The following is a 144,179-nucleotide window of genomic DNA, read 5'->3' as shown; positions in this document are numbered from 1 at the left end:
GACCCTAATATTTTAAAGTATATATCTTGTGCTGACAATAAGGAGCATGATCAACAGCATTATAATTCCATCATATTTATGCAGTATATGGTCCTATTCACCAAACCAACACTCTAATAAAAGCCTGTTTTGGGTATTTATTAAACATTAATCATGTGTATAAAACTAATTTCATTTTGTGTTTCAAAGCAACACTCAAACCCTAGATTACCAAGTTTACCACCAACAGTCTAATAAATGTCTGTGAATAGGGCCCACAGTTTATAACTATAATACAAGTGTACTTATTGCAAACACAATAACCATGAATTATATAATTTATACCTAGATAAAGTATTTTACAACCAGACCCCCCTCTCCTCACTATTCTTTGGTGCATTAGCCATGAATAGGGTTAAAAATCATATTATTAGATTACCATGATAAACCTTTGTATCATTTGTAACCATGACATCAATAGAAGTAAACACTCAGTGTATTAGGCAGTTTCATACCGGCTCTCAACTGCTGCTCGAAATTCTGGTTGGCTGATGATATCCCTGTCTAGCTTGTCAATTTTACTGTAAGAGAACAGAACAGCATTATTGACATATATCATGAAAACAAGTTTTATCTTAAGTAAAAAAAATTAAAAAAAACATCTTGATAAGAAAACTATGCTTAACTGAAGCATTACGCTAATGTCCTTCAGTACAATGGTACTGTATTTGTAATTTCAGTGATGGCAAATCCTTCACTTTGTCAGCCCAGCGTCCCCCAGTTTGTCCAACTGTTGTTTTTCAGCAGATTCAACTCTGTGCTTATGGCACTGTAAACTGCAAACAGAGCTCAGTTTGTTTTCTCTCTACATATAGAGACTGATGTTTACACAGAAGCAGATTTCATTAATGTGCTGTCAGCTGATTTCACACTGGCTTTGAGCAAGTAGCCAACAAATCGAAACAATGATGTTATTTATTATGGTAACAAACTCATCTCGATTCTGTTCTTGGTTACTTCTTATTCTCAAGATCCCATATTTCCAGGTGCTATAAAACTTTAGGTAGCTTTTTTTATTTCTTTGTATTATTCGTGAAATGATTTACAGAAAACACTGTAAAAATCAGTGGTGCAGAGGATTTGTATAAAGCAATGCAGGAAGGAATGCTCTTAGTTTTTGCTCTACTGAAAACTTTGCACTTTGTTATAAACAAATTAGTACACTTTAATGAAAAAAAAGATGTACGACTAAGGATTAATTCATTCTTCCCAGATATTAAGAATGGCGGACTTACTGAAATGTAGCTAAAAGAGACAGAAATTCAGACTGAAAAATATTCGTCAATTTTGCCTCTATTGCAGTAACTGAAGAAGCCAGGGTAATGCTTTCATCTTGATTGAATCTGTAAATAAAAAAGTCAATGATTTAATAATATAAACAAATATAAACTTGCTTAAATATAAAGACAACTCAATCCTGCATTACAAAAAAAGTAGACACTGAACAATTGCAGTGAAAGGTAATGAGTGGTTCCACTACACTGTATATATAGCAAATGAAAAGACTTATATATAGAATAAAAAAGACGTATACAGCTTGTGAACTTCGTGAAGTGCACCAGCTGTCACCATTGCAGCTATCAAAAATGTGCAAAGTGTTTATATGGAGCATGTTTTTTTACATGACACCTGACGATGATTTAAGCTGAAAAATGCTGTGAAATAAAATGTTGTGTTATACACAAATTAGTTTTAAAAACAATACTTAATAACCAAATAAAACACAAATATCAGTTGGTTCATGCACTTCTTGCTTTGAAACTTTATATGTGAAAACTTTATATTCAAAACACAGTTTTCTCCTATAATTAAAGCTGCATGTTTCATACATTTGAAAAGCTTAGTCTCTATATGTTGATGCAACCACCTCAAGGCTGCAATGTGAAGTTTCCTTGGAAACTAGGTACACAGTTGCAGCTTGTGTTAAGCCCCTGTCCTTTGGGAGTTACAGGATATTTTTTAACGCATGTCTCATCATCAAAAGAATTCTGCATTGTACTGTTTTTTAGGACTCGGTAGTATCACTCCAGTAGCTTACTTCAATACCCTATCTCTCATGAATACATTATTGTGCCATATTTTAAAATTTCACTCAAAAAATGTTTGGTTTAACACTAGGAATGTGTGTATTGAATACATAATTTTATTTGCAAAAAATATCACCCTTCTCATGACAGGCTGAATGAAAGCACTAACTTGTGTTGTGGATCGGAGAGGATTCTGTGGGTGACTCCTCTCTCGCTTCGGTCCTGGAAGTTCTTCAGGAACTCTGCATAGTCGATGCCAGACTTCTTGTTCTCAAGGCCACACCTTGCCAGGAAAAGGTTCACATGCTCCTTCTTTAGGTGCAAGTCAAATTTCTCCAGAGCGCACAGAAAGTCTTCCTGTTGAACCTTTGTGAAAGAGAACACATTAAAGAATTTGGTGACAAATAGAAGGCAAAACAATTGGCCACTTTGCCTAACAATGGGAATTAGAAAGCACATTGTGAACTACAGAAGCATATCAGTTGTCAGCCCTGATAAACTATATATAACAACAATATAAAAAAAAAAAAAAAAAAAAAACATGCTGCTGTGTAGTTTTAAAATATAAGATTACATTAACACTTATTAGTTCTGATGCCAGCATTTACAATCAAATGGTTTGATATTTATAAATACCCTGCAAACACTACAGTCTTTGAAATAACCTAAGAAATAATGGGTTTGCATCAGTGGGATGCACAATATAATAATATGGACTTATATGGGCGGCCTGATCTTTGACAATGTTGTGCAGTGATCTTTGGTTATGGCACGGATCTTTGACAATGTTGTGCAGTGATCTTTGGGTATGGCACTGATCTTTGACAATGTTGTGCAGTGATCTTTGGTTATGGCACTGATCTTTGACAATGTTGTGCAGTGATCTTTGGTTATGGCACTGATCTTTGACAATGTTGTGCAGTGATCTTTGGTTATGGCACTGTTTCTCACTTTGTGTGTTTTCCCAGGATCATATTTTTCAAATTCAATCTTCATGTTTTTGAAGCCCTCCCTAAATTTGTCTTTCAGCCACTTCTCTATGGTGATGGAGGCTTTCCGTTCCTCCTCTGCTTTTGAAAGGCTTCTTGATTGTCCTAAAGAACAAACAAATTAGTGCCAAGATTCTCGGTAAACAGCATCCAAAATCTAATATTTAAACACTCAGGATGCTATTGTCTGTGTTATATGTTTTCTTAAAACAAAATAATAACAATATTGCATACAAATATAAATAATACAAGTTAAAGTTAAAACAGTCACACCAAACACAAACCATCAATGAACAGTAACGCTGTTGCTAAAAAAAATACATTTTGTACTAAATAGTCTTTTTTGGTTTTAAATGTTACAAAAGTATGATACTGTTGTATCTTATTTAATCCAGCTATTGCTTTCTACAAATCTACCAATACTTGTGCTGCATTACGTGAGTGCCCTCTTTTGGAGGATTTAGGGCATGTGAAAAACTATAAGCAGCTAAATGAAGTTGTGTTTTTTTTTTATACAGTAACTGTAATTTACTAGTTAACAGATATTACACATGTGCACGTTTTTATTTGCTCATTTTTGATTTAAGACAAACTTCATCAAACTCCACTTACTTGGTGAACCGTCTGAGTTCATTGATTCCCTGGATTTTCTACCTGCATTTTCAGCATGATTTGCAGAATTATTTCTAAAATCAATCCCAAGTCTTTTAAGAAAAACATCTCCTTTGATGGCTCCCAGTCCATCCTTATCATATCTGTATATAAAATCAGGAAAGGTGTTAAGGCCGTGCTTAAATGTGGTTTGTTTATATTGAATAATAATAATAATAATAATAATAATAATAATAATAATAATAATAATAATAATAATAATAATATCTAAAATTATATCTGATGTCCCTGAGATGGTCATACACTTCATATCACACCTCTAAATCCTCTATTAAAGTGAAACTTAAATTAAAATGTTAACTTGGTTTTAAGGCTACAGTAATGTAACTAGAAACGTCATTTTAAATATAGGTTAATTACTTTAGGTCATTGCAGTCACAACAGGAAGCACCTTCCATTCATTTTCATTGGAACTGTATAGCAGCACTTAACTAAGACTGCATGTTCCTCTATAGGGGTTACAACGGGTTCAAAGGGCAACACAGAGACAGCAAACAGAATTTTTTTTTTAACCTTTGTTTTATTTTTAATGAATCCCAAAACTTCACATTTGAGACATATGAATCGAATGGAAGTTGTCACAGAGTGACCCTAAAACCTGTCTTCCCTTGTACAAGGTGCAAGCACCTTTGTGAGTGACAGGTGTATGGCTCTTTGATAGAAACAGCTTAATTTATTTTGTTTGTTTGCCCACTGATGATGGGAATGAGAATGTAGAGATGGGAGCCCAGATAACAAGATTTAAGTTTTTGCAGGTATCAAGTAAAGACTCTGGTTGCCCGCACCTGTGATGTAAAACGATGGATGCACAGGCCTGTTGTGGTGTTTGCAGAGCCACTTCGAGCTGAGCCAGGAGGAGAATTTGAATCTTGTTGGGAACAAGCTGACTTATTAGATATGGATTGGATGCTATAGAATGAAATACATTGCTAATAATAATGTTGTAGGATCCTGTATTTTGTATCCTTTTGAATAAGCCTGTGTAAGGTCTGAAAAGAGAGTTCCCGATATCAAAAGGTCAGGCCGACCTGCTGAAAGTTCCAAACCTCCCTTATCAGGCAAAAGTATATATTTTAAATTAGACTCAGAGCCTTAAAACATTCTGATCCAGCGAGAGCAGAACGGCAAACTATATGGAACAGAGTTAATATGCTAGAAGCAATCAAACTAGGTTCGATTATAGTAAGAGAAAACATAAGTATTTAAATAAAAAAGAAACCTAATATAATAACATTAAGTAAATGTATGAGCAGTCCTAGTTTTAATATTCAAGGTTACATTTGCTGCTAAGCACGTACCTAATTAAAAATTAACCTCTTACCTTCTGTGTATATCAATGAAGTAAAAGAAAATGACAATTTCTAAGAGATTGCTTTACTGGCACACCTGATTTGGAGCTACATGTTATAAAATCATTTTAAACCGATTTGTAACCTCATCCTTACCTGCCTGTAGTTAATGCTGTGTTGGAGATGACTCATTGATTTTAGCGATAAAGCGGGGATTTTTTGCTGGTCAGCAATTTAAAAGCCACGATCCTCTCTACAATGAGCGATCTCGTTAATATTAACGAACGAAATACCTTTTGGATAACAGAAGATATGAGTTTATTTTAAAAGAAACATTTTTCTATATATCACAGAAATTAATTAGAACCTGGCAAGAAGAGATGGAGGCACATAGCGTAGGATGGTTTTACTGAATTAAGCTAAAGATTGGTTTAAAATAATGAGTATTAGAAAATGCTGAAAATGGCAAAAGGAGAGGTTGTCTTAAAACCTGTTTCAACTGGATTTTGTATGAACAGAGAAAAAGTTCAGACTTAGTTCAGTCACTGTAAAACTATTACATTCTAATATGTTAACAGTGGCTTGAATTTAGATGAAAATCACTGGACCTTCCATTGAAAGCTTAAAAGACTTCATAAAAGATCAGTGGAGTCAAATAATATTACAATTTTAAGGAGTGACTGTTATACTGAATTAAATGAATTAGAAATATATCTTATAATGCCATTTAAAGTTAAACTGTGATAATGTTCATTTAATTAAATCAATTTAAGAATAAGTTCAATTTCTGTCTCCAACTAAACAAAACGTCTTTTAGACATTAAAATAGCTATTAAACTAAAGAATATAAATCTTTAGTTGATATAAAGATTTTACTGCAATAACACGAGCTGTTAAGTTTGAATATAAGACAATAAAGTGTGAACTGTATTTAATACCTTTAGTGCGCAATAGACTTACTGGAAGAAAATAGCCTCGCCTTTACCTGCCTGCAGCAGAGCGGTGTGAGACTGGGAAAGTTCTTTTTGGCAGTCAAAGCGAGATTTAATTGTTATCATCAGTTTTGAATCCAAGGCCTTTTATAATGAGCAAAATGAACTCTCTTAATTATATCATAGAAATTAATGAAAACTTGGCAGCCGAGGTAAGAATTTCATTTAAATTAGAAAAGTTGTGTAGAGTATCAGTTCTTATCAAGCAGGTAGCAACTTTAATTGGGATGATGTTTGAGAAATGAATTTGGAAAAGTGCTTACAGTGGAGTTTCATATTAATTAAAAGACTAGTCTTGGCAAGTAAACAGAGTGTCTGAAAACCTGCTTGTGCATGTGAATTTTAGAAACAGAGGTTTAGTCCAAGAATGGCAAAGTTAAATAAAGCTATTATATTTAATCTGTTCATTATAGCTTAAATTTTAATAGAAATAATGGAACTGACCACTGCATGATTAGTACTTTCATACAAGGGCTTATGATAAACCCTTACAGTCTTTGTTCAATAAATTGTTAACACACACACACACACACACGCACGCGCGCGCACACACACACACACACACACACACACACACACACCTCTATATGAAAGAAAACTAATCTGAAAAGGTGACATATACTGCTCAGAGGAAATATATTCTAGACCCAGGTTAATATAATCACACAAAAAGTTGACGTTATATATAAAACAGTATATTTTTAAATACACATATAAACTTGTATCGTATTGTATTGTAAGGATCCTGTGAGCTTTGGTTCATCTAACTTTTTAGAGAATTAATTAGAGTAATTAATTTCAAACAGTTAGCTGTTCAATGTATTTTCTTAAAGAAATCCAACCTCTTCCACAGCTTTTCAAACTCTTCTTCTTCCATGTGAAAGCCCATACGATTCAACATGTTCTGAAACTCAGGGGCAACAATTCTACTGGCTCCTCCTGGATTCTTCTGGGGAAGCAGCTCAGCAAGATCCAGGAATCTAAAGGATATAATATTGCACAATTTTGCATGTAACCATTTTCTAATGTCTGAGTCTGAGTTGGAGTCTGAGTGTTTAAATATTTTATGTATGTATAGTTGTACATAACAGGCCATTCAAGAGAAAACAACATATCTGAACTTCAGTCTTGAAAAAGCCGCTGCTTCAAGCCACTTATTACAGTTCTAAGGATGAAGACCAACAAAACTTCAAAGCGTGCAGCTTAAAAAATCTTGGGTATAATAAGATTAATTCAGAATTCAAAATCACTGGTTTTAGGATGCTAGCTGCCTTTGACTCAGTTACTGAGCGTCTTGTGGTCCTCTTGAATAGTCATAGTTCACTGGGGGCTCTGGTCGACACCATACTGAGTGACCCTTGTGCTTCAGAACCACAGATAATAACTTGGAAAGAAAAATACCTATTTTTTGTTTAGTGGACATATATTGCTGCTTTGTACAATTTGTGATTGCATGCATATTCTTTAATTGGGCTTTTCTAGAATGGAGGCTTTGAGATTACCAACCTTATAATGTTGGGACAGGATGTTAATAAAACATATTTATTTATTTATTTATGCAGTATATTTGATATTGTTTTGCTTGTTTATGTGCATCTTAAAGTTTTTTTTCATATTTTTTCATCTTCCAGAATGGTTTCCATTTTACTGCAATCCCATAACCAGAATGAAACATTTGGGGAGGGTGGGGGTGTGTATATCGAATGTCTAGAACCGTAAACTCCATAACACCATATTAAGACCACACCCTGCCAGCCCCTTTTAATTATAGACAATATTGTAGTGAGTAGGGTCTGTATATTTTACCTTTGCTTTGTCTTCTCTTTTAGCTGTGCATGAACCTGGCTGGCAGTCATCAAGGCTCTGCCACTGTACCGGTTAATTGTGTTAAGCCATGCTGGGGCTCCGTCAGCAACTGGGTCTCTGACTGCTGCATACAGCTCTTCAAATTTAACAATGGTCTTCTCAGACAACTGAAGTCTAGGAAAGTGTTGAAATTATGGTAAACAAAATGCCAGGTTACAAAAAGAACTGCAATAATGTCTGTGACATACTGTACATCCCTCTACCACAGCTGTACTGACAAACTTGTGCTATCAGTACTTAAAAACATAGCATATTACCATGATCTACATTCACAATGTCACATGTAAAAATGCACATTATCCTAAATTAAATACATGCTGCTACCCTCAATAACAATGTCATAAGCAGTTGTAATTTCATGACCACCGCTTGTCAGCAAGTTCTCTACCTTACTTTAAGTGACATATGTTACCAGCTTCTAGTTTAGTTTAGATCTAACATTTTGTAAAACAATTACATTATGGCATCTCTAGCCAAAGCTTTAGCTTTGAATAGTCTGGCTGTAAGTTGTTATAGAGTGTGTACCTTAAAAGTAGCTGCTGATATTGTTTAGAGCTAATAAATCTTCCAAGAAGTTTAGTGAGGACCATAAGCAGCACATCCCTATGAAGAAAAAACATTGTGAGACACCATCATATCAGGTTTGTCTTTCTTGCAATGCAATCATCCATCCATCCATCCATCCATCCATTATCATTAACTGCTTAATCCTTTACAGGGTTGCATTGAGCCAGAGCCTAACCCAGCAGACACAGGGCACAAGGCAGGACTACACCCTGGATGATACGCCAGTCCATTGTAGGGCACCACACACACACAAACGCTCACACAGAGGGCAATTTAGAATGACCAGTTAACCTGAACAGCATGTCTTTGGACTGTGGGAAGAAACCACACCGGAGAAATACCCGGAGAAAACCCATGCAGACACGGGAGAACATGTAAACTCCACACAGACTGACCCCTAGGCTGGAATGGAACCCAGGACCCTGGCGCTGTGAGGCAGCAGCGCTAGCAATGCAATTATGCTTCTTCTAATCCTGCACGCACTGTACCTGTTAACCTGCCCCTTTGCTTCAGGATCGTTGTTTTTGAACAGCTGCCTCATTGTAAAATATCCCCCAGCTCTCATTTTCTCTCGAAGCAGATGCTCCAGCTAATGGAAACAAAGAAAATAACTGCTAATTCATACAAGCAATATACTAATAAAACAACTGTGAAAATACAATATCGGTACATTGCGAGTTTCCATGTGGTTCCACAGGATATTGCAACATGTCCGAATCAGCACTGTAAGCTGAAATCCTCTGCTACAGTCCCAAAGGTTTTTTTCAATTTTCCTAAAAAAGCAGATTGTGAAGCTATGGAAACTAAACAGGTTTGTCGGGAGGGCCTGAGTACTTACAGTATGTGTCTTATGTAAAAGTGTGCAAAACATGATTAACTGATGGCAATCTTTTGTCCTTTACTGGCAGTTATTTTAGAATATGTTTTGACATTACGTCAGTAGTGGGTTCATTATAAGAAAATATCTAGGGATTTAGACTGAGAGCAGTCAGGTGATGTTTAGCACACTTGCTCTTTAAAGAATAAGTAGCGAGGTTTCCCATGTGTTGCTACAACTTTTTAAATAACGTATCTGTAATTTTTCTTTTCATTGTTAACATCCTGACAACATCTTACATATACCTTTGAAGTCTGTTTCAGAGCTTTTTTAAAAATGGCCGCTCTAGTGCACTGACAGAGTAAGGATTTTTGCCCACATTGTCAAACAGGTAACACAGCAATAACAATCCATGATGTGGTACGGAACAGAAAATCCAGAGCACTTGTTATGCTTCTTTTTTTTATCGCTTCCTCTAGTGATTTAGAGGACAGATCTCACACTCAAGTGCACTAGAGTGGCCATTTCGAAAAGAACTTTGAAAATAACTTTAAAGTTATAAGTGTAAAAAGTTGGCAGGATGTTAACAATGAAAAGAAAAATTACAGATAGGCCTACATTATTTAAACAGTTGTAGCAGTACATGGAGACGTGTAACGTTGTATTTTTTTGGAACCCCGTTACTTACTCTTTAAGGACCTACAGGTAATACATCAGTCTGATAATCTGATTTCTCTTTTCAGATTGCTAGACAGTTGCATTCTTTAAGATCAGAACTCATTACAACTCCCATACACCATGGATTTCATTTTGATTTACTCTAGCAATCCGTAACATACCTCATCCACCTCAATTCTGAGCTGAGTTCCGGGGCGAGATACTGTGCTTGCCCGGCTGCTCGTCTGACTGACTCTGCTCTCAGCGCGGCTTCCAATATCAGCTTGCTGACCTGTCGTTCATAGGAAAGACAATCAGCTGACTGCTGCACAAAATTCTATTGTTTTTGTAATTGAAAGCTTGTTGATACTGATTGATGTATTGATTTTACCACAGTGCTTCTGTAAGGCTACAATAGAGATAGAAAGTGAATTTAATTGGGATCTTGGTATAAACTTTTAAATCTACAAACAGTAGCTAAAATGTAATAGATTATCCCCATAACAAAACATATGGTGGTGACGACATATTCTTTACCCAATTTATTATTAAAAAGAATTGACAGACCTTGTTAAGATTTGCATATAAGTGATAAATATCAGATTGTTTCACACCCACTGAAAAGACGAAATACAGGTGTAATGTCAGAAAGTGGTACATTGTACGTGGTACACTGTCAGATTTCGGTACAGTTGAAATCAATTGCAATCTGATGGGTGTTTTCCTATTGTTAAACATAGGTACATTTACCATTAACTGTACATATTGTTTTGCAAACTTAAAAGGGAAACAGATAATCAATTTCTCTGTAAAGAAAAAACAATTCATGAGGAACAAGACAAAATGAGAAGTCCACCACAAAGTTGCACAAGTAAAAAAATGTACAAGACCCAATGTATTGAATATGAGAAATATTTGCATACTATTTTCTTAATTGTGGAAAAAAATATTATAAATGACATTAAAGACGATGTAAAAGACTGGAAAATATGATATATTCAATTTAAAAAGATGTAAAAGGCCAAAAACAGCATAACGTACCAGATTAGAATGGGAGTTATTTAGGCATGCGCAATCAAGCGCAGTACAGTGTGTACCTGAAAATAAAACTACACGGGTGTAGGACTCCCAACACACTCCGCTGTGTAAAACACTCTGTTCTGAATATAAATTGATAATACTCTAGACTGCAATGGGCATGCTGCAATTTGAATTCATGTTCAACACACCCCCTTTCAAGACCAAAACACTATAGCTACGTAAGCCGAAAACACTCCACCATATCAATAAAAAGGTTAATACTAATACGTAGGCTACAGATACCATGTTTTCTAATAACTGCTTAAATAAATAAAACCAGCTAAATTTAATATATTTAGCCAATATGTTTTGTTGTTAGCAGACTATATATTTTCTTCTAAACATACATAAAACGCAGCTCCTGCTCCTGGTCCTCCTTCCTCTGGTAATGGTCACAGCCTTCCTCCACACTCGGCCGCTGGGACAGGGCATTCGTGTTGGTGTGGCGGGTCCCTGCTGGGTGTTGCAAGGTGACATTAAAGGGCTGTAGCTGCTTGATCCATCGAGCAACCTGGCCCTCCAGCTCCCAGAAAGCCAGTAACCACTGAAGGGCTGTGTAGTTGGTGCGGTCGGTGAAAAGGAGGCCGCACAGGTAGTGGCGGAACTGGTGCACCCCTGCCACCATGGCCAGCAGATCCCGACGAGTGACACAGTACCGTGTCTCTGGTTTAGTTAGGCCCTGACTGGGAGAGGACTGTCCCAATCGCCAGGTTGCTTGCGTTATTGTCCAGCAAGAATGACAACCCAGGATTGGGTGGGGAGAGCACCGGGGTGAAAGTCAAGGCCTCCTTTAACTCAGTGAAAGCAACCTGGCAGTCGGGGCTCCACAGAAACACCTCACCCTTCCTCAGGAGACGGTTGAAAGTTGTCTGCAAAGTTGGCCAAGAATCGACTGTAACACAAGGCCAACCTCAGAAACGCCCTTACCTGTCTCTGGTTGGCAGGAGTGGGTCAGTCCCGCATGGTGCTGACCTTGTCGGCCTCCGTGTGGATGCCTCGACCCTCAACCATGCCATTAACACCACACTGGGGCCGGACTTACCCAGGTCGATCTGCGCCTCCCAGACCAGGGGATGGCTGCTCTCTGTGGAGCTCTGACGGTCATACGCCCAGACCGTCTCCCTCTTGTGGGCCATCTCTAGCGCCTCCTAGAGGCTCTGGGGGTGGAGCAAGTGCACTTGACTCCGCAGCTGTCCATGCCCCACGGCCTCCACGAATTGGTCCCGAGCCAGCTCCTCCTGCACCGAGGATGGCATGTGCACGAATGCCCGGCGAGTCAGACCCTCAATCATCGCGGCCAGTTAGCGGAGGGGTTCCCCTTCCTTCCTGGTCCGACCCCAGAGCTCTTACGCATTATCCCTGGCTGTTGGCTCCGGCCGAACCAACACCCGAGAGCGCCACTCAAGGTTTCAAAATCTGACTGCTGCTCCGGTGAGCAGACAGGGTTGGGAGTCCTCTGCTAACTTCCCGGCAAGTTGAAGAGCCTTGTCCTCCAGGGTCCACTCTTCCAAACGGGCCACCAGGTTGAACTGGTCAAGGAAGGTGTCCCAGTCAACCTTCCAGTTGAACCGTAGGGTCTTTACGCCACTCCTACTGCCGCTTCGACGCCTCAGGGTAGCCTACTGCGCTGTGGCCTCGGCCTACTTGTCCTGAGACTACCAGTCGGCCTCTGGATCCAGCCAACGGAGAGAAGATGGACTCTTCCTTTGTAATCCCTTGAGAATGACTGTTGTTTTTGGAGCAAAAGGACTCAAAGTAGTATGCTTGAAAGAAAGTAATCTGTTAGCCATAAATTCCAATTTGCTGTATTCGTGTGTGTGTGTGCGTTTCTGGATCTAGTAGTTTTTTTTTTTGTTTTTTTTTAATGTGTTTATAGTTCATTTTGGTAATTATTTTTTGTTTGCTTTGTATTTCAACTCTCTGTATTTTGAGATACAGTACGTTTGTACAATTACAGTTTCTATTACTAAATTGTTATGTTGATTAATACAGTCAGCTTTAGCTGAAAAACATTTGGGGGAAACACAAATGTAATTCCATAACTGTAAAAAGAAACGCAAATGCTTTGAACTTAATATACTGTGTTTTGAGCGTGAGAGTGTTTTGAAAGTACGTAGTGTGGTGTTTTGAACGTAGAAGTAGAGTCTTATGAACGTGACCCGACTGTTTTGAAAGTGACTAGTACAAAGTACATTAAAAACACTCCCTACAGTGTTTTTATTGCGTGAGTGTTTTGAGCGTACATCGGTATGCTGCCATTAAATAAATTATCTGAAAATAGAGAAACAGTGACACCTAGTGGTTTGTTGCAATAATAAAGGAAACTTTATCACAGATTATTATACTGTATTACTATTTATAGTTTATATATCTTGTTTGGCTCCATGCATGGCCTTCTGTGACAGCAGAAATTTTGTATCCTATAGGAACCTCTTGTTTTCAGTCCTCCTACTATGCTGGTACTCCTGATTTCTCCCTTTGTCTTCTTTATGATGCTTTATTTTGTTTTCAAATCGATGTAGTTATCTCGGTTATCACTAGTATACCTGTATTTTGTTTCTTTGCTTGTGTTTTATGCATCAATTTAGAAAACGCTACGTTGTGGTCAAGAGAGGCTCACCTACCAAAAGCTTTAGCGCTTGAGAAATACCAACGGCACCAGAAGCCTGCATTATTTTCTGCGTCTAACAGGAGGATGAATGTTCAGTTCGGGAGGAAGCGTGTATGCATTCTGCTCAAAATACTTTTATTAAACCAGTTTATATCAACACACTATAAAACCAACGATTTGTTTTTGTCTAAATCAAGTTAATTTGGGAATCGTTGTGTGGCTGGATACATTTCTACGAACCCACATTGCATTTGCAAGTTTCTCTTATCATGTAAAAATACGTGTCTGTTTGCCTCTGTATCAGCATGGTGATAACCCACGATACATTTAAATAAAAATGAAGTCTCTACGTCAGGTGGCGCAAGTCCCCCTCAGACTGTAGGCTAGACAGAAAACTTGAACTGAACCATGTTGCTTGCCAACGAAAATGACAGACAAGCAAATTGCAGAGTAGTGTTTTACTGTAACCCGCGTGGCCTACAAGTTAAGCAGTTATGCCCTTGAATACAACGTTACATAATAATAAACATCCCGTCGTTTATTTATTTTTTAGTGATTTCAAAATCACAATGAGAAGGACAATGAACAAAACATGCGCTGTTTAAGGTCCTGAAATGATTACTGGCAGAATTTAGAAGGCTCTCGATTTCACTTTGGTAGACCCCAAAAAGTAGGAATTCAACCGCCAATCTGAATAGACCACAATGCTTCATAACTTTTATAATTAGCCAACTGACAAAACAGTAAGTATAAAGCTTGGATGATTATCCTATTAAAGCCTACGCGAAATGTAGTACAAAAGAAAGGTGTTGCAGTATTTAGTCAGAAGGATTACTTAAAAACAACAGGCCAACTGGTAGACTATTAAAAAAAAAAAAAAAAAAAAAAAAACACCGACTTTCTTCTTTGCAACAGTTTAAATTGTGTTAAATAACCCTCTGCAAGTTACGGCACCTCTGTCAATAAGGGTGAATGGCTACGCTGATTAGGTAATTAAACTAAGACTAGGTGCAATTCGGCATTTACTGCCTCTGAAATATTTCGAATTACACCATAAACAACGCGCTATAATGCCAATAAAACGAGGATAGTTTTTTTGAATCCAGATCATTGGGTCAAACCTCGAGGCTTGGTTGAAACATACACAACTTTGAATAAAAAAAAAAAAAAAAAAAAAAAAAAAACCTAAGAGGCGCCTACAGTGACAAGTGGGCAATAATGAAATATGACGTGTGTGAGCCTACAGGTAATGTAAACAAACTAGAATACTTACAAGACCCAGTCTGATAACCAATTCACATAACGTCAATCTTGTAAACAGTCGCCAACGCAAAAGGGTCATCACACCATATTTAAAAATAAATAAATAAATAAATAGAAATCTGTCTATAAGGTGGGAGTGTTTAAACACGAAATAAACTATAACACTGCGGAAAAAGTCAAGTCAAATTACCACCAAACTGTTGTTATTATTTAAAGAACGTATGCTTTATAAGGTGTCTTTATTTAAAGGTGTTGAGTTATTTTATACATTGCCAGTCTATCACTTTAATAATACATTTGCCAGATTACTTACCAAAGATAGGTAGCCTGGTTTTGTTGGGGTCTGTCACGGGCATCACCTCCACACCTTCTGGGATGTGCTGTAGTGGCAGCGGGCCAACCCTTTCAGTGTCGAGGTCTCTTCCAGTGAAAGATCTATAGCTTTTTGAAGACTGGCTCCGATATAAAGTGTCGTGCCTCCCCTCGTTCGCAAGTGGTCTTCCCTGCTCGACTTCGCTCTCTCTCGGGTTTCTGCTGCTGGCTTTAGAGAAACCTCGAAGGGAGATAGTGTCGGGATCTCCGAGCCTAGACAGCGGGTGTTGGATTGCCGGGAATCGGCAAGAAGCAACAGATGAAAGACGACCTGAAATTCCTGCTGCAGCCATCATTCAGATATTTTTTTCTTTTTGTATTTGTTTCAAGTCACTATATAAGTTCCTTTTTTAAAAATACATTATATTTTAAAAAATCAATAGAATGTATTTTTCCATTTATGCATCGCTTTTGTTTTATAAGAATGTTTTTTTTTTTTTTTTTTTTTGATTATTTGTTTTGTTTTTCTGTTACCGTATTTTACACTACAAACATTTTATTCGGTCTATCGAAGACATAGCAGCATTCCGGTATACGGTGGAATAAACTTTCTTTAGTGTCCGCAATCTGTTCCGCCTCGTGTTGTTTCTTTCTATTCAACAATGTGAGGTTGCTATAGGCAACAGAAAGGGGCTAAATCCCCTCCCAGACAACATTGCGTATGTTAACACATTGAAAGAATGAGCTTGGCACAGCGGTGATGAACTGTTTGATTAAGATCGTCTTGGCAAGTACTTCACACATTAATATAATGTCCTATAGAGTTCTACCTAAAGATTTCAGATAAGCACTTATTATTTGACTACTACTGTAAAAATAACCTGACCTCACCTGAAAACACGTCTTTTTTTGTTCCCTCATTTGTATTTGGAATATATAACATTTGTGTAACTAACAAAAAAAGAGAAAAACATGCTTACGCTATTGTATAAAATTGATTAATTAAACTTCTGTATAAAAAGCACAGTTCTTTCCAACTTTGTTCTTTTTCACATGTTTTCTATAAGTGTTGCTATACCACTAATGCATGTGAAACATAACTATTCTGTGGTTGCTATGCAGCTCTTGTACTCACTTGATACACCAACAAACAGCTGCCAAACTGAAAGTACAGCAATACCTAAGAAATATGAGCACTGGTATGAGTTAAACAGGGACTATTGCCCTCAGCAGATTATTGTGCTTATGAAAACTTAGTATTGAAATATAGCTGACTTCAAAAGACTAACGAGACAATCCAAACACAATATATAATAGTACCAAATATCTTAATGAAGATATAAGTCTCTTTTGTACAGCGGTACAGCTTTAGTGCAGGGCTTCTCAAACTCGATCATGGTGACCCCCTGTGTCTGCTGATTTTCATTCCAACCAAGTTCAATTACTTAACTTGACCCTTATTTGAACTAAAAATGTGCTTAATTAGACCTTTTGACTTGTTTTCAGCTCTTGAACAGTTGCATATTTCAAGTTAGCTGTAACATTTGATAAGTAACTTAAACTGCATATATATATATAGATATATATATATATATATATATATATATATATATATATATATATATATATATATATATATATATATATATATATATATATATATATAATGAAAGGCAGTTTAATCCCATCAGATTCTATAGTGGGACTCTAACCTTCACCTCCAAAAATCTTTTATAATCAAACAGTAGCCCCTCACTAAACCAGACATGTTTGTCCAACATAAGGAGGTTTCAGGTTTAAAAACAATACAATAAAATCACACACACATGTACATTTACAGTTCTCCATGTATTTTAAATATAAATCATTGTGTTGAAATAACACTAATGTGTTTTGGGTACAAATCATGCTGCTGCATTGTACACATTGGTGTCAGCTTTACTACATCTCATTACAATAGTTTTGATCCCTCATTTGCACTGTCTCCACCCTGTTTTTGCATGAACGCCTAGAATTACATAGGCTATTCATTTAAGGATAAAAGCGCAAATAAGAACACCGGCTGCAAATCAGTCGTTAAAATGATGCTAACAGCGTTGCGTTTGTTTAGTACATTTCACCTTACACTTCCGACTGGAACAATTGCGACAGACACAACACTTTAGGACATCTACCCCTTAGTTTATTGCATATTCCGCAGTGATCTTTTAGCACCTTAGTGGCTTCTAGGTAGCAATTAGTGTCATAACACATACAATAACCCTGCCTGTGCTGCAGCCATGGTAACAACGCTAAGGCAAAAACTACATTTGTGGTGTGGCTCCGTCCAGAGAAGAACAATAAATAACATTAATTATGCGAAGATGGATTTATTTGTCCAATCGCTGCCCTTTTAACATGTGAAGCCACTTTGTAAAAATAGTTGTTGGTAAATTAAAATATACTGTAGGGAACTACATTGAGGTAAACAGTGTTCTTAATGTTTGCTGAGCTGTAATGCAAGAGCTGTTATAGTTTAATTACAGGTCCTTGTGTTTCCAGTAACCTTTGTGCAAACTCAACATCAAACACTGCCTAAAGAAGTCAAGAGAAACGTATCGTATCCAAGTAACAGTCTGAAACATACAGTGCTACCCCTGTAGCATCTTCACATAAATGTTGTCATTATGCTATATATTTTCAAATAGCAAAACCAAGACATGCAACTTTTTACAGGCATTCCTGATAGCTGAATTAATTACAAATTATTAATTAAAAAATGTAGAGGCGTGCCAATTATTAAAGAAACCTGTCAATTGTACATCAGAATTCTTTGCCTTCATTGCATAATGTGATCACCTTTTACTTCTGATTAGAATGCTGACTTTTTTTTTTTTTTCTAGTCTGGAGTTATCCAGTACAACAAAAGAGGAATTGTGGCTTTTCTTTCAGAATCTTCTTGTAATATCCTCTTCAGTCACTATTGTACCATGTTAAGTTTATTAATGTTTTTATGTATATGTACAGTATAATCTGTTATATCCCACCCTGTATACTCTCTATTAATCGATGTACCCCTGGCATGTGTTATTTATTGATGCTGTTACCAACTTGGTACTGCTGGAGACTGATCAATGCACATTTTATTAATGGCCTATAACAGTTAATTCAGCTCTGAGAAGGACAGAATGGATTCATTTGCAGATCAAAAAAGAAAAGACAAGGCGTTTGGGAATTCAGTTTCAGTTTTTACATGCTACATTACTTCACGTAACTGCTCATGTTAAATAAAAGAAAACGGGATTTGTATAATTACTGTACGTTAAAAAGCTGAAAAGGTGCTAAAAAAAGAAAAGAAAAAACGGTCGAATTACTTTGGAATAGACTGAGAAATCACAGTAATACTCATTTAAAAAAAAAATGTCCACGTGCAGTGGTCTATGCCTTGATATTTTAGACACACTGATGTGCCTGTCCAGACGCTACTAAAGCAAGTACAATAATATATAAACACTCTGATCGACTCCTAGAACCAATTAAACCAGAATTGGAAACTTCTTGTTTTTCCGAAAGGAGACTCCGCCCATCAATCACATTCGTTACCCGTTTGACCAGTTAAATAGGTCTCTCTGCCCACAAACCCCTGTCGTTTCTTTGTTTGGTCCTCCTTCTCTCTGCCTCCACCCTGGGCCCACCTAGGGGGAAGGTGGCCCCATGTGCCACTTGTCCTGCCAGCTGGCGGAGCGATTCTTAATCACTGTATCGCATTCATCTGAGCTCGGCCAGCATAAGGGCAGCTATCGAGCTCCAATGGATAAGGCCATGGGCCAATTGTAATGTGAATGTATTATGCATCTGTCGGCTATCATGTTCATGTCAGGCATAACTGTTTGCCAGTTGTTCATGTGCCATCAGGCAACTCTTTCACAACCAATAAACTGTTATTTTTACTACTAAGTGGATGTCTTCTTTCTGAATAACAGGTTTTAATTAATTAATTATTTTTACAAAAGTTCTGGCAGGGCAACTTCTCCAACCACATAGCGTTCACACAAACTGTTTTAAAGTTTCTAAAAATGACATTTAAAAATCTGCCTTTATGGCTTCTTTGAACTTGCTGCAGAATCCTACCTGCCATGAACAGACATCCTCATTCCTCATATGTGGGACAATGTGACCTGCCAGACTCCCCCAGCTCGAAAAGTCACATTGTCAGATGATCTTGAAGTTTTAATTGGATAGCTTAACCACTTCAGAGGACACAAAGAAAATAGGAATAACAGTTCCTCAAGTATCAAGGCAGTTTATTGTTTTTTTTTTATTTATTCTTTTACTCTGTTGGTCTCTCCTAGTATTTCACTTCACTGCTTATTAATCTAGTGATCTATAAAAGGGCAGGTTGGAACATCTCCACATAAGCTATGTCACTGCCATTACGCATTGGCGTGAACTGTACTGGTGCAGGTGTTTTCGAGAAATGTGCTACAAAATTGATTTGTTAGATATGAATAAGTATTTAAACATGATAAGCAACTCAGCAGAAAAGCTGTAATCACTTTAAAAATTTTAAGACGAATATCGGTTCATGCACAGTACGGTATCCAGTATGTATCCATATTGACGATGACATTGAACAGTTTTTGACACCAATGGCACTTGACTATTGTTAAACAAAATACATACACATTATTTATTGAATACGCCAAGCAGATTTGGATAGAATATATAGCCTACTAGTTCCATTCGCTTCAAGGACAAAACGCACCATGACAGATACTGAGAACCGGCTTTTATTTGAGATATGTACCAGTTTCACAATGTTATAAGAAGTATTTCCAACATCAAATATTTAGTCTATAATAACACTAAAACTTGGTAAATAGTTTAAAACACATTAGTTTTCTCATGCTTATATATATATATATATATATATATATATATATATATATATTATATATATATATATATATATATATATATATATATATATATATATATATATATTGTTAATGTTAAGCCGTTAATTAGTAATTCTACTTTTGGACGTTGAGTGTCGTGGGTGTAGTCCATGCTTTCCATTTTTGTTTGTCCTCACGTCAGCTCGGTGGAGTTGGTACATGATGTGCAGAGCCTCTGTGAGGGCATGATAACTTTGATTTGCCCTTTAAACGTCCCCAATACATCTCTTAACTTATTTTAATAAGTATGGCGTTTGGAATGAACTGTGACCTGGGAAATTTATTTAGCAGCACCAATCTGAAGTTCGCCCCAACCCCCTGTCTCGCGATAGACAGGTTGTATATATTAGGAAAGAAGGAAAGCCATCGTCCATTTGAAGGGGAATACAGTTGCAGGCAGGTACCTGGGTGGAGAAGGGCACTGTTACGTCTGACACTTATTTTTTAGGGGTAGACTTGGATACATTTGATTCAGAATGAGTGACCAAGTAATTAGCTTTCTGAAGGATTTTCTGGCCGGTGGTATTGCTGCTGCCATCTCCAAGACAGCTGTGGCCCCTATAGAAAGAGTGAAACTTTTGCTGCAGGTAAGATTTTGCGTTGGTTTGATTCCTTGATAAGAATGATATATTATAATGCGTGAATATGTGCTGCCTCAAATACTGAAATTACATTGTACTGTTAAGGAAAAAACAAACTAAAGAGAACTTGTGAGAGCAGTTGCCTTAACACTGTGTCCTGTTGACTTGCACCAGTAATTATTATTGCACAGACCGTTACTACTAAAACGCCGCTCCTAAAACCGACTGATAATTAGGTCTTTGACAGTGCTTAATTTGCTGTTGTGTGTAAGAGTAGTGGTTCATATTTAAAACACGCTGCTGGAATTTGTTTTTTAAAGACTGTTGTGAAGTGATGGAATTGCACTGGCTTCGGTTTCTAAATTTAGAATCAATTTTATTTATTTATTTATTTATTTTCATTACGCCATCGGGTTTGCTTTAAATGGTGCTGGTTTTAGCACAGACAAGAGACGAACGAATCCGTAACCCGAACTCGGAATGAATAAATAAATAAATAAATAAATAAATATAAGAGCGAGGGACTTGTTGCATTCAATGAACCGGCAGGTTCTGCGTAATGTGACAGGCGAAGATGCAACTTCAGGCAACGTAAAGTCACTAAATACACCAGGTTGTAACGTTTCTTGAGATTGCTTGTGAAATTTCTGTGTCTCATAAACGCTTTGGCTGGGATGTTTCTAAAATTAACCGCTTAATATTGTTGAAACGTTAGGCATGCAGTTCAAGTGGTAAACTCTAGGTGACGCTGCAGTGATTAGGCTACATTCTACAGACAGATCATCTGTGCAGAATACATTGTAGAAAAGAAACACAAAGTATTCCAGTGTTTTACATTCTGTACATGCATGTATTTAGCATTTGTTCCATTTGACAAAGTGGGTAACCTTATACATATACACAACGTTGTTACACATTGTAACAAATCACATCAGCTAGCCATACAGTACACTTTCATACAGTGATATATTTTTTTATATTTACCTGCTAACAGTGACAATATATTGAGTTCAGCAACTGCATTGTATTTATATTTACATGGTCTGCCTCTAGGTCCAACATGCCAGCAAGCAGATCTCAGCGGAAAAGCACTATAAAGGGATCATCGACTGTGTAGTGAGGATCCCTAAGGAGCAAGGTTTTATCTCCTTCTGGAGAGGCAATCTGGCCAACGTGATCCGCTACTTCCCCACCCAGGCCTTAAACTTTGCCTTCAAAGACAAGTACAAGAAGGTCTTTCTCGGAGGAGTGGACCAGAAGAAGCAATTCTGGCGCTACTTTGCCGGTAACTTGGCGTCTGGCGGCGCCGCTGGTGCCACCTCGCTGTGCTTCGTGTATCCTCTTGATTTCGCCAGAACCAGGCTGGCAGCCGATGTGGGTAAAGGCTTAAGCGAGAGAGAGTTTTCCGGTCTGGGCAATTGCCTCAGTAAGATCTACAAGTCTGACGGCCTCAGGGGTCTTTACCAGGGATTCAACGTTTCAGTCCAGGGTATTATCATCTATAGAGCTGCCTACTTTGGAGTCTACGACACTGCCAAGGGTAAGACAAGTACTATGTAGTGTATGCTTTGCAGAGGGCAAGGTGTTGTTGCAACTCTGGCACGATATACGGTTGTCTTTTATATGATTATACTATCATTGTGATCTTAAAACAAGCGCTTTAGTGGTAAATGACAACTTAAAATATAACAATATAGAGGCCACATTTTCACTGTTGGACAACTTTTGGATATCTACTTTAATTCTGAAGCTCGTGCAAACCTTTTCAGGAGGTCTGATTATACAAATAAACTATGTAAAATTGTACTTAGGCAAACTTAGACACAAATCTCATTCTCTTTATTATGTGTTCAGGTATGTTGCCGGATCCCAAAAACGTGCATATCGTCATCAGCTGGATGATCGCACAGACTGTTACTGCTTCAGCTGGCATTGTGTCATACCCCTTCGACACAGTCCGTCGTCGTATGATGATGCAGTCAGGTCGCAAAGGAGGTGAGCTATAAACTTAAGCAATTCTTTAAAATCTCAATGTCATGTGGATTCATGAATATGTGGGTCGTGTTCTGCACACCGTTTAGATTGTGTAAAAATAAAAGCAAAAACTTTATTTTGTTTTACAACTGATTTCTTTGAAGACACATTCCATGATAAAAATAAGTTTGTTTGTTTATTTAAGGTTTGTTATCACCTATTTGTGTTTATTGATGGTGTTTTCAAAAATGAGGGCTATATTTACATGCACACAAATTCTTTTACTGAGTTAAATAAATATATTAAATATAACTGATCAATTAGTGTACTGCACGTGCATTATACATAACTTTATTGATCCTCTACTGTCACTTGTGCCTTAAATTAATTAAATGTAACTATTAACCTTTAGAAACATATTGAACAGCTTTTGAACATTATACAGGCTTTAATGCTTAATTGATGTTTTTATCTTGTATCGACAGCTGATATCATGTACAGGGGCACAATTGACTGCTGGAAGAAGATTGCCAAGGATGAGGGCCCCAAAGCTTTCTTTAAGGGTGCTTGGTCCAATGTATTGAGAGGCATGGGTGGTGCTTTTGTATTAGTATTGTATGATGAAATCAAGAAATACACCTAAAACATCCAAATCTCAAACATCCCCATACACCGAAGATCATTGTTATATTCTACTGTTGTGAAACTGTGGTTTAATGGACAACAGTATATTTCCTAGGGAAATTAGAATAGGTCTTTATATAAGCAGCAATATAAAGATAGGAAGTTGTACTACAAATGAATGGTTGTCCTTTAGATCACAGCAATCTTGTACATCCTAGAACCATTTAATCCAAAAACTGTACATATCTTGCCAAATGCACTGTTACATCAATGCATCTTGTACTTTTAGTACTTAAGTTTCCATGTGAACAAATGCTACAATACAATGCTGCAAAAAAATCCTATATATAGCATTTTTTCATAAAGATGACAAACTGCAAATATTTTTGTGACAAATGGATTAAACATTTACCTATTTGACTCTGCTACTTGTGCTGCCTTTGTCAAATTTTCATTTATTAAACATTTGAACTTCTGAAGGGAGTTACATTTATGATTAAAAAAATTAATAGTGTATCTGAAAAAACCCATAAATGTTACAAAAATGTTAATCATAAAATAGATTAGTTTAATGGCTATTGTTTTATTGCAAACAAAGAGGGTGATTATTTTGTATAACTTCCTCAAAATTTTGAATTTTAGTGAAACTATGTTTTACTCTAATAGTTTGGTCACTGTGGTCAATCTTAAAATGACAGTAGCATTCAACAGCTCACACATCTGGGTTTCATGATCTCAACCAGGTAGGTCATAATGGACAGATGCCTCCACTATATTCTTAAACAAGTATTTCCAAAATAACCCCAAATGTTCCCATAGATTGTTTATTGGTCAAAGCTTTACAGAAAATGGATGGGTAGACACATTTATCAAGCACTCCATGATAAACCAAGACAGCAACTTCTCCACTGGCTAGGTTATAAATTAGAATGGAATATATGGAAAATATATTTTGAAAGTATAACGGTTATGGAAATAAGACTCTCATTGCATTGCAGTTTGATCAAGTCCAGATTTTACTATGAGTTTAATAAGACACACCTACACTGTGACTAATCAAGCTTGTATCAAAGCCTGTGAAGGGGGAAACTGCTATGCAATAGGAGTCTTATTTCCATCCCTGCATAACTAACAATAAATCACTAACACAAGTCTAGAGGACTAGGTCGGGTCAAAAATGGTATACTGTCCAAAGGTCAACCTATTGGAACAAACTGTTTAACAATTTTGTCAATGCAATTAATTTATGATAACACATTAAAACATTTTTTTTATTAAATCAACTGGCAGATTATGTAACAAGTAGCTTTATTGACAAACATAATATCAATATAATTTTACCACTGTATAAAATATACATCTTTTGTTTCAATTACTTTAAATGAACAGAAAATGATTCATCAAAATGCAAACTGCTGTAAATCCTTGATGCCGTTTAACCCTGTTACAGACTTTACGGACACTTTAAAATTACAAATGTCAAACTTTACTGCTAAATAACACACTACAAAGTAGATTTAGTTTGGCTTAATGTGAAATGTTTTTACTGTCTCGGTTGAGTCAAAATTACAAAATTATTTATTTGACATTTACACAGAAGCTGCACGGTACGGGATATCTTTATAACAGAAAACATGTCCACCATGCACCATATAGTAAAGATATTAATGAATGGGGATTACGACCAAGCAGCTCTTGCTTCAGCAGCTCGGCTTGGCCTGGACACAGCAGTAGTGGATACACTGGATTTTGGTCTTTCACTACAATTGCTTGCAACACTGGCTGATCTAGTAGATCCACCTATTGAAGACAAATAAAGATTATTAAATGTACAAAAACATGCAAGTGAATATTAATGTCCAGATCATCCTCCTTAGTTAAATGTATGTATTATTAGGGGCAGAGTAACATTTGTGTACAGTCTGTTGAGAAAACAGATTCCAGGGTCCCCAAGAAGGAACCATCCATAAATTGGGTTACATTTGAGCAAGCCTTCTACACAAAATGTTTTTGCCAGATAAGCCACGTGTGTTAGTTGTAGGTAAAGCAGTGCCAGAAAGAACACAGAATTTTCATGTTCAGATATTAGCTCATAATTTAAATATTTGTTTGTTTTCAAAAGTAATATTAAAAGTAATAAAAGCCATTATATCGCTCAGAACAGAGAGCATTGCAGCAAGGAGGCGTGGCCCCATGTGTGTGTCTTTATTTTACAGAAAGATGTTACAGTATGTAGTACGTTTAAGTAGAAAAATATCCCAGGAGTAAAGAATATGTTGTGTAGGCCTTACTTTACCCCAGTGGATTAACTACAAAACAAAGGATGCCAAATAGCAGTTCAAGTTAAATGTTTTGTTTATTCCCAAAATAAACAGCACATATAACAGACATCACATTTTATTTATTTTTTCCCCATTCCTTGCCATTGCCATTTCTTCACAGTAAGCTGTGGCCACAGACACGTCTTCATAAAGTAATAACACAGGGCTTACTTGTGCCTTTTTGTAGCTGAACAAGCAAATGAAAACTGAAATCTTACTTTAAACACTTCATATAAAACAAAAATGTGGAAACGGCGTTGTAAAATGAAGGCGAAAAAAAACTCACTGTTTTGGTTCTCGCTTATTACATTCCACATAACAGAAAGTTGCAACAAAAACTGTAAAACTCTAAAGCACTACAATGCTTTTTTGAGCCAGGTGGCCTTCCATAGAGATCACTATGTGCGCACGCACATAATTTTATTTTTTTTGCTTTTTGCTGTCTAAAACTTTAAAATAGAGGCTCGAGCTGCTGTGTTGATCCTGTGGTTGTTTTTTTTTTTTTTTAAATATATTTTATCTCACATATCACACGGAGCTCCTTTTTATGTGCCATTTTTGAAACTGTCGCGCAACTTCTGGTGAGGCGGTAAATAAGTGCAAGGTATTTTTGTCATTTCTAGAGAATACGAACATCTGAATTTTGTATCTGAATACATGTGAAAAAATATTTGTTTGGTTATTCTGATATTTGTCCCAGCACTAAGGTAAAGTCATAGGTGCCCAAGAAACTGGCTCGACCCCCAGTGCAGTGGCTAAGTGCGCAACAAGGCTTTCCTCCTGGTGTTTCTGGCATTTCTAAAATGACAGATCAAGCCCATAGACATCCACACCGTAAAGTATTAGGGCACTTATCAGAGAGACCTTAAACATTCGACATAACACAACTGTTTCCAAAATGTGCTGTTAGCTAAGCATTGTGTGCTTTGGTAGCAGGGTATTATAAATCTTTGGCCAGGCCCTCTAAAAGGTAGTACATTTCTGAATAGACAGCTTACCTGCTGAACTCATTCTGCTTGAAGGTACTGAGCCCATGTACCTCATCTGGCGCTGATAGTCTGATAACTGCTCAGAACGTTTCAATCCCAATGTTGGCTTCACTGATTCAAGTCTTTTCAGGAAAGCCTAAAAGTTAAAGACATTAACTCACTATGTAAATATATGAACAGAACACCTTTTCTAGGAGGTCTTCATAACATAAGCTGATTAGAGAGAGAGAGAGAGAGAGAGAGAGAGAGAGAGAGAGAGAGAGAGAGAGAGAGAGAGAGAGAGAGAGAGAGAGAGAGAGAGAGATACATTTGGCGTTTTCCACAGCGTTTATTAACTAACTCCTAGTGCTACTTAGTACATTCCCTGTGGCCTTTCATAATGCCTATGTAAGGCTGTCAAATGTTAAGCACAAGCTTCTACTAAAATATATTCCATTCACATGCACTAACTGGCCTTAAGCAATGACCTTGCTACTGTGTTTAATTTGTGCTAGTTAGCTGCAACACACATCTACAAGACCTACATTTTTGCATTACTTACTTTTAAATCCTATGTTTTGCTTGCTTTGTTTACAGCAACTTAATTCATTAAGAAATGCCCTGTTGAAAAGTTCAAATATTTACTGACTTCCTACTGGACACATAGCAGTTATATAAAAAAAAAAGATGTATCGCTTGCATCAATGCGAATCATTTAGGACTGGGAGTGTAGGTGACACCAAAGCCTTATAGCAAACTCAATAAATGCTACAGCAACCTGGACTTGTGTCAATAATTTTGATAGGGTTTACATTCATCAGGTTATCTACCTCAAAATGACACCAGTACATTTTAAAAAGTGAATGTAAAGAGAAATTCAAACAGCAACCATTTAAGATTTTTCTTTGCAATAAATACCAAAAAATCAAAACACTGTACACTTAATAGTACATTTTTATAAAAGGCTTTTATATTAACATGGGGTCTATTCAGTTTAAACTATGGTCTACACTCACATGCACTGTTAGATGTTCGATATTCATAACCCTGACACCTACTTTATTTTAACAGTGGCTGTATTATTTAGATCCATCACTGTTTAGATCAACTCAATAGACCCCACTGAGTTTTAAAAGAATTATTGGCTGTTATTCAACATGTCACAAGACGCAGCCTGTTCAGCGTCAAATGGAAATAACTTGGTAAGCAGAAGCCATAGTAAGCGCTACTGCCTGAAATAGCACAGGCAAAAAGTTGTACCATTTCCAAAATATGAAATCTTAGAACGGTCTCCAAATGTCACTTGCATGTCATGCGTAACACTTGATCACACCATGTTCAGTAACTATAATGTCATAACAGTTTTTAAAACATTATGTTCTCAGTGTGCTGAGAGTAATAGAAAATGTTTCAGAAACCTGCTTTATATTCCATTTTACTATTAGAGTAAGCTACATTTGCACAGCCATCTTTATATTACAGGATGGCCATTAATAAAGCAGAATTTGTAATAAGGTCCATTTGTCCCATAATGCAATTGTATTAACAACTGTATTGTGAAGTGGTACAGAATGGCTTTTTATTATAGCGTTGTAAAAAAAGTTTACACTTTTTTTTTTAGTTATAGCATAAAATCAGGTCGAAAGGTTGTATTAGTATTATGAAAAAGTAGATTACCATAACCTAAACAGAATCCATGTACAAATGTATACATCAAATTCTCATAACTGCTAAAAAATCAATTTTAAAAATGTAAAAAAATTTAAAATACCTGGGGTACAACCCCTACTGTTCTTTCATCTGTTGTGTCTACTTTGTATATGAGAGAATGACAATATATTTATCTATATATATATTATATATATATATATATATATATATATATATATATATATATATATATATATAATTATATATATATATATCATATATCGAGATAACCTATAGGAAATATGACACTAGGGAATCCTTCACCAATTATTTCTGTCCTGAATTCATTCAACTGCATCTCTTTAGAACTGTTCAGATGAAGCAAGTAGGCTAAATATTAATGTCACCTCCTTTGAACAGAAAGGTCAATCAACAGTAATAAAGCTCAGAATACTGAAGGGTAAAAGGGAAGTGCCCAAATCAAGAACAAAACCTACCACACACATACCCTTTCCAAGCCTAGTTATGAATCTCACATCAAAACCGTGCCCCAATGTGGAACTACTGACGTAAAAAGATCATATACAGTATTCTGTTACTCTGTTCTATAAACAGGCAGTCAACTACAGGGCAGTCCTCAAACTATGTGACAAATGGTGCAAAGTATTCTGCGCAAAAGGACAGCAATACAATTGAAAACTCTAAAACAATGACACAGAGAAGGTAATTTGGTTTTATACCAGTTCATAATGTATTTTTTTTTTCAATTGAGTTTTAGGCAGCCTTGCTTTGCACTTCACCCCGAGGCGCTGCAGAGTGTGTCCTGTCAGTCGACTGGATTCTGCAGCACCTGTTGCCAACTATTTATGTTAAGCCGCCTCTACTTTCACTGTTCTGGAGTTTCTGGATGTCTAGATACCTCATCAAGTGACTAAGAAGCTGTGCATTTGTTGATTTAAATGATTTGCTATTTTTTTGTGCTGCACTAAAACTCTAACTAAAGAGTTGGTGCAGGCTGAGGTTAATACACAATTTCCATTTCAAGGACAGAGATCAGAAAGAATATCATGATCAGAATATTTGCCCCAACTAACCCTAATCATTATTCATTAAGATCACTACCTATCAATATATGTTTATATATGACAAACTATTTGCAAACAAAGGACTAGAACATCTATAAGAATACACCTTTGCTCAATAAGCCTGAGACGGGACACTTAACTAAACTTATCACATAAGAAAAGTTTAAAGAGACTGTTTGGCCCATCAATGCTCATCATTTCTTAGCATACCATTTGCCCCTATCATGGGGTAATTTTTAATGTTCTAATGTTTTAGATTCCACTGCATTTAGACCAGGTAGCCGAGCCCTCTTCTTTGGGTCTGATTGCTTAATTAGAATCTCATGTCATATTTGTTTTGTTTTCCGATTAGTTATTAATGGTTATCATGTATTTAAAAAAATAAGGAATCTTACATTTCAAGCTACTCTTTATTACCCAAAAAATCCGAACACCCTCAAGTATGTATCCTGCTGCTTTGCTAAAAGGAGAACAAGCGCCTCCTGGTGGTCAGCAGTTATTTTCACATCAGATCATAAATTCCAACGAGACACATTGCAGATTTTAATACACTTCACCTTAACTTTTTTTCATTGAAAGGCCAGCTACAGTGTCGTGAAACAGTATTTGCCCCCTGTCTGATTTTCTGCATTTTTGCACATTTTTCATATTGAATTTGGTCAGATCTTTTTGTGGGTTGTAGTAGTACAGGGAGTCAGAGAGAAAAAAATGACAGCCAAGTTTAGAGCTGCTTTCATTTGTTTGGTGTGTAAGGTAATCAAAATGCAATCTTCAGGTGTGAAAAAGTTATTGCCCCCCTAGTTAACAACCCAATTAAAGGGATAATTAGGGTCAGCTGTTTGAATACTTTGGTTAACAGTCAAGCCTTATTTGGGCTAGCCCTGCCCAAAATAAATCTGACTAACTTTGGCCCTTACCATCAGAGTGAAGTTGTCAGCACACAGGTTCTAGAGGCACATCACGCCACGATCAAAAGAAATTCCTGAAGACCTCTGGAAGAAAAGTTTTTGATGCCTATCAGACTGGAAAGGTTTACAAAGTCATTTCTAAGGCTATGGGGCTCCACCAAACCACAGTCAGAGTCATACTGACCAAATGGAGAAGGTTTGGGACAGTACTGAATCTTCCCAGGAGTAGCTGTCATGCCAAAATCTCTCCAAAAGCAAGGCATAAAATCGTCCAGGAAGTCACAAAGAACCCTAGAACAACATCCAGGGATCTGCACGGCTCTCTCGCCTCGGATAAGGTCAGTATTCGTGACTCCACTATCAGAAAGACACTGGGCAAAAATTGGATACATGGCAGAGTAGCAAGGCAGAAACCACGCTCACTAAGAAGAACATGAATGCTTGTCTCAAGTATGCCAAAAAACACCTGGATGATCCTCAAGAGTTTTTGGCAAACATGGGCCTCGTCATGTCTGGCGAAAACCAAACACTGCATTCCACTGTAAGAACCCCATACCAACGGTCAAGCATGGTGGTGGTATGTCATGATTTGCAGTTGCTTTGCTGCATCAGGACCTGGACGACTTACCATCATTGAAGGAACCATGAATTCTGCTCTGTATCAGAGAATTCTACAGGAGAATGTCAGACCATCGGTCCGTGAGCTGAAGCTGAAGCACAGCTGGGTCATGCAGCAAGACAATGATCCGAAACACACAAGCAAGTCTACATCAGAACGGTTGAAGAACAAGAAGTTTAAAGTTTTGGAATGGCCTAGTGAAAGTCCAGATCTAAACCCCAATGAGACGTTGTGGCAAGACCTGAAACGAGTAGTTTATGCTCGAAAACCCACAAATGTCAGAGTTGAAGCAGTTCTGCATGAAAGAGTAGGCCAAAACTCCTCCACGGTGCTGTGAGAGACTGATCAATAACTACAGGAAGCGTTTCATTGCTGTTATTGCTGCTAAAGGTGGCATAACCAGTTACTGAGCCTAAGGTGGCGATTACTTTTTCACACGGGGGCATTGGGTGTTGCATAACTTTCTTTAATAAATAAATGAAATAAGTACCAAAATTTTGTGTTATTTGTTCTCTCAAGGTCCCTTTTATCTAATATTAGATTTTGGTTGAAGATCTGATAACATTCAGTGTCAAAAATATGAAAAATGCAGAAAATCAGACAGGGGGCAAATACTTTTTCGTGGTAAGGTAATAAAATACAAGCTGTAAAGACATTGGGTTTGCTGCATTTCACTGCAGTTGCAGTGTGCAGTGTACAACCTTGTTACTATGCATTCAAGCAGACATAGCATCTCATCTTGTAAATGTTACTCACCATGTTTTCTCTCTCGATTTTTTGCTGTTCCCGCTGCCTGTTGAGAGCACTGTGGTATAGCCTTGCAGGGGGATTGGCAGGTTTCTTGGGGCTCTTACTCATTGGTTTAGGGGCCTGCCTGGAAAGTTCTCTCAGTAATCTCTGGTTCTCTCGATCCACACGCCTCACCTCCTCGTTGCTGAATGAAAAGTTTTTTCTTGACTTCCGTCCAGGGCAATCAATGACCAGATTTGTTTGTGTCTTGCTTTCCAGATGCATACAAGCTTCACAGGATAGGGATGAAGTTTTAATTAATTATTAAACAAAAATTGCTTGTTTCAAACTATTTTCTTTCAGCTGATCTGAGCTGGTTTGGTAGTGGTAAAACTAGTGAATCATTTCTGTGTCCAGTAAAAAGGTCTTTGCTCTCTAAATTCCAGATATGATGGTGAATGCCTGGTGCATCACATTGAAAAAAAATGCTGCCTTTATCTCAGATTATATGGAGCATTTCTCTTTCTGTTGCCAAATGAGACAAAACATTAAATCTCAATAACACTTAATGATACATTTCAACAGGCACAGCTAATGGCACCTAACCGCTATCCATCTATCAGAACATGACTATTTATGATTTACATAGCCTTTTATAAAACACTCTCACACATCTCCAATACATATGTCTGGTTCATAATCTTTACATTAACAATTCTGCATGATTTTAAATGTTAGGACTTTACAGTATGTTAGGTTTTATGTTGCTTTATTAATATTTTACAAGTCGAAAATTGAATTTAAAAGTACCTTTTAGAAGCTGATTGAGATCCATGGCATCACTTAATAACTTTTGGTCATGCCTGCTACCAACACCAGACTCCAAAGACACAGACGATGCCAAGTTGATGCTAGACCTGGGGCTAGACACATTACTTCTCTCCATCTGCATCTTTGGGGGCCTCTTTTCACCTTCATCGGGGTAATAATCTCCAGAATCCCCACAGAGCCCAAAGCCCACATTGCCCTGCTTTTTAATTTGCTGCTTCTTCAGGTTCTCTTTTGCCATTGCTAAATCAAAAGACTGAACTGGGCTGATGTCAGGTGTGGATAATGGAGTTACATCTGTAACTGTATCTTCAGATTCCTCCAGCTGCCTAGTTTTATCTTTTCTTGGCATTAAATATAATTTGGATCGGTGTCTGGGGGAAGAGAGTGACAACCCTGCAGATTTTTTTCTGGGCGACGTGTAACTCTCCGATTCACTGCTGGAACTCTCGGATTCCGATGACAAAGCAGGGCTATAGTTTCTGTATTTGCTGCTCACTTTTTTCGAACTGCAGTGATGAGCAGATTTACACCTGGAATGTTCTTGATCTGGCTCTTCCTCACTGTCTTCCTCACTTCTGTTGTAACCATCCTCACTCTCATCATCATCCTCCCTCTCCTCAGCAGATGAACATGACCTGATTTTTTGTGGGATTTTTATCTGGCTTCCAGAGGCTCCCTCCACATTACTGCTAAAAGCCTCTGATCTTGCCAATGATGACAGTGAGGAAGAACTTGCTGATAGATTACACTCCTCTTCTACTGAGCCACTGCTAGATTCTCTAGATTCTTGCTCTTCCCCAATTTCTTCACTGTTTCCATCTCTTCCCAGTTTATTTGTTCCATTTCCTTTAGCGCTGGTCTGCTTCAGCTCATTGTGTTCTTGATGTTTGCTATTGTTGGCCTCTTGTATGTCTTTTTCCTGTTCTTTGTCATCATCACTGTCAAAAAAGGAATGGTCCACTTCACCCTCTAAGTCCATAGGGCTATACATGATACTGCTCTGATTTGCTCACTTCTTTCTAACTGTGCCTTTAGGAAATACAAAGCACAATAAGCTTGGCACTTCGTACTTTCAGAAATGAAAGGACACATTATTAGAAATACAATTCAAATATTTTATATTGTTTTATGTTATATAAAATTTTAATTACATTTATTTTTATCTTGCTTTCAGGCCTGTGTTGTTTTGAGAAATCACGTGAAATTTTGATGAGGCTATATCATGAAGCTTTTGAAATGGAATTTCTAGGCCCTTTATTGGAACACTTTTACAATTACTGTAACTTTATATTTGCTTCATGTGCAAAAATGCTTCTGTAAAAAATGTACTTTTAGGTATGATAATAATCTGAGGGACAAGTTGCAGGCTGTAAAGCTGATAATCTAAAAAAAAAAAAAAGCACAGGAAACATCTTCAAACCATTATTAAGACTATATCTTACTATTGCTGATTGGGGAGATGTGGCCAAAACAAGCAAAAAAAAAAAAAAAAAAAGTGGTAATCAATTTATTTTTTGGTGGAAAGTTAAAAAAACAAAACAAAAACCAAGCTTTAAACTGATACTAATTTTTGTGGGCCATGAATTACACAGCTCTTCTTTGTTAATGGACACAGCAGATGTTGTACCCTTGAATCATTTTCTCCATCACACGTAGTGTATGCAACAGGTTGTTCAGTCAATTTCCAGTAAAACAATGAGGGTGCTAGCATGTCGGTAAAGCTTGGGTGGATCTCTAACGTGAAATGATTAATGAGACATAACAATAACAAGCAGCGGGGAATTTGGCCTCTAGGAATTGAAGGACTGGGGAACCCGATTTTATTGATGTTTGCCCACTTGAAATGGAATGATCCCATCATAAAAATCAAATGGCAGAAATACATCCCCAAAAAATGTGGTCCACTTAAGCTGGAATGACCACATACAGATATGGAAAAACTCAGATGGACACTCAATATACCCCTATTAGCTTAACATAAGTTAGCCAACTAAGCCCTGTGCAGACAGCACTGCTGCCAGAAAACAGGAACCCAACAAACCTCCTTCCTCTTTGAAACCTACAGTCATATTTGGGAGTTATAAATTACACCTTCAACCTCTTTGTTTTGCAAACACTTTAATATGTTAACTGCATTAATGAGACAGGCGGCGCCACTGAGACTAGATAATACACATTTTATATTTTTTGCTACAGTAGAAGTGGATTCCAAAATCTGCCAAACCAGTGAGAGAACAGTTCGTCGACAAGACACGTGACCGAACAGGAAATGTTTCCCATCCCATATTTTTTGCCATTCTTATGATAGGTGCGTGTTTCAACAGCAATCCATTAATAACATACACTGTCATTATTACAATGAATTAGCAGACAACATAAGAAAGACCCATACACATAGGTATAAAAAACTAAACAACACATGCCATAGCTACGCTTTTTTACTTTGTATCTTAGTCACATGTTATGTCTAAACCATATGTCAAGCATACGTTAAATAACATCAAATAAGTTCTACAAATGTAGATGTCTTACATACAGCAGCGACACAAACAGTCACACATACTCAGGTTGTGACACTGTTGTCGTTCTTGTTGCTACAAATTCAGAACTAACCTGTGCAGTAACGACGTCGCCAGAGGTGTTTGTTTTCCAAATATCCAAGGGGCCCGCGCTCTTAGTATCTTGTCCCCTGTAGATCAAACATCAATTTTACAATTAAGGGTGTTTTACAATCGTGACTGAATCATTAATTACTGGTTTTTAATACAGATCTCATCTCCAACACTGACAGCGTCTGAAAGAAAAAATCTACTGTAACTAACCAACGTCACTTCCTGACAGCAGATAGTTCCATTGGGCTGGGGTGTAGTGAGAGACATACCAACAGATGGCGCTAAAATCGCGCTACCTTGCTAAGGTACTGATGACAGCAAGCCCTACTGTGACACTGAAAGCCGTTTCAGCCAATCATAGAACACATAGCAATTGGTTGTAAGTGTCTTGTCGAGTAAAACCTCACTTTTCGATGAAGGTCAAAAGAAGGCCACAAAGACGCAGATGGAGAGATAAAATAAAAAACTGAAATATCTTGTTTGCATAAGTATTCAACCCCCACACATTAATATTTGGTAGAGCCACCTTTCGCTGCAATAACAGCTTTAAGTCTTTTGAGATAAGTATGTACCAGCTTTGCACGCAGTGTCAGAGTGATTTTGGCCCATTCTTTTTGGCAGATTTGCTCCAGGTTGTTCAGGTTGGTTGGAAGACGCTTGTGGACTGCAATTTTCAAATAGTGCCACAGATTCTCAATGGGATTGAGATCAGGACTTTGACTGGGACACTGCAGGACATTCACCTTTTTGTTCTTGAGCCACTCCAGTGTTGCTTTGGCCTTGTGCTTGGGATCATTGTCCTCCTGAAAGGTGAATTTCCTCCCAATCTTCAGTTTTTTAGTGCACTGAAGCAGATTCTCTTGCAGTATTTTCTTATATTTTGCTCCATCCTTTCTTCCTTCAATTGTAACAAGATGTCCAGTCCCTGCTGATGAGAAGCATCCCCACAGCATGATGCTGCCACCACCATATTTCACTGTAGGGATGGTGTGTCTTGAGGCATGGGCAGTGTTAGGTTTGCGCCACACATAGCGCTTTGAGTTTTGGCCAAAAAGCTCTATCTTGGTCTCATCTGACCACAAAACCTTTTCCCATATCGCAGCTGGGTCACTCTCATGCCTTCTGGCAAACTCCAGATGTGCTTTCAGATGGTACTTTTTGAGTAATGGCTTCTTTCTTGCCACCCTCCCATACAGGCCAGTGTTATGCAGAGCTCTTGATATGGTTGACTGGTGCACCATTACTCCACTCCCAGCCATTGAACTCTGTAGCTCCTTCAAAGTGATTGTTGGCCTGTGGCTTCTCTCACAAGTCTCCTTCTTGTTTGAGCGTTGAGTTTTGAGGGACAGACTTTTCTTGGCAGTGCCTGGGTGGTGTGATGCAGCTTCCACTTCCTGATTATCGATCCAACTGTGCTCACTGGGATATCCAAACACTTGGATATTATTTTGAACCCTTTCCCTAATCTATGCATTTGTATTACTTTAAAGAAGGTTAAAGAAGGATTTTTAAGCCTTGACACAATGGAGACATGGATTGTGTATGTGTGCCATTCAGAGGGTAAATGGGCAACACAAAATATTTAAGTGCCTTTGAATGGGATATGGTAGTTGGTGCCAGGCGTGCCAGTTTGAGTGTGTCAAGAACTGGATTTTTCACGCTCAGCAGTTTCCCGTGTATTTCAAGGATGGTCCACCACCCAAAGGACATCCTGTCAAAGTACATCAGATCATAATAAAGTACTGTTTTTTTTTTTCTTTTGCAAGAAATATCCCAATATTCTAAATTGTCAATGTTATGCATTCTTGTTTTTAATTGTGACTTAATGTTTGCAAACAGGTTACTGTTAAAATATTGTTACTAGTTAGGTTTTACAGGTACAGTAACTAAAGAATTATAAAACAGTAATGCCTTAAATCTGGATTTAGAAAATTGCAGATGAATTGCTTATTAAGGCAGGAGGAGTATGGAGAACTATGTTTCAGCCATATACCTCTAGGACTATGCAGGTATATTCATGGTTCACTGTGCATGGTTCAACACATTTAAAATGTAACTTTTTTTGAAAGGGGCCTATCTTTTTTCTTTTTTTTACAAACTTAGAACCAACTTAACTACAGTAATATGGTTGAAAGTACACCACTAGAAATGTAAAAAAAAAAAAAAAAAAAAAAAAAATGATTGAGGGAATTAATCTCCAAAAAACTCCAAACGAAAGCTGCATGTGACTACATAAAAGCGACCTCTCTGGTTAAAATATGTTCCCAAGATTGCTGGTTCAACCAAAAACAATCTCGTGATAATTCACTGGGGGGCTTGTTGTACCTCTAAATAATATTTTCATGTGTCGTTTACGACGTGCATCACTGTTTTGTTTCTTCTCGGATTGTTGAATCGGCTGAACTAGTAATAGTACATGAAACTCGGGGGATTGAAAGTGAAGGTCGTTAATTCCCCCAAACACAGATGTCAATCGCTTAGATTGGGAGTTAGATTCAATTCTGAAAGCCACAATTCAAGAGAAGCGGATACGAAACTGTTAACCGTTACACAGGAATTCTTAGCAAACCATACGTTTACCTACACATCATAATAAGATCCACCTGTCCCACTGGCGCTGGAAGTGACTGGCGCTGGATATATATATATATATATATATATATATATAATATATATATTATATATATATATATCTATATATATTAATATATATATGTGTGTGTGTGTGTGTGTGTGTGTGTGTGTGTGTGTGTGTAAGGAACAACTTACTGCAAACGTGTTTTTATGAGAAAATACAACAGACATGACATTTTGAAATGATACACTGAATACGCAAACGATGTGTCAGAATTATTTGTTTCTGGATCGCAGTTTCATCAGAACCTACATTCTGCTTTGCTTTAGTAGCATTTCTTGTTATGAGCGAGTGTCAATTACAATCAAGAAAGAGTAAGCTAGGTCTTCTTGTTGTTGTTGAGGAAATGTTATTTCCAGCAGCATGCATCGAGATGGCAGCAGCAGCAGCAATAGACCCGCTTCTTTATCCTGCTTTCTCCTGCCTGCTAGTGCGCTTGTTCTCGCTGCAGCTTTACTTTTTCAGTATGTCGATGGGGAAATCTCCATAACATCGGTCCTGTTCAAGCTGTTTGCTTACTTTTCTTTCGCCCTACTCTGCATCTTGGTTGGGACCTTTGCACTCCTGGTAAAGCAAAATCCAACAAAAATAACCAGATTTGACACCCTGAGGAAAAATAAGACACAGGCATTGGAACTGCTATTCATTAAAATAATGGTAAGCAAATTGTTATCGTTATATATTAACCTACATCTACCTTTTTAAATTGCATGTAAGTATTTAAAAAGATCGTCGAAACGACTTCCCACACCAAGTGCATTTGTGGACACTACAATTGAGTTAAAACAACGTCATGTTTTTCATGTATTTATTTATTGTTGTAGATGCATTTATTGTTTAATACATGGTTATGTTTCTGTAATGTACTGTACCTAGGCCTAGAGAAGAACTACCTCAGTACCAGTGGGGTTAGTAATGTAAATGTGTTATTGATTGTATTACTATACATTGAATCATTTGCACAGTGTGTTGCCAAAGGTTCGATCCTTTACCAGACAGCAGCAATTACTAAAAGTCTCTCATTGATATAGTTAGAATTGTGCATTATATTCATGCCAAGTAGCTGATCTGATTTTAAAAGCATTCCAGTTACTATACTGAACACTATTCTGACATTAGTCAACGTTTTTGTGATGTATTTTGCTGGTTGTGAAAGTGGTAGATCGGCACTTTCACTGGGAGCAGTGATTATAGGAGCACCCAAAGGGTTTTTCCACAGATCTCCCTTTTTGAGGAAGCCAATGCCCAATTTTATTGTGCTTGTTTGTCTGGTGGTTTTGTAACGTGAACTACAGTAAAACGTGAACTTTAGTATCACCCTCTATTAGTTTCAATAGTTTACCTCTGTGCAACGGCATCAGATTGGCAAAGCTACTGAGGGCTCAATCTTTCTGTATCCAAACTACGCACGGGCATTAGTGATGACGTAATCTGCAGAACACTGTGGTACAGCCACTTTTCATAAAAAAAAAGTTTAAATATTGTTCTAGATTTTAATATATTATCTCTGGTTGTTACTTCTTGTGAAATGTAACCTTTACATTTCACAGGGGACAGTGACCACAGTAATATGTTGCTGGTTTATTCTATACCGTAACAAAGCATTTTTACAGCAATATATTTATATCTAGACCGTGTAACGTAGAATGAGTCGGCTTCTAACTCGTAGGGCTGGTTTTCCAGTCTCCTGGTAATGTTGGACTACTATATGTAGTGCAGCCTCTGTGTTAACAACTCTATTAACTGTGGTAAATCTGTCGTTTTGCTTTTAGTTTGTTCATAACAATTGCTCTGTGTGATCTGCTTGTTGGTTTGAATTTTTAATGCCTACAGTGCGCTTTTGCAATGGGTTTGTCTCTGAGGATCCCTGTCACCCCTTCTCCTGTGACCAAAACGGCAGTGGTTCTGGGCATAAACCAATTAAGAGTCTTGTGTTCACATAGTTTGTCCAATTTTCCTTTACTTGACTCTGAATTATACATAAACTATTCATTATTTTAGTTAATGTATTGTTGCCTTGGCATTTTCTGTTTCATGGGAGGTTTATTTATTTATTTTATGTGACAGTCTTCATTTTGAATTTCAGAGACATCTTTCTGGGCCAGCACTGGAGTCTCAGCAATTAAGAAGAGTAGTGATCTCACACAATGTGGATAAAGCTCTTAAAGAAGGTACAGTATTATTACACACAGTGGGTCTATTTTAATAATCTATTGTAATAACCTTTTAATCTTATATAAACCCTACAGGTGTTTTCCCTATAGGGTAGAGTTACTGTAGAGTTACATCGTCTACAATAAAAAATGCATATGTATTCAATATTTCAGGTTTAAAAGTTTTACGGTGTCTGTATTTAGAGGTCACTGTTTAGATTTAAAATAGACCCCAGTACATTGCTCTTTGCAATAAACTTGCTCACATCTTGTGATTCTCTCTTGCTGGAGATTTCTTCCAATCAGTTTATCTGAGCCTATGGAAAACTAAGCTGTAATTACTAAAATGCAAAAAACACCCAGACCACCATGTGGAATCATTGTTTCACTATATTCATTCAAATGGCTAAAACAGAGGAGGTGGGACGGACCCTTCAAACAGAAGCAGCAGCAGCACCGATCTGGCCACATGGCTGTGTTTGTGTGTGTCTGACAGCTCTATTACGCCGTTGATAAAGTGTTTTTATTTTTATAACAGTACAAAATTTTATTAACTTTACTGACATGAATACATGTCCACTCTGCTATGTTTATGCACATCCAGAGTAACCTGTTGTTGCACTTTATTACTTTTACGTTCACAAAATATTTAGGCCTCTTAGTAAGTTGTTTTTTCAGCACCACTGCAGTAATATGAAGTATATGTACTCTATATGAAGCACTATATGTGTCTGCTTATTATAATCCACTTATTGTCTTTTTTTTAAAACATCGGTTTACTGATTTGATTTAATATTAATTTTACACTGAGAAATGATCTATAGAGACAGCTCTAACCCCCTCCAGTATGTAACTGTAGGCTGTGTTACAGTAGATTAGTGTAATTAACTTCTTGGCTTTATACCTAGGTAGGCTGGTACTTACTGTACAGTAGCTGCCATACTGTATAAGCAGTACATTCTTAGCCTCACACACTGTGTCAGGTTCTGTTTTAATAATGTGACGAAAAGATTTCTGGAAATGTCTGCACCGGAGCGTTTGAAAATAGTTTCATACAGTATGCTGTATTTTTCACTTTGTGGTCTCAATTGCAAAGCATTGATAGGTTAATAATGAAAAAAAATCATTGTGGTGAATGTCCTATCTCATTCTAACTTCACAGAATGGTTGGTACTGTGTCACCTGCACAGATTTGCAAGCCTCTAAATGTTACTGGATCCTCTTACAACATGAAAAAAGTGTCATAAACAGGTGGATGCTTACATGGTACAGTAGCTTCAGTGACATTGAAGTATTTAATTTAGCAAAATTACGAAGCTTACAGAACATATCATATCACTTTGTCTTTGAGTCAGAGCCTGTTAGGTTATAATTAACAGGACTTACAAGGCTTACATTTTCGAACTAAACGAAAAACTGAAAGCGGGAGAGGAACCCTACTTTTGGACACTGTCCTCTCCTAAAATAACCCTCTTTATTACAGTAGTCTGTCGCATGTCCGACTGCGGTGGGACCAGAGCAAGGGTGGGCATGTAAAAAGGCAGATAAGTAAATCCTGTTTTAATTACCATTATACACAGCTTCCATTAGGGAGCTCCCCTAAATCCCTTATTTAGAAAAATACAAGGTATTAATGCTTTTGACAGAGTAGCCGTCTGCCGTGTGGGTGCGTGCATTTGCTGCTGAGTGACAGGCAGGAGATAGACGGAGTTTGAAGTTGATACGCCCTGCAGGCGTACAGGATTTATTTACATATCAAAACTGAACAGTTCATGTGACACTACCAGCAATGGCAGCGCACAGATCACATACAACACAGTGTACAAAAACTTTGGTAGCATCACAATCTCTGAACTATTCTCTGTTCAATAATAAACTTGGTCATGGCGTGTGACAGGCTGGCTTAGTGGTGATGTCAGGCCAGATGCAGGAAGAAAAACACAGGTACTGCTGGACAAAGGCTGCGGCACCGTTTTATTTTCAAACACAAAAAGAAATAAAATGTTCAAACAATAAATACTCTGCTCACAGAGCAAAAATTAAACAGGTTAACAAAAAATAATCACAAACACAATACTACAAATATAGGTCAGGCTAGGCGAATTGCTGTCACTGATCCTATATTTACTTTCGTTTTGTTTCGATTTGATTTGATTTCTCCCTCTTGGTTGTCTGGGAAAATCAGTTCAAACTTGGCATTGTCATTGACGGTCCCTGCCCCATTAACTATGTGATCTATCTGATAGCTCACACTTCACAATTACACAGCACTGTAGGAAACATACACAAAAAAATTACTACATTGCTGCTGCTGCTGCTGCTTTGAAATTGAAGCAAGCGATTGGTCAACTACCACTTTCTGTTGGTCGACTATTCGGTGCTACCCCTGCTCTGTTCTAACTGGTTTTATTTAACCAATGAAATCTCTGTCCACTCCCTAAAAGTAGTTATTTCATTTGACCTAATAAACCTGAAGTGGAATGGCTCTCCACGAACGTGATTGGACATCCCTGGGATAAGGCATTAAACATAAGAAGCCAGAATGAGAGATCTATCTTCTGTTACCATGATGGCAAATGATGTGGATGGTAATATACATACTACAAATCCTACTGCAGTTCTGTAAACAATACAGGATGATTTTAAAATGTTAAAATAAAGAAAAAAGATTGTACTGTTGCTGTAGAAGAGGCAACTAAATGTAATCGTCCCTATGGGTCTATGCTGCCCTGTACTCAGAAGCATCTTGGAGGCATTTCCATATTTCCGTTAATCATTTAAAATGGTCTGTCCTTATCTGACCTTGACTTTGCCAGCTTGCATGTTTACAAGGCTGTATAGATGCTATGGGCTGCAGTTGGTACGTTATGACATAATATCATTCCACCCTGCCATTCTTTCCAGTCATTTCCAATCTGCGCATAGGAATAAGGTATGGACATAAATTATCCTTGTTGCCAAACCAACTTTAGTACAGAGGACCAGCAAAAGACTAAAATGTTGCAACTGTGTCTTTATGGCTGAAATAAACTAAAGTAATTGTCTTCAACATTGGAGTGCAAAAGCAGTCCCTTATTGTGTCTGTTAAACCAGTTTGTAGACAGTACAAACCCTGTTTGTTATTTAAATTTTTTACCCAATTTGAATGTTCCCTCGTGTGGCGGGGTGCCCCGCCCCTGTACGTATTTTTGTGTTGTATGTTTTATGTGGTGTGTATGTAGTGGTGCACGGAGTGTGGGCTGTGTAGCATGGGTGATTTAAAATGTATGTTTGTATTTAGGCACGGGGATTGCGCAATCACTTCACATGCAGCTAAAATGCGTACTAGTTTGTGGGCATGAGGATTGCACAAATTAGTTCATGTGCCGGGATTCAAGTGAATGATTAATTAGTAATTGAACCCCAGCACAGCTATATATATAGATGCATGAATCACTCAGTGTGGAGAGAACGGGAGAAAAAGTCAGGTGTAAGAGTTAAAAGCAAACTTGCTATTCGTGCTGGAGTTACACCAGCGCAATACTTGTTTTATTTAGTGTTTCTCTAGTGTTGGTTTGTCTGTTTATTTTGGCCAACGTGCCGTTTGTTTTGTTTAAACCTTTTATTTTGTTAATTTGCAATAAACCAGCTCAACAGCGCACTCGCTCACTAGACCTGTATTTCTTTGCCTAACGTCACCACCAGCCGGCCAGTTCGCACCTTGCTATTGCAACCCAGATACTTCTCAAGAAGACTGAAAAATAGCAGTTTGTGGTTTAAATTTGTTTTGTAAATATGAAAGCAGTTTTATGGAAATAATCGCATCTAATATTGAATTTATACTTGGAAAATCAAGGATTGTTGGTCAGCTGAGCTGTGATGTCTTACCAATAGTGCAAGTTTAAATAAATCTTCCCAGGCTTAAACATCAGTTATCTTAGGGAAAGGGTTTTCCACCACAACCCCCTTAAGGCAGTTTTAACTTGAAATATTGTATACATTCTGTAGTGGAAGCTGCCTTAATATCTAGAGCCATGTTATTGACACCAGCAAAGTCAAAATAAAGATGGAGAAAAATGCTTGTGACTCTGCATACAGGATCAAACTTATTGGCAAATCAGTTTCTGTCCACAATGTGGCAGACAGAGTAGGACCTTATATACAGAAAGCTATCTTCCCTGTGTAAGCATTCCTGCTCTTGAAAGGGAAGGGAACGGCTGGAGTTGTAGTAGCATTTTAATGCTGCCACTGGGGAGCCAAAATGTGGCTTCAGTTCCATCTTTACTAAGGGCAGAACCTCAGGGGACATCAGTTTCACCTGGACAGGTGTTAAACCAATTTGGAATCCCTCAAGTCAATCAGAGGGAGATATAAACACAGGCCTGAAGTCTGGAATGTTTTGGACCAGCCTGGGGAGTCCAAGTCTGTGAACAAAGAGGTGACGTGAAGCTATAATCATTTGTTTGTTGTCAAATGTGTATTTTAAGTTTGTGTTGGAGAGAAAAGGTATACCCCCCTTCACGTGAGTAAGAATTTACATTTAGTTAGTGCCATTGAAAGGCAAGGTTGTCTTTTGTTTTGCTCATGTTAAACATGACGTGCGTCTTGGTCTTCATTGTGTATCTTTGCTTTACTTGGGCATTAGTTTTTCACATCTTTAAAAAATAACTCCATAATATTGTTTTTATCTCACAATACCTCCCACCATGCAAGTTCTACCACCAACTACATTGGTGTCTTGCTTAATTTATTGAATAATAGATTTGTAAAGTAAATATTTTCCCAGAAAGCCACCTCTTTCACAAACAAAGAAATGCCAGATGATATTTGTTCTTGTGACATTCAACCAAATATGAAAACTTCAATATAAATATATGTTAATAAGTTCCTGTCTTTGCTTGTTCCAAGCCTCTTGGAAATTACCTTGAAAAATGAATAGAAAACATGTTTTTTTTTTTTTTTTTTTTTAAGTCCTAGTAATGAGCAGATTTAATCTTAGTGAGCCTTAATGGAAACATAATTGTTGTAGATACTGAATAACTGATCATTTCAATTTGCTGATATTATCTTCTCTATTATCTGTCCTTTTAAGGACTGTAGCAGACAATACTGCTGTATGCTAAGTTGGGTCTTTGGACATTATCTGCTTATTGATCTGCCTCTGTCCTCATTTCACTGTTGTTGCCAGGAGCATCATTGGCAATCAGTCAGCACATGCGTTCTATCTATCGGACATTGAAGCAACCAGTGGCTGTCAAGTGAACCACTGAGATTGTATTTACAGTACTTCCTTGCATTTTTTTCAAGTCATGTACCTTTTCCTTCATTTAGATGAATCTGGTATTTATAAGCTTTATTTTAGTTGCCTCAGAAGTAAAGCAGGGCATCCATAATGTAGCAATGTAGGAGTTCATATTTAATTCAGCATGGCAGAATATTTAAAACGCATTTACATACTACGTTTGGACTGACTAGCTGTAGGTTAGTGGTGGAAAAATTGTATTATTTAAATTCCAGCTGCAGGTACCGTATGTATGACACAGTGCACATTGAATGTAGTTGAAATATGAACAGCTTTTGTCACCTTACACAACAGTACGGCTACCTAGCAGTGCAACAGAAGTATGAGCAGGCCTTTATTCAGGACATGTATCTGGTACAGTTAAATTACAATGCATTTGTCCTTGAAACCCACAATAATGTGTTTCATTGTATAATGCAATATAAGCCTACAGTATATAAAACTATAACACACTCTAGTGTCCTAATTTTTTGTCTGCCTAGTATACTTATCCTATAGTACAGTATAGTAAAGTTTAGTGAAATGTGTCCTCATGTATTGAAGCTGTACAAATTGTATAAAATTAAAAAATCTTCTGCAGCATACAGTTAGAATACTGTAGCAGGTGTAGGTAGTTTAGGTATGCTTAAGTTGATCTCTGTGTTCCTGCACTTTTGTTTGTGTTATGTCCCTACCCTGTTAGATATACTGCATCCTCTGTAAGTTACTGGTGCAATCTTGTAATGTTGCTAACTTGGATTTGATCCACAAGTCTCAGAGAGATGGTTAGATGTGCTAATTGGGTTACTAAAGCTTGTAGGCTATTATAATGACTGCATTGAAGAGCCTGCCACAGTCCTGGACCGATCCTATGCAGACTCTGACCAGCTGTTGTGAGAGGACAAAGGTTTATTGTTGGGAGCACTTGAATTAGGTCCGGAGTAAGATAGCTAGTAAGTATTGTAAAATCTGAATGGGTACCTCCGAGGCCAGTCGTTTTTCAGCTGGTCATATGATCTTCTGTGTGAAAATATACTGAAAACAAAAGTACTGTACATTTTTGTTTGCAGTTGTGCAATAGTTTGTGTAGTAACACGCACACAAGCTACAGTTTTTAACCAATAATTGCCTGAGCAGTTTCTAAAACACTGTTCTGTCATTTTAGTGTTTTTTTTTTTTTTTTTTTTTTACTGGGATTGCAATAGATTTTTTTGAGTACAAAAATAATACAAAACAAAATCTGGTTTAAATCTGTACAGACAATTCTGCAGGAAACAGTGCCTCATTTGTGGAAATCTCTAGATTGTTAGTAATATGTTAGGAAAGTTGTATAACTTAAAATGTTAAAACCATAAAAGCATTAGTAGTGTAACAATACGGTAATATCACAATACGATATCATCAAGGTACATGTGATGGTCCTGATGCATAACAAGATCACTTGGTCATTTAATTAAGACATTTTGTTAAGAGATAGGGAGAGTATGTAACCCTACCATCTATAAAACACCCTTCCTGTGTTCTTTGTTCAAGAACTAGCCTATTTGGTGAACTGCAATAAGCTAAGTTGTTCTTTTGGTCCTGTATCATGATGCAAACCATAAATACCTTTATTAAGATACTGCATATTGTGTAAAGAAGGTATCACAATTCATCGATACACTATGAATTGTTCCACTCTTAAAAACATACTGTAAATATGAATCGAGAGATAAACATAACATCAATATTAATATTCCTTTGGTCAATATACCTAACAAAATATTAGCTCTAGTTTGATTATCAGCTCGGCTAATGCCAATGTTCAGCATGTATCTATAGACAGCTTCTGCAGGTTGGTAATTCACTTGATTTTCCCCCCCTTCTGCTCTTGTATACAACGATTCCATATATTATCTTCTTGGTCTTGTTCTTTTGGCTTTGTAACAAGGCATGTCTTCTGTGGGGATGCATGTGTGCCATCTTGACATTTTTAAAGGCAATAATTGGCAGTTATTTCATGATCATTTTATTTGAGAAATTGTCAAAATGCCTAGCTAAGAGTCTGCGTCATACTGAAGACAGTGTGGTGTTAGCTAACACATTAGCATACATATATACTGCACGCAAATGATTTTTCAGAAATACAGTGGCTGTCGCATTTCAGCATGAGACCTCATTTGCTTATGAATAATGAAGTTTACACTGATTTACCTGAAAAGGTTGAGCTGGAGATATATATACTGTACAGAGTACTGTAGTGTACCTGGATACAACAGTCTCCCTCTTTTAAATACTGTAACATCCTTGGTTTACAGTATCTCCTCATGCACTTGATGCACCTTGTAGTTAATTATATGTCAAGTGAAGCCTCTCTGTCATTGACTTTCGTTCACATTCCGAATCTGTACAGACAATAAGCAGGACCCTTTAGATATACAGCACAGGAATGTTAGTGTTTCCACTGACACAAGACTGTACATTAGCAACCTGTTTGTCCTCTCAATATACGTACACTGTGTTCTTCCCAGTTTGCTTTTCCAAACTGGGAAGCACACAGTGTATTGCAGTCAATTAGGAAATGGAAACGAAATGTTTGAGATGAAATAGTAATATAGAAATATAGAAATATGTGTAGAATTGCTAGGTTCATGTTTAAATCCTGTTTCAGATTATGCATCATAGTATGAATAACAGAACAAAGTTCAGGAAATTCCAGGAGCACCAGGAAATTCTTAAAGGGTGCACACCAAGGTTTTAATAAAAAACAGTACAGTAATGTTTAAGGGCTTGCTCCTCAACAGCATAACATACTGTATTTTTGGTGTAGATTGTTTAATTTTGAAATAAAGTCCATTCATCCTACTACAGTACAATGCTAACTTCCTGTGCAGCAGCTATTATGGTCCCACATACCTTAATTTTACTTCTATGTATAGAAAGATAAGACAGTGTTTTCTTTTTTTTTTAATTAAGTTGCCATTACAGGATACAGTATGGCATTTTATTTGTCACCATTATTTAGTCGTGTCACATATTCTAGGCTGTTAAAATACAGTACATATACCACTGTCCCTGTTGCTGTAATAATTTTGTATAGAATATGTAGTGTTACTGTAAATCTGCATTCAGTCAAATGCAGCATTATCAGTTTTCAACTCCCTTAATGGCACATGGGAAATGCATTTCAATCCCAAACTGAAGACGCTCTGTTGAGAAATAGATCTGCTTGTCTCGCTGATAAGCTGGCACATTCGCTCAAGGGCTTTATTTTAATTGGATCACGTTTGTTCTTTTTGCACCGCAAGAGACATGAGATGTGGAGGCTGACCAGTCAGAAATATATGAATGTCTGTAGCTGTTGGAAAACATGTTTCTTAACAAGGGTTTTACTTAATTAAAAGTACAATACGTAAAATGCACTTTTGTTTAATACTTTGTGGCTTAATACTTTCATTTCAGAAACTTAGCTGTGCTGAATCCTTAGAGCAAATTAGGTATCTAAAGTGGTACATTGGGTCAGTGGTTGTGGTTGATTATTTTGATTCCAGGATCCTCTGGCTCCAGCATTGTAATCCATCAGTACTGACTCGCCATGCATCCTCAGCTTTCAAATAATGCCCAGATGTATGCTAGACTGAACTATGTAGAATTCTGGTGAGGGAGTAAAAGAACCCTGCTTTAAACACTGCTTGATTTTCAACAGTAAAAAAATGAACAATGTGCATTGAGGTATGCATTGCATTTTTTCATGTTAACAACATTACTGGAAACCACTGAATTTGTATTACTATAGTTAGGGCATAGATGAAACCTGAAGCTGTTTTTACTTCCTCACAAGGTTAAACACGTTTAAAAGACGTACATTTACTTGACCCACACACAATTTATTTTCTTAAATATTTTTTTTATGAGTTCGCTGTTTGTATGAAACAAATGAAGCAAGTGCTTTTTATTTTTGTATATATTTAGCAAATAGGCTATGGCATGTAACTTGAACAGACATTATTTACAATACTGGTAGGCCTATATTCATTAATTTTTCTTGTCCTCTAATTTTACTCTGGTACAGTAGTGCTTGGATGTGATCAGAATATATAAAAAGGATATCTGCTCATAAACGTTTCACATGCAGTACAAAAACAGCTAAGGGTCCAGCTATGTAAAGACCTGATATCTGCAAAAATAGCCACGTGAAATGTAAAATAATGCATCAGCCCTGTAAAGATGTAATGTAAAGATACCCCTGTTAAACAAAACACAACTGTATCTTATATAAAATAAAATTTTTATAGGGCTGACCTTTTTTGTCTATATACTGTGCAGTAATTTGACCCCTAATTTGAAATATCAGGCTGCTCCTGGTTCATGCAGGTCTGTATTTACTTAGTGTATGTTCTGCCTCTTCAACAAGGAGAAATGGAAGAACAAGATTTCTTTCCACTTTTCTGATGGTATAATACGGTATATCCACAGATATACAAATTTGTGATACTGTATTAGTGCTGTTCACAAAAATCATTTGAATGACTGAAACAACAGGGATAGCTTCATTTGTTCTTAATGTCTCGCTTTTTAGAGTATGGCTAATACTTTTGTTTATTGTGTGGGGATTACTGTAATCCCATGAGGAAGCTGGGCTGTTTTCAGTTTTTAAACACAACAGGTCTTTTCTTTTAACATGGTTTACAAGCTTTGTACAGTACAATATGTTCACTTGCTGCAGCCTATCAGCTGATGGAATATTCTGTTTCACAATGTCCAGCGGATTGCACAACTTTGAAATCAATAGAACTACAACAACACCCTTTTTTATTTGCACATAAAATATAATCTTTATATAGACAAAATTTGCATTTGCTCAGCCAAAAACTTACTCTTGCTTGCAAATGCAGCACCTGCAGGTTTATGTCATTTCCCAGTCTAGACTGTGTGCCTTTTTGTTGTTTTTAAGTAATTTATAAGAATTGTAAATAACACGCTGAATAAAAATGTATTTTAATTTTACTGGTCCAGGAGCTTGATTTGTTATATATTGTAAGAACTAATAAACTTAAAGTTGTGAGAGTGTAGTTTTCCTATTACTCTTGTGATGAGCACCCCCCCCCCCCCCCCCCCACCCCCCCCAAAACCATTGAGAACTCTAGAATTCTATCTAAGATAAGTTTGTCTGTTGAATTGAAGAATAAGCAACTGAATAATGAATAATACTTATTCGTTGACTTATTACTTAATATTAACACCAAACAATGAAACGTTATAATTAGCCAATTTCAAGTAGCGATAAACGGGTTTTCAAAAAATGCTAGTTCCACTGTAGTAAATTTATATAGGATAAACGTTGGTAAAACCACTCGCTATTTTTTTTTTTTCGTACCAAAAAATAACAATTTAGAAATTATCTATAGTTTGTTTATTTTTTATATTTGCTCTCTGCCCCGTCTCTGTTGCACTCACTGTCAGTCATTTCAGTGATCTGTTAGTATAGTTTCACTGTCACTGTCATTTCATCCAGTTCTGACAGATCTCGTTGTCTGAAGTAGCGCCACAGTGCTCTCATTCATTTAAATGACTGTCAATCATCAAGACCCGTACTGACTGTGAACTTTCATTTGCCAGCTCAAGCGCATGTCATTCAAAGCTGCTACTTTTGAAATTAGTGGGTTATGGTGTAGGTAGACTTTTGCTAGATATATGGTGACAGTTAATAGTTTGATTTAAAAATCGGGCGGAAGAGGTCAACACTTATTGAGTATTGTGCACAATCCCCTGACCGACATCTCCGCAGCAGGACGAAGGGGGCCCGTCTGCCTTGCCTTCTAGTGACTAAGTGCAAGTTAGTTCTGTTCTGTGCATATTATTTGTACTCTTAAGTTTATGCTATAAAAGTCTGTGTAATATACCTTTATATGCTGTGTTTTCTGTGTTTTTTTTGAGACAATTTTTAAAATGTGTGTAGGAACTTTTTCTTTACAAGGTATATCTCTGCTATGATCAAAGGCTATTTCAGTTAGAATGTTGGTAACATTAGATTATTACCATAAACCTGGTTCCCTGAAAAGAGAGTGACAACCATTACCGAATGGGAAGAGGCTCTCTGACCGTCAGTCACTGAGCATATATACAAAAGCTGTCGTATTAGGGCCCTACTGTGAGGGGGAAGTCCCTTCCACCTCCTGTTGAAGAGGGACGTCCTCACAGTAGCACATCACCATTTTCATTCAAAAACAGAGGTCAGCTAGGGACACGACCTCAAAGGATAATGGTTGTCATTCTCTTTTCAGGGAACCAGGGTTATGGTAATAACCTAACGTTCCCTTTCAATGCGATTGACAACCTTTACTGAATGGGAAAGCTGTACCAAAGCTGTCGTGGCTCCAGATGACCGATAGTACAGCCCCACGGCAATAGCATCAGAACCCACATGATGCCTAAGGGAATGCCGCCTGCAAAACTCTGGAGCCCAGAAAGAGTCTCGTTCGGTTTGTAACATCAAGGCGGTAAAAACGCACAAATGTCTGACTACCTGTCCGTGTAGCAGCATTGCATAACTCATCTAAGGAGGCGCCATGAAGGAAAGCCCACAAAGTTTCCTGGCCCCTGGTAGAATGGGCCGTAATGCCCCCCGGTAATAGGGCCTGACCTCTAGAGTGGGACCCATAGCAGACAAACAACTAGTTAGACTGTCTCCAGGATGCCGTCCTATCCAGGTAACAGCGCAGAGCCCGAACTGGGCATAGCGTGTGTTGTCTACGGTCCTCCTCTAACTCATGCGGGGGAGGTCTGAAATTTTCCAAAACCATTGATTGGTTAATACGGGATGAGGATACCACCTTTGGCAAAAAGGATGGATTTGTTCTTAATGTCACCCGCGAGTCACTTCCAGTGAAAGCCATACATGTGTCATCAATGGACAGCTCATGAAGTCGCTTACTCGCCTGGCAGACGTAATGGCTATTAAAAATGCCACTTTCAATGAAACAGGGCGCAGTTCTGCTGATGCCATGGGCTCAAATGGGGGACCCATAAGGGCCTGTAGTACCAATTCTAGATACCACTTGGGGACCATACTTTTCATGGGAGGACGAAGCCTCCGAGCCCCTTTAAGAAATTGCACTGCCAGGAAATGTGCCCCAGGAGACACTAAATCAATTTTGTCATGGCACACTGATATTGTTGCCAGGTATCCCTTCAAAGTAGACGCTGATTTTCCTACGTCAGACAAGTGTTGTAAGAAGGTTAATATCGTCGCAATCTGGCAAGTCACTGGATCATGACCTTCGGCAAGGCACCAGTCTTGGAAAACTTTCCACTTATATGAGTACTGGGCTGTAGTGCTCGGCGACCTAGCAGACTGTATTGTTTCTACTACTGCACCTGGCAAACCTCATATGAATAGACGGCTCCGTTCAACGGCCAGAGTTGGAGTTGGTGCTGGTCTGGGTTCGGGTGCCATAATAGCCCTTCTGCTTGGCTCAGGAGGTCCTTGCGCAGCGGGAGCTGCCACGGCTGATCTGACAACATGTCGGAAAAGAGAGCAAACCAGGGGCATCTCAGCCATCTGGGTGCAACCAGCTAAACCTGTTCTCTCTCCACCCTGATCCTTTCTAATGTCAGGAGTAGTAGAGGGAATGCATACAATAGTCCCTGTGGCCAGGGGTGAGCTAGCACATTTTTCTCCATGGAGAACCATAGGGGGCAACGAGTGGACTCGGCTGTGGCAAAGAGGTTGACTCGTGCAGATCGAAACCTCTCCCAAATCTGTTTCACCACTTGAGGTTGCAGCCTCCACTCCAAGCTGTCTGGAGCTCTTCTGGACAGGAGGTCTGCTGCCTCCACACCTGGGAGGGGAACTACCCTGATGGAACGCAGGTTTCTGTGCGTCCAAGACAGGAGTCTGTGTGCTGCATGGTGAAGGCCCGGTGAGCGCCGGCCGCCTTGGTGATGTATGTAGGCTACGACTGTGGTATTGTCCGTCCGGACCAGCACGTGTTTGTGCGCTAATTGCTGGCGAAAATGGGATAACGTCAGACTCACTGCTTGCAGCTCTTGCGCATTTATGTGCACTTGCTGCCAATGTCCCTTCCACTGACCTCTTATTCTTCTCCCGTTCCAGACCACTCCCCAGCCCAGGCTGGAGGCATCTGTAGTGATCACTTCCCTTCTGTGAGGGGATCTGAAGGGAGATCCGTGGTGCTGGTTGCTGGGACAGAGCCACCACTCCAGTATCTTCCGGCATTGTGTGGACACTCGCACCAGCCGGTACCGATCTTGTGCCAGGTGCACCTTGAGCGTATTCACCCAGGCTTGAAGCGGGCGCATTCTCAGCAGCCCTAGTGGAAGGATTCTTGAGGCGGCTGGCATCAGCCCCAACAACCTTTGATATATTTTAACCTGTAGGAGAGCGTCATCTCTGAATTGGGAGAGTGTGGACTCCAACAACCGAATCCTGTCTTCCGACAGTGAGACAAGCATGCTCACAGGGTTCAGTTTGATCCCCAGGAACACTGTGGACTGTACAAAGTTGCTCTTCTGTTGGTGTATTGAGAGCCCTAACTTCGCCACATGATCTATGACCTGTTTTGTGTGCACCTCTGCCCGTGCTAACCAACCAATCGTCCAGACAGTTTAGGTGCATGCTGCACGCTGGATTAGCGCCTGGAACTCCTCCCTCTGTGACACTTGTGGCAAGGGCGGCAGGGTGCTCTTTTCGGCAGGAAAAACTGCAGTAGATGCCAGAGTATGCAGCCGATTCAATCGCAACCGCGCTAGGCAAGCCCGAGGATTGAGAGGGGCGCTAGGCCCAAGCTTTTTTTTTTTTTTAGGTCCACAAGCCTGCGGGGTCTCCTTACAGCACCAGAACAGCTCTCCACACAGTGTATCAACTACACAAGGCCTAGTGTAGTGGAAAGAGCAATGGCCGCTCGCTAATCTCTTAAGAGGGTCGAAACCAGCTCTAGTCACGAGAGAATATAACGAGAGCACTCGTTAGACATGCTCAAATCGCGATTTTACCGTGGATTTGATTTTTTTAATTTGTGGATAAATCCAACAAATCAGCCAAATTTGGTAGTAGTAGCAAAAGCTATCTACGACCTGTCTCAGTGAAATGAGAGAGAAAATGGTGATGTGCTACTGTGAGGACGTCCCCCTTCAACAGGAGGTGGGAGGGACTTGATAGGGCAGCTTTTGTATATATGCTCAGTGATTGACGGTCAGAGAGGCTCTTCTAATTCGGTAATGGTTGTCATTTGAATTGAAAGGGAACCATGGTTTTGTTGCATGTTGAATATGGTGAAGGGGCTTAGCTAAATGAGATGTTTCTCAATGGCATAAAAAGTCAGTTTCTTTTTATTTATTTATTTTTTTTAAACATAAAGGTCGATTTCATCCATTCTATGCTCCCCTTTCTCTCAAAAACTCTCGAAAGGGCTGCAACCAGTCAGCTGATGAAACATCTCACGGACAACAATCTGCTTGAATCTCTACAATCTGGTTTCCTGCCAGAGTACTGAAACTGTGCTCCCTCAGTGCTTGTCCTCCTTGACCTAACAGCCGTTTTTGACACCATGGACCATGGCATTCTTCTTGACCGCCTTCAGAAGTATGCTGGAATCTCTGGAACCTGTCTCTTCTGGATGTCCGGACGCATGCAGTCTGTTTTCTATGCTGGACGTAGTGTCGTTGCAAAAAGTCACTAGTGTTGTCCCCCAACACAGCCTCATGTTTCACTCCTATGCTGACGACACCCAGCTCTACTTAAAACTCGACCTTGGTAGCTCCTCTGCCATGGTCCGGCTCTTTGCCTGTATTCAAGACATCGAGGCCTGGATGTCTGCCAATTTTCTTCAACTGAACAATAACAAATCTGAACTCCTTCTAGTAGGATCTAAAACTCAACTTAAGAATCTCAACATAGCTGCTCTGAACCTTGGAAACTGTCTGCTGCTGCCTTCCCCCATGGTACGAAGCCTCAGTGTACTACTTCTTGACAGCAGCCTCTCTTGATGCCCACATCTCCTCCGTGGTCAAGTATTCCTTCTACCATCTTCGAAACATCTCCAAAGTCAGTCCCTACCTTTCCCTCCTGGATGTGGAGATGCTTTGTCATGCATTTGTCTCCTCTCGACTCGACTACTGCAAATCTTTATATGGTGGTCTCCCGGCACACACCATAAACCGACTGCAGCTAGTTCAAAATGCCGCTGCCAGGGTCCTTACCAGATGTAAAAAACATGATCACATCATCCCCCGTCTTACCCAGCTGCACTGGGTACTTGTAAAGTTCAGGATTATGTTCAGAACTCTCCTGCTCACCTACAATGCCCTTCATCACATAGGTCCCGAATACCTCCTCAACCTGCTGACTTGCTATGTCCCTGCCTGCAAGCTGAGGTCGTCCGACTCTGGCCTGCTTGTTATCCCCAAGCAAAAGTGCATCACACTTGGACAACGCTCATTTAGCTTCATGTCTCCGACTCTTTGGAACTTTCTCCCAGCTTTGGTGCATGATGCTCGGCAGTAGCTCGGTTTAAATCAACTCTCAAAACCCACCTGTTCTCTCTTGCTTTCCATGCTCCTTAAGCCTGATATCTGTTATTAGGTCCTGCTACTATTTCACATATTGTTACTTTCATGTATTTTGCACTTTCCACTGTATTTATTATAGTATTTCATGTATTATGCACTTTCCACTGTATTTAATGTACTATTTCATGTATTATGCTACTATCATGTATTATGTACTTTCTACTGTATATCATATATTATGCATTTCTCTATTTGAAGTATTATAGATTTTCTTGTATTTCCTGCATTTTGTAAAGCACTTTGTGATGGTGTTCCACTGTGAAAGGCACTATATAAAATAAATATATATATATATATATATATATATATATATATATATATATATATATATATATATATAGATAGATAGATAGATAGATACACACACACACACACACACACACACACACACAGTGTCTATAGAAAGTCTACACCCCCTTGAACTTTTTTTTCACATTTTGTTATGTTAGTGTCTCAGTGTTTCATACATTTAAATTAGGATTTTTTTTCCACTTATCTACACACCATACCCCCCACTGTTAAGGGAAAAAAAGTTATTATTGAGAAAAAAAAAAGAACATTTAAAAATACAAAACTGAAAGATCATAATTGGATCAGTCTCCACCCCCCTGAGTTAATACTTTGTGGAAGCAACTTTTGGCAGCAATTATAGCTGTGAGTCTGTTTGGATAGGTATCTACCAACTTTGCACACCTAGATTTGGCAATATTTGACCATTCTTCTTTATAAAACTGTTCAAGCTCTGTCAAGTTCCTTGGGGAGCATTGATAGACAGCAATCTTCAAGTCATGCTACAAATTTTCGATTCAATTTAGGTTGGGGCTCTGACTGGGCCACTCAAGGACATTTACCTTTTTGTTCCTTAGCCACTGCAGTGTAGCTTCGGCTGTGTGCTTTGGGTCGTTGTCATGCTGAAAGGTGAACTTCCATCCCAGTTTCAGCTTTCTTGCAGAGGGCAGCAGGTTTTCCTCAAGGACTTCTCTGTACTTTGCTCCATTCATTTTCCCTTCTATCCTGACAAGTGCCCCAGTCCCTGCCAATGAGTAACATCCCCATAACATGATGCTGCCACCACCATGCTTCACAGTAGGGATGGTGTTCTTTGGGTGATGCGCTGTGCTGGGTTTGCACCAAACATAACGCTTTGCATTTAGGCAAAAAAGTTCCGTTTTAGTTTTGTCAGACGACAAAACGTTTTGCCACATGGCTACAGAATCTCCTGTGTTTTTTTTGCGTACTTCAAACGGGATTCAAGGTGGGCTTTCTTGAGTAATGGCTTCCATCTCGCCATCTTGCCACCCTACTATACAGGCCAGATTTGTGGAGTGCTTGGGATATTGTTGTCACATGCACACTTTGACCAGTCTTTGCCATAAAAGCCTGTAGCTCTTGCAAAGTTGCCATTGGCCTCTTGGTAGCCTGTCTGATCAGTCTCCTTCTTGCTCTGGCATCCAGTTTGGAAGGACGGCCTGATCTAGGTAGGGTCTTGGTGGTGCCATACACCTTCCACTTCTTAATAATCGTCTTGACCATGCTCCAGGGATATTCAAGGCCTTTTTTTTTTGTACCCATCCCCTGATCTGTGCCTTTTAACAACTTTGTCCCAGAGTTCTTTTGAAAGCGACTTTGTGCCCATGGTTGAGTCTTTATTTTAAAATGCACTACCCAGCATCGGGCACCTACAGGAACTGCTGAATTTATCCTGAAATCATGTGAATCACTACAGTTTAACACAGATGGAGGCCACTTAACTTGGTGTGTGATTTTTGAAGGTGATTGGTTACACCTGAGCTAATCTAGGATTGTTATTACAAGGGGGGGTGGACACTTATCAAACCAAGCTATTTCAGTTATTATTTAATTAATTTTGTACAAATTTCTAGAATATTTTTTTTCAGAACAGAAGTTGTGGGGTAGGATTTACACAGAGAATTGTGAGGGTCTGGAATAACTCCCCAGTATATTGTTGAAGCTGACACCCTGGGATCCTTCAAGAAGCTGCTTGATGAGATTTTATCAATAAGCTACTAACAACCAAACAGCAAGATGGGCCATATGGCCTATCTCATATATATACTATATTATATTCTTATATTCTTAATTACATATATGGAGGCCACTTAACTTGGTGTGTGATTTTGAAGGTGATTGGTTACACCTGAGCTAATTTAGGATTGCTATTACAAGGGGGTGGAACTTATCCAACCAAGCTATTTCAGTTATTATTTTTAATTAATTTTCTACAAATTTCTAGAATATTTTTTTTCACTATATATATATATATATATATATATATATATATATATACACACACACAAACACACACACACATATATATATATATATATATATATATATATATATATATATATATATATATATATGGGGTGACATACTGAATTACATATGTGTGTTTGAACATTTTGAAAGGGTTCCCCCACTACTATAGGCATCGATAATTATATTATATATATATATATATATACCCCACTGGGGTGACAACTATGATAAGCAGCCTTGGCAGTAGACCAAACTGAATGCACCAGAGTTTCAGTTTGCCTGGTAAAGTGCTGCTCTCTATGCTCTTCAACCCTACCCTTCCACTGCTTGTTGTCTAACTTCTCCCACACAAATTGTGTCCTTTAGATCCCTGTCGTACCATCTCTTAAGACTTTTCACTGGCTTCTCAGACATTGTTTGTATTGCCTCACCATTAACGTAGAACCTTTTAACTACTACTTTACCTTTTAATTATAGAGATGTTCCATGATTTAGTGGGCTTGAATTGCATTTGTGCCCATTCAATGTTATTGGTTAATTTGCCCAATAACCAATTAGTACAGGCTACTGTTGTAGTCATGGTTGTCATCCATGCATTCTCGAATTGGTGGTAGTCACATTCCAGAAGCCAAGCGCTCTCCTCCCACTACCCATTTTGATGCCCTACTAATTACTTTCATTGCCATGGTAAAAGCCAGTGGAGAAATGGTACATCCTGCCATTATTCCAACTTCTAGGCATTGCCACATCTTGCTGAATTCTGAAGTTCAACTGTAAGACAAAGAATTACGTGTATTGATTGAAATGTTTTATTCATCTTCGGACAGACAACCAGTACTGCTGGTGAGTCACCAAAGATTATCTTTTTGTTCAATTTTGATCCACCATCAGAGCTGATTTGTAATTTTGCTTTTCATTACTATGGTTTCCAGTTGAGTCAGAAGTCATCAATATGCAAGAGTTTGGGTTCAGTTTTATCTGGTATGAAGAACAAAAGCCCCTACTAAGGCAATAAGGTTGTTTTAGTTGCTTTCTGGCAGTGAGGCTTTGTTTCTAGGACCCAAAGACTAATTTCCCTTGCCACACTCTTCTGCCATTTTGTTTTCCATGGACAGTGTTTGACTACATCTACAGGGACTATGTGCTCTCCTGGTATGTGGGCCTCAGCAAAGATGAAGGACAGCTATATCACATGCTGTTGGAGGACTTCTGGGAGGTGGCCAAACAGCTCAGAATCCGTCTGTCCCACATCGACTTCGTCAGGGTGGTGTGCATCGACACTGTCAAAACATTACACACCCACTTCTATGACCTTAAAGCAGCCAACACCAGGTAAGAATTCTGCTATACTTCATTATTGAGATTCTTAGTGTCTTGATTTAAATGGATGGAAATAAGAAACAGCCCAGTAAGACTTGTGGATTTCCATCCATCTGGATACTTGGCACAGAATCACTCTTCTGTTTGTGAAGATTTATGCTATAGCCTTAAGTGCTATTACATTGGCGTAATTAAAGTGATGCACCATTTTACTGTCATCACCATAGCCCCTCTGTATCTTTAACTTAGGGATACTCTGATGTGTATGTATGGCCAACTAATTTTAGCCACTTTGAGTTCATTAGCGTATAATTCTGCAGGGTCACCCTGTCCATTTTATAAATATTCCTTGGTGTCTAAATTCAACAGCATTCTTCTATAGTACTGTATTGATGTCTGTGTACTGTACAGCAGGCTGTATACTGTGTGGAATCTCAAAACAGAAATGCCAATGCTATCTCTTTCTCTCTTTTTTATTGTAAATTTAAATTGGTTGTTTTGTTTTGGTCAGATTTAGCTTTTTAACCAAATTTTATTTAAAGTAAAACTAAATAGTTTTTTGTTACTGGCTTTCAACATGCTTTGACCCAGAAGACTGCTGGGGTGAAGCAATGTGACGAAGTGCCCGCCCCTGTGTGTATTTTCTGTTATGTTGCATGTGGTGTGTTAAATGTAGGTGTATAGTCATTGGTACACGGGATATAAACGGGTCTGTGTAACACGAGTGTTTAAAATGTATATTTGTATTTAGGCATGAGGATTGCACAGCACTTCACGTACATTTAAAGTAGTTAATATGTGAGCACGGGGAATTGCACTTTATTAATTCACGTGCAGTTGTACCGAGACTCCAATTGAATGACTGATTAGCAATCGAGTCTTGGTACAGCTGCATAAAAGCAGCATGTTTTCACTCACTCGGGGTTGGGTGTTCAGTGAGTGGAGAACGGGAGAGAGAGTAGGAGAGTTACAATTTCAATTGCTATTGTGTGCTGGTGGGACCAGCGCGATACTTGTTTATTTAACTCACCGTGTTTGTTTGTCGATCTGCTCACCGTATTTTTGTTTAGTATTAGTCCGTTTTTGTTTGTCTGTTTATTTTGGCTACCAGTGCCTTGTCCTGTCTTTTGTTTGTTCAACCCTTTTATTTTACAATAAACCGGCGCAAGCAAGCGCCATCATCATTTCATTTAATCCGTCCTGTCTGTTGTGTTCATTCCTTCCTGGTTCTGACGCCGCCCACTTCGGCAGTCTTTGTGACAAGCAGCAACAGACTTCCTTGGAAGCAAAGCAAGCTGATAACTTTCTTTATCCTAGTGTGGTACCAAATGCCTGTTTTTAAAAAAGATAATACATGTTTGAAAATACTGCACATTTGAGACCTATGGAAGTGCAAAAAGGGTAAGATTTGTGGAATTATTTTGTTAGCTACAGTTACTTTGTTACTGTTTTTTTTTTTTCTTCTGGTAGTTCTTGGTCATGGGTATTGTTCTTAGCCAACAAGTTTGGACAACCCTCATGTCAAGGGTAAGGATTAGACCATTTACATTTCTCATTATGTAATTTAGAATCCATGAACCACAGTTAATTTCTAGCTTTGTGTCACTTGATCTTAGAATTCCACCATTCATTGTTATAAAAAAAAAAAAACATGGTTGTAATCCTGGTTTTTCTTCCTAAAAGATAGACAAAAACAGTTTAATGTATTCCGAATTTCCCTAGATGAATTTCAGATTTCCCTGTAACTCATTTTAAGATCCGTAGGTTCCTAAAACCAGTAAATGTATAGATAATGTGGTGGGTCGGGTTTCAATACATTGGTTCTGGCTCATTCTGTTTCTATAAATTGACTGAAGTGCATTCAAGACAAAGTATACATTCTTATGTCAATGCCAACTGGGAAAAGTTTCTTGTGTTTACTGTCATTCTGCTTCCGATGTCAACATGTCCTTTTTTTCCCGTTTTGAAGTAGTTTTCCTTGTGGTTACAATAAAAAATATGAAAGTTGTGAACTATGTTTGTATTTTGTTCTTGGGTAGAAGGAGATAGATGCTGTTTTTGAACCTGTTTTAGTATTTTTCTTACGTTGGGGGAAATCAAAGTGTTGGTTTGACAAATTAGCATTCTAACCTTGAACTGTCTAGAGGCATCCAAAGCACTCTGCATCCCAGCTCTTGTGGAACAGACCGGTAATTAACATCTTTTGCATATTTTTAAAGAGGAGACAATTTTCTATTCAGGGATACCAAGATATTGAGCAAGTAACCTGAGAAGTTATCCAGCATCAAACTCCCCATCCCCAGTTTTACTGCTTACCGAGAAAAAGGAGAACATTTTGGGATGCTATTATATTTGGAGATGAATTGCTTATTAAAATCTTTTGCATATCTTTAGAGGAGGCAATTATCTATTTAATGTAAATGTAAATCACCCCTGTAAATAATTTGTTGTGTTCATAATTTGTTTTGGTACTGTGTATCAGTGTTGACATTTGTGTGGTAAACTACAAATGAAACAATACAGATGTGTGAGAATAACTTGGTTTGAGACCAGTGTCATTTCTAAACTCTGTTTCCACTCTCCAGACAAGAAGAACCTCCAAAGCTGTTCCCACTGCACCCGTGTTTGAACAGCGCGGAGGAGGAGCTCCAGTTCCTGCGGTCTTGCTCTCGCCTTCTTATGCTCTACCTCCTTCCCACCAAGGATGTCCGCTCACGCAGCCTCAGGGTGGTCCTGGCAGAAGTCTTTGCCACTAAAGGTATTGCTGTTAGAACTGACAGCTACTGAAGCCAGGCTTTGTGTTGGTGTTGGAATGTCTGCCCAAAAAATTTGAAGACAGCCCTATGAGGCTAATAATAGAGAAAAACCCAATACAGTAGTCCCTCGCTAAACCGGACATGCTGAGACAAATAAAAACACACACATTTATAGTGCTCAGATAGGCTACTAATAACACAAGAGAAAATAAGATTTTAAATTTAATTGCATTTTTTTTTTTTTTTTTTTTTTTAAACTTAGCCTACTTAGTATACAATTAACACAAAATAGATCATGGCACTGGTACTTTACATATACTGCACACACTTTACCAAAATAAATCATTTTGAAATGTACATAGAACATTTTACAGTGTACTGATCTTGCATTTCAATCCACTGGAGTCCATCATTATTTATGAAAGTTTATTGCCCTTTTTACAGTTTAAACTGTGTAGAGTATATATGCCCTATTTTAATCACTACTTAATTAACGATTTAGTAGGGTACTTCTATCTGGTCTTCCGTTTATTTTTGTCCTGTCATTGGTGTCTGTATTTTTGTTTTCAGTGTGTCTCTTTGGATCACATAATTCTGAGTGATCTTAGCATCACACTGAATTGGATATTTTTGGGGGGCATACACTGTGTCCGGCATATCCAAATAACAGCATGTGGCAGGCTGGTGAGTGGATAGAGGCCCAGAGACAGTCTGTAGTTCAGAAAAATAACTATTTCATTATAAATAAACACAAAAATGAAAGGGCACAAGGGCCAAAATAAAGCGATTTAAACAGAAATAAAGCAATACAAAAAAAACAATTTCCAGGCTGGGCAATACCTTCACTGGATTCAAACTTTCAAACATACAAACAAACCACCAACCTGCTTCCTCAGCTCCCTCTTCCCAAATGAGAAGCAGAGGCCTCCTTTTATGTCAGGTGGCTGGGAGCTGATTGATCGTTAATTAACCTAATCAACTAATCAACCCCAGCCACCTGAACATAATAAACCCAGGCAGGTAGGGGAAATTAACCCCATCCCTGCCAATTTAAAAAGGGCAGAGCTTTGCTCTGCCACACAGCATAACAGTGTCTATATTAATGAGGGACTAGTGCATTATTGGTCAACAAGTAGCAGCTACTTTTAAAAATACAATGTATAAGATAAGGGAAAGCTACAAATACCTTGATTGGAAAGTGCATACATTATTATGCTGAGAGGTAAGCCTGCTTCACCAAGCACATTTAAATAATGCCAAGGTTATTGTCGTGAACTAATCCAAACACAACCTGTGTGTCACTTTCTTCTCCTCTAATGCACTAAGGATTTATGACTTATTGCTAGATTCTTTATACTGTAGCACCCGCCTTATTTCGCTGTTTTGTGACAACATGACACTCAAGGGCTTATAAAATGATGCATGTGTTTTTGACACTTTTACTCTACAAGACAGGGAAACAGTGCAGATTATAAAGGGTTGTTGTGTGTTTTTTTTTTTATTTTTATTGACCCACCCCTCTGTATTGACTTGCTAGTTTAAGCATCCCTGTGAGATCAGTGTTTTTGAAACTCCTTCCCTGATGCAACTTGTTTCATGAACCATTTCAGATGCTGTCTAAACATAATGTACTTTTTTGGTTTTCGGATAAAAAAGACCTAACCCTTTGAGGTACTGGTATCAAAAAATAACCCATTCACAATGACAGTGCCTTCTAGATGGAGACTTCGTATTTTCCGGTTATGTAAACCGTGCATGCTAAAATGTGCTTTTGACACTGACCTCTGGATGGCTGTTAAATTGAAGTCACATGATGTTTTTTATGGTCTTAGTATTTGGACCAAGGCTGTATTCTGTTATTTTTCTCAGGTAAGATCGATTACTGGTGTTATACCATAGGCCATTTCAGCGATACGTACCACACACTGGCACTGCATTTTTACATTGTGTTCTCTTTCGAAAAGAAAGCCTTTACTCAGCTGAATGTAAAACAGTAATACATCTTAATAACCTATGCAGCTATGGCATGCAGGAATAAATGCTGTTTTTTTTTTGGCTAACGTCACTCAGATTTTATGTATCGAGTTCCGCATGTTTCATCATGGCTGTAAACAAAGGGCTTAAGCACCTCCTGCCTATAGGATGACGCACTTCCTTTGTAGCCTGTCTGGATATAGAGTATGAGATACAAAACCTGACCAGATATCTGCACTCAGCCACTAGGGTGAGCTGTGGAAACACCCTATTTTGTTGCTGTGGGCAGCCGTAGCCGGGAGCACCTGGCAACACCTGTGAAAATGGGGCATTTTCTTCCGAATGCGGTCATAGTTATTTATCTAAGAAGTCACAGCCCAGCCCTCCAACTCTTTGGTATTTTTATTTTTTATTCCAGGACTACAATTGCCTTTGCTTACTGTATACTAAAAAGATAAGTGCCATTTGTTTTGTAAATTTTGTTAAAAAGGTTTTATCAGTAAATTTAATTTAACTGTCAACTCTAGTCAATTGCTTTCAAATGTGCATTCCTCAATGTGACAGTGTGCTTCTGTGTACCAGGCATTTCCTTTTTGGGTTGATACCTAATTGAGGTCAGGCACCAAATGTTGGCAAGCTGTAGCAAAACTTCAGCATATGCATGAAATTCATACAAAATGTATTACTTTAACGTAGCTGGCAATGTGAGCAGAAGGAAAGGCTTAAACACCATGTCCATGACAGATACAAGTTCCCTCATGCCTATAAACCCTGGAGACCTGTGTTTTTAAATTGCTCAAAGGACTCATTGCCATTGTGCTGTTAGGGTTACATAGCCATACTAAAATGTGGTATCTCTTACATGGCGGTCAGTGCTGAAGCTGTTGGTGGAGGTGCTCAGCGACCCAGACTACATCAATCAGATGCTGCTCACCCAGCTGGAACTCAGGGAGCAGGTGAATGAACACAAGAAGGCCTACACGTACGCCCCTTCCTATGAGGAGTTCATCAAGCTCATCAGCGGCAGCTCTGATGTTGAATTCCTGAAGCAGCTAAGGTGGGTTTTTTGACATTGCTACTGAAGGGCTTGGCTTTAGTGTGTGTATTTGTGTCTATGTGAAAACAGTAAGTGTTTTGAAGTCCATCTTTAATCTTACTACTTTATTTTTCCAGACCACAGTAGCGATACAACAAGTTAAAAGATGTCACATAAATGAGGCCCGAAAAGCAGACCGGAATTGTAAAAAAGCACACACAAAAAAAAAAAAAAACCAGACATTTCCTGTTACTCGCCAAGTGAAATATTTTGTTACATGTCACCTACAGTAAGTGTTAAATGGTGTAATGGGGAAAATTTTATGTAAATTGGTTTGTTTTTAGTAACCATGGTGGCTGCAGTGACACAAGTTTCCTCCCTGATGAAACCTGCCTTGTTGTCAGCCTTCAAGCTAATGGCATGCCCCTCCTCTACCTGTCGCAATAGGTAGTTAGGAATGCATTTTTTGACGGAGAAAAGCATATATGTAACTAGATCATGTGCTTTGTATAAAGCATAAAATTAGAGATCCGTCCGGCAACACATTATGTACTGCATATATATATATATATATATATATATATATATTGAAATTAGATGGCCGAGGTGTAAGATTCAAGATTCAAGAAAATGCACAGAGTCCTTTTCTTCAATCAGTTGCCAGGTTTATTGAAATATGCAGGGAGTCTGGTCCCAGGTACAGGACAAACAGAATACTCATCATTACAATGTTTGCATGACATTAAATACCCTTCTGTATAGATGGTCCACCTCCCCTTTCTCTGACATTAACCAATGGTCAAGGTAATTTAATTTATAGTGTGATGTTATGTGTGTGTGTGTGTGTGTGTAGTCTAGTGTGACAACCTCTGAACTCAGTGCATTCTTCACACTCCTGGAGACAAAAGGTCCATACATCTGCCTTTTGTTATCTCCTTGCGACCCCCTTTGATGCCAGTGGGATTATCTCTTTTGATCTCTCTGAAGTCTAGAGCCTGTTCCCTTCTAGTCCACAGCATTGTTATCTCGTTAGCTTGCAGTCATTGTTGGGCAGTTTGTAGACGCATCGTCTCTATCAGTGGTTAGCAGTACATGCAATTTGAACCAAACAGTCTGCTATCTGCAATATTAGTCTCTTTTCAGAAAAGAACACCAGTATAGCTCTGCCAGTCCACATGCGTAGCAAACCCCTAAATACCATATTATATATATATATATATATATATATATATATATATAATATATATATATATATATATAAATACATCATTAACACAAAGCCCACAATCACATTATCCTGTTTCTTCATGTTTTTGTGTAACCTGTATAAATACCTTTTTTGTCATACATTAGCTCAACTGCATGCACGCTACATAATAAATCCCGGCTATGCCTGCAAATCCTGTGGGCGACACTGATTTCATGCTCAGCGACTCCGCTACACTAAATCAGTAAATGTTCTTTCATGCTGCTCACTCTCCTGTCCCCATGCACACATCACTCTTTTCTGTCTCTCATTACAGTACAACCTGAATCAATGCTAGTTTCAAGTAGTAGAAGCAGGCCTATAGGGGTTAACAATGTGTGGTACAAGCTGTTGGGTTATTGTCATGCTAGAATTGTCACTGTTTTGTTCCCAGAAGCTCAGCTTCAGTTTTTTTTTTTTTTTTCTGTGAAGCAAAATGTGAATAAGGTTACATTAAAAAATTGCAGAGTTTCTTAATGGGAAGAACACAAGGACTGAGAGCAAGGTCATTCCTGGATGCATCAAAGTTAAGCTGCTGATTTACTGCTTGGCGTCAGCTGAGTCATTTGACCTTCTTGTCTTGAACAACAGGGCTGCAAGCCGGAGCCCGCTGTGAAATGGGTGTTTTTTTCGGTAAGGAAGAACAACATTGTAACAGCAGTACAATATGTTACAATCTAGATTTAATGTCAAATTATCTTTTAGATGACATGCATAGGTGTGTTACTTTTTATGTTTATACTTCAGAAATGCCAAGGGTTCCCTGTGATATAAATTTGCGTGTTACTTTTGTAATTCTTCAGCAGCCATATGATGTTGTGAATGCCATTAACTCTCTGATATGGCATGCTGCAGGATATTTATTTAACAGTATCTTGTTTTTGTTTAGTATAACTTGTTTAAAAGCATATTGGCAAATGTTTTCACTGTGCTGTCAATGATACAGCACTAAAATGAGCTGTGTCATTAAGACTGTATTGTATGTACTGTACTTGTTCCTATTGTTTCCAAGAGCAAGGCAGTTTAGATTTGCCTTTATTGGAGGAAATCCATTCTTTGCTGTGGCTGTGGATTAGTTGGTGGGAAGTGTTGCAGCATAACAGATGGCAGAAGAGCAAGAGTGGACTGTCAATCTGTGAACTCGCTGCACTCTCAGCAGAAGTTAAAGATGCCAGTTTGAACTAATGCGCGTGTGTTTCTTTTTTCTTTTTTTTTTTTTTTTTTTTTTTTTTTGCGTAAGATCTACCAAGTCTGTTTCCCTTCACAATACTTGAAAGGCCTCTGCATTATGTGAACTCAGTACCAACAGTGATGATGATCTGAGTATGCGGGACAGAAACAAGAGCATATCTAAATGCCCAACCTCTGAAAAAAAGAATTGGAAATGATAGTCTGCAGTTGAATGTACTTTTTAAAAACCAACCCCCCTACCCCCCCCCACCCCCCCCCCCCATTGTCAGAATAATTAGAACTTAATTATTTAATTTGTGTGCCATTTTTTTCTACTCTTCTTTTGCAATGAACTTTGAATATATTAAACCATAATAATATGTTGTTATGGTGATAAATGTCTAAAGGAAATGATAATGTATGTTACCATAGCAACAAGCATTTGGACATTTTAACTATACTAGTATTTATGATAATAATTCAGGCTAATTATCAATCTGCCTGAGGCTCATTACTTACAAGAAATGTAATTAGTGTGTGCTAAGGCACAATGTCTGACAAAGAATGTGCAATGAAAAATTAATACTAATATATTAATAATAAAAACTACTCACATTAATGAACCTATATTGAAATGTGTGATCTAGGTTGTTCTACGTTTAGTAGAAGTAGATACAGGCAGTTGATTGGTGTATTGGGATAGTATGTAGTGATGCCAGCAAATATAAATACATTTGGATAAAATCAAGTTAAGCATTTTTCTTTTGCAAGCATGGTGTTGCCATGGAAATTAGATCAGAGCATCCCCCAATTATTATGTTAGATAGTGGATAAGAAACACCTTCATTTGTCGAAAGGCAAACGGTCTAGACTGGGGCATGAGTTGTTTTCAATTAGGATTTCCAGCAGCGCCTCACTTCAGGTTCCTCTGTGTTACAAGCTTAGTGCACACAATAATTCAGTCTCAACAACAGTTTTCTATATACTGTAGACTCAGCAGTGACCTAGTATGGCAGTTATCAAGAACACCTTTCATTCTTGTGTGGTAAACAAATTCAAGCAAAAAATTGTAAAAGGGATACTTCTACAGCTAGTCATTTTTTTTTGTGTGTGTGTCCAAACATACCACATTATTTGTAATGCATTCTGAAAAGAACAAAGCCCCCCTCTGTGTGTTAGAGAACTAGTGAGCCAGGGTTCAGATGTGTAGTTTACATATGATGTAGTAGATTCTTCTGTTCAGTGTTCCAGAACATGAATTTAAAAAAATCCCCTAAGGCCTTTCTGCTGGAGATTACGTAATATTACGTTTAAGACAAAACAGGATCTGGACTGCTGAAACTTCGTCAACTACAAGCAGGATTCCAACTCCGGTTTACATGGGTTTTTACAGCTATTTTTATCGTGAGAAAGCGATTGACTCCACCCTTAAAGTCGCACTGCTGTTTCATGATGTATTCGCGTGACAACGTCACAGTCGATTTTCAAGTGCATGTAAACAAAGCCATTGCCTTCTTTGATCACATGGGGCTAAAAAATAACTTGTCTTTGTAGGTTAATATCAGACAAGAGCAGTGATGAATGGAAATGAGTTAAAAGAACAGAAGCGGGATAAAAAAAAAAAAAACACAACAAAATGAATGGCTTAAAAAAAAAATTAAAAAAAAATTATATGTTTTAGATGGGTGATGTGTTTCTTTTTTGACAGGTACCAGATTGTTGTTGAAGTAATTCAAGCCACTACCATCAGCAGCTTGCCTCACTTGAAGAAGCAGAAAGGTAAGGGATCTTTGTGGAGCTTGGCTGCAATTTGAAATGGCTATGTAAGAAAATTGCTATGCAAGTGACTTTTTGTAGAAAAACATTATTATGCTGGGAGCTAAGCCAAACACAAAGTGTTGTATGAAATAGGCTATGTTCAATAGCTAAGCACTATTGAATTCACTTAAATTAATTTGTTTATAGTACCAACCATGCTGAGTAGCATAACTGAAATCTGAGTACAAATTACTTGTGAAGATCACTAATCTTATGATACTGGTAGTAAAAAGTTTCACTCCAGCAGATCTATTACATAGCTGTTTCAGATCCGTACTGTATGATCAGAATCTGGTCGACTTTAGAATACACACTTCCCATAAGTGTAGAGCTGCAATTGTAGTGCAACATAACTTGTGTTCAAATCAGTTCTCATTTATTATATAAGTCTGTAGAATTATTACTTAAAGAACATCAAGAACTGTTTTATAAAATTAGAAACTAGTCCGCACTCAGATATCTGTTACCCAGACATAAGTCGGTCGCGTTTTATCACCCTTGTATTAAGAATAAAATCAATCACCATTATATATATATATATATATATATATATATATATATATATATATATATATATATATATATATATATATATGTAACAAATTAATGCAGTTACCAGTCGCACGCAATTTCCAACTCTGTCACCACTTTTTTTGGTAAAAAGCCCATCTCTATTTATTTTTTTAATCAGTGATCTTTAGTTGCAGATCAAAATGCACAAAAGCAAGTAAACTGTGGCATTAGGGTCTTACATCACTACATTCTGCAATTTTGAATAATGACTTTGGATATGGTTTTAATTCTGGAAACTGGTGGTGTTTTTTAATCTTGCTAAATTGCATTGCCTTTTACATTTTACACAGTTCTGTGCATGGGTAACATTTTGATTTCATTTTGCTGTTGGATCGTTAATGGGGAATTTTACATACTCTACAATACATCCCGGATTTAAAAGTATGGACTGTATTACAGTCCACATTCTTCTGTTTTGGCAAGTGATATTTTCTGAATTATATCGTTCTGAACTAAAATACTTCTGTTGAGAGTATAGTAGTGTACAAACAAAACCAGCTACTGTACATCTAAATGGAAGCCTACTTATTTTTAAACACAGTCCTTTCAGCTACATATTTGACATTGAATCGTGAGTTCCCTGAAAAAACGGACAAGGGTTGGAACGGGGCAAAATGAAATAATCAGATATCCATCACACTTGTTTAATCGTCACTGGAGTCAAAATGTTATAGGGTTGGATATGTGAGTGCTGACTGTAGAATATTTCTTTATATCTTAATTATATCATCTTTGCTCCTTTATTATTTTAGAAGAGACGCAAAAGTGCACTAATCAGTGGGAGTACTCCTCTAATTAAAGTGACATTTGACATAGGGCAATGCCATGGTAACTATACTGCTCTCTTTTAAGATAACTAATTCAGTGTACCAGTATTTGGTATGAGTTAGGTTGTCATGTGTGCTGTGTCAAAAAAAAGAAAGTTGGATTAGTTTAGCCAGGTTTTGATTGTGGTCTTTTCTCATGTATGATAAGGGGTTATCTGTATTTATCAGGGTGTTATGTAACTTGTTAAGTAGTATTGAACTAGTGTGTTACTAGTCCCTGGTCAGATTAGTGATTTGTTCTGTTTACTGATTATAATTGGTACCATACTCAAAATGCGTTATCCGTCTTTGTTTTATGTATTTAAAACTATTATTTTCTCAAATTAGTAACAACCTTTGAATATAATTAGAGGAATATGGAAATATTTAACATGCGTCATAGAATTTTGATATGGAGGTTTGGATTTTCCATGTATCCACACTGTAGCTCAATTCAGATGAAAATCTTTCCATTCTCTCCAACGACGACAATTAAACCAAAGGAAAAGGTAATGCTGTCAGAATCCGAGCCCGTGATAAATTAAATTAAAACTAAACGTGTACAACACGGAACAGTAAGAAACACACACAGTCCCTGCTGTTGCTGTTCCTCCTATCATCATTCCCCCCAACTCTCCTCTTAATGTGATTTGTATACGCGGAGCCCACAGCTCTCTGTGTGTATTGATTGTTCGCATGGTTGCAAAATTGATTTGTGGTCCAAATATAACCGTGTGGCGGAGTGTCCCGCCCCTTAATGTTTATTAGTGTTTTATGTTGTATGTAGTGTGTTAATGTTGGTGTTTATGTATAAAATACACAGGATAAATAAATATGGGTTACGAGCACAAGTGTTTAAAATGTATATTTGTATTTAGGCACGAGGATTGCACAGTACTTCATGTGCAAGTAAAATAATGTGTGAGCACAGGGAATTGCACTTTTATTAATTCACGTGTAGTTGTACAGAGACTGTACTGTTCCAATTGAATGATTGATTAGCAATCGAGTCTCGGTACAGCTGCATAAAAGCTGCATGTTTTCACTCACTCAGGGTTGTGTGTTCGTGAGTGGAGAAGAGAGGAGGAGTTTTTTGGGGTTTTGAGAACAATTGCTACAGCGTGCTGGAAGTGCCAGCAAGGTACTTGTTCGTCTGTTCGTCCACTGTCTTGTTTAGTGTTGTCCATTTTGTTTACCTTTTTATTTTGGCCTCAAGTGCCGTGTCCTGTTTTGTGTGTTTTGTTTGTGTGTTTTGTTTAAACCTTTTTGTTTATTATTTGCAATAAAACTCACCGCCATTCATCAGTGTTTGGAGTCTATTTCTGGTCTGACGTCACCCCTACAAAGCCATTCTATTCACAAACCCCCATTACCTGTGTGATAAAAAGACAAGGCAAAAAGCACAATGTTGAACTACATCGTTACACTATTAGAGCAGAAAGCCAAAAAGGATACGCCTGTTTGAGTCTAGAGCGGCGAGCGTCCTTTTGATATGACATTGTTAATTAAAGCAAGCAGGACTCAGATTAATTAATAATAGACAGAGCTGTATCTGCTGGGCTTTGGTGCCAAAGATACTGAATGTTCTTTTTGTGTGTGTGTTATTTAATTTTTATTGTGATCTTGCAAAATCTATGTTTGTAGGATACAAAAGGTCATCATCACTGTGTCATACGAAGAAGATAACAGCTAAAAAACAGGTATCAGGCTTGAAGAACATTGAAAGCAAGAGAGAACAAGTGGGTCTTGAGAGTCGATTTGAAAGGAGCGATTGTGGGAGATTCATGCACTAAGGCTGGGAGAGAGTCGGAGCCATAAAGCTAAAAGAGCGCTCACTGAGTGTGGTACACTTTTGCTTGGGTATACCAAGCAAGCCTGAGTCAGGGGATCTCAGCTTGCTTGCTGGGACATAATGGGTCAGCAGGTTAGAGAGACCTGGATCTGTGTGATGAAGGGCCTTGTAGGCAAGCAGGAGCATTTTGAAAGTAATCCTGAACTTTACAGGTAGCCAGTGCAGCTGGGCAAGACATGGGGTAATGCGATCGTGTTTTTTTACATCTGGTAAGGATCCTAGCAGCAGCATTTTGAACCAGCTGCAATTGGTTTATGGCACATGACGGAAGATCACCATAGAGAGTTGAGAGGAAATGAATGCATGACAGAGTATCTCTACATCTGGGAGGGAAAGGTAGGGACGGACCTTCGACTACAGAGCAGATTTGGGCATCAAGGGAAAGAATACTATCCAGTACACCAAGGTTCAAGGAAGCAATATTGAGATTCTTGTTTTGAGTTTTCGATCCTACTAGAAGAAGTTCAGATTTGTTAGTGTTGAGCTGAAGAAAATTGGTAGACATCCAGGCCTCTGTCTTGGATGCAAGCTGAGAGCCTGACCATGGCAGAGGGACATCCAGGGTCTAGTTTTAGGTAGAGCTGGGTGTCATCAGCATAGGAGTGAAACATGAGGCTATGTTGGCAGATGAGGTGACCCAAGGGAAGCATGCTGATGTTGAAGAGAAGAGGCCTAAGAACAGACCCTTGGGGGACACCACAAGTAACCAGGTTTGCGTCAGCACTGCTTCCATCATAGAAAACAGACTGCATGCGTCCGGATAGGTAAGAAGACAGCCAGGAGAGACAGGTTTCAGAGATCCCAGCATACTTCTGAAGGCGGTCAAGAAGAATGCTATTATCTATGGTAGCGACATGCAACCCGAGGCCCGTGGGCCGCATGCAGCCTGTTTATTGCCTGACAGCAGCCCGATAGCGTATTAATTCCATTTCACTTATGAATATATCGTAAATATTTTTTTAAACTTGGTTGACTTGCTTCTTCAAATTTTTCATGAAAAGCAGCACACCATTTTAATTCATACTGCAGAGGGTAATTGCTTCTCAGCTTGTCCTCTCTTTTTAAATGCACAAACCTGCTGCATTGAAAGAATCTGTTGCCAACAACATCATAGGAGACTTGTTGCTATGGAGCTGACACCACTGCCTTGTGGCTTTTCCTAGTGCATTACTGCCACAAGTGAGCACCTCATTGGCTAAAATAAAAACTGCTTCAGCAAGTAGATATCCATGCGTTGCTAACATAGGGTCCCCCCTGTTGGCTGCTTGCGAGGCACAGCTTTGACGGTGTTTCCACATGATCTGTGCCATTTTTCGAATTTCTTAGCTGCTTGTGCGGTCATAATCTATAAGTAACATAATGTTTTACCTGTCTGTGGGAAGCAGATTAGCAATAGTCTTTTAAAGAAAATATCCTCTTCCATTCTTGAAAAATGTTGCCCAGAAAAGTATGTGTTTCTCAACTTTTTGTAATAATCCCCAGGACACTCCTCCTCTTTCTGCCTGATCTGCAATGCAGCCCTCTCATCAACAACTCGGTCCAAGCAGACTGAGGACTTTAGTCAGGGCTTTAAACAGCTGCATAAAGTTATTACAAATTTCTAGCTTCTGTCTAAATATCCAACCACTTACTGGTTGGGTCAGTCGTGATTCAAAATTTTTCAAGCTCTGTAGCTTTTGCCATAAGCTGCAGGGCAAAATTCAAATCTTTAATGTACGGTACGTTACATTGTGGATTTGCAGGAACAAACTTTTCAATGTTTCTAGCCAATTCTCTCACTTATTGCCAATCTAACCTTGGATCCCCTTCTCTATGAAAGGTAGTCTGAACAGCGGAGGGGAAGAATGCCCAAGCTGAACTCAATTTTGCCACGGTTTGACGTGCAGCTACCAGGAGAGTTTTCGGTGTTATGTGAGAGCGCCTCTCCAGCTGGGAGCAAGATATCCCCATTTACTATGAATGAAGGGATTTGATAAAGAGATGCTGCAAGACAGGGAGATTGAAAATTATTCCCTCTTTCATCTGTCTTTTGATTGCAGTGGGTCAGTGTGTTTAACAGAGCTGTTTCTCAGTGCTTGCGCTCGGTTTAGTGAAGCAAGCTGATCCCAAAAGGACTGCTTTTCTTCGATTACAGCGCACAATGCCTTTTGCAGACTATCTCTCCGATTTACCAGTGCATCAAACTTATTTTCCAAAGCATTTTTTTCCCTACAGACCACTGATAAATATTACAATTTGAACTCGTCTCTCTCCTGAATTACTACCTCGCTGATTCAGGCAGAATTAACTCCTCCTTTTGCAATTGTTATTTCAACCAAATCAGTTTGTTTGCATTAAATATTTTTAGCCCTTTTTTTTTTTTTTTTTTTTTTTTTTTTTAACTCCTTCAGAGTAAATGCTAACTGCTTCGACCATTTCCATCTCCTGTCCGAACCCAGGATCTCCTGTCTACCAACATGAGACGGTGTCTGTTTAATGCCATGCTTAAAATCAACACCCAGTACACTTTTAGTGCTAACAAGGACTCCACCCACTGTTTCTCTATGGACTTAATGTTCAAATTCACAAAACAATGGTGCCATTGTTATTCAAAGCAGTACCAGCAAAATAATTATATCTAATTACTTTCAACCAAAATCTGCTTGCAGCTGATTTCACATCACAGCTCACACATACACACACAGCAGTTCTGCAGAGGCAAGCAGGCCGCTTCCAGTTTCTGTGTCAATTCAGTGTGTGAGAGGAGTTTTAGAAGTGCCATTTCATGTTAGTATTTCTAAATGTGTGTTTAAAACATTATTACTGAATTATTGTTAATGGAATTGAGTTCATTCCAGTCTATGATCTCCCAACTGAGCCTCCGAAATTTAGTGTATTAGGTATACAATTTATTTAAATATAAATTAGTCTCTACGCACCCTGTTTAAGAACGTCCAAATGTTAATAACTGAGACATACCATATTGAAGTCCGGGATCATGTAGAAGTTAGATAGTTAGACAGTAACCAACATTCACACAACTTGTCAGAAATCTAAATCAGTTGTTTAAGAATAGAAAGGGGTGCACAACTATTCTAATATTACTGAAAAGTCTAGGAGCTCGCCTCTTTCTCTTGCCTGGAGCGCTGTTCCTTATGTGGGGCACACTTCTAGTGTGGGGAGCTTATGGGAAGCGAGCATAGAAAGCTTGTATGGGAAGCTCTGTCATGGGCAAAGTTCAGCGTTTCTGAAGGCCACGCAGCTGGTTTTGTTGTCCTGACTTCCACCGTGTGAGCGATTAGTTTGGTTATTTTGGGCTGTGCCCGAGTCCACGTGTGGTGTTTCTCAATGGTTGTTCTTGTTCACAGACAGCCCATTGTTCTCAATTGGTCCGTGGTTTCGACCCCTGTTGGCTGTATTTATGAAGGGTACTGTTCTCGGTCCAAAGTGTCACTGCAAAATACTGCTAGCGCCTAAATGATTCTTTTAGGGCTGGGACGATAGTGCTTTTTACCATCATAAAGACCCGTGCATCGTTTTTTCAGAACACAAACAAAACATGTAAATAAGTACATATATTTTCATCAGATCTAATCACGAAAAGTAAACGTTTCTCCAGTTGAACTTAAAACTACACATTTCTAAGTATTTATGTCTAGTCACACTGTACGTGAGGTTCCCCACAAAAAGTTAATAAAACTTTACAACTATCACTGGCTTGCCTTTAGATGTCTTGACAGCAACTGGATTAGAGGAAAAAACTATTTACACATCCAACGTAACAAAGTCTGTGCTCTCTCCAGAGCTTATTTTCTGGTTTTATTGAGAAATATGATGGAATCCACATTCCCCGGTTTCAAAGAAGAACTGAGTTTATTCACAAGCATCCCTGCTTTGCTGAACACACGCCCGCTCTGGACCGATGCTGCAGGGATACTTAACATGCTCTTTGCCAAGGCTGCAAGGTTGGGAAAGCCTGTCTGGTTATTTTTTCCCACCAAATCAGGAGATCTTCGTTGATGTTTAATGGGGTTTCAGAAGCATAAATCGTCATCTCTTATTGGATTAAGGTTTCCTTGGAAGTAGTCTGTGTTTGTTGCCTTCCATGAAGTATCAGTTTAATTGCTTGTACGGTCTTCGTTTTCTTTTTAACAGGTAAGTCCTCTGTACTGCACTCACTTGTACAGGCATGATTTCCGTCATTTTCGAGATTGTCCTCCACCAGCCTGACTAGTTTGGAAAACAGTGCTTCAGACACGCAGGCTTTAGCCTGTTTAGATAGGAAATCCAGATGGCGAAATCGTGGGGTCAAGAAATGACACCAAACAGTGGCATAACCTCATTACTTTGGTCATTCAGCTGATGTAAAATCTGGGACACAGACAAATTGCGCACTAGCTTATCTCTCAATCTGTGTAACTGGAATTAGCAACTCAGTTGAATTTGAAGAAGATGGTGTCTCCTCTTCATCAGGAACTTCAGTCAGTCTGTGTTTTATCCCTGTTGCAAGTGGGTGCATAGAACTAGCCGTAATGTTTTTCTCTGCGCTCAAAAGTACTTGTCCAGTTCGAATGGCTGTAGTAGAGGTCGTATCTCAGCCATTAGCTTCCACTGCTCAGTCCTGAGATCTAAAGTAGCTGGGTCAGACTTTTTGGTGAAATCTGGGTTTGACAAAACAGCAACAACTGGCCATTTTAATTCAAGGCGGCGTTCGAACATTTAATATACCGTGTTCTACCTTGTTTGTACGTCCTGTATTAACTTGAGTGGTGCTTTTTCTGTGTTCAGCATTTCTGTTTGTTTCCTATTTAAAGCACTTGTTGCCATCTCACTCTTTTTAAAATGTGCATTCAGTCTCCTTGCTGCCGCCACTAACGTATGGACTTGTTGTACATCCTCCAAGCTTTTCTGAATGCAGAGATGTACAGTATATTGTGCCCTGCACAGCTCACACTTGCCACACTACCAAAAAGAAACCCAGCATGCTCGCTTGCAGAAACCAAAGACATTGCTTTCCTTTGTGTTTATCTGATTGATCGCTTCTGCTAAATTCACAGCTGTGTCTCTTGTGTAATTTTCGGGTTGCTAATACTTTTAACTTGAGTTCCCAGTTTTGCTTATGTAATTGCAGATGACCTGTTAAAAACGCTTCATGTCACGCTTGTCCATACATCGGTAGTGATGGACATTGAATTACACTGCTGACTTAAATCCCGTCAAAGCTTTTCCTTTGCATGTTCGTTATCCAGAGTAATAAATTTGGAGATTGTCTTTCAACAGGGCATTTTATAGCCCGGCGCAAGACTCATATCAGATTTTTAAAGGCAGCTCCCTTTACTATACTAACAGGTCTGATATCTTGTGTGACAACATCCACTATCAGGCCTGTTATTTCTTTTGCGCCGACACTTTTTGGATCAACTTTTCCAAAATAAGCTGTTACTGAAGGTGTTGCTTCCTTTAGTTTTTTTTTTTTTTTACTTGTGTTCCCGCTGTCGTGTTTTGTGGGTGCTGTCTTTTATTAAAGATCCCGCAGATTGGGGTTTTGCCACAGAAGCTCATTAAAACGCCACAAACAGTGTATTTTACCTTTCCATTTTGTTCTTTTGTAAAAAAAAAATTCCAAACATCTGACGGCATTATTTAAAATTAAATTGACAATTTACTAGCAAATTCTGATCCTGAAATGCGGCCTACCTCTAGTCTTTAGGTTTTTTGTCATGCTTATTACTCTGAAAATGTACATGCTGCGTAGTGGGCAGGAGGTTTTTTTTATTATACAGCTCTGGAAAAAATTAAGAGACCACTGCAAATTTTTCTTAAATCAGCATCTCTACATGTATGGCAGCCATTCCATTCCAGTGTCTGCTGAATTCCAACACAGGCACACCTCATTCTACTGAATGAGATACTGATTAGGGGATCACCTGAACCAAATCTTATTTAACGAGGAAAAGTATAAAAACCACGCCTGTGGTCATCACTATCCTCTTGCAGTAGGACCAGCTGGATGGCAAAACAGTGCTAGTAGTACCTCAAAAGTAATTGGAATCAAAAAATAACTATTGACCATGCCCAAAGAGTTGAAAAGGAAAGTTTTGAGTGAGGAAAAGAAGGGTTCAATTCTGGCTTTACTGGCAGAGGGATACAGTGAGCGTCGGGTTGCTTCCATCCTTAAAATTTCAAAGACGGCGGTTCATAAGAACAAGGTCAAGCAGCACACATTGAGGACAACAAAGCTACAGACCGGCAGAGGGCAAAAATGACTCTCCACTGACCGGGATGACCGCCAACTCATTCGAATGTCACTCAGCAACCGTAGGATGACATCAAGTGACCTACAAAAAGAATGGCAAACGGCAGCTGGGGTGAAGTGCACGGAGAAGACGGTTCGAAACAGGCTGCTAGGGGCAGGGCTGAAGTCGTGCAAAGCTAGAAAAAAGCCCTTCATCAATGAGAAGCAAAGAAGAGCCAGGCTGAGGTTTGCAAAAGACCATAATGATTGGACCGTAGAGGACTGGAGTAAGGTCAGCTTCTCTGATGAGTCCAATTTTCAGCTTTGCCCAACACCTGGTCGTCTAATGGTTAGATGGAGACCTGGAGAGGCCTACAAGCCACAGTGTCTCGCACCCACTGTGAAATGTGGTGGAAGATTGGTGATGATCTGGGGGTGCTTCAGCAAGGCTGGAATCGGGCAGATTTGTCTTTGTGAAGGACGCATGAATCAAGCCAAGTACAAGGTTGTGCTGGAAGAAAGCTTCCTTCTGCTCAGACAATGTTCCCCAACTCTGAGGATTGTTTTTTCCAGCAGGACAATGCTCCATGCCACACAGCCAGGTCAATCAAGGTGTGGATGGAGGACCACCAGATCAAGACCCTGTCATGGCCAGCCCAATCTCCAGACCTGAACCCCATTGAAAACCTCTGGAATGTGATCAAGAGGAAGATGGATGGTCACAAGCCATCAAACAAAGCTGAGCTGCTTGAATTTATGCGCCAGGAGTGGCATAAAGTCACCCAACATCAATGTGAAAGACTGGTGGAGAGCATGCCAAGACACATGAAAGCTGTGCTTGAAAATCAGGGTTATTCCACCAAATATTGATTTCTGAACTCTTCCTAAGTTAAAACATTAGTATTGTGTTGTTTAAAAATGAATCTGAACTTATTTTCTTTGCATTATTCGAGGTCTGACAACACTGCATCTTTTTTGTTATTTTGACCAGTTGTCATTTTCTGCAAGTAAATGCTCTAAATGACAATATTTTTATTTGGAATTTGGGAGAAATGTTGTCAGTAGTTTATAGAATAAAACAAAAATGTTCATTTTACCCAAACACATACTTGTAAATAGTAAAACCAGAGAAACTGATAATTTTGCAGTGGTCTCTTAATTTTTTTCCAGAGCTGTATATATATATTTACTATATATAGGAAAGGCAAGGAATAAGAGTGTAGATTTAAATTTTGCCCATCCTATTAATGAACTGATAGATGCAATTTTCTTTTCCCCCCCCAACCAATCGATGGTTATTCCAATGATTCGATGCATTGTCCGAGCCCTAGATTCATTCAATGATAAGAAAAGACAACACTTGTCCAGCAGTTAGTTCACGACTCTTTCTAAAAGCAGTCTTTGTCAGTGGGGGAGTTTGTGAGCAGAAACCAGGTAGACAGAGAATAGCCTAAGATCCCCCTCTCTATATTTCAATTCTGTTATTTTCATACACAGAATGATATTATGACTACTCTACAAGACTCTCCTCTTGACTCCACTCTGACTCTACACTTGAAAAGGAAAAATGACGCAGAGATCTGTGAACACAGTCCTTTTGATCCCTCGGGGGTGGGGTCACGATTCCATCACAGGCTCAAAGGAGTAGCTCTGGTATACATTATTCAGTTTTCGGCTCTTTTATTAGGTAAAAAGTAATTTGGTACAAAGGCAGATGTTTTGTTGTCCCACAATATCAGACAATTCAAAACACCACAATATTATCAAACAACTCCAGGACCTGACCTTCCTCCTCCAGTAGAATGCAGTTACAATCTGTTGACAGGCAATTTCAGCACTGGTTTATCTATGTATGGAAAGGGTTTATGACTTTTAATTTGCAGTTAAAGTAGGGTAATCAGTAATATTTCTCGAAGACATGGGCAGTACTTATATTTGCAGCATGGCTCAGGCATAAAAGGCATAGCTAATGTACTGTTCTGATGTCAGAAGCCTTGTAAGGGGAGTTTTTGTTTTCATACTTCCATTGTTGCTATTCATAAACCATTTCAGACGCTTACTTCATATTTTCAGTGTTATATAAACTCCTTGAACAAAATCTAACAGTATCTGGAATTATGAACCTAATTTAACCTGTAAGCTGCCATGTGGTAATCATTTGACCTTTTGGTTTCTAGAAGATAAAGACCTAATGCTTTAAAATACTGGATTCATATTCAGTGGATATCTGATTTTGATTCTAGTTTGGTGAATTTTTTTTCAAGCTCACAACTTTGAGGCAATTATATTCGATTCACATGGAATAACCTTTACTGTATTACTGCTATATGTTCATAACATCCACTCCTTCTGGTTTACTGTATCTGATGTAGCCTATTCATGGTGAGCTGGTTTAATCTCAGCATAATAGCATGGAAGGAATCAGACTCTCATTGTATAGCATCTTGATCCATTCCTGGTTTTACTATGTTTAATAAAACACACAAGCGCTTGTTACCTATACACTGGGGCTTATCAAGCACATAATAAAACCTGGAATGGGGGAAACTGCTATGCATTGATATAGTTGCTATAGGTCAATTTGCTGTTTGCCCAGGTCATTGTCATTTAGTGCCTATAGTCAGTATTGATTTGGCAGAAAATGGCAGAACAGGGAATAAGGACATTTTATAAAAGCATGAGATTTTAAATGCTGTTGCTGTGGTGGATAGCAAGAACAATGGGACTTTTTTTTTTGGGGGGGGGGGGGGATTTTTAGGTAGATTATCTACCATTATTACCTTGGGTAATGTCGTGTTAGTCCAATCAGGTTAGTGCATTATCTCATTGTTATGCATTGCATTGTATAGAACAAAAAAAGTTTTTAATTTCAGTGTGGTGTTTTTTGTTAGTATGATAAGTGCTCCTTTATTACGATTCCTTAAAAAAATACTATATATATATATATATATATATATATATATAAATATATATAGATAATATAATATATAATATATTATATATATATATATATAACAAGCCATCTTTTTTGCAGATAGCAAAGGTAAAGAGACAGCCGCAATGAAGGCAGATATGCTGAGGGCTCGGAATATGAAGAGGTACATCAACCAGCTAACCGTGGCTAAGAAGCAGTGTGAGAAGCGGATAAGGTTGCTAGGGGGCCCTTCTTATGACCAGCAAGAGGATGGGATGGAGACAAATGATCACCAGAGTCAGAGGGTAAGAAATTCACTGATGGAAACAGGCTCTCTGTAGGAGGCTTTCACAAAACAAACAGAAACATGTGATATCGGAATGAAGCTTGTGTCACTACAGCAGTGGGGTGGTGACAAGGATATGGGACTAACAGAAGTTAACCTGTGACAGCTGCTCATTGTAGGGGGGGGGGGGGGTACATTAGAATTGATTGCTCAGATAGCGGAGGAACGGCTATATTCAAGTTGATGTTCTTTTGCTCAGTTCATATCGTTTCTATGTAACCATAGATTTAAGTATAAAACTTCCACCCCCACCAATGTGATAAAGCTGTACTTCAGCTGTGCATTGCTTGTAATTATTGGGTATAACTTTGTATTATAGGACATGAATAGTGACACATGGATTGGAGGTAGGAGGGTGCAGTGTGGCATCAAGAGCAGGGAAATTACCATATGAAAAACATCTTGTTACTTGTTGTAACTACATGGTACGACCATTGTATACATCACTGATGGTATAATAACACATTCCAGAAGTCGATACCATGTAGGATCAAGAATGTTATTACCTAGTCATTACCATGTTATTGCATGTTTTTTTATGCCACATTATCTTACTACCAATTATTGCTTCTCACAGCGCTGTAGCTTAGTTACTGTAACAGAAGCTCCTGCTGAGTTGAGGTTTGCCCAGAATATTAACCATTTCTTATTTCAACAACATCTCTAGGGACTTTTTCATTTTAATTCTGATCTTTAACATTAATGGTCACTGTCACTATTTGTAGCATTTTGAAATGTTCGCACTCTGTTCAGGGGAATGTATATCTCTTGCTGATTAGGTGTTGTCTGAATAATGCCAACTCAATTCCATTGGGTCCTTCGGCTCATAACTTCGACGCATAACTCCATTTGTGGTCAATGATCACACGGTAGAGCCATCAAAGGGAACTATCGCTTAAATGCAAAACATTTTATTTTGGAACTTCCCCATTCCCTTGCGGTCAATTACAAAACTTTTAATACATATGAATGTAATGATCAACAATGGTCAGTGGGAAAACTATTTACTACTGGAGGCTACAAGTGAAAAGGGAAGTTTGTCGTGCTTGGCAAGAAACACAGTTATACAGCCATTAAAACAGACGTAAGCTTACCTTGTTAATCTACCTTCATTAATGATGAACGTCATTTCTTGAGTTCTTACCAAAAAGATCAAATGTCACTTTCAATGTATGCCTGCCCTCGCATAGTACTGCTTAGTGCTAATTGGTTGAAACACTAAATTCCAGCACGTACACGGCAATAGTAATAGTAATTCATGACTGTCTTGCAGGCAGTGCAAATGCTCATTCATAAACTAAAGTTAACGAAAAAAGCTGCCGATACGGCCGCATCCCCACTTCCCGCTTCCATGCGGTCGTCTTTTTATTGGGGGGGATATTACAGTGTGTGTGTGTGTGTGTGTGTGTGTGTGTGTGTATATATATATACACACACACTCTACAGCAATACACAAGAGAAATTACATAACAGATTTATTGAAATGACATTTAATGACTTCTAAATATACAAGCAGATTGTTCCACACATTTTCTGTGTTTTTCAATGTTGCCTTGGTGTTTTGATTTCTTTTCAGAAATATGTAATGATTAAAGACCTTCGGATTTTTCTTCAATATATCTTTGCCTGAATCACTGCATCATTGATTAGAGACACAGTTTTTCAATAAGCGCACTGGAAGTGCATTAGTCTTTTGGAGTCTATGACATTTTCAAAAAGCTTTTGTGCTTCTTCAGTCATTTCTGTTTCGTTTCTCTTCTGTCTCCAGTTAGTATTATACCTTCCTGTATCCTGTGACAGATCTCTGTAACCACAGCAATTAGTCTAGGACAGAATGAGATCAATACTCCTGCCCAGAGGAGGAAAAAAACAAAACAAACAAACCCTGAAGCACCAGGGTCCCTCCTGTATTAATTATCAAAAGTAGGGCTTCATCAGCTTTCTTTCCTGCCTGTTAATTCTAGTTTGGGGGAGTTCTACTCAAAAGCATTTATTTATTTTTTTTTTAAGTGACGAAAGTGGTTATATTGACAACATATATATACATATATATATATATATATATATATATATTATATATATTATATATATTAACACTTGTTGGGGCGGCTGGCATTAAACCCAAACACGGGGAAAATTTTTGACACTGGGTCTCTATGTTTGAAATTTAAAAATCGCGAATGGCGCGTGAATTCAGTTTTAATTTTAAAAACAAACAAATAAATAAATAAACAAAACTCTAGGTCCCCCAGAGCACTAACTAAACACTGGCAGGTCCCTGGCTAACACACAGGACAGCTGTGCTGTTTACCTGCCAAACAAAACATAACACACTTAACAAAAATCTTTTAACCCAAACATAGGTTTTGCCTCTATATTTGCACACCAACAAATCAAGCTTTTTGCTGTACAGCCACAGCCCAGAACAGACTGGCTGCACTCTTTAAGTACCATGCACCTGCTTCTAATTTACAGTTACCTCCAGGTGCAGGGGATAATTAACAAATATAATTAAACAAACACATTAAACAAAAGCAATTAAATTAAACAGAACATACATTTGCACATGTTTTTAGGCAGGGAGGAATCTGACCCTCCCCCTGCCACCTTATAATTATATATATATATATATATATATATATATATATATATATATATATATATATATATATATATATATATAATATAACACACAGTGCAAGTTCAAGTTCATAACAAACGAAAGGGGAGTTGTTCAAACAATTTGATGGAACCATCAAACAAAATGATTGCAGTCCGTGTAGTTACACAGTGTGATTTCATACCATAACGTGACTTTTTATGTTGTTTGGAGTACCTTAATTATGTTTGTGCGTGACTGTATTTGTTAATTTACAAAGCAGCATTTCAAAAACAGTTCTTACTGTGCTTTCTCAGTCCTACGTTCAAGAAGTGACAGCATGCAAAAACTGAAAACCAAACACACTGTCTTTAGAAAAAAAAAAAAAAAAAATCTGCAAAGGAACCCATTCTGTCCTGCTAAGACCTGAATTACCCAATTTAGACCCATAATAAAATGTGCATTGATCAGTTTGCATCTGTACAGTTCAGTTGGTAGCAGCTTATGTAAATGACACATGGCAGAGATCCATCGGTTAATAGAGGGTATGGTAATGTAGGATAGGATATGACAGGTTGCTATGTAACAATACTTATCTTTAGTAAAACAACCCAGATTCATGTAAATAAAAGAATCCCCCGGCCTGGGCAGCAGGTTTTTATATTTCTGTACATGCTGCAGCTCTCGAAAACCATGTTGTAGCCTCTAGACTGAGAATCCATGAAAAATGGCAATAAAAGGATTTCTCTTGCTCTTTGCACTGGTGATAATTCAGGCGTGGAATCTTAGCATTTGTGTTTTAATCTTATTAATATTGATACTAGTTAAAAGTTTAGTGAAGAAACTGAAGTTCTAACTTCTGTCCTATAGGAATAATTGGCTCCTTTTTTCCCCCACTCTGCTGTAATGATTAAACACTCCTAATTTATTTAGTGATGCTATAATTGTTATAATCACAAATTCAGTAGTTTTACCTGTTTTAGTCCACATCTCCACACTGTTCACCTCCCACACCACCATTTTAAAAACACAATGACAGTAGTTATAGCAATATCTGCATTTATAGTCATTGTCTGCTTTTACTTACTTCAAGTGTTCTGTTACTAGATTCTTCAGTTCAAGGAGATCATGTCCAACCCAAAGTTTCGGGAACACTTCCGCATCTACATGGAAAGGATCGACAAGAGAGCGCTCATTAGCTTCTGGGAGTCGGTGGAGTATCTGAAAAATACAAACAAGGTACATTTTTACTCGGCACGATGGATAATAATAATTATACTGGTAACCAAGGTGCTGAGCACCAGGGGAAGGGATTGCATGTCTTTTCCAGGAAGATATGGGGCTTGTTATACCAGTGATTTGGGACCTTAATGAGCCATTTTCTGAGAATTAGCCAGGTAATGGCACCTACATCTACATAATCATAAGCTCTCTTCAACACAAAGTTACACCTTTCTGTCGGTTGAATATAGCTGTTCTTTGGAACATTTGTTATTAACATCTACTCTGGGAATGTAGATTGTGCAGAGACAAGGTATTTAGGACTGCAGATAGTGTATTACAAGAATACAGAAAATATGTAATTCACTTTACCCACGTCTAAAGCTGCTAATAGAAAATATATCTATCAAAAAATAATAAGCCAGTATTGGATACTGTTTTCTCTGCTTCTGGCACTTTCCCCCCCATCAGATCTGTTAAAAAACATGTTAATGTGTGCTGGCTAGATGTTACCTTGACATCTCACACTAAAGTACATTTATATCATCTGCATAGTGGAGGTGCTTTTGAATTAATTTTAGTATCTTCCCCGCTGGCACACATAGGGCTACATTTAAAAAGGACTTTGATACACATTTTCCCAAACATTTGATTTTGAGGCTTGTAGTTTAGTGCAAGTATTTTTTTTTAGAACAATTTTATTATATCATGTCAAACCATAATGTCTATAGAAAATTGCTGTAAAAAGCTTTGCGAATTGTCCAGCCTATAGTTTTCAAAATGTATTTGTTTTTATATTTTCCATTTTAACTAACCTGCTATTAACTACATTTTTGTTCCACAGAATGAAACACCTCAACTTGTTGGTGAAATCTACCAAAACTTCTTTGTGGAAAGCAGAGAAATTCCTGTGGAGAAGGCACTTTACAAAGAAATCCAGCAGACACTTGTGGGTAACAAAGGAACTGGCATTTTCAACAAGATTCAGAGTGACGTTTACAAAACAATGAAGGACAAGTATTACCCGTCCTTCCTGGTGAGCGACGTGTATGAGAGACTCAAGAAGGAGGAGCAGCGAGGTAACGTGCAGTCCAGCTCCGAGGACAAAGATGAGATGGTAAGACTGCGCCGACCAGAGGGGCATCTAGAAAGGCCAGATACCTCTGAATATTTACCAACTATTATTTTAGTAGTTACTACTAGATAGGTATCCATAAGGTCCATACTGTAGGTACTTTCCCCATTATTTTAGATCTGCATACACCTTGTCAGGCCACTCTCTAGTACTTTTACTTCTATATACCATAAAGCCAAGCCCGTGGAAAACTGACAAGTGTTGCAGCTAATGTCTTCATCTGCGTTAAAGCTTTCACGGAACCCGTGAATTTTGCCATTTGTTTCCACTAAGCATGAAAATAAGGAGTGAGCAGTACACATCTCTTTAAATTGGTGGCAGTGCAAAGCTGAAGCAGTTAACAAATGTCACATAAAGGTGACTACTTGCACAGAATTATAAAAAGTGGCAGAATTAAGTTCTAAGCAGCTAACAGAGCAATATCCCAAACATTTTCAAGTTAACTCAAGCCATCTGTGAGGAAAATATACCTCTACATACCCTTGATAATGCAAAACCTGCAGTTTTGGAGAAGCATGAACCCCTGATTTGCAGCTCTTGCAGTGGTTGTCATGCGCAGGGGCTTAACAGTACCTGTCAACAGTGTAGATGCAGAATGATCCTCTAATCTTAACAGTGTACTCAGGGATGATGTACATCTTGTAATACCAAAGCCACAGCTATGTTTAAATAGACCTTAACAAAATGGATATTGTTGTAAAATTCAATTTAGAACCAGAGCATTTGTTTTAAAATTGACATTTCAGTGTTCAGATTAGGAATACTTGTTAATTAAATGGTAAGCATATTCCTGTTACGGCTGTTTGAAAAGATACTGTTAAAAAACCAAAGCAAACCTTAAATACATTAAATAGGTGTTTGTTTAGAAGAATATATATATATATATATATATATATATATATATATATATATATATATATATATATATATATATATTCTCTAACTTGAAAGCTGTGACCATTCCGTGAAATTGGCCATTTTTTGCCCTTACTCTGATCAAATCGTATCCTTAGTTATGAGTAATTAATAGGATATAAACTGTAATTTATTTGTCTCACACTGATGTGGCACCAACATTGTTCTTTACTGTCACCCCTGCTTCTGACAAGCACTAGCAATCAATCTGTTAACACTTAAATTTTGTTCTTTCAGATAGATAAAGAGATGAAGTTGCATTATTAATGTTAAACTTTGTTTTCTTGTGTTGTTCCAGAGCCATGCTTGTGAAAGCAGTGAGGAGGTGCTGGATGAAGGTAGCAGCGGGCTTAATGAGCAGGCCAGATACGCTGTTAACAAGCTTCGCCAGTTAAACGAGAAGCTGGAGTACAAAAGACAAGCTCTGGGCTCCATTCTCAATGTGCCAAAACCTGACAGAAAGGTACCTTTATTCCACCAAACAATGTACTGGATAGTATTGCTGTTCCATTACCACAGGAGACCTGTGTGTCTGTCTTACGTACCTCACAGTAATTGAATAGATCAAATTATTGTCAAATGAAAGTCTTAGTTTGTTAGTAAATATACTGAAAAATGCCCTCTAACAGGTTGATTATTTGATGTAAAGAACTGTGGGAGGTAGGAGCTTATAAAGTGCATAAAATGTTTTAGCAAGAACAATACATTGATCATTAGTCACTCATCAAGTTCTACTAAATTTGCTGAAACCAGTATTTTTGGATACAGAGCTTTCAACTGAAATTTTAGTTAGTTAAATTTGCCTGTTTAAGGTCACACAAACACAGGTCTCAAGGTCACATTAAGTCCTGTAGAAGAGAGTTTTGGGTATCTGCTGACAGACCAGTTGTGTTCAGGATGTATTTACAATATTTTGTTGCAGTGGTAGGTGGTTGCTGCTAGGGTACTGGCAATAGTAGTCCTAAAGCAGGAGAACACACACACACACACACAGTGGCCAAGTGCTGCTTCCACTGTAATGGAGGTCCCACTCCAGGAACGTTCTACGTGACACACACTGAAATATAGTGGGGTGACATTAGAATCCCTTAAACTAATTTCTGTTCTTAAATACCAGTGATCCCAGAATACACACAGTGATCCTCCATTGCAATCATGACCCTGGTTAAACACACAGTGGTCACATAGTTGGTTCACTCACTCTGGATATATGCACAGTCATGCTGGATCTTCACAAATTCACAGCCCTTTACCTCCGGCTGGTAGAGAACATATAACTGGCTTTTCCAGCTTCCTTTTAAAACATGTGGCCATAGTTAATTGACAGTCGATTATTCAATTAACACCTGGCCATATTCCATATGTGTCCCAATTACCATTCCAACTCCCAGTCCTGCCATATTTAGTACAAACTTACATTTTCAAAACACTTTATTTACAAAACTAATCACATTTCTAAAAACACACTATTTAAATGTGTATGCCACAGGTCCAGAGATATGACCTTGAGAATATGTGAGTAAATTGCTGCTTTACCTGTGAACTCTAAACCCCTGATTCCCCCATTAGATTGTCTCTAAGTTGAGGGAGGAGATCAGCACTATGGAGAAGGAGCACACTGACCTTCAGCTACACATTTCACACACAGACTGGTGGTGTGAGAACCTGGGCACCTGGAGAGCCTTCATCAATAGCAACGAGGTAATTCAGGGAATGTGGTGTGGGGGCTCAGTTCTTTCAACTGGAAATGGGATTGGTTTTTAATTCAGGGTTGGCAAAGATAATTTACATCATCTTATCATACAGTGTAGATGTAATTTATTACCAAAAAAAAACGGTTCTCGCTTCAAGTCACAAAAGTCAAGAAATTCCTTTTTTTTAATTTTTTTAAAGACAATTAAATTAACTTTAAAATGCGGGCAACCATGCCGGGCTTTCAGCGTATGTAATGGGCAGGGGAAATCGTAATTGGAGATTCTAAATTAAGGGCCAAATTTTAAAAAAATAAAGGTCGTAAAAATTGTCTGAAAACATCTGATGTCCTCGTGTAAATATGATTGGGTACTGACATAAAACAGTGAAATAACGCAGTGTGCTGTATTGCTTGGCTTGAATCACTTAGTGTCTAAATTCAGTGGAGAATTGTCACCGCTGAAAACACACATTCTGTTAAAATCTTTTTATTTTATATGAAATGTATTAAATGTTCCTAGAGTATCTAAATAAAAGCTTTTTTTCTTTAAAGTCTTGACTCAAGATAATTAAATTAAGAAGGAAGTGCTGTTATTGACTTTAAAAAGTAAATAGCAATTAATTGATTTTAGTCATTTCAAAAGGAGAGATCAGCATTACATTTACTTGTTTTGGTTGTTAATTTGTTTCTTTCTGTAACAGCTTGCTGACGAGAATGGCGAGCAAATGCCCTGCTACTCTATCTGTGTGCATTTACTTGAGAGCGATGAGTCTAAAAACAATAGCTGGACAGTTTCCAGAAGGTTGAGTGAGTTCCAGACTCTGCACAGAAAGCTCACTGAGGTATCTGTTTTCTGTTGCTTCCCTGTAATGCACAACGCTCACGTGCCTGTGGTAACATTGTGTTCCCGATTGTATAACTAGCAGTGCAGTTCTCTGGTTTTGAAGGGTCACTTGAGGTATAGTAATTACTTTAACAATGCTGCTACCTTGAGTGCTCCCATATTGTCATAGAGACAGAATCAATCAGGATGTTGCTGTACCAGATTTGTATATTATTTACACTCAAAGAAATATGTAAAAAGAAATGTGTTATTACATACTTAACCCTCCATATCCACGTTTCTGAAGTCAGAAGGGAAAGCAGACACTCTCTTGCACTCACCTTTCTTAACTGGATTTAACATGTCTCCTGCTTTGCTTGATCACAGGCTCAGTATTCTTTTTAAAGTAAATTATTGCAGTGCACTGTATACCATTTTATTCTTTGCTAGATCCTACTCGTTCCAAACCAGTTTCACTGAGTGCATCCCTCCAGCACATCTTCCTTGTAAGACCTGTGCTGCTTCAGCTTGAAGAGGAAAGAAAATGTATGGTGGTTATTTTACTGATTTTTTCCCCTCCCCTATTCTGCAGTGTTTCCCATCCTTGAAAAAAGCACAGTTGCCCTCCCTCAGTAAGCTGCCATTTAAATCTGTTGACCAAAAATTCCTGGACAAATCCAAAAACCAACTGAACACATTCCTGCAGGTGAGATCTGGGTTACTAACTCATAGATTGTATTAAAACAGTACAGTGATGAATGCACATCTTATACACTTAATATCAGCTTTAAAAAAACAATCTATTAATTTTATGTAACCATTCACACCTGTGATGTTTGCTATAAAAAACACTGAACTTGTTTAATTTTTTTTTTTTCTTAAATCAGTGTATTCATCTTGTTTTGGGTAATACTTAGTTGCTGCTACTAAAGGGATCAAGAAACTTGTATTTTAAAGTTTACTGGAACATTTGAAAAGGTATTCAGGGTTCAAAGCTATTCCCTGCCATCTGCCATCTCAGTGTCTGGGAAGCACACCACAGTTGTTTTTCATACTTTTTATTAAACATATGTTTAAAGAGAAAATAAATATATTAGTAATGATGTGCCAGTGATAGAATGTAGGATTGGCAGGGCAGAACTGAGCTGTCAGTCAGATCCCCGGGCAAGTCCATTGCCCCTGAAGCTGGCTAGCAGAGTAAACATTGCAGAACTTTAGAACTCTGGCAGGAAAGAAATGCTCACCAGAGATTTAAAAAATACTGCATGGGGTCGTGTGTGATGCATGAGAACTGAATGCCCACCCTTGGGGTGGAATACTTGGATGTTGTTGTATTGTTGTCTGTAGCAGAAAAACAACTACTAGAAAGTGTATTTTGAGAAGTGAAAGAATGTTTAGAATGCAGGTGGTACAGCAGACTAGACTGTCTTCTGTGGTACTGGAACTCACTTTCACAGTAGATAAAAGTAACCAACTTTCTATCCAATAAACTGTCAGAAAGTTAAAAAAAAAAAAACAACTTCCCATTCACAAGTCCTTCTGCTTGAGTGCTTTGCTACATAATGTGGTTCCGTGTCTCATTTTATATTCAAATGATGATGACACTTATTCAATGCTGGCATGCATTCAAGTGTGTTAAAATGGTGCCGCAGGAAATTAATTATGGTATACTAAGAGGGACAAGATTTTATATATATATATATATATATATATATATATATATATATATATATATATATATATATATATATATATATATATATATATATATATATAGGGGCCCCTCAATAATAAACACTGACATTGTCTTTTCTTTGGTCAGAAAATGCTTTCTGACAAGAGGCTGTGTCAGAGTGAGGCTCTGTATGCCTTTCTCAGCCCTTCGCCCGAGCACCTAAAGGTCATCGACATCCAGGGAAAGAAGTCATCCTTTTCACTGTCGTCCTTCCTGGAGAGGCTGCCGGGAGATTTCTTCTCTCACCAAGAGGTTTGTGCATTTCAGTTTGTTTCTGAACGAGGACTGCTAGCAAGCATGAGAGAATCACATTTACTGTGACCTAGGTCTGATCATGGTCAGAAATCTGTGTTTGATGTTTTTAATATCTGGTAGGATATGTTCAGTAGCCGGCTTGTTTAAGCAATTATTTTCTGGCCTTTTTTTCCATGGATAATTTCTCATTATCTCAGGAGGAGACGGAAGATGACATTGACTTTCCCGACTATGTAGATGAGCTTGATGGGAAGAAACACATGCTTGCTGAACCATGTTTCATGCTGATTGGAGAAATCTTTGAGCTTCGGGGCAGTAAGTACACTGAAGCTGTTGTTGCCAACCAACAGTAATTCTTTACCTGAACCTCCTAGTTGTATAAAGACCTGGTTGAATCTTATAGTTTTACTATCTTTTCGACACTTGACTGTCAAGAATCATGCTTCATTTACAGCATGTAAGTGCTCAGCACTTCTCAGCACTATGTAACCCCAGGCGAACCTACCAGACCTATTCTAGTTACTTTTGATTCCTTCTCTCCGGCGACCTTCTTCTATTTAAATTATATAGTCATGCATATTAAACTTACTACCTGTGTTCTTGATCCTATTCCAACTAAATTATTGAAAGAAATATGTTGTTCTCTTAATACCTATATTCTTAATGTTATTAATGGTTCACTTTCTTCTGGGCTAGTTCCATCAGCTCTTAAGGTCGCTACCATAAAGCCAGAAACATAACTTGGATTCAACAGTCCAATAAAGATCAGAAAGGGTATTTGCAAATCACCAGCATCAATTGCTGACACAAAACAACTATGAAAAATTTCAGTCTGGTATCCGCCATGCACACAGTGCTGAGACAGCACTTGTTAAAATATTAAATGATCTATTAATTGGCACTGACTCTGGTTATTTATTAGTTTTAATTTTATTAGATCTAAGTGCTGCTTTTGATACCGTGGATCACTCTGTCTTAAATCAATCGCCTGCAAAATGTTGTGGGTTTATCTGGAGTCGTTTTATCCTGGTTCAAGTCTTATCGTTCTGATAGGTATCAATTTGTTTTAATGGGGAATGAAAAATCTGCATTGTCTGAATTAGTTTGTGGTGTTCCACAGGGCTCTACTTTAGGCCCTTTATTATTTTCCATTTATATGCCCCCTCTGGGTGATATTAGTAGCAAACATGGAGTAAATTTCCATTTTTATGCAGATGACACCAAGCTGTATTCGTCTCTAAAACCTGGTGGTGCCTCTTTTGGGACCAATATAACACCTTGTCTAACTGACATTAACAGGCTTTGTTAGTGGGTTCATCAAACCAGCTAAATAAGCCTGAATCATTTGACCTGCATTTCAGCAGACTACCTTCTCAACCTGCACTAGAAATTAGAAATTTAAGTGTAATCTTCAACCCTACTCCTTTTATTTAAGAAACATCTAAAAATATTACAAAATCACCTTTTTATCATCTGAGAAATATGGCAAAGTTTAGACCTATAGTTTCTATATCTGATGCTGAAAGACTAGTACACGCCTTTGTTTCCTCCAAAACTGATTATTGCAATGCTTTATTTTCTGGCATCCCAAAACGTTTGTCTCGTTTGCAAATGGTTCAAAATGCTGCTGCTAGAATCTAAAAAAAATAGGGAAGGATGGGAACTGTACATGGATGTAAAATCCATGTACCCTAGTGTCCCTCATAAAGAAACTTTAGAAGCTTTCAAAAAGCACTAGATAATAGGGGGCTTTCGAGTGGCACATCCAGTAAAGGCGCTTTGCGTGAGTGCAGGATGCGCCCTATAGCCTGGATGTCACCGGTTCAAGTCTGGGCTATTTCACAGCCAACCGTGGAGGGGAGTTCCCAGGAGGCAGCGCTCAATTGCGCTCACCATACACCAGCGACCCCTGTAGTCTGGCCAGGTGCCTGCGGGCTTGCCTGTTAGCTGCCCAGGAGCTGCATTGTCCTCCTACACTGTAGCTCCTGGGTGGCTGCGTGGTGAATCCACAGTGTGTAAAGAAGCGGGCGGCTGACAGCACGCACTTCGGAGGACAGCATGTGTTCGTCTTCGCCACTCCCAAGTCAGCGCAGGGGTGGTAGCGGTGAGCTTTGAGCCTAAATAATAATTGGGCATTTCAAATTGTGAGAAAATAACAAAATAATTGGCAACAACTAAATAAAAAAAAGCACTATATAATAGACCAGATGAATCAATACCAACAGCAGAGGTGCTGATCATGATCAACATAGTTTTAGAAAACAGGTATTTTACATTTGTTGATAAAAATTACAAACAAAATGATGATACAGCAATAGGATTAAAATTAGGAATGCTTTTTGCCAGTACATACATGAGGAAATGGGAAGAACAATTACTTAGAAAATTCAGTTTATAGATGATATTTTTGGGGTTTGGACACATGGAGAAATGGCAAATTAAATACACAAAAATATCAAGGTGGACCTTCGATGGACAAGAAAAGAAACAGAATTTTTAGATACCGTAGTAAAACTTGAAGGTTCAATTAAGACTGGCCTCTTCTGTAAACCTACTGACATGCACCAGTATTTACACATGTCCTCTGCTCATCCAATACACACTAAAAGGACAATCCCAAAGGCTCTAGGAATAAGAATACAAAGAATATGCTCTAAAGAAAGTGACTATGTCAAACAAAGACATGTATTGAAAACAAATCTTGAAAAAAAATTGGATACAAAGAAAGAATTATAGAGACAGAGTTAAGAAAAGTGGATAAACTAAAAAGAGATGATCTACTATATTATAAAAATAGAGATAAAAAGGTCAAGAGAGTCCCATTAGTAATGACTTACTCTAAACTTTTGCCCAATATTTCTAAGATTGTTTGGAAACACTTGCAGATTCTACATAATTCAGGAAAATTGAAAAAACTATTTCTTAAGGCCCCAGTGGTAGCACTCAAAAGAGAAGCTCATTTAGGTGATATTTTAGTTAACAGTAAACATAAAAGAATAATTGACAGAGTAAGTTCTACAGTTACTTGCACTAGTACATGTAAAGTGTGTAAATACAAGGACAAAAGTAAAAATATCATTAAACATATCCACTAAAAACTAATACCTACTGTAAAAATAGCAAAGTTGTTTATGGAATAGCCTGTGAAAAATGTGATGAAATAAAATATGTTGGAGAGACTGGAACAACTTCAAATAAAGTAATTCAGAACCACCTTTCATTAATTAGAAATTTAAAAAAATGAATCAATCAATAGTGCAACACTTCACCAGTCAAGGACATGACATAAATGATGTAAAGTTTGTAGTATTAGAACAGCTAAAATTAGACAATGTGACATATAAAAAGAATACAAGAAAGTAAATGAATAAATAGACTGAACACGATTATGCCAGCAGGAATCAACAGTGCTCCAGATATGTTTTTTTTCTGTCAGCAGTAATCACTCCCAGAATTTTGTGAGCAGGAGTAATTTTAAGTTTCCCACAAACTGCAGTAGTACAGTTTTGTCAGTTAGCATTGTGATAGCACCATGAGTCTTGTACTTCTTGATAATAGAAACAATAGTTGAAATTGGGATACTCAAATGCTTACAAATCTTCTTGTATCCTTCTCCAGCTTTGACAATAAATCATTTTCTGCCTAAGGTCTTCAGATAGCTCTTTACTTTTTCCCATATTGACTTATTTGTAATGACAGCAATCATCCTATGTAACCCTTTTATACCCTCCAAGAATGTTCACCTACAATCTAGCATTTTCTAGAATTTTCTAGAATTAGGTTCTGCATTCTCATATTGGAATTTCTAGTAATTTTTCATGAGATTTCATGAGATTTTTCCAACTCTGCAACTACATTTTGAAAATGCCTTTATAATAATAATAATAATAATAATAAGTAAAGACATTCACAAAGCATAACTGAATTTTAAAAAGTTTTTTTTTTTTTTATATAATCAAACTTTTCTTTCTTTTTTACAGTGTTTAAGTGGGTCAGGAAGACACTAATTGCACTAGTTCAGATAACATTTGGGAGAACTATTAACAAGTAAGTAGTCATTTGTTTATTTTTTTTTCCACAGACTGTATCTAAACTGGCTTCAGCTCTCATGATTGTGGGACCAGTCAGTGAAATTCTAGAATAACTGCAAACACACTTAACATGTGTCTCTGTGAAGAGGTGGAAACCTCTCTGAAAATGTCCTTTAAATGTTCTTTGAAGAAAAGTACATTTTATTATACAACATTTAACAATTTTAAAATTCCTCAGTAATAAACATCACTTTCCTGACATATTGTATTTTTATATCTCTAAAATGTAAATAAAGAGAATGTACATATTATTCTTCCATCTAATTCATACAAATGTTTGATTCAAACTCAGACTTGCACAATCCAACCCCCTTTTGTTATATTTAATGTTAGACATATGAAATGAATCAGCAAAATTCACAAACACACCAGCACCAACCTGTCCATAAAATATAGTTCCAACTGATATAACATATACTGAAAAAAAGACTAGTGTAGAAAAATCTGTTACAATTCACCACACTATAACTGGAAATTATTGAGTTAGCCTAACTGCTGATATGCAAAACAAAAAGCTGTTGCCCTCAGATTATTAACAGCTGACTGCAGACTGGCCTTTCAGGCTGTCTGTGTAAAGAACGATCACTGAGTTGTGCCAAAACAACTGAACAGGACAGCAGTGGTAGTTTCACCTCTCACTTGGGGAAATAAACCATTCTTTCATGTTCATCTTTGTGCTATTTGAGTTTAAAATTCTTCCCAGTGCTTGGGTATGGGAAACTCTGGCAGCCTGCATTAATTTTCCACCTAATGTGCAGTTTAAATAACAATATTAATACAATTGTGTTGGTACAGGTTTTTTTTTTTTAAACAAATGTGATCAAAATCAGAAGAAACTTTTATCTGTTTGAACATGATGGCTGAAGTAACATGTTGTCATTTCAGTACTCTTAGCAAAAGTAGTATTAACAGAATAGACAACCGTCATAATAAATAGCATTGGAGCAGTGTAAACCTGTTGAAGGTTAACCTGGGGTGAATGTCCCCGACTAAACCAGCCTGTGGTTGATTGTTAATTCCAGTTTGAATTAATCACTTTATTGAAAAAAAAAAAAAAAAACATACTTACAACTATCCCTATATGTAACTATTAAACAATAATACAACACATCTTAGTAGCTATTGAGATACATTTTGTCTTACAGGCAGATCCGGGACATAGTAAACTGGATATTCAGCGAGCAGATGCTTGTGTACTACATCAACATCTTTCAAGATACCTTCTGGCCAAATGGAAAACGGGCAGCCTTTACAAGACCCAGAACAGAGATTCAGCGTCAGGAAACGAAGCAAAGAGCACAGCAGAAGCTACTGGACAACATCCCAGGTATTCTTATCGTTTTATTCTTGAGTAAAGTCAACTAGTGTTGTATAGAAGAACAGATGATACAACAGTTACTTATTGTTTAATTAGAACTGACCGCTTCCAAACTGTCTTTGACATTGTGGGCTTGGAGTAAAGTAATTAAAACATGTTCATGTTCTAGAGCCATTGTTTATTGTTTATGCTACATTAGCTTTACATTACATACTTGAGAAATTGAAACGTGTTTCTTGACCGATAATGTGGGCTCGTGAACGGATGCTCTGAAACTGTTGATTTCCCCTAGATGCTCTTCAGAGCCTTGTTGGACAGCAGAATGCCCGGCATGGGATCATCAAGATATTTAATGCACTGCAGGAAACAAGTGCCAACAAGCATCTCCTATATGTAAGTGACATCCCTCTATCTGCTGTATGTGGATCTTTTGAGGATTTTGTAAGTATCCTACATTGGGGATGCCTACCCCTTCAGGGATATAGTGGAGGAGGACATATGAAACAGATAAAACCCTGCTTGGGCAGACAAGATGCTGGTGACATGGTTTTCTTCTCACAAGCTTGCCTAGGCTAAATGCTCAATATTTAACTGTTAGGATTTATTGCTAGCTTTGAAAAGAGTCAATGAGCCTTCTGCTCTATCTCAGAAAACAAAGTACAGTATTCTGAAGTGCATATGCATTATTCTCAATAACTTTTCCAAAGAAAAATTAGAACCGGTGCTCACCGGTGTAGTCTGAATCCGCAAATTCAAAGAAAACAGGATCCCTTTGCCTTGGATGAAGAAAAGGAAAAGAAAAGCCACAGTGTTATAAAAGACAATAAAGAAAGCCGAGCAAAACTGATGGATAGTTTCTGCAAAGAGTAATGCTTTCACAAGACTAGCATATAGTGGGGGTGTATGTCAGCACTGCAAGTCAGACAGTGGGCGGGACTTTCCTTTTTAGGGGAAACAGGGCTAAGGCCAGGTTTTTTAGTTTTGTTTTTACTTCTACAACATTGTATAATTGCTTCGATGTAGGTTATGACTGTAAACAAATACATCCATTTAGATAATTTAGTGTAGTCATTATGTTTGCAATATAGTATGACCTAAATTTATTATTTATAATGTTCTTGCCTTATTGAGATTGAAATAAAAAAAAAAATCATATGTAATATATACATTTTAAGGCCAGGAGTTCACTTACAATTATTGTTATTACTACAATTCACCATATATACTGCATGAATGCTGCTTCTGTGCTGAAACTAAAAATGTACCTCTTGAATGTTTCCTAGGTTCTCTTGGAATTGTTGCTTATAGAACTTTGTCCTGAATTGAGAGCTCAACTGGATCAACTCCGAACAGGCAAGGTCTAAAAAAGCACTGTATAAGCATACTGTACAATAATTGAAGAATATGTTTATCTGTACCAAGAGACATGACCTGTATTATCCTCTTTTTACAGAGGAAACAACCGAGTACATGTCAGTGTTTTGTTTTTTTTTTTTTTTTTTTTTTTTTTGTTTTTCCCTGTTTTATCTGAAGTAGCACTGTTTGAACTGACTTGATAAAGCACTGCTAAATGAAAAAGAGCTGCTTAAAATTCTTTGTTTTAAAATTTCTCATAATTTGTTAGTTCAGAACTTTGATAAAGTTCAACTGCCAATATATGTTGTAGGAATCCAGGGTCTAATTTATGGTTAATAGTTGTGGACATATGAATGTTGTACTCCTGTTAAACCTCCACAAAACTCTGACCATTCCTTACCCTTTATTGTGTTCATTAAAAGCTTTGTTGTGCAATACTTCATGTAAAGTCAGTGTGACTATTTTATTTTTGACAAGAAATACATTTTATTTTTACCAAAGATTTTAAATAGGGTAGAGAGCATTTGTAAGCAATAAATTGAAAACAACTAATGTTTTCTTGTTATTTCCATATGCATATTAATTAGTCATTTAGCAGACACTTTTATTCAAAGCAACTTACAGAGACTGGGATGTGATCTATGCATCACAATTGCTGCAGAGTCACTCACAATAGGATCTCAGTTTTATGTCTTATCCAAAGGACGGAGCACAAGGAGGTTAAGTGACCAGCTTAGGGTCACACACAGTGAGTCACAGTGGCTGAGTGGAGATTAGAACTAGGGACCTCCTGGTATCAAGCTCTTTTCTTTAACCACTGGACCACCATTATTATTCAATCATGGCACACACATGTAATACTTCATCCTGTTACTGATACCCAGGCAAGCGTATATATTTTCTGAATCTGCACAAAATAAGAATTTTAGAAATGGTTTGTTACCCATAATCCTTCTGCAATCTGAGATAATGTAATTGTATATAGTAAAAATCACTTGTTTGTCACAATATTTGGACCTCTGAATCTGACAGTTTTAGTTTCATTGTTGAAAAAAGTGTTTCTGAATTCCTTGGAGTGTCCTGAGTTCAAAGATATCAAATGTGAACCTCTACACACATTTCCAGGTGTTTACTTGCCCTAGACTGACACCAGGTCACTAATTTTTCTACTTTGAACTATGCAGCCTACAGCACCCACCCTGATATGTGCCCAGTATGCAACCAAAGAATGAGATACCTGACATAAGTATATGTTTTCTGAATCTGCGCGAAATAAGGATTTTAGAAATGGGTAACATAACATCTGCCTTCAATGGTTTGTTACCCATAATCCTTCTGCAGCCCAAGGTAATGTTGCCACATAAAATAAATTTCCTTTGGTTACGTTGGCTTGTTTTGAAGGTTTACTTAGTCTTCCATATATATGTCTAATCCAAACAAAGGGCTATTTTAACCACAGTGTGCCTCACTTTGTTAGTGAAAAATGTTACTATGCAACTGTGCATTATCTCAGATTTATATCTGAAGGAGTATTGGGATAAATAAGTATAGAATCACAGAGGAAGATTATCACATACAATATAACACAGTACAATACACAGGGTGCTTTTTAAACATTGTATGCCACTTTTAATTGCTGCTGTAGAAAAACTGATCCACCAGGAGGTGTTGTGCTCAGAACCCTTACAGTTACAGGGTGCCTATATTAGGCAGTTTGTGCAATTACTCTTTTAGGTCATGATGTTAGTCCAAGTATCACTGCCAATCACTGTAACCCTGTGCATTCATCAGATCCGATAATCACATTTTACCTAATGTACATCAAACATGCTGTAATGATATCTAACCTACCTTTCATTAAGTTTTTTTTTTTTTTTTTTTGGTCACAGCTCTTTTCTCTTGTTAAAGATGATTGTGGCTACAAACTATTGTTTACTTTCAAAACCCCAGGTTTTTTTTTTTTTTTTTTTTTTCCTTCCGTATTTCAGCCTGAAGGTCCTGGTAACTTTCTTGATTGTTCTTCCCTTTTTTGCAATACCTCTATTGAAATAAAACCCTGCAGTGAATTTCAAACTACTGTTAGTAATGTATTCCACAAACGGTCTCTTGTGCCTAGTTAGGTATTCAAGAACCAGGCTACAGTTTTGTACACGGATATAATGATGGCTTGAAAAGTGGACGCCTCCTTATGTCCCAGTGGGTACACACTGAGAGACCTGAACATGGCTGTTTTTTGGCAGCAGGTGGCACTTAACTAAACCCCACTGTAGAAAAAGAGGTGAAAATAAAACAAAGACAGGATGAGGCTTGGCTATTTCCTTTATATAAGCATAGTTAATGTATATTGATTCATATTGTGTGGTATTACACAGGTCTGAATTAGTTTCAAAATGCAAAACATCACATCTGACTTATAGTTGAAAATATTTTCCCATATCTATCCCCTTTAGTGATGTAGTTAATTGACAGTACTGTATTTATCAAAACATCCAGGAATCAAAAGCTCAATTCATGCATTTGCATAAAAATCTGCATTTCCTAAATTCTGTGCAATCTTTGGCATGAATTGCTGAAAGTGAAAACTTGTCTATGACACATATCTCCAGTGCTACTGTTTGGATGAAATGAACATTTGATGCAAACAGTTACAATACTAATAAGAAATGCATAAGTGGAACAAACAGCATCTTTGCAGGTACAGTATTCCAAGTACACATAGCTCTGTAGATATTGGTAATCAAAGTTACTTTTTAAACTCTCAATTTAAGATTGATTTACAAGGTTTTTCTAATCCTATTAGTAGGAACCTTGTTAAATTAAAGAGGCCTTGTTCAGCAAGCAAGCTCATTAAGAACTAAGTTAACTGCACTGGGACGGCATTATTTTTATTCATGCAGCAAGTAAATCATTCAACGTATGGATGGCAATTAATTATGTACTGTCACAAAAAAAAATCAATTTCTAAATCTTTCCAATCTTGTAGAATAACAAAATTATCTGTATGAAGACATCATGCCTTCGAACGGAATTTTAAAACAATTAATAGCAACCATCATAGTCAAGTGATAGTCACACAGATTTCATAACTACATGAATGACTGTCATATAGATTTTAAAAGTAAATTATACATTAATGTAGAGTTTAGTGCATATATTAGAATCTCAAGCCAAAATATGAGCTGGTCACATTGAGGTTCATTAAATGACACAGCCCCAGTATATATTATTCACCATCATTGGAGGTGGGGGGGGGGGGGTCAATACTACAGCTATTTAAAATATGTTGAAGTGCATCTCTAACACATTTGAAGAAAAATTGTCTAGGCAGATTTAAAAGCTCTAAATTGTTTCATGGACATAATTGCCAATGTTAAAATACAGTATATGGCCTAGAGACACATAACAGTACAAATAAAATGGTAAAGTGGTTGTGGCTAACAAATAGCTGTAGTTCGAATTGGGTTATTGGCTAATAATATAGCTGTAGTTCCTATATATATATATATATATATATATATATAATATATATATATATATATATATATAATGTGTCACAGTCTGAACTTTTCATTGGTGATGTTTTTGTGTATTTTTAGTCATGTGACCACAAAAATACAGTTATTATTGAATGGAAAATGCAAATTTTTCATAAAATATGTTATACCTACATCTTTCTTCGTCCCTAAAGTCCTTATGTTTGATGTAAGATTTTAGTGATTTTTAGCTGCTCAATCTGCCTATGTCTTTATGTAAATCTTTTTATTTGTTTTAGGGGTATTATGTGCTCTAGGCTGATATCAGACCACTATGACTTACGCAGCCCATGGTGTATATTACCCACCTCAATTCCATGATGTGTCTCGTACGCCACAAATGTGTCCAGCTGGGACACCAATTGAGCAGTTAGGCTTGCCTGGCAATGAGCTGACCAGAAGGTCTGGATTGGCTGGGGGGCATGCCCAGGGAGGCTGCACCACAGCTCAAGGCTACTGCATGACCATTGCTACACAGATAGGTGCTGAACTAAAGCTTGTCCTTGTTGACATCGAGGAGGAGAGCGTCTGCTCCATGAAGAGAACTGCTACAAGAAACCCTTCCACTCCAAGATGGTGCTGATGACGGCGTTGCCCAGCCGAGGCCCTTTCAAGAGGCAGGAGTCGGCATGAGGATGCCAGGACTCTGAGCCCAGTAAGTTAGTTTAGGGGATGTTAATCAAGGGTTTTCGTAGTTTAGTAGATTACTGGCGTGAGACATTTCTTTTAATGGGACTAGCACTCGCCTTGTGTGGTAAACTTTTATTTTTAGCTTTATTTTGCTTTGTTTTCTTTAATAAATTTGACACTTGGGCTACCATTGCTGGTACCCTAGTGTCAGCCCTTGTTCTATTAAATCTGCGCGCATGTGTGGCGTGTCAACACCCAATGCTCTGTGTATGACTCATTAGTATTCAGTGATGACACACACATGTAATACTTCATCCTGTTACTGATACCCAGGCAAGAGTATACATTTTCTGAATCTGCACAAAATAAGAATTTTAAAAATAGGTGACAAAACATCTCCAAACAATGGTTTGTTACCCATAATCCTTCTGCAATCTGAGGTAATGTAATTGTATATTGTAAAAATCACTTGTTTGTTACAATATTGGACCTCTGTATCTGACAGTTTTAGTTTCATTGTTGAAAAAAGTGTTTCTGAATTCCTTGGAGTGTCCTGAGTTCAAAGATATCAAATATGTGAACCTCTACACACATTTCCAGGTGTTTACTTGCCCTAGACTGACACCAGGTCACTAACTTTTCTACTATGCAGCCTACAGCACCCACCCTGATATGTGCTCAGTACGTAACCAAAGAATGAGATACCTGACATAAGTATACGTTTTCTGAATCTGCGCGAAATTAGGATTTTAGAAATGGGTAACATAACATCTGCCTTCAATGGTTTGTTACCCATAATCCTTCTGCAGCCCAAGGTAATGTTGCCGCATAAAATAAATTTCCTTTGGTTACGTTGGCTTGTTTTGAAGGTTTACTTAGTCCTTCCAGTATGTGTGTACTGTGTAGTACTTTTCAAAACACTCCTCCAAACAGAGGCCTGGCTGAGAGGAACAGCATGGACAGTGGTACCATGTATCCCTCCGTATGGATATTTGAGGGTTCATCTGGACTATGGCAGTGTTTGAATAAAATGCCGTTCACTAACTTACCACAGTTGCTGATATTTCAGTACTCCTTGTGTATCGAACAAAGGGCTGGAGATCAGAGGTCTGAAATTCAAGAAATGTGAGCTGAATCTCTGGTACCGTACTTAGGTACACTATGTAGGCATTGCACAATGCAATCTGGACCATTTACCTGCTAAGCTTCTTATACCATGCCATGGTCTTTCTTGCATCATTGTACGGCTCCAGCATCTGGTCTGACTGGTCCACGCCTCCCAAGTATTTGTTATAGTCCAGGACACACCTCCCACAGGAACTGCTACAGTTTCCCCATCGTGGATGGTGGGGAAGAGATAGACATCTTTTTATTAGTGTATTTAACTGCCAGCAGTTACTTGCAGTGCAGAGCTGTTTGTTGGCTACCAATTGACAAGGAAATCCCTTCCTGTTGGGTCTTACTGTACCACAAACAGTTGTATCTAAAGCGTACAAGTCCCTAAACAGAGGGATCCCTGTGTAGAAGTTATCTACTGTATATGGTAGCCAGGATTTAGGAGGGGAATAAAAAAATCCCACATAATTGTCTGTTGTCTGCAACCATGGGGGGCAGCCAGGAAGCTCAACCTGAGTCCTTCCCTGTGTACACTCACAAAGTTTGTACAATTTAATCCCATAACAGGCATGCTTCATGGGAATATATTGTTTAAAAATAATTCTCCTCTTGAAAAGCAGGAGTGACTCATCCAGAGATATATTTTGGCCAGGTGTATATATCTCTTCAAATGTATTGCAGATGATCTAGTAATGGTAGTAGCCTGCCAAACTGAGGATGGTCCCTCGGGAGAGCCTTGGCATTGTCATTGTTGTGTAAAAACTCACTGTAGTGTAAAGGTTAATTGGGGTAAATCCAGTTGTGTTCACCCTGGTACCTGGTGTGCCAGAAAAAGGGGGTATTTGGGGCTAGGTGATGTTGGGGGGGGTCCAGTGGTAGAATGGATAAAATCCCACTTGATGTACTGGGTTCATGCAGGGGCTCAGGCTTAGTCTTCACAGGGCCTCAGGCTTCCTCTTCCTAGCCACTGTTGGCCTCCTCGCTGGAAGAAGTGTCACTTTGCTCATATTTATTCACGGATCATGAGTCTTTTTAATTAAGAGTTTTTAAACTATAAATAGCTTGTTTAAACGCGGTCGGGAGTTCAGTTTGAAGTGACAGACAAACAAACCAAACGAAATATATGTGCTGTGTGAAAACATGATCTCACATATTGTCAGAATATCTTTAGATCAACTCCTCCTTTACTTCTGCCATGCTGTGTGCAAAGGATCCCAGAATGCAGAGTTCACTCGGGCTCTCATATACCGGGATCCTTTGCACACAGCATAACAGAAGTTCTCATTGAAAAGTGGTTTTCTGTTGAAAGTGACCGTTCCAGTTTGTTTTTGAGCATAAGACATGCACACACAGGGAGAAAAATCCGTTGGACCACCCAGTAAACAACAAAAGCTGACACAGTCAAAACTGAATTTTGGTACGTTACAATCGCCGTCACTGTCCGACATGGGCTGTTCAACATCAAGCACATGCTCAGCGTCTGACAGTGCGACTGATCAGTCAACCATAACAAGGCCGACATCCCTGCAAGATTTTCAGGGAGCACCTAACGTGGACAGCGGGATAGAATGTAATGAAGTGTGCTGTATTAACATCGGTGACTACGCTACAATCGTCCATGACTGAAAAGTGTCTGAACCACCTGCTCTTCCTTCACATTCATAAACATCTGACGGCTTCTGTGGATCTAAAAAATGTTTTACGCAGCTTTTGCTTTGTAAGTGACAGATGCAGTTTTTTGGAATTATCTGAAAAGGTAAGAACATTATTTAGTTAAGAAAAAAATGTATTTACATTTTTTGCTTCTATCTGCTACAGCCTGTTGATGGTGTTTATTATGTTTCAATATATGATTCATATATATATTATATTATATATATTATATATATATAATTATTGTAATCTTATATTATTGTATATATATATATCTATATATAACCGTGTAACACCCGATAAAAAATATCTTGGTGACATGGCCAGTTCATGTTGCTTTGGTAAACAGTAGGTGGCATATATCATTAGAAAAAAAACATTATATTGTAGCTCAGTCTTATTGGACACTGGCTGCTAGTTCATGTTGCTTTGGTAAACACTGTAGGTGGCATTGTTGTCTGTTATTAATCTTGTTATACATCTTGCTCTTAACCCCCAGATGTAGTGGAGAGGAGTGTTTGTTCAGAATACAGTGAGTGATGGAGAGTAATAAACCAGCTTGAGTGTTAGCAGCGTGTCTTCTCTATTTTACTTTACTACCATAAACAAAAAAAAGACAAAAGAAATGTTAGTATTTCAAAAAAACCCGCTGCACAAAACCAGTCTCTCCCTTACCCGTTACTCCTCCTATTTTATTTTCGGACCAACCCCGAACACAGTAGTACGTTCCCTTTAGTATGCAATGTCCCGCCTCTGTAGTCAGTGGAACACCAATCCCCAACCGACACGTGTCCTTCTCCTTCACTTGACTCCAGTGGCTGGAATTTACATACTCGTACTTCCGCCCCTCACCAAGGTGCCGCCCCTCAAAAAGATGACTTTTGCCATGGTCACGAGATCTTGGTAAGGGAAGTCCCGAGTTGGTTTGATGCCACCTACTGTCGGGAGGCTGAATCACAGACCGATCATCACAACCAGTTGACTGTGTTAGCAGCGTGTCGTCTTCTCTATTTTACTTTACTTTATCTTTTGTTCCAATTATACCAGGCATGTTTACCTCCCCAAGAAATCCCTTATATTATAATTTATTTTATTATGATTATTATATCTATAATTTGCTATTTTTTTCCAATGAAGATTACAATTTAGGATTACAATGATTAAATATGTGACACACACCTATATATATATTATATATATATATATATTATATAATATATATATATATATGATAATACAACGTAACGTGAAAGACTGAAGTGACTATTAAGTCGTCACTGATTACCGCACTTGGCGTTGTAGCAGTGGCGTATACACAGTGAAACGATACAATGCAAGTGAAGTACAGTACATGAAGTGCAGAAATGCAAAATGCAGGCCGATGTTTAGAACTAAACTGTTTTTATTTTGTTTTTGTTTTTTTCTTTGTTCTTGCTATAATTATACGTCAAATATTATAACATGGTTACATTTGGTATTCCAGTTATTTATGCTACATTTGTACTATGCGTTATATTTAAGTAGCACTATCGTTCCCAAGTAAAAGAAAACGGCAATCCGGGGGTGGGTTATGATGTCTGAGCGAGCATTTTTAAGGATGTAACAGTTGTGTTGGGCAGCACAAAAGTGGTTAAAGGAATCAGCTGTGAAGATAGGCTGAAAGAACTTAATCTATGTAGAACAATAAGAATATTGACATGATTAAAGTCTTTAAAATCCTAAAAGGATTTGACACAGTTAACTCTAAGCAATATGTTAAGAGCAGTACAGGACAGAGGGAAGAAGACACTTCTTTAACACAAAGACGGGTGAGGGTATGGAATGGGCCACCCAACTTGACAGTTTTGAGAACAATCAGCTACTGGAAACCGGACGAGCTTAGATGAGTCGAAAGGGCCTTGTCTTGTTTGTACATTTTCTTATGTTCATATATGTCTCAAAGTCAAGGGGAAAATAAGCACTTGTTATAGCAGTTTATTTTCATGTTTAAAAATATATCTGGCACTGTACTAGGTTAAAAGAAAGCTCTGTTGGGAAGTCTTCATTTCAGAAGCACTTCCTTAGTCATTTCACTTGGAAAGTATAATTGTCTACAACCCCTTTCCGTCATTAACCAACCAGTTGCTTTCCATAATGACTGGCATGCCTTGACCCCAAAGACATTGCAGAAGTAAAATGACCTACTGTAGGAAGCAAGTCAGCAGAAGACTACCAGAAATAAAGGAAAGCAAATCAAACTCTTTTAAACAACAAATACATCTTTGTGCCACATTGCAATGGGGATGAATAAAGAATTGATATTCAAGAAAGATGATATAAAACTGTATCTAATATACCTTTGAGTAGAACTGCTTGGCTTCCTCCTTGTCCTGTTGTACACCCAAATCCAGATGAAGACACCTTGGCATAGTAGAAAAGTGCAGTAGCAATCCCTGGGTTTACATATTGTGGCAGACAATCTATGATCCTTGCTATTTCGGCAATGTCATCATATTGTGAAACAATAATTTCAAATTTAAATAAAATCATTATCTGATGTTTAAAAAAAAAAAAAGCACATTTACCCCTACAATATTGTATCATTTCTGCCTCGTCTCTCTGCTTTTTTTTTCAGGAGACCCACATTAATCTGATGGTTTACCAGCCCAACTCAATGCAGGGAAATCTTGAGAGGATTTTAATTTCCATAGGTCATTTATGGACAGCAGGGGAAGCACTTTACCCATTGAAAAGGTTACTGCTCATCCTTGAGGGGTAAGGGAGTACAGGTCCCTGCCAGCCACGCCACAACTGCCACAATTGTCATTGTCTGCCTACATGGAACTCCAGCCCCATCCATGTGTACTGCATCTAGTTAATGTAATGCACTGGATTGTAAAGCTAACTAACGGTAAGGCTTACTGATCTGACGAATTTTTTGTAAAAATGAGATCAATTAAATTCTATTTTATAGTTTTTATATTTTGGTTATTTTTTTTGTATACAGTATGCTGGCAATGTTCCTCTCTAAATTTCAGATCTTATAGACATACATACTTTACTTGCTATTTTACTGACACGTTGGGCCTTAATTTGATGCAAGTGCAGTATTATTGTTCAAAGAGTATTATTATTGTAACAGCATAAACATTGCAAGAAACAACTTAGCTCCACAATGGATACATTAACTGGCTGATCAGCTTTTGGTAGTCTTGCTAAATGTGTTTTTGTTAAACAAAATTAGAATGTAAAAAGCTATGGGTACTTTTATCTCCTCTTTTGGCTTCTCCTACCACCTTTATGCTGATGATGCCCAGATCTTCCTCTCCTTTCCCTCCTTTGACTCCCACATCTCCTGCATCTCAGAATGCCTCTTGGCTAGCTCAACTTGGACACATTCTCACCACCTCAAACTCAATTTCCCTAAATTTGATCTCCTCTACTTTCCTTCTGCTTCCTCTCCCTCCTCTGACCTCTCCATCTCAATATACCTCAACACTGTCACTCTCTCTCCATCTCTTTCTGCTAAAACCCTAGGTGTTACTCTCAACCCCTCCCACTCCTCTCAACACACCTCTGACACGCACTTGCTGTTTCTTTCTTAGCAACATCTACCGAATCCATCCTTTTCTCACACGTATTCTATCCAACTCCGAGCTCCAATTCTCCAGATTACTCTCCAGATTGGATTACTGTAACTCTCTCATTGTTGGTCTCCCTGCTTCGGCTATCCGCCCCCTTCAGCTCATTCAACATTCTACTGCTCATATTGTATTTTCCCAAACTCGCTACTCTCATGCTATTGTCATGGAACTAATCAACACCTTTGAACTGGCACAGTGTGGAGAATACATAAAATAAACACAGGTGTTCAGGTGGGCTTCTTGTCTAATCTGTTATTGCAAATACCCACTGACTGTGACTACAGCACAAGTGGCAGACATGGAAGCAAGTCCATATTATATTAGAGACATTAAAATAGCCAATGGTGTGCCGAGATTAGAGTATTTATGTGAGCAGACTGAGATTGATAAGTACGGGACTTTCCACAACTGTCCTGCAGGGGGTTCCACAAGATTTGGTTTGAGAGTGATACATTCCAAGAATAAACAAGCTTCTCCAAGACACCCAGATTGCCGTTGTGACAAGTGCCAGCTAAGATAAGGCCCATTTAAAAAGAGAGTTTGTACTGTTTGCTCCCCTGAAAATAATAAGAGCAACCTGCCTCAAGTGTAAACAGCCAGTAGACTGGCGCGCCATGGGAAGCATTATATGTCTGCAGTGTAGGGAGCTTACTGAAAGAGTTGCAGTACATTACAGGTACCAACCAGAGAGAGATCATCATACCTGTGATGCAAGATACTGGAGGGAGAAGAGGAAAACATAAAAAGATGGGGTCCCTCTTGATCTGAAGAGAAGAGCTTGATTGCTTGCTGCTAAATAGTTTTTATGATAAAGTATAGTTGCATACTGCATTTTCTACAATTAAAAATAAACCTATGCTTTCTGGTCACTAGCACCACTTTTTCAATAAAAGATAAATTATAGTTGTTTTTTTCTTTTAACACCTTTTCTGCGAAACAGCAACACCTTAAGTATTTATAAACAAGGTCAGAGTTAGGGACTTTTTCTAACTATTTTTTTTGACAAACTAACTTATACCCAGTAACAGCCATCCAGACAGAGTATTTTTATCAATCAAAAGGTCAGGGTGTTGTTTGGTCTTGCAGTATCGCTCGCTAGAGGTAGGTTTTTAAGAAAGTAGGCTGAAGTCTATTTTCTGTGAAGGTGTTAAGATATATAATTAACAAGCTAAACTTATTAATTAAGTCTGATAAGCTTATAATTTATAGTTACTTAAATGAATTATAATTCTATTGACAGAGTAGTATGTGCATTTTTGCTTGAATGTGCTAAATATTTTGTAGTATGAATCTAGCTAGCAGACACAGTGTAACCACATACTGTATGAGCAGGGGGTGTGTGGTGACGTCATGAAAGGTGGGTAGGCAACTGAAAAATTGGACATAAAAACTTTAATCAAACAGTACCAAAGCATTCTTTTTCCAACCTCCAATCCTCAACAGAGCTTGTGAGAATTTGAACCCAGTCTCTGTACTTGAATCCTGATTTGAGACTGAAAGGCCTTTACCTACTCACCAAGCCGCTCTGAATCAATTGCACCTCAAAGAGGAGGATAAGCACATATTCATTGTATTATCATATATTCATATATTATCATATTTAATGTTTCTTTAAATTTAGTCTCTCTGAATGAGACTGTTATCCTAAATACAAGTATTGTGTCTGTGTTTGTCTCTCATGTTTAGTGGATTCAGTGTATTTATTTCACTCGGGCCCAGTGCATGAAAATGAACCACTAGGGGTACTGTTCCATTATTCATTTCTTCCAAAAAAAAAGTAATATAATGTTCTTACTTATTACTTAATAAAAAAAAGTAGCATGTTATGTTAAGTACTGTTTGGAATTTCCTCAGCGCTAGAGTATTTTCAGCAAAGAAATGTCACAGAAGGGTGTGAGGGAGTGCTACTTTGGTGTGACTGACATGTTGCTTTACGGACGTGACAGAGAGGACCACAATAATAAGTTACATCAAGTTCTGAAGAGGCTTGAGCAGGAAGGACTTACACTGAATGACAAGTGTGAGTTTGCAAAGGACAGAATGCATTTCGTGGGACATCAAATCACTGCTCTCGGAATAGAGCCCGACCTGACCAGTCATGAGAATGGCTAATTATCTGGGGAATTTTATTGCCCAACCTTGCATCATTCACACAGCCTCTGAAAGAGCTACTGAGTGCACAGAATGGGTGGTGTTAGGGAAAACCACAGTACCAAGCATGTCAGCAGTTGAAGGAAGAACTCGGCTTGCCCAGAGTCCTTATCCAGTACTCAGCAAAGGCAGAGACACAAGTTGCTGCAGACGCATCTTCATATGGTCTCGGCGCTGTTGAAAAGGAGGGAGTAGCTTTGACCTGGGCCTGTTAGCATCTTTCGTCCTACCTCCTTGGCCTGAAGTTTACCTTGGAGACGGGACCACAAGCCGCTTGCTCACTCTCTTGAGCTCAAGAAGGCTAGAAAAACTTCCACCCAGAATACTGCGCTTCTGCCTAGGTATGCTCAAGTATGCATATGAAACTGTTCATGTTCCTAGGAAGAGTTATCACTGCCGTCACGCTCTCCAGAGCACCAGTGAAGTGCAATCCATCAGCTGAAGTTACGGAGCTTGAAAAATAAGTTCAAGCCTTTGTAGATGCTATCAGAACCAGCCTTCCAGCTACTGATGCTAGAGTGTAAGAGATTGTTACTGCACAGAAGACAGACCCAGTCTGCCAAAAAGTTATCCAGTACTGCCAAACAGACTGGCCTGATAAAACAGGAGCATGTTAGGCTATTATCATAACCCTGGTACCCTGAAATAGAAATGTAACCACTGCCTATTGGGTATTTAATCTAAAAGCTGTGATAACCTGAACAAGATATATCAAAGCTGCACGTAGTTCCTGTGACACAGTCATGCCCGTCCCCAAGGGCATAAAATGACTACAGACACAAACATCATCATCATTTTTCCTTCAAGACTGCTGCAATATGGACGCAGCGACCTTGAAGGTTAATGGTTACAGTTCTATTTCAGGGAACCTGGGTTACAATAATAACCTAATGTTCCCTATCAAGTACGAAATGTAACCATTACCTAATGAGTACAAATACCAAAGCTCTCACAAGGCAATATTGCAGACCAACCGGAATTCTGCAAGGCTAAGCCAAAGCCTACCTTGCGTGTTACCACTAGGAGCCCCAGTACAAGTAGATAGGGCTAAGAAATTGAGGGAGAACTCACCTCTATGTGTATGTTGGGAGGGTCGATCCTAAGGCCGCCCTCAACACTCTCATTCCAAAACTCTGGTTTTGTGGATCTATGACATTCAGCTGATAGAACCGCGTGAAAGTATGGGGAGTGGCCCACACTGCTGCACTGCTGCTTAGCCTGGGCTTTTCCATGGGACTTAGTCCCATAACTAACAAAAAATGGTTCAGACTACCTCCAACTCTGAGTTCTGTCCGCAGAGAACCACTGATAACAATGCCTGTTCCAGAACGACCTTGGAAAAGATTTGGAGCTGACCTAGTCCAGTGGGAGAAAAACATTACCTCCTAGTAGTGGACTGTTTCTCCAGGTACATTGAAGTGGCAAAACTTTCAGTCACTTCTGCTAATGCTGTCATCAAAGTTCTTAAGAATATCTTTGCACAGCATGGAGTTCCAGTTTGTCGTTTCTGATAATGGCCCACAATTTGCAGCTGTTGTCTTTCAAGCATTTGCAAAAGAATCCAACTTCACACACATCACCAGCAGTCCCAGATATCCGCAAGCTAATGGTGAGGCAGAACGTGATGTGGCAACAGTCAAAGCCTTGTGGAAAGGCATGGATCCCTCTAAAGCATTAATGGCATATCGAGCAACGTCAGCATAACAGATGAAACCGTGCTCGTCCACTACTTGAGCTTCGTTAGGACAGAAAGTATGGATTACAATGGAGCAGGTCCATGGATCTGTGATTCAGCAAGAGACAACACCAAGATCGTATCTGGTGCAAACTGCAATGGACTGTTGCGACAGAATCGCATACACCCTTGTGAAACAACACAGTCTGTCATTGATGAGGCTCCATTGCACCAACCAACAACAACAGCCAATGCTCATCTTGCCAGTGACGGCCATGTCACTGGATACTGTACAAGATCAGGGAGAAGTTCAAGACAGCCACAAAGGTTGGACCTGTGATGGGCTGTAGACCTAATAGAGTCAGAAACAATTTAAGAGAGGACTTCAGGGAATTTGTTGTTTTCTTTACAGCAAGTTTGAAAATGTTTGGCCCTTAGAAAGGGGCATTGCCCAGTTAGTTAAAAGGTTATTAAAAGAGAAAAAAATAGTTACACTCTTTACTTAACAGGGGAGGTGTCTTGGAAAGAGTTCATTGCCAGGCTTTAGCATAAGGTCTCAGGGGAATCAGAAGTGTAGGGCAGCCATCTTGGGAAAATGATTATTAAGTGCATTAATAATAAACATGGTTCTGTTTTAAACTAGCCTCGTCTGTCTTAGACTCTGTCTGCACACCTTAAAGTAACAAGCCCCAGCCCTGCCTACTAACAGGATGAATTATGCAATAAACAGCTACACCTGGAATGATTTTATACAAAAACTAATCTATATTATTTACTTTTTACTACAAACATTCATATATTTTACATTAGCCATGTTTCTTCTCCCTTCTCCCACCTTTGTTGAATCTGCATGAATACCGTCTTTGTTTACAAACAGACGATTGATACACTATTACATTATCCTATGTTTACTGGTTATTATTCTCTAGTCCCTAACTCTTACCAGTAAAAACTGAACATTACCCCTTCTCTTGGAAAATTACCAAACATATTGTAGCGACCCAGGCAATGGCATCATTGCAGGACCCTGTTTCTGTCGTTTATTTGTCTTGTCCTATCTGTTACATGTATTGTAAGGGAACGGATCACGCCGTTAAGAGTGGGGAAAGGGAGAGAGTGTGTGAATGTGTATGTGTGTGTGTGGGGGGGGTTCGACTGGTCAATCCGGGTGGTGGGCAGGGCCCCTCAGAGGCTATATATATGGGAAGCAAACCTTTATAGCAGGAGACCGCGTCAAGATGAACCTGACGGGATGCTGAGAGACTGTGAGGGACTGAGAGACAGGCTGAGAGAAAAGGGGCCTGCACTGTGAAGTGGTTGAGAGAATCCTGACGCGAGTCTGAAGACTGAGAACGAGACAGAAGAAGTGGGTGACAGGGAAAGGAAGGGTGCTAGAGAGTGAGACAGATGGCAGTTATTTTGAGTTATTTTATTATATTTTTGGCGCGTCCCTTGGCCCGAACAGGGATTTGTTGTTTCCATCGGTTTCCTGAAATAAATACCGGTACTATTGCAATCCCACCTTGTCTCCGGAGTCATGCTTCCCTCAAACAACACGAACACTACAATATTTTACTGACTTAATTGAGCGATCTGAGCCATTTAGTTTGAGTGTAGTAACTATCGAGTAGTTTTTTTAGGATGTTTTTTTTTTTTCAGATAAAAAAACATCTGCAATATTTTCCAATCTAAAAAGCAATAATATTATTAATAAAGAAACAGTGCCAGAAAGTATCTGCCCTTCTAAGTCTTTTTAGTCTCTTGGTTTGGTTAGGAAGTTATTTCTAGCACAGTACATGTGTTGAGCATGCGCAGTGTGCCAAGGTAGCAAACAGCATGCGCAGAGCATACGCAGTTCCCAAAGAAAGCAAAAAGTGGCAGGTGGCCAAAAATGGTCAGAACACTGGCATGTATATGGCATGCCAGCCAAATAGCAACAGGAAAGTTCATGTACAGGGTGGGCTCATTTCACTTCCCTGTTACTCTGTTCCAAACACTAAATTTGTGTTTCCACTCCTGCGCACGCACACACGCACGCACGCACGCACACACACACCTACCTCCTGGATGGTCATCCAGCGCGCAAGAGATTTCGACTATTTATATGTAGGTGTGTAAAACTATCAATAATTCAATTAGTCAGTATTCAATAAGGTGGACGGAGTGGAAAAAATACTAAAAAGTGATAAATCAATTACAGTGTTAATCAATAACATATAAAATGAACATTAATCAAACCAAAGTGTAAAATTATAAAAAAATAAAATAAAACATACAACTGAAAATTAATAAGTAAGGATAACGGACATTATTGACCCTGTTACACCAACAAAGAACACGTTAGTTCCAATCTGTGAAGTGACAAGCCAAGGTAATATATTTTCTTGTGGAGGTACTTGTGTGTACCTCGGTTTTAAGTACTTGTCTAACCCTTGTTGTCTCTGGTCAAAAGGATTGAGATGGAGCTGGGGTAAGACTAAATATATAAAACATACAGTGTAATTTAACTTTTCACTCGAGGACAACACATCTCCTGCTCTCAAGAATCTGCACGGCTATTGCATGGAAATCACATTTCTGAAGTTGCTCTGAAAATGTGTTATTTCTCTTAATAATATATTAGGTCTGTGATACAAGTTTTTTTTTTTATTTTTTTTTTATTGATGTATTTGTTTACTTTGACACTCACAGTATAAAGGCTACAAAGGTAATATTGAGTAACTGAGCTCGATTTTCCAAATGAGACACCCCCATTGTGACGTCACTTATCTTTTTAAAATTTCACCAAATCGTCTGCTCACGCCAGTCCCAAAACCTTGCCTCCATCTTCTCATCAGCCTCATCCGGGGAAGGTGGTCAAATATAATGTGCTTTTTATAGTCTTAATGTTTGTTTAAGATCTTGTACCATTTCCCAATTATTTTTTAATTTAACTACCTTACATTGCAGTCACTGTGTGAAGAACCTCTGATTTAGGGGGGTAAGGTTGAGACACATTAAATAATAATAATAATAATAATAATAATAATAATAATAAAACACGTAATTAACATACATAATGTAGACTAGAGCACCCCCTGGTCTCGATAAGAAAAATTCAGCGGTAGCACAGTACATAGCAATGCTCAATCGCATTTTGGTTAATGATTAATTTGCTTACCTTCATTTATTACATCAAGTTATGCTTTTATGTTTGGTTACATATCACATGGCTCCAAATGAGTATTTGTAAAGCTGTTTCCTTTTTTTGTAGAAGCTCGGTAAATGTTGCCTGGTTACATTTTCCTTGGTAACCAAGCACAAAACCATTGTCTCCAAAGCAAGCAGCGCCCTCTGGAGATCGTGACAAAATAACAGGACGTTCCATCACCAGATAATAACCCATCCTTAAAGGTTGGCATTAACAGTATAGTTTACCATGTTGTTTTTTAAAAAAGAAGTGGGTATCATGTTATTTGTTTGTTTGTTTGTTTTTGTATAGCCAGTGGCTTAGCATACTTATCTATGCTATTATCACCATTACTAACAAATAATAATTATATTTTCATAAGTTAGATGACAACAATAGCATTATCGTAGCCGGCGTAGCACAAGTGTTTTATTTATTTATTTATTTCCATGATGGTCACTTTGGATTGATAAAGTCTGCCTTGTACAGATGTTGCAAGTCCTGTATATAATTAACAGTTTATTATTTTAATTAAAACTGAAAATATCATCCATGAATATAATTATAAACCTGTAAACAAGAATGATAAATTTCACCTACTCTTACCTAAAAGCATGCCATGAAAACAAAAAGACTGGAGTCCATAGTTTGAAATACTGTACTGTACAGTAAATGTCAAGCCACTATGGTCAGCACGCTGAGTAAACTAATATGTCTGATAAACGACTGATTGCTTTGTTAGCAGGTGCTTCCTTGTACTGTACTTCACCAATAACTCCAGACTTCCTCCCTAGCTTTCCTGTTTACAACTTTACTTAATAACTAAATAAACAAAAACACTTACAAATGTATTTATTTGTTGATGTATCTATTTATGTATTTCAAAATACAACGTATGCGCAAGAAAATACAAAAATAAACATTAGATATAGTAGGTGTCGATGACAATCACTCCACTTCTTATGGTAAAAGCTAAAATAGCTCCCCTCTGTGCAGCATGTGCCTACGTGCTTTTCAGCACAGCACCACACCGCAGATTTGTTAGGAGTACGTGCAGAGGAGGCGTGCAAAAACCACAGTGGCTAAACGAACCAATCCGGTATGTGAATGGACCAATGGCGAAGCGGGATTTGGTTCGCTGTACATGTGCAATTGTTTGTATACGTGCAACAGAGACCTGTAGGTGTGGCCACAATTAAAAGACCGGGGAAGTGGACGAAAGCAGTTTAGTCTGTTATCTGCCTCTGTTAGAGAAGAAGCGTTGTGGTCGCTACAATTATCATGTTGCTGCTTAATTCTGACTCGCAGGTATGTTTTCAAGATTTCAGGCGGGCATCTAGTCCATTTATTTTGTTGCGCACAATAGTTTATTATTATTATTATTATTATTATTATTATTATTATTATTATTATTATTATTATTATTATTTTCAAAAACGCTATTTTATTTATTCTGTTAGTTTGTGTAATTGTAACTTTTTTTTGCATGCTATTTTACATACATTTCGTGCAGAACCAAACTAGCGACCTAATAGTAATACAAATTGATGGGTATTCACGTTAGAAAAGGCACATCTGATAGACTGCATTATGTGCTGGAAGAAAGCTGCACTATAAACGGAAGGCTTCTGCTCACATTTTAGTGTATAGTGACATGCAACAAGCCTTGTGCAATACTGACTTGGTGGGGTGCGTCATCTTTTATAATTATATAAATTTTAACACATACCTACGTGATTAGAAATCCTTCTTGCTGCTGGAATCATTTTGTACTTGGCATTGAAATATTAAAATAAGCGCTAACCCTTTCAACAAATTTTTACCGGGTACATGCTGTTAATTTTACTGCAAATTAGCCATTAAATGTATTCAGTACTACTGCATTGAAAAATTGCCAAAACACTGCATTATACACAGCAATAATGTTGTAATATACTACTGCAGCACTTTTTGGAAGGGAAAGTGGATTGCCAAAGTGATATGTGTCTTTTACAACGAATAATTGTGGTAAAGTAACTATTGTACATGTTCAAAAACAATACAAAAAAATGTTTGGGTTTTACAAATGCATACACTTAAGGAATGTGTTGTACACTGATATTTTGTAAATACAGAGCGACATGCACAGTAAATGGAGTACAGTACTGCAGTAACTACAGGTATTTTCTGTATTAGGGATTGACAATTAATTACTGTGTTGATTTTGGCAGTTTGATTGCTTGAGTAACCTTGTGGAGGCAGGCACTGCAGTGAACTCCAACGGTGATCCATTTGGCCAATCTCCTGTTCATCTGGCAGCTTGTGGTGACCAAGCATTTTGCTTGCTGTGGCTTTTAAAAACTGGAGCAGATGCAAACGAACAGGTAATTATTTTTAAAACAAAATTAACAGTCTTATTAGTGCCTTTATTCAAGGTGACTTACATGCATTATAGGGCAGTACAAGGTTACAGTGCAAAGATTCAGCATAGTTTACAGTAAGTGTAAATACTACTGGAATACAGTGAGATAAGAAGTAACAATTTAGGATTCATTTAGAATCATGATCTACCCCTCCTACTATGCACTGGACTTACCTGACCTAAGCACCATGTTGCTGGATGCTCATCTGATGCACTGTCCTTGCACTACTGGAAGTAAGAACAATGTTTAGTTTGGATTTGTAGAAAATCTCAAATTATGCTTGGGCGTGCCACAGAAACTCACCGCTTCCTCATGAAGTCTTTATCGGTTCTTATTTTGTTGTGTGTGTGTGTGTGTGTGTTTTAAAAGTGTACTTCGGGTTCTGAGACCATGTGATCCGAAAATAAACTACAGTTTTTTGTTAATCATCTGCAGCTTTGTATTTGAAAAGTCTCACAAATTATAAAATGACTTGCATATTAAAAAACAAACTAACAACCAAAAGATACTCGACACAAGAAAAGAAAGAATAATTACTACAGCACTATAGTGCTAGAGTTGAGAACATTATTTTTTAAAACCATTTAGCACTATTGACAGATCTTTAATCATCAAACTAACATACAAAATAAAATGCAGTTGGCCTTTTTTAAGGTGTGCCATCTCTTACTTAATGCTTTATATCTACTATTAGGACTGTTACGGAGAAGCTCCAATCCACAAAGCAGCCAAGGCAGGGAGTTTGGAATGCATTAGTCTCCTTATTGCAAGTGATGCAAGACTTGGGTAAGTTATCTTGTTAAATGGCAATTTTAAACTGTTGTATCAGAAAAATCTCATCATACAATTATGAAACATATCTAAAATGTAATTACATTTTTGCTTTGCAGTGAATTTATATGTATGTGTTTACTTATCAGGTTGTGTAACAACGATGGACAAACTGCAGAAGATCTTGCTTGGTCATATGGATTCCATGACTGTGCCAGGTTTTTGACTACTGTTAAAATGACTCAAAGTCTAAAATCTAGTGGACCACCTGAAAGAATGGATTTTGGAGACTTGAGCCACACTATTGCAGGACAGAAACGAGCATTCACAAGTAATGCAGATAATGACCGGAAGCGGACAAGAGAATGGTAAAATTGGTCATTTCATGGACATGGAGGAAACCAACAATTAATGCAGCACTGACATCTTAATACAATGTTCTGTTGTTCACAGAAAGGTTACACAGGTGCTTGGGCAAAAAGTAAGTTGACTAAACCTTGGTCAAAGACCAGAGTCCAGTGCTGCAGGAACACACCTCGGAAACAAGCAGGCCATTCTTTGCTGCTATAATCCTGGGGGTGTTTAAACAGTCTGTATAGTTTGTCTGCCCTCATTTTCATCTGATGTGATAAGTGACCTGCAAGTTTAGGTTAATCTGGCACCTTAAAAAAATTGGATTTCAAGGAATTCTAAAGACCAAATTGAAGTGTTATTTTTTTTTCAGTCTTCCAAAGACTATAAAACTTGAATTTTGTATAGGAATGTCAAGTCCTAGTCTTAGACAGTACATTTGTGCCAACAAAGGTTACAAATATACATGGGAGTTTTTTTTTTTTTTTATATTGGACCAATTACTTGGCACTATTTTTTTTAAAAAATTAAACTGCTCCAAATCCCATTAAGGAAAACTTGGAAACTGAAATGATGTTTTGTTAGCCAAAATGAAGTTACTGTTCATTCTGCAGTATCAGTGTATAGATGTATTGGTTTTCAATTGTACAATCTGTCTTTAAGTGAGTGTTTGCATGGGACAACCCATCTGTTGTACATAATATCTGAAGTAAAGTTTGTTTAGCATATGCACACAATGAACTGTTCCGTTCTATTGCAGTACATATATTTGTAAAACAAACATTTACAAATGTCTTGACAATTATTATTTTATACAGGGTGGTTCTACAGCAGTGGTGGAAATTGTATAAAAGTCACAGAGAACTGAAATTTGGTTGGTAGAGTTTCAATGTGAGCACCACATTCTCACAACTTCCCCATTTCAACATAGCAAATTAGATGTGAACAGCATAACCAGTAGGTCATATTACCTTCGGTCTCTGAGGCATACAGAGATTGTAATATGTATTTTGATCCTAAAAGTCACATCCTTTCCATCCACACCAACCCTAAAAACACAGCTGTTTACAGATGCTTTAAAAACAGAAACCGTAAATTGAGTATGCAAGTCAACAGTGTGTGGTGGTCTTGCTCTGTCTTGATACAAATGTACAGCGTGCCACCTATACACAGCAGCAATTTAAGCTAATGGTAACACCAGACAAGGTTCAATCTGCTATGCGGTTATTACCATCCCTGATCAATCAGTAAATCGCTGTAATATTTCTCTCCATATCCCCATTTTTCTTTTTCTATTTTATTTTGTCCAGATTGAATGTATGATGAGATTTGTCTTTTAGAGTGACATTATTTTTAGGTATGTGAAATTACTGCTATCTGTTTCTGGTCATCTTGCCAGGACACTTTTGTAAAAGAGGCCTCGGACTCAGTGGGTTTTCTCCTGATTAAATAGTGAATCATTAAATAATAGGATAATTACATATATTCACACAATTCTACTTCAATAAGATGAATATTGTACTTTATCAGGTCTTGTACTCCTGTATAGTGAGGCTCAGGTATTTGATCTACCCAGTAGTTTCACTGCAGGCAACTCCCAAGATAGCATGTTCTAAAATACCTGCATCTATTGAAAAATACTTGCCAACTATGAATAATGTTTTGTACAAATCTACAGGTAAAGTGTGAATGTATTATGTATCTGTCAGTTATCATGTTCATGTCGAGCATAACTGTTTGCCAGTTGTTCGTGTGCCATCAGGCAACTCTTTCACAACCAATAAACTGTTATTTTTACTACTAAGTGGATGTTTTCTTTCTGAATTGAACTGCTTTTATTAATACTGTGGTGAGGTGCCCCACCCCTGCGCTTATTCTATGTTTATATGTATTATTGTAGTGGTGCACAGAGTGTGGGCTACTGTATGTAGCACAGGTGATGTAAAGTGTATATTTGTATTTACACATGGGGATTGCATAATCACTTCATGTGCAGATTAAAGTGGGTATTTGTATGGTGGAACAGGGAGTGGACAATTAGTTCACGTGCAGACTGCAGGGATTCAAGTGAATGATTGATTAGCAAGCGAGTCGCAGCACATCTGCATAAAAGAGTCAGTTTTCATGCACGCAGGACTGGTGTGTTCAGAGGCGGAACGAAAGTCGGGGTGTGAAGTAAAATACATCCAGTAAATCATAACAATCGCTATGCATGCTGGTTTTACACCAGCATGATATACTTGTTTGTTCCGTATCTGTTTTGGCCACTGTGCCATTTTGTTTTGTTTTGGATTTGTCTTTGCCCAAACCTTTATTTTGTTTATTTATTATTAAAACACACAAGCAGCGCTTTAATTTACCCCAGTGCTCTCTCTGTGTGTCCATCTCTTCTGGGTCTGATGTCACCGCAAGCCACCGTGTCACACATGCTTATGTACTGTAGGAGACCAGTGTGTTTTTATTCACCACGTTTAGGATCTCTATGGGCGTGCTGTTTCAGTTTTTAAATCCAAGTAATGTCACTGCAACACCATGGTCTGACCAGATCAAATTTACCCGTTCAAAATATATAAATTGACAACTTTCCAATCATAAGTGGTGTCCCTTCACTTCTGAAATGATTTGCAAGTTCTCTGCCTTTTGATGCCAGCTTTATTAAGAAAAATAAATACCCTTCATGATAAGGAAACTCTATTTAGATAAAAATGCCCAGTAGTGTGTGCAGAAGTTTTAGATGTAATTAATTTAGAATGAATGGCACAGAGCATTAGCAATACATCTGAGAATGTTTAAAAAAACCTGTATATTATGCTTTATCAACTCAGTCAGTCCATGTACCTGTTGAATCTTTTTATGTGTTGGTACCGCCTTGTCTTACCATAGCGCCTTTTCTCTGGTGTCCCAAAACGTGTGGTATCCCGCTTGCAGCTTGTTTAGAATACCGCCACTAGAATTCTGACTAAAACCAGGAAAAGTGGATATATTACCCCGGTTTTGGCCTCTTTACACTGGATCCCTGTGTAGTACAGAATTTATTTTAAGATTTTGCTGTTAACTTACAAGGCCCTGAATGGATTAGCGCCTAATTATTTGCAGGAGTTACTGACCCCGTATCTTTCAAATCGCACGATGAGATCACAGGATTCTGGGCTGCTGGTTATTCCTAGGGTGAATAAAATTAACACGGGAGGTAGGGCTTTTTCTTGTAGCACTCCTAAATTATGGAATGCTCTGCCTTTGCTTGTCAGGGAAACTGGGACCGTTAAACTTTTCAAGTTAAGACTAAAAAAACACTTTAAAAAAATGTCTTTCTTATCTTAGTAGGTTTTAATGTAACTTTAAAATTGCTGCTTTTGTATTATTATGTGTATACTGTTATTTAAATGGTCTGACTGTGGCAGTTGTATGTACGACATGCTGTACAAATGTATTGTAGTTTGTTCTTTTTTTCTGCTATGTACGGTACAGTGCTTTGCGATACTTTTGTATAAAAAACACTTTATAAATGCAATAAATAAATATACCACTGGCCCTTAAGGAGCAGTTATTTAGGCATTATACTATTTATTTAATAAATTATCTATACATTAAAAATACTAATTAAGTACAAGCTATTTTAGGGTGTATGTCTCTTAAAAGGCTGATCAAAACTAAGGTTTTAAAAATCATTTATCTGCACTAGGGGTTGAATGACTACTCATTTTTGAGTCAAGCAAAAAAATAGTTGAACGTTCAACTAGTCGCCACTTTAAAAAATATTAGTATGCCTGGTGCTTTATTTGTGACTGTACTGTTTGTAACACTGCTTGGATTTAAAAAAAAAAAAAACTATTGATGTTCTAAAACGTAATTAATTTATTTATAGACTGCAAACCCAACTGCACTTCCGCCTGTCTGAAACCACAAGCTTCACAATTGCTTTACATTTCAATTCAAACAGTCGAATACAAATGAAATAGACACTGCTACACTATACACAAAGTATAGATGCTGTTGCTGCAGACCAATTGTTTGAAAAAAGACACTGAAAGTAAATTGGTGCTGCCTCCCTCTCGCAGTCTTTGTCAACCCTGCTGCACTGAACCCTGCTTGATGATCTCATGACTCTTCAGCACGAGCAACATTATCACTACCCCCTATTCTTGTGTTGAACAACTTTTACTTCTTTTCAATACTTTTTTTTTACGATACTTTTTGTTCTATATTTGGGTCATGCAGATATTTTAAATACAGTGCTATAAATGAATAGTTGCTCTTTCTTCCCAGTTCCTAATCTTTTCAAGTGCTATAATTTAAACAAACTCCAATGGTCTAGTTGTAATCAGCCCATGACGTGACCCACAGCAAAGGTACTTAAATGTGGCAGTGGAAATATATGCATATCCTGAATTAACATAAAAAAGAAACAAACAAAAAAAAAGTGAAGAACCAAATGATTCTCAGCATTCCCTGAATTTGCTTCTCCCACAGTCCCCAGTCCACCTTGCTATAACACTGCCTGCCGCTATAAGCAATGTAGCAATGGCAATCCCTAAATAAGGTACATTTTATAATAAGAATCACCTTTTGAACAGTGGCCAGTTCCCCGTCAGGCACTCCAGCAGGGTAAATCACAGTCACAAGACCGGCAGGCTCTGGCAACATGAAGTGGAAAGGTTTGGGTTCACTGAAGAATGTTCGCGTCATGTACCTTAAAATACTCTTCTCTATGTCTGATAATTGAGTACACATACATTTCAGCAGGAGACTAGTGACACTAAATTAAAAAAATAAATAATCACTTACAGTTTTATTCACACATAGAAGTTTAAATGAATCTTAAATACAGTAATGCCAGTAGTACTGACACTCATACTCGTACTGTGCAATCATACAGTTGATTAACACTTAACTAAGTTTTAATGATAATACATGTTTTTTATTTTGGACTAACTTTTAAAAAAACCATTTTCAACGGTCATCCAAAATAAAAATTTGGAGAAAGTGTGAATATGATTTGTTTTTAAAGGACTATAAAAGAATAGATTCTTACCTAAATATTTCAAACTAAATTGCCTAAAACTTTAAAAACACTGGATTGTTTTTACTTTAATTTCATTATTAATCTGTAATTGCGGCAAGTGTTTTTGTTTAACTCAATTGTAAAAGGCATTTAGTGAAAAGTTTGTCCACTTTAGGTTTGATCAACCGATACTCCGATAGGATAAGCCATTGCTGGATATTTTTTGGTAAAGCATTTATTTTAATGCTAGGGAAATCACCTACAGCTATGGCGAAAAGTTTTGCATCACCCTAGTATTTTAGACATAATTTTGATATTTTATTTATCATTATGTAATCAAAGAAACTACAAAATGTTATCGGAAAAGTCTACCAGAAGCCTTAACAGTAGTACTTAGTACTTGCTGTGCATTCCATTGTGTTTTAGGACTTCCTTAATGCTCTCAGGCATGGACTAAATGAGGCGCTGAAGGGTAGAGTTATGCTTTAGAATCCTCCATGCAGCCTATACACTTGATTTCAGTTCATTTCAGTTGCATGGTTGACTTTTCCTGATTTCCTGTCCTATCAGACGTCAAACATTCTCAATAGGAGTGAGATCAGGTTAGTCTCCTGGCCAACACTGAAGGGGTGTGACACTGTTGTCTTCTAACCATATCTTCGCTTGTTTGGCTTGATGGCAAGGGGCTCTGTCATCTTGGAAATAGAAATCACCATGGGGAAAATGGTTCTGATCCATAGGGAGGTGGATTTGGGGTGTTTTCAGGTACCAGTTTCAATACACCTCAATTTCCAAATCAGCTGAAGAGGGACTTGTCAGAGGAAATTACTTTGGCCCAGTCATCTTTGGTCAAGTCTTTGTATGTAAGACAAAAGTATAGACGATCTCTGGTGTTTTTCTTGCTCAGGGGCTTCTTTGCAGGCCTCCCTGACACCAGACCATTCTCTAAGAGACACCTTCACTCCAACTTCTTTCCATTGCTGCAGTAAGTGGACACTGCTGGCTGTCCTGTCTCTTAAACTTGGACGGCATATGTGGCGACTCTGACATGCAATGCTGACTTTGGCGCCCAAACCAGGTGGCAGCTTTACAGCTTTGTCTTCTTATATTTATGGACAATCCTAGATGCTGTTCTTTGGCTGGCATAACCTCTGCTGGCTATCTGACGACTGCTAAAACCTTCCTTATGAAGTGCGATGATGGCTGAGCATGTTTCCAAGGAGGTCTGGCTCTTCCCCACGGCTATATATAAAAATTAAGCTTTTATAGCATAAATCTACTCGCTACTTCTAATTGAGTAATACAAGTCAAGATTTTTTATGTCTTTTTGGAAATCGTGTGCTTTCATGTTAGATTTAGATGTCACATTTTTCCATTTTGTCAGTTATGTAAAACTACAACATGGCATGTAATTTAACATGTCAATGTAACATTATTCAGCAGGTTTTACTTGAAAGCAAAATTAGATAATTCTAGGGCGATGCTAAACTTTTGGCTATGGTTTGTGCTGGTAGATAGTGCTAGTGTTGATAGATAGTCTAATTTAACCTGCAATAAAGAAAAAAAAAACAGTCTATGATGTACATTTTATTTCGAAGAACAATTCCAACTAGCATCCTAAGTACAACCTCCTGAAGCCTCCCTTTTGTAAGTTTCTATTGTTTATGAAGCAATACGTATTTTTTCTAAGTATTTATTCATGAAACACTACAAAACACATACGTCCCTGCGTCATTACACATACTCAGACAGTTGACTGGAAATGTACTGTAGTGGAGACGTATCTGTTACGCAGCAGACTAAGAGAAGGCAACACAGGATGCAGCTCAAAGCAGTTAAAACGTAAGGTTGCCATTGCAACCCCGGTTCCCTGAAAGAGAAAATAGCCATCAACAAATGGGTATTGTCGTCAGGTGATAGGATTATGGTGAGCTTAATATAAAAGCTGCCTTTAGGCCTCCATAGCTCTGATGTCAGTGCCCCGTGAGGCGGCACTTCTGCAGGTTCATCCTGAGACCCCCTGCTGGAGGTGGTCTGTGACCAACGCCGTATGTTGCAGCCAGTCTTCTAGATAATTCATCAGTCGAACACCCTGAATCGGCAGGGGGGCCAAAATGGCGTCCATACACTTGGAAAAGGTGTGAGGAGAAAGGGACAGGCTGAAGGAGAGTACACAGTACTAGTAGAACCTTCCCTGAAACGCGAAGCGAAGGTATTTCCAGTGCCCGGGCCTGATGGGTATGTGAAAGTTTGCATCCTTCAGGTCCATGGTGGTAAACCAATTGCCCGGCCGAATGGCCTGGATGACGTGGCAGTGCGTAAGCGTCTTGAAATGTAACACCTGAAGGTGTTTGTTCAGAAGTCTCAGAACCCAACGTCCTTCTTGGGCACTAGGAAGTACTTTGAATAGAACCCCTCCCTGCAAGAGGAGGGATCTACTTCGCGAATGGCATGCTTCAAGATAAGCGCCAGGATTTCTGTGTTGAGAGTCGCATGTTGGGGCGGGTCCTTCACTGCAGTTACTATCACCCCTCGAAAGGGGGGTGGTTTTAACTGGAACTGAAGGCTGTAACCAGCCCGCATAGTCTTGAGCACCCAACTGTCATTGGTGCTGGTTTGTCAGTATAGTAACTGGGAGACAGGGGTTGAAGGCTGCTGCAGCCCTTCAGGGATGCTGAGCCTTAGGCCGCGTGGGAGGCGCACTCACTGGACCCTTGCAGGCGCAGTCGCGGGACCCTTGGGTCGATGGTGATTGCCGTCCCCTCTAGGGCACCAGTTACCCCTCTTTGCAGGCCGACCGCGCAGCGAGGCAGGTGCTGCTGGGCGTGCCGTTAGAGCACCTTCCGTGGAAACAGCTGGGCATACTGCCTTGATGCCTCCCTGGTCTTCAGAGTCCTCTGAAGCATCTCCTCCACTGCGGGGCCAAAAGCATGGCTAGGAGTGATAAGGGCATCCAAGAGAGAGGACTTGTCCTGCACCTGAACTCTAGCCTGGGAAAGCCAGAGTTGTCATCTGGTGACCACCAGTGCCACAAGGCATCGGCCCTCCGCTCTGGCCATCTGGTGACTGCCTCAGAGACCTGGTTCAGCTCTTGTCTCTGAGCCGCCTTGACCATATCAAGGAGCTCCTTAATAAGGATGGCCTGATAGACAGAGAGCATGCTCGACACATTGGAAAGCCGGGCAGCTTGGGAGCAAGCAGAATATGCCTTCTTGAGGTACATCTCTGTTGTTCGACACTGTCTGTTCGGACATTGTAGGTCCTTGGCTGCCAAGCCAGCATCCTCCGCTCCCTGCATGGAAGAAAAAATCAGAGACAGTGTACTAGGTGCTAACGCTGGGTTGGACCAGGAAGACTGGACTTCCCTGACAAAGTCGGGGAAAGGGGGCAGTGACCTGTCATGCACTGGCTTGACCGAGGGGAACCAGGAGCCCTGGGGCTCCATGTCCCTGGGCCATGCCACCCCTAGGCGTTGAGCACCTTGCTCAACCAGAGCCTCAAATGCTGGCCTGGAGATGCCTCCAGGTCCTGCTGCAGCTCGATTAAAATTTAAATCGGGAGATCTAAGCTAACACATAGGGAAAAAACCCTGGTTCTCTGAAAGAGAAAATAGCCATCAACAAATGGGTATCGTCGTCAGGTTCTAGGATTATGCTGAGCTTAATATAAAAGCTAAAGCTGCCTTTATGCCTCCGTAGCTCTGATGTCAGCACCCCGCCCCTCGGGTGCTGAATGACTATGCAGGGGGTCCAGAATGGCGTCCATGCACTTGGAAAAGGTACGAGGAGCAAGGGACAGGCCGAAGCGGGGTATGTAATACTCATAGAACCTGCCCTGAAACGTGTGTTTACAGTGCCCGGGCGTGATGGGTATGTGAAAGTATGCATCCTTCAGGTCCACAGTGGTAAACCAATCGCCCGGCCGAATGGCCTGGACGACAAAGCGGTGCATGAGCATGTTGAAACGTACCACCTGAAAGTGTTTGTTCAGAAATGCGATGGGCAAGGGTGCATGAATGTGCACGGGGCATGGGTGTGCATGGGGCACAGTGCAAGGGTGTGCACGGGGTGCACACATGCACGTGTCTCTGCGAGGGTGTGGTGAAACACACTTGGGGAATAATCCCTCAGAAAACCCGATTAAAATTTAGATCGAGAGATCTAAGCTAACACACAGGGAAAAAAAAACTCTGTGCAGATGGTGTCTGGAGCAGGCTACGGTCTAATAAAGACCGCGGGTGAGTGTCTAGCAGGCTATAGTCTAATAAAGACCGCTGCTGTAGTGTTCCATCTGGCCCAGGGCCAACACACACACACCTCATGTTTCTCTCTGAAAGAAAGAAAACAAAATGTTAGTACAAGTAATAAAATAATAACAATAAACTCTTAAATAATAACAAGTGAGACAGACTCGAAGAGTCAGCAAGCTGAAAAGAGCGAGAACGCACACCAAATAAGAGAGCTAAAAGCTGGCGCCAAAAACCAACCGAGCCCGGTGATTTTGCTGCCCGCGCTCAGCGAACGTAAAACTACAGATTCAGTGAAATAAACCCGGGGAAGGGGCAGCCGCAAGCTTCTCGTGCACAATTAAGGCAACGGAGGGTACAGACACTGAATTAAATAATAAAAGAGAGTTGTAAGAACAACCGTGTAGTTACATGCAATCCTGATTAAGGCTGAAAGCAAAAGAGGGTGAGCTTCCTACGCTCTGCATAGTCATTCAGCATCGGAGGGGCAGGGCACTGAGGTCAGAGCTATGGAGGCCTAAAGGCAGCTTTTATATTAAGCTCAGCATAATCCCATCACCTGACAGCGATACCCATTAGTTGATGGCTATTTTCGAATTGAAAGAGAACTGCTATTTTTATTTAAACAGGAATGGCAGCCAAATGGACGCTCTTTTTAGCAACAAGATACATAGCTCAGTTAGGCAGTGCCAACCACAGAACACGCTGTCCTTACAACGGTACCACTAAATGTTCCTGTCTCTGATTGGTTATCATTTCTTTTGTGATTATTAGGAGAGGGTCTGACTTTTGGATTTGGGATTGCTAGTCATTAGGAGATGACGGTGTAAATGTGTAGATTTCATACCAAATGGTGTCACTCCTTTGTAGGACAGGATTGTACACCTTTGTAAACAGTGCACACAGGACAACCCCAAGTTGCTTGTCAAACACGATTGACTGGGAAACAGCTGCACTGTGTACGTGAAACCCAAGGTAGTGCCTCAGGCAGGGTAAAGCATACAAACAGACAGGTACCATATGTTCCTGACCACTTTTGGCTTGTGTTAAATCACGTCGTTTGTGTCTCCGACAAGTTCAATGTTTCACCCCATACAGTCCCCATTTCGGCGTTTGTCGCCAGAAACGGCGCTACATTTGAACATTTCCACTTCTACCACAGGGATGATCAAGTTACACAGCAAAAAAACAAAAAAAAAACACACAACAAATCTTCTAATTATTACAATTAGGTCTGAAATAAACAATGGGCTTTTTCAACACAATAACTGTTTGAATGATGTCCTACTATGTAACACTGTTTACAGTCAAGGCTTGACAATTAACAGCCCTTCTTTTATATACTATGGCTTTTACTTATGTCTCCAGTACTCATACTACTATTCGTGGAATTTCCCTACGCAAAGATTTGACCGTATCTGCGCTGAACTTGCGGCTTAGTGTAAGCATTGCGACCAAATTACAGTACACGTACAACATAAATTGGTTTACGTGTTTACTTTATTAAGCCTATATTAACACGGGTATTCAAGGGAATAATGTTAAACATCAATTTACGTAAAGATTGACTCCTTGGTAATTTGATTGTTCTAGTCACTTCTGATTCCAAGACAACATGATGTACACAAAGCTGAAGTTAACAGAGACGCCACTCACTGGCGAGGTTGGTAAGTACAGTAAAGCCTGGCTACCGAACCCGACGGGACCCAATATGTGATGAGTTCAGGTCAGGTCGGCTGTATATTCTGTGTCAAGCACTCGGACTCTGGTCGGGTCGGGTCGGGTCGGGTCGGCGCAGTGTTCTATAAATACATGCATTATTACATTTTAGCGAGTGTTTTTTCCTTCTTACAAATGCAAATGCCTCCTAAAATTACTTCTGATTTGTCATGGATTCCACGCGAGCAAAGCTTTCTCGTGTTTATGCTGTAAAACATACAGCCAAAAAGTGAATCTACATTATTAAGTATGTTTAGCAGTGGAAAGTTCTGTCGCTGGAAAGGATAAATATTCTGTTTGGAAACATTTCGACGTTGTTGTTTTCCGCGATAGTAAAAGTTAAAGTGGATTTGTATAGTGCAAATCTTGCAAACTTTTACTTAATGACAGCAAAAATACAGGAAATTCATCTTTGCAGCGACACACTGAAAACGGACTCACTCGCCCTGCAGCTAGGCCAAGTCAGTCGTACAAGGCAATTATGTGGTTTGAGAAACTATATTGTTTTCACCAGTTTTAGTGTCCTCCAGTGGAAACGTTGTTGTTAAAAGTCTGGTGTGATATAATGACAAGTCATCGACATATAATTTGATGTTGACCGTTAACGTTGCTGTTTTTAGCTAGGTTTATCCAAACATGATGCCTCATGTCTGTATCAGACACTACCAAGTAAAATGTTCATCTAACTGGATGCTTCGCTGAAAGTATTTGTTTTCTTTTAAATGTGCTTTTTGACTCGAAATATGCGTGTTTTTTATTTGTATTTCAGTAGTATATTTGATGTTATTTATGGCGATACTGGGGTTTGAAAAAAATTGAAAGGTCTCGGGTCGGGTTCAGATTGGCCGTGGTCGGGTCGGGTTTTATTTTTATACCCGAGTTTGTACAGATATACACAAACATGTAAAGTATTTCTTATGTAGTTATTTTGTAAAAATCATTTTATGTTTACCAATTTCAAAACTGATTCGTACAATAATAGTTTTTATTATGCATCTGATACATAGCTCAAAATTTGAAAAAGGAAAACTACAGTGTAGCAAGATAAACAAAAAAAAGAGGTAATGTAGGTAAACAAAAATGTGAATAATTGATTTAAAAAAAAAAAAAAACTCAACGATATCAGGGCTTTTCGGACTGGAAGTCCTCCATCAGTTGGATGGAAAAAGCAGTGCGGTAAACAAGCTGTTATCTTTCAAAAGAAACGTTCCCGAGGATGGTGACACGAGGACTTGAGCATGGAACGCTTATTCCAGCAGCTTCCAAAGTGCATAATTTGAAAATGTATTCGAGTTCTTTTTGCTTATTGACTGCATTTGTCACATAGCAACTTACCATGTGGGAAACTTGTTTATAGTTATACAAGTGAGTAAAGGAATTGCAAATATTTGATTAACATATGAATAGCTTGCGCCATCTCTCATTTCAACACTAACAATTTCAATACAACTCTGTCTTTCATTTGGTCTGGAGATAAGTTAACATGATTAGTAACCTGTTAATAAGGTAAGTGGCATGTTTTTTCAAAGCCTTCAAAATCTTGATTGTGTAACTACCAACAAAAATCAACGAATCAAACAAGGAATTTACATTCAATGTATATACAAGATATTCAAGAGCAACTTGGTCGTGAAATATTACTGTGATCTTAACTAATGTATTCTTATTGTAGTTTAGATGAACGTATCATTTTCTGTTTAAATAATCGATGTGAATTTTTAAACTCCGGTTGTGGACTGTCAGATTTGTGTCTAACCACCAAATACCAAACCACAAACCAGTCCCATTGTAACACTCTATCTGTAAGAAATAACATCTGCGGTATTTGTTATATCCACTAGGGGCAGAGTGTTGCGCTGGGTGGACCGGTTTCACTCTGGGGTTCAAGCTATATAAGTTTAAAATTGGAGCAAATTATAGGTTGGTGTAAACGATAGAGTAAAGGATTTGAAAAGATCTCCCATAACTGCCAGTGTCACCGCTAAATGACACATCTCAGCAATACTGTTTCTAAGACAGGTAGGGTCAGTTACAGACATATATATCTTTTTAAAAGTCTGTTGTAATGTAATAAGTTGATATTAAATAAATTACTGTTGACTGTTAATTGCTTTACAGTATAAAACCGTTTCATGCAAACAAGTCTTTATTTAAAAAAAAAAAATAAAACATTCTTTGAAACATCCATACATTAAAGCTTTGTAAAAGGCCAATAATCTGCGTTTAACTTGCACTTTTGTGGAATATAAAATGTTGAGCTCTAGAAATACTACAAATGACAGCAGTAGCAGAGAACATTTGTGAAAATATTTCAAATAAATACTTATTACACGAGCAGAGATGAAGAAAAAACAGTGAGATTTGATCAACAGTAAGACAATAATGGCGTGGAGTGGAAATTATGACCAATGAAATAATAAACGGAGAAACAAAAAGTAACAAACTGCTATCTCCATCATGGAGTCCTGTATATATCAAATGGCACAACTGAATTATGATCTCACAGTTACAGTGAGAGTGCAGCTCCCTATGGCCCTTATCCAAGAAGATCAGGTGCCACACTAATTACCTCTTGGAGTATTATTATTATTTCAGCTGGAATTGGACCTTTATCAAAACAGGTGTGTTAACTGTAGATACATTCAATACAGTAGTTTTACAACAAAAAGTTACAAAAGATAACATAACACACATAATTAACATAAATAACATAATTGTAATAATTTAAACACTAAACAGTCCCGATTTATTTTGTACAGTTGTCATGAAACCCCACTCCATTTATGATCAGATTAACCTCAATATCAATTTACAACATACTTTTTGAGGCAAAGGAATATAAATAAACCGAGGAAGGGAATATGTACCCAAGGCTCTTCTTTGGGTTAAGAAGTGTCACTGTTTTATGTATCATCGTTTTACAGTGTATGCTTTTATTGAAGGGAATGTCAGCTGCAGATAAGTCTTATTATATTGGTCTGCTTCAGGACACCTCAACTTTGAACGATGGCTTCCGAAGTAAAGACAGCTATGGAGAGGATTGGCCTCTTCAGTGAGCCAACCTATATCACTATTGGGGACAAATACACGTCTCTTTACAACAGTAAGTTAACACTATTTTTAATGTTGACTTGATAATTTACTAAATCATATACTACCACAAATGTAAATAAATAACTTCTATGTTATTTTTTCAAGTCTTTAGTTTTATAAATATAATATATGCAGTTGGATTTTTATAAAACGGTATTAGACTGTTGTGAGATATTTCAAAATGTAGAAACTTTGAAGGCATATAGTCTTTGCAGCTTGCATTAAAAATAAAAAAGGTAAGAACAGAAAAATCACCTTACTTTCTTTATATAACAGGGTATGCATACCTGGGTTATACAAAAGTATAAATTATAAAGAACACTGGGCCTCCCATGAACCCAGTCTTGAGTTACAATAACTCAGAAACAAAACGACTAGTCATTCAATTGAAGGTCCTCTGACGTGTTTTCAATTTTTGTAACAGTAACCTAGATTTTTCCCATTTTAAAAATAGCAGTCAATTGAAGAGCGGAGAAACATCTTAGAAATGATGGCCCTTAATCTTTTTACAGTATATTTATATGAAAACATTCACCATTAAAGCTGTATAGCTCTCAGTTCCTTAACTTATTGCATTTTCTCTTTAAGGACCTTTCAATGACGCAGCATCCAAAAACAAGCAAATGTTGCCTGGAGGCTCGAAGGTGAGGTCAGCCCTTCAAGAGGGTTACTTTGATTCTCAGTTTAAGAGAGTCTTTGAAAAAGAAGCCTATTCTGACCCTGTCAAATTAAGGAGACAATTCAAGATGCAGCAGTCAAAGAAGAATCTAGGAAAACCCTTTTATCCCAGCAATGGGGAAAAAAAGCCGTAAGATAATATATTTGTTTAATCAGTTTTACACTTTTTTTGATATTTTTATTAGAATCTGATATTTTAGGCTCAACTGGAGTCTGACAAACAATTTGTTGTCTTTTTTTTTTGCGTTGCTCCGGTATGATGAATTACAATTGCTACAGCTTAATTATATTTATAAACACCAAATCAAATCTATAATCACATAAATAATACTAAAAGAACCAGATGTGAAAGTAAAAAGAAAAATATTCTTCTGCTTGAAGGACACAAAACTACTGTATTACTTTCATGGATCAATCATGACCTCTAGTGGTTGATATTTGTCAGTGCAATTTTTATGTACCCATAGTAGGTGTCTATGATATGTTATTTATAGTATTGTTTTATATTTTGTAAGTAGAAGTTATAGTGATCAAAACAACACATCGACAGAATAGAAAACAAGATATGATTCAAGCATGAAAACATATAATATAGCCTATAAAAACACAGATGAGGCTTAGTTTGATTGTCTCACCTTTATAAAACGTTCTCCACAAATCCTAATTTTTTAGGTCAGGAGCCGGCAGCTACTATGGGACACTTAGTGCTCCCATTCAAGCAATGAGTGCACTACAAGCACCCAAAAAACCTTACAAATCGCCAGGAAAGAATGTTTTAACAAACCCTCCAAAGCACGGAACTGGATACGGGTAAGAACTACTTAATATTTAGTTTAAGTTTGCCTTTCTTAAAGCTGATATGTGTTCTTGACTGATGTTTTAAATATTTTTGTAGATATCACAATTTAACTTTGTCAAAACCGTACCCGTACACTTCAGACCCATATGACAGAGAAAAAGAAATGAGAACGGTAAGACTGGGATATTAGGCTGTTATAGGCAAAAACAATGATAATCATGAATATGCATTTTTAGTTTAATGATCAATTCATCTAAAATAGGATGTATTAGGATGTATGACAAAATAGTGACATTTGAAAATAAAGAATCATCTTTGGAGATATTAAAGTTTTAAAAGATTCAGACAAAAAGAAATCTATCCAAATTCTTTATGTTTATATCGTTTCCACATTGTAAGTTTAGAAAAAGCAAACAAATACAAAGGGAATCCGTACTGAAGACATAAATGAAGTATGTTTTCTTACAAGGCTGTGTTTTCTGCACAACCATGCTAAAAGATAAGAACCATATCCACTACCCTTTCATCCTAACTGAATGTTGTTTTTGGGGCAGTTTTTAGTCCTGAAGAACATGCAATAATAATTTACATTTATAGTACAAAAAGGATACCACAGTCAGCTAAAAGTCACCTGGACACTCAATCTAAAGCTAATATTTCAATCTAAAGTTAATCAATTGTGTTTTTGGTTTTCACTGGTAACTTAATTGATTGGTGGCATGGGGTTTTCAATAGTTTTTATTTCATTTTTAGTGACTCTGTGGTTTGACTTCAGGTACGTTTTTTGGAATTTCCACGCATTAAGAATATATGGTAACCAAAATACAACATTTACTCACAATAGCCGGTAACAGTTGGCATGCACTGTGTTTCACAGACATACAATTCATCACACAGAAACTCGCTCAGAGGTGGAACGTTTTTCATAAACCTCCATCCAAAAGATCTATTTGATTGCAATCCCTACAAACTTGACAAGCCTTTGCCACCTGTAAAGAAAAATGGAGGGAAAAAGCCTGCTGTTGTACCATTTAAACCAAGTTCACCACCGAAGAAGGTAAGCATTTGAATTGAAGTATTTTTTACAGGTAATGTTTAGGTGCATGAAATGTGAAAAAAAGTTAAATGTCCATCTTCAACATCATTGCGTGTGTTTTAGAGCTCTTTTTTTTACAGAAAAGATCAAATACTTAACAAACCCAGGACTGGAAGACTCAAAAAGCTGTCTAGCAAGGATGAGCAATACTTGAAGATAATATCCTTAAGGAATAGAAAGAAGACAAACGTTGAATTGACAACAGAACTGGCAGAAGGCACAGGTGTCGTTGTCCATCCATCAACAGACCAAAACACCTTTGACCATTGTTCCATAGTCCAATTTCTGTGTTCTTGTGCATATTTTAGCCTTTTAGTCTTGTTCCCCTTTCTTAAAAGAGGCATTCTTACTGCAACACATCCTTTAAGTCCTGATTTCAAGAGTGACCTTTGTACTGTTGATTTGATGGATGACACCTGTGCTTCTGCCATTTCTGTTGTCAATTCATTGCTTGTCTTCTTTCTATTCCTTAAGGATATTATCTTCTCCTTGTTAGACAGCTTTTTGGGTCTTCCAGTCCTGAGTTAGTGAATTACAGATGATGTTTCTCTGTACTTGTTGATTGTGCTTTGGATACCACACCTTGAAAATTGAGTGATGTGAGCTATTTCACTCAGAGTTTTTTCTTCTTTATGTAAGTCAAGGTTGTCATAATAGTAGAAAACACTAATGGAGGCTTTGAGTAAATTGTTGATGCTCATAATGCATCAGAGCAGAAAAATGCAACATGTGTAAGACTTTTGCACAACAGTGTATCTCTTGAATCTTTTTTTTTTTTTACTTGTTTCAGATTGGTGGCATGAAAGCAGGAACCTTTGAAGTGTATCCTTCCCATTCGGCAGACCCCTTTACAGTGAAAACAACAAAGGCTATCACTAAAAACGAGAAAGGAAGGATATTCCAACCATCCCCTGGACCAAAAAGCAGGCCTGTAAAAAGTGTTGTTATTGCCAATATCATGAAGTAAGTATACTTTAGTTTGCTACAATAAGAGGATGCATGCTATAGGAGGGAATAATCGCCTTACGAATGGATTGAGATTTTAAATATTTCTAATATTATTTTTATACCAAAACCCTTTATCATTTGTTCTTTTGTTCAAATTTTTTCTGCAGTAACCTTGATGTTTCTGTCTGTCTGTCATGTTAACTCAGTCTTTGCTGTGCTGTTATGTGAGCCTTTATAAACAGTGTTATTGCAGTCCATACCGATTCAGAATAGAAGTCAGTGGGCAGTTAACTTCACTGTTATATTTACTAGGGCTGTTAAATGATTAAAATAATTAATTGAGATTAATCGCATGACTTTCTGTAGTTAATTGCGATTAATCGCTATTTCTGAATGTGCTCAAATTTGGCCCTAAATAAACAATTTTCCATTTAAAAAGCAGTGTGTTATGTTAAAGGCATACTGTGTTTTATTGTAAGTCAAAGAAACACAAAATAATCTGTGTCACAGAGTTTTAAAGCATTTATTTTAGAACCAAAGTTCACTGTAATTTACAGCTTTTCATGCCCCCAATTTTAATAGGTCTACTTCCTGAGTGATGTTTTCAAAGTTAGAACACACGTGTGCTTGTTGTCCTCTACAGTTGAAATCCCCAACATATGTATATTTCCACATACTGGGGTATGCAAACTTTTGGCGACATCACATCTCTCTCTCTCTCTCACACACACACACACACACACACACACACACACACAACACACACACACACACACACACACACACACACACACACACACACACTGTTGAAGCAATTCCAAATGAGGTATAGGAAAAATGGCTCTATGAATACCAAGAACAAAGAGCTTTTAAACATTCCAAAGAACATAAACCTGCCAGCCACTATTCACTTGTATCCTCCTATTCCTTTCCACTGAGCCAGTTACTAAGACAAACAAGCCTGTTGACATTTTCACCTGATAAAGCTGCTCTCTTCTACTGGACAATATGCCCAGATAGAGAAAACAACCTCTCACAAGGTACTGATGTGGCAGGCGTTGCCAGGTACCTGCGTGCAATGGGGGCCAGCCTGTTGTGTGCCCCTGCATGCTGTGACCACCACTGCAGTGGACAGTCCTCCATGTTGATGCAGGGCTCTGCTTTGTAACGCTCCACACAGCTCTCAATGGACTCCTGATCTTCATCGGACTCAGACTCTGAACACAAGAAGAGGGCTGCTTTATTCTTTGGTGGCTGTGACTCTGTTGCTTCGATGGGTTGCTGTGCAGGCATCTCTTCCTTCAGCAAGTCGTTGACCATAGCCCACACCTCGCCCCTCTCAGCTCTGGGAAGGCACTTCAGGTCCTTGAACCTTGGGTCGAGTGCTGTGGCGATCTTCAGCCATGTGATATTGGTGTTTTCCTTGCGTTTCTCCACGTCTGTTGTGAATGTTGTCTTGAATCTTACCACGTAGGCAGGGTCATCATCTGAGCTCTCCATCACCCGAGAGAGGTGGCACAAAGCAGGCAACACCACTGAACAGGAAATGTACTTCTCTCCTCCCAGGAGTTCAGTCAGGTACCTGCAGTGGAAGATAATTAAATCACTTCTGTCAATTGTGAGAGGCTTGTTGCACAAGGAAACACACAAATACGTGCGTGCGCTCTGTCTCTCTCTCTTTCACCCACCCACCCACACACACCTCTGTCTCTCACACACACACCCTCTCTGTCTCTCACTCACACACACCTCTCTCTCTCACATGCACGCACACACACACACCTCCTCTCTCACGCTCTCTCACTCACTCACACACACACACACACACACACACACACCACACACACACACACCCTCACTCATTCTCTCACACACACACTTAGTATAACTGTATGATAAAAGCTGCAGGGCTCCAGTAGTGCCTCCAGCTTCAGCAGTTTCTCCAGTTCAGCTGTGGTTGGCATGGCGATGTTGGTTTTTTGTTGTGCCAGAGCATCCCTCAGTGGTTGTTGGTTTCTTTGCACTCGTTTGATCATTTCCAGGGTGGAATTCCATCTTGTTGCGACGTCTTGTGCAAGTGACTCCTTCTTTTGCCCATGTGCAACTTGCTGTTCTAGCTCTGAAGCGTTTGGTGGACTGTGTTTGAAATGCCTAACTACTTTTCTGCATTTGGCTAGGGTATTGTCAAACCTGCTGTTCTGTAGGGACACTGTGACTGACCTTTGCAGACTGTGCGCGGTGCAAGGCAGGTGTTCAAAAGGCAGGTGTCTCGCAGCTGCAATCATGTTCCGTGCACTGTCTATTCCAAGTGTGGTAACTTTCTGTTCAATGTTCCACTGCTTTGCTACATCCATGAAATGCTCAGCACACGTTTCAGCATAGTGCCTCTCTTCTGTTTTCATGACGGTCAAAACGTATGAATGCAGTTTCCAATTGTCATCGATGTAGTGCGCTGTAACCCCGAGGAAGTTGTGGTTACTCATCGATGTCCAGTGGTCTCCAATGAGGGCAACAGCCTGTGTATTTTTCAACTCCTGCACTTTCTTAGCCCTCTCATTTTCGTACAGCTTGTGTATCCTCGTAACGATGGTGGCTATCGATGGTAATTCATATGTTGAGTCGTTCGATGCAATCCGAATGATGTCCGTCAGGCCGTCATCTTCCACAACGTTAACTGGCTTGCAAGCTGCAGCTATCCACTTCGTTATTGCGTTTTTTAGCTTGCTTCTCGTTGACTTGTCCATTTGCCTCCTGCATTGCTAGCCCTCTCACTACTGCTGTCGGCGTCAGCTCTGTGTTTTGCTTGTAAATGATACTTCAGACTCGATGTATTTCGGTGATATACAAATTCACCCTTACAGTAGCTGCAAATAACTTTGCTTTTATCCAAAGACCCATCTGTAAGGGTTTTGTAATAAAACTGGCCGTATAAAAGCCCTTTAGCAGCTTTCTCCATCATTCAAGCTTATTTCGTCAGCAAAGCTATATCTAAATTCAAGCAGACAATTGACAAACAAGCGTGAAAGCATGGAGTTGTATTTTAACTATGGATGGTTCTAAGGCTCCAAAAAAAAAAAAAAGTGATAATTGCGACAAAAAAATTAACACTGTTAAGCATTTGAAATTAATCACATGCATTAACTTTGACAGCCCTAATATTTACTGATAATGTAAATAAATAAAATACTGATTTGTGTACGATGCCAGTGAATACTTAAATAATGAATGTTACAGATTAAAGATCTTTAGTTATTCTTTAAAATAACCAGGCCCTGACTCTGTGCTTGGTTAGGGAGCAGCTTGTTGCAGGCAATTTAAGTGCGTCTTAAACTTATTTTTAGAAAGTGTCTGAAAGCAGATAAAATCTCACAGTAGCACACAAAGGGATGGCTATTCTTACGAGGACAAGTGTCATGTTCTGTTCTTAACCAAAATGTGGACCTGTTCTTTCCTCACAACACCAATACATTGGCTTTTAGCACACATATATTATTTTGGTCTTCTAAACAGAGGAAGAATACTATGCAATTAACTTTTTTATATTTATATTTTATTAGTATGTTCTATTTACCCTCAGTGCCAGTGTCGTAGGGAATTAGTAGACCGGGGAAAAAGTGGATCACGCAAGCGCAGTAAGGCAAAAGGAAGGCGCAGCAGTTTGATTAAATGGGAGGTTAACTACACAAATCAGCATTTTCTATCTGGTTATTTTATTCGTGTGGTAATGTATTCACACAACACTTTATTTTTTATTTATTTATTTTCAATCTGTAAAATATATGTGCGATGCAAAGTGTTCAGATATACTGTAACTTACGTCTCTCTTTATACTAGGCCTAATGTTAAACGCTTGTCAGCTTTTTTCTGCCTGTAAAAATGTTGTTGTTAATTAGATGTAGTTGATGTGTGATTGCACAGATTTATTTACTGTATATGTGGCAGGAAATGGCAATGACGTCAGACCAGAAAAAGGAAGCACACACAGGTCAGGTAACTGCAGTTTACAGGTGTGGCGTGCGTCATTTATTAAAGAACAAAAATAAATAAAATGTTTAAACAGAAAACACTGCTGACAGAGCGAAAATAAATAATTAAACAAAACAAATCTCGAACACAAAATAAACGCTAAGGTCAGGCTGAGCGATCGCCTTCATTGACCCTTAGTTCTTTATAAATTAATCGCTCATCTCGCTCCTCCTCTAAACACCCCATCTAGAGCAGGAAGAGCTGCAAGCTTAAATACCGTGGCCGAGGGGTTTAACTAGTTTTTAGTTATTCTATTACCCCTCGGCCACAATCTGCACGAGTTCATTAATTTGTGTGACTGCTGGCTAGTTTAACAACGCACTAGCCGACAGCCACACATTAACAAGGTTTTTAATGTGGATGGGGCTTCCCATCCGTGCTACAAAACATATACAAAACAATGACACACATTTTCAAAACAAAACACACGGCGTTCGCCAACATTTATATAAATAAATATAATACACGATATGAAAAACAAATAAACAAATACAAAATAACACAGGGGCGGAGGTGGAGACCCCGTTCTAAAAATAAATACTGTACAGGGCTGCTCGCCCTGTTACAGTATATTAAAAGGATTTGCACGTCAAAATGTTGTCAATCTTTAATCGAAATTAAAATGTTTTAGCAATATATTCTAATGACATACAATCATACAGTGTTATTGTAGTATTGCAAGGTCTACTATTGTTTTGTCAGTAGGCCTAGCGTTTACTATCACAGTTTACAAAGACGAAACTTTAACGTCCGAACTAAAAAAGACATCAAACATGATAGCTAAATTAGCAAATGCGGTTCGTTTTTTCTTTTGTTTGAGTAGGAACAGGAGTTTTTTCATACAGCCTATGTACCTAGGTTGGAAAATAAAAATTTGTATGTCTGTAAAAATAAATGAAAGAACAAAGAGCATAATAAATAATACAAGTGCATCAGTGATTGCTGTGCATCGTGGCCTAAGTTAGTAACCGCAGCATGGAGCTCAGTTTTGTCCATGACTGAAAATCGTGCTGTAACTTTTTGATCCCTCGCATACCTATCCTTACAATACAGCTTACACGTTAAATATGTAACAAAAACATCTCAACTTGCTATAACGTTTGTAAACCAACAGACATATAAATGACACTTACAAAGTTAATTTTAAATGATTTATTTTTAGTTAATATATCAGATCAGCTTATTCTCTGGGCTCGATATACTAATTCCCCAGATGTAGTACTAGTAGACATAAACCTTAGAAACAGTGGAACCTCCCCTTTAAATTCTAGATGGCGATCCACTTTTTCCCTGGTCTACTTACTCCCCAGGACACCTAATAGCTACACAATTTAGTTTTTCTTACATGTGTCAAATTTTAAATGATATACTGTGGGTTTTTCTTTAGGACTGTTACCCCTGCTAATGCACTTACAAAGAGTAATGACATATTGATCAACTGGACCCAGCCACATGACAGATCTTATCAACAAAGGTTCTATGTTGTATAACAGGCTTCCACGTGTACCTTACTATTACAGTAACTACTGTAGAATAAATAGACAAAAATGCATGGGTATTTCTTGGCATCTTCTTGATAATAAATCATTTCTGTATGTGTTTCATATTTAATACATTCATTAAGTGAGAATGGGAGTGTGATAGGTAGAATCAAGGCCAAGGCTGGTGAATGGTAGGAAGTAGGCCCAGGGTCAGGAAGCTGCAGTTAAAGTGCTGTTACGCACATTTATTGAAAACAACAGCAAAGAAACATAAGAACAAGGGCCAAAATAAAAGGGCACCAACAAAAACACACTTGACAGTCAGGCTGGGCATTCGCCCTCACTCGTGGTTCTCTCTCCTAAAGTACTTTACCAAACAAAGGACTTGGCTTCCTTTATATAGCATGTGCCTGGGACTTCATTGAGGATCAGTTATTTAATTAAAACACAGCCACATTCCACACGTGTATTTGTAATGGATGGAATTAACCCCATCCCTGCCAAACTTAAATACAAAATGCACACTATTTACATGTGCAGGGCTTCCACCCAATCACATACCTCCCCTTATGTGTGCAGTACACATGGCCACAACCAGCCACCTCCTCACCCCCTTGAAACACCAACCCCCTCCCACACTGTCCATCCTTCCCCCTCTGGATTCTTGTAGGTGGGTTGGAGGGGGGGGTTAGTCACAACTCAGGTGCTGCCCCCTGCAGACCAAGAAATCAGCGACAGGGGACCCAGGTGTCAGGAGCGCAGGTTGATAATTGGGCGGGTGCAACAGCCGGCAGAGGTGAGCCCTGGTGACCGTAGAGCGACGTCTAGGCCACCAGGGTGAGCGGAGTAAGTGACCCAGGAGCTAGGCTCAACGACTAGAGGTCAGGACACAAATGCTGGGTGTCTGGGAGCCTGGGCCCAGGGCTCTGAACCC

General features: G+C 38.3%; 6 protein-coding genes across 7 annotated transcripts in view; 4 read left to right on the top strand and 2 right to left on the bottom strand.

Moving 5' to 3' along the window:
- si:ch211-197n1.2 (EF-hand calcium-binding domain-containing protein 6) overlaps nt 1-16,016 on the bottom strand; it is a 34,594-nt gene extending 18,578 nt beyond the window's left edge. The window contains exons 1-11 of the mRNA XM_041258802.1: nt 15,183-16,016; nt 10,098-10,207; nt 8,930-9,030; nt 8,400-8,477; nt 7,815-7,988; nt 6,851-6,988; nt 3,668-3,810; nt 3,018-3,160; nt 2,236-2,432; nt 1,275-1,382; nt 495-560 (exon numbers count right to left, since the gene is read on the bottom strand). Coding sequence (XP_041114736.1) covers nt 495-560; nt 1,275-1,382; nt 2,236-2,432; nt 3,018-3,160; nt 3,668-3,810; nt 6,851-6,988; nt 7,815-7,988; nt 8,400-8,477; nt 8,930-9,030; nt 10,098-10,207; nt 15,183-15,537 — 1,613 coding nt within the window. The 5' untranslated portion in view covers nt 15,538-16,016. The remainder of the gene's footprint in view (nt 1-494; nt 561-1,274; nt 1,383-2,235; nt 2,433-3,017; nt 3,161-3,667; nt 3,811-6,850; nt 6,989-7,814; nt 7,989-8,399; nt 8,478-8,929; nt 9,031-10,097; nt 10,208-15,182) is intronic.
- A 4,462-nt stretch (nt 16,017-20,478) lies between these two features.
- Nucleotides 20,479-23,717, top strand: LOC121320453 (ADP/ATP translocase 1). Its single transcript, XM_041258790.1, has 4 exons — nt 20,479-20,705; nt 21,753-22,239; nt 22,554-22,694; nt 23,159-23,717. Exons 1-4 carry the CDS (start codon nt 20,595-20,597, stop codon nt 23,314-23,316), a joined length of 897 nt encoding a protein of 298 aa, XP_041114724.1. The 5' UTR covers nt 20,479-20,594; the 3' UTR covers nt 23,317-23,717.
- Nucleotides 23,718-24,348: 631 nt separating this feature from the next.
- On the bottom strand, nt 24,349-35,247 carry LOC121320444 (cilia- and flagella-associated protein 97-like). The gene is made up of 5 exons (XM_041258780.1): nt 35,022-35,247; nt 32,388-33,437; nt 31,605-31,867; nt 26,617-26,743; nt 24,349-25,097 (listed from the first exon to the last, which is right to left on the bottom strand). Exons 2-5 carry the CDS (start codon nt 33,397-33,399, stop codon nt 24,976-24,978), a joined length of 1,524 nt encoding a protein of 507 aa, XP_041114714.1. The 5' UTR covers nt 33,400-33,437; nt 35,022-35,247; the 3' UTR covers nt 24,349-24,975.
- A 2,579-nt stretch (nt 35,248-37,826) lies between these two features.
- LOC121320432 (sorting nexin-25-like) lies at nt 37,827-99,518 on the top strand. Of its 2 annotated transcripts, XM_041258764.1 has the most exons (20): nt 37,827-38,312; nt 39,742-39,826; nt 59,033-59,249; nt 60,708-60,764; nt 61,823-61,995; nt 64,841-65,024; nt 69,128-69,198; nt 81,717-81,901; nt 85,649-85,780; nt 86,607-86,879; nt 88,111-88,275; nt 89,382-89,513; nt 90,207-90,347; nt 90,921-91,034; nt 92,151-92,315; nt 92,516-92,633; nt 96,299-96,365; nt 97,555-97,736; nt 98,020-98,120; nt 99,011-99,518. In XM_041258764.1, the coding sequence occupies exons 1-20, from the start codon at nt 38,019-38,021 to the stop codon at nt 99,089-99,091; spliced, it is 2,937 nt and encodes a 978-aa protein (XP_041114698.1). In that variant the 5' UTR covers nt 37,827-38,018; the 3' UTR covers nt 99,092-99,518. The 2 variants fall into 2 exon arrangements, with proteins under 2 accessions (XP_041114698.1, XP_041114704.1); XM_041258770.1 differs by lacking the exon at nt 60,708-60,764 and having other exon boundaries at nt 37,828-38,312.
- Nucleotides 99,519-117,818: 18,300 nt separating this feature from the next.
- ankrd37 (ankyrin repeat domain 37) lies at nt 117,819-121,957 on the top strand. Its single transcript, XM_041258752.1, has 4 exons — nt 117,819-117,941; nt 118,844-118,996; nt 119,730-119,821; nt 119,956-121,957. The coding sequence occupies exons 1-4, from the start codon at nt 117,915-117,917 to the stop codon at nt 120,176-120,178; spliced, it is 495 nt and encodes a 164-aa protein (XP_041114686.1). The 5' UTR covers nt 117,819-117,914; the 3' UTR covers nt 120,179-121,957.
- Nucleotides 121,958-133,971: 12,014 nt separating this feature from the next.
- Nucleotides 133,972-137,862, top strand: LOC121297573 (UPF0602 protein C4orf47 homolog). The gene is made up of 6 exons (XM_041223992.1): nt 133,972-134,227; nt 134,806-135,025; nt 135,568-135,705; nt 135,791-135,866; nt 136,572-136,751; nt 137,581-137,862. Exons 1-6 carry the CDS (start codon nt 134,131-134,133, stop codon nt 137,755-137,757), a joined length of 888 nt encoding a protein of 295 aa, XP_041079926.1. The 5' UTR covers nt 133,972-134,130; the 3' UTR covers nt 137,758-137,862.
- The last annotated feature ends 6,317 nt before the right edge of the window (nt 137,863-144,179 follow it).

The sequence above is a fragment of the Polyodon spathula genome, chromosome 1 (assembly GCF_017654505.1).
Source record: "Polyodon spathula isolate WHYD16114869_AA chromosome 1, ASM1765450v1, whole genome shotgun sequence".
Lineage (NCBI taxonomy): Eukaryota > Metazoa > Chordata > Actinopteri > Acipenseriformes > Polyodontidae > Polyodon > Polyodon spathula.
This window is presented reverse-complemented; position numbering and strand designations above follow the sequence as displayed.

Bases quoted from the DNA above. Each gene is read 5' to 3' on its own strand.
- LOC121320453 (XM_041258790.1), top strand. From the start codon at position 20,595: ATGAGTGACCAAGTAATTAGCTTTCTGAAGGATTTTCTGGCCGGTGGT. The intron at 20,706-21,752 runs GTAAGATTTTGC...GTCTGCCTCTAG, and splicing joins GAGTGAAACTTTTGCTGCAG to GTCCAACATGCCAGCAAGCA. The intron at 22,695-23,158 runs GTGAGCTATAAA...TTGTATCGACAG, and splicing joins GCAGTCAGGTCGCAAAGGAG to CTGATATCATGTACAGGGGC.
- LOC121320444 (XM_041258780.1), bottom strand. From the start codon at position 33,399: ATGTATAGCCCTATGGACTTAGAGGGTGAAGTGGACCATTCCTTTTTT. The intron at 31,868-32,387 runs GTACTTTTAAAT...TATCCTGTGAAG, and splicing joins TCTCAATCAGCTTCTAAAAG to CTTGTATGCATCTGGAAAGC. The intron at 26,744-31,604 runs GTGAGTAACATT...TTTAACTTTTAG, and splicing joins AAATCGAGAGAGAAAACATG to GCTTTCCTGAAAAGACTTGA.
- LOC121320432 (XM_041258764.1), top strand. From the start codon at position 38,019: ATGCATCGAGATGGCAGCAGCAGCAGCAATAGACCCGCTTCTTTATCC. The intron at 61,996-64,840 runs GTATTGCTGTTA...CATGGCGGTCAG, and splicing joins AGAAGTCTTTGCCACTAAAG to TGCTGAAGCTGTTGGTGGAG. The intron at 85,781-86,606 runs GTACATTTTTAC...TTTGTTCCACAG, and splicing joins ATCTGAAAAATACAAACAAG to AATGAAACACCTCAACTTGT.
- ankrd37 (XM_041258752.1), top strand. From the start codon at position 117,915: ATGTTGCTGCTTAATTCTGACTCGCAG. The intron at 117,942-118,843 runs GTATGTTTTCAA...TGATTTTGGCAG, and splicing joins TGCTTAATTCTGACTCGCAG to TTTGATTGCTTGAGTAACCT. The intron at 119,822-119,955 runs GTAAGTTATCTT...TTTACTTATCAG, and splicing joins GCAAGTGATGCAAGACTTGG to GTTGTGTAACAACGATGGAC.
- LOC121297573 (XM_041223992.1), top strand. From the start codon at position 134,131: ATGGCTTCCGAAGTAAAGACAGCTATGGAGAGGATTGGCCTCTTCAGT. The intron at 135,026-135,567 runs GTAAGATAATAT...CTAATTTTTTAG, and splicing joins AGCAATGGGGAAAAAAAGCC to GTCAGGAGCCGGCAGCTACT. The intron at 135,867-136,571 runs GTAAGACTGGGA...TGTGTTTCACAG, and splicing joins GAGAAAAAGAAATGAGAACG to ACATACAATTCATCACACAG.